Source organism: Pinus tabuliformis, chromosome 7 (genome assembly GCF_031772625.1).
Source record: "Pinus tabuliformis cultivar Carrire ecotype Pingquan chromosome 7, CPIR1, whole genome shotgun sequence".
NCBI lineage: Eukaryota > Viridiplantae > Streptophyta > Pinopsida > Pinales > Pinaceae > Pinus > Pinus tabuliformis.
Window position 1 is genome coordinate 741,457,478 of NC_142293.1, and position 144,179 is coordinate 741,601,656.

Genomic DNA, 144,179 nt, shown 5'->3' on the forward strand with positions numbered 1-144,179 from the left:
TAATCTGACTTTGTGGCATTTCCCTACTTTTTCAATTTCTTACCATCAGCTACCATAACCTTCATGTTGGGCATGGGAAATGTGAAAATGTTGAGTCTTTTCGCCATAGTTGAGTCCAAAAAATTTTGGGTGCTACCAGTATCGATCAAAACCATTACATTACTTTTCTTGATATGTCCTTTTAACTTTAATGTCTGGGGTTGCGATATACCTATCATGGCCGATGATAACACTTGCGGAATATTCTCGTTATCTAGTTCTAGAGAGAATTCTAGAGAATCTTCGATTTCTTCTACGTCTGATTCATCATTGTTTGAGTCATTAGTTGTTTCACATTTATAAAGGTTCTTTATCTCTTTCCCTTTAAAACACTTATGTTTAGGGTCCCATTTTTTGCAACAATGTTTGCACTTGCCCTCTTTCATTCTTTGCATGTCCAAGTTAGTTTTTTCTCCTTCACGAAGATGTGGTGGAACATATCTTGTGTTATTCGAGTTCGCAACTTGTGAAAATATTCGTCTCGAATATGCTCTTTCGACTTTTGGCCATTGCATCTTTTTGTGCTCATTTTCAGCAACTTTTGCCTTCTATCTTGCTACTTCTATAGAAGTCATGTCATGAAGCTCAAGTTCATCTTGGAGATGGGGTTTAAGTCTTGTGGTGTATGATTGAATGAAACAATCTTCTGATAATGTAGGTACTCATGTAGCTAAGGTTTCCTATTCTCAAGTGTATTCATCCAAATCTCCTTTTTGTTGCATTCTGGTGACTGCTAAGAAGAACTCTTCTTCCTTGACACCTTGAAACCTTTTAAAAAACTCATTTTTGCATTTCCTCCAACTTATAGCAAGTGTCGTCTTTTTCCACCACATATACCAATTATATGCTTCGCCTTCCATTTGCATGGATGCATGCCAAATCTTTTCATCACCATTGTCAATACCGTAAATCTCGAAATATTCTTCTACTTTATTAAACCATGCCACACTGCACTTCTCATTACCGTCAAATTTGGAGAGTTTGATTTTTTCTCTTCATTGATATGTAGCTATCGACAGAGTGAAGATGGGGTATTGATTTGAAAACTGCATATTGGTGTATGGATTCTAGAGCTGGATATTTTGAAAATTCATGTTACTATTTTCTTGATTATGCATGGAAGATGTCTTCAAAGACTCGGGTTTCTCATGTGAATTTGACGATTTTGAAAAATCTGGAGAATTGAGATGTTGAGTAGTTTCATTATTCTAAAATATTTGATCAGGCGTAACCTTCATCTTATCACAAATACATATCAACAATACCATTTCTTGATCCCAAATACAAGTCAACAATATAAGTTCTTCTTCAACCCGGGCACATACATAACATTCTTCAAGGTGAGTGGAGCCCCATGCTCCCTCTAAAAAGTAATCATGCCCAATCTAGTAACACTATACTTCTCATCGTCACCCATCTCGATATGCATCTGCAGATCTTTCTCCTTCAGGTCACTGAACAACTCTTTTTCTCCAGCCATGTGGAATGAAGCTCCACTATCTAAGTACCATACACTTCTCATCATTGATGACACCATGCATGCAACGAGGGAAAAGTCCAATTCGAATTGGGAGGCCAAAGCCTCACCTGCCACTCCTCCTGAGGACTTCTTCTTGGACTTCTTGAGTGGACAATTTGTAGCAAAATGGCCCAACGCATGACAATGAAAGCACTTAACTTTCGTCATGTCTTTCTTCTTACCTCCATGATAAGAATCTGATTTGGAACGGGAAGCTTTCCCTTTCCCCTTCTTCACCTTAATATCTAAGGCATGGTTCTCTTCATCATCAGTCTTTAACGAAGAGCCATCCCTGGTGTTCCTCCTGATCTCCTCCAACATCAAATCTGACCACAGTCGTTCTCAATCCGACAACTTCTCTCGACCATTAACAGAGTCCTGATAACTATGCCAACTCTTTGGGAGTCCTAGAAGAGCAAGACTCACCATATCATCCTCGGCAACCATGATTCCAACACTTCCAAGTTCATCACGACACTGAGTGAACTTGGTCAAGTATTTTGGAATTGTCTCGCCTTTCTCCATTTTGATTTTTCGAAGTTTTTCCTTCAGTGCCAATTTCCTTTGGTCACTTTTGTTCTGATACAAGTCTGCCAATGCTTTCCACATAGCATACAAAGTTTCCTTGCCATGGAGACTCGAGACAATGTGGTCTTAAACTTCCTCAAGGATTATCCCCCTCGCCTTTGCCACACACTTATTCCATTCAGCCAAATTTTGTGCATCTGATGTTGTTGGCTTAAGAATTTCTTGATCAACGAATTCCTTCAAGCCATTATCCTCTAGTACAACCTCCATTCTGTCCCTCCAGGCTATAAAATTTGAGCTTCCTTCCAAGGCATACTCGAGTTGCAAATTGTAGAACGCCATCTACTGATCCTAAAGTATGTATTGCAAATTCGAATTTCACCTGTAACCCAAAATTCAAAACTTTGAAATCTCCTCTAGTATAATGTTCTCAGCTCCAATACCATGTAGAAAATCCTATAGATTCACAAGCTCATGCAATTTACTAAAACATGGGACAAGAATCTACTTCTATTTTCAACCAGAAGAAGCCAATAGATCGATGAAAACAATAAAAACAAGAAGAAGATAAATCAATGGCACATAACACAAGATGTATCTGGGGAAATCCACTGCTCCAAACCATGCTATCTGTATTGCATATATCATAAATATGAGTGAAGATACAAAGCTTGTTCTCACTAGAACAATTCCGCACAAGTACGCTCAACTCTCTCAGCTCACAAGCTAGCTCTTGGAAAACACTTAGCCAATTCTGCAGCTCTCCAAACCCTTAATCTCTTGCATAATTCCTAGGATGAATATCCCCTATTTAAAGGGAATTCATGCTTCCAAAACTGCGCAATCCAAACATAAGATCAGTCTATGATTTGTGCATGATATTTACACTCCAGTAAATATACCACTGATAGTACACTGCCCCTACACTCTAGTCTCAATTGGATCTTTCTTTGAACTAACATGCATGAGTTTCTCATGAGGGAATCTTCAGTTAACTGTAGTAGCACTAGTGCACCAACTGAGTGTTATTCCTCTATTAATTCCTACAAACAGTTTGGAACTAATTTAACTGAACTTAATTCAGTAAATTGAGAGATCTAATTTCCAACTCATAATGGACCCCTAAAACTTAGGGAGAACATATACATGACTACAGAAAGACTTCCAATTCGAAATTACTAAGCTAATTAAGTTAATTAAACTTAATTAACTATTTAAAGTTGTTATGAGAATAGAATTCTATTTTAGTTCTCAGTTTAATTCAAGGAAAAATTAAACTGGAATTTCTTGTTGCCATTTCTCAACAAGGACAAGCTTACAGCGCATAAAGAGTGTTCAACTAACTCATACAAATTTTTGTGGACTATGAATCCATCGTCAATAACTAGTGTCCAGTATCTCCTTATGTTCGTTGATCACTATAATAGGAAAATGTCAGTGTACTTTTTTAGATTGAAACCGTAAGTGTTTAATGAATTTCAAAAGTTTAAAGCATTAGTAGAAAAAGAGTGTAGGTGCTACATTACCACTCTTAGGTCTAACAATGGCAATGAATTAATTAAAAAAAAATCAATAACTTTTGTGCTAAACATGTAATCAAAATATAGATCACTACACCCTACACTACACTGCAGAATTGAGTTGTTTAGAGATGAAACTATATTATCACATAGATGGTCTTGTGTATGATGGAGAACAAGTGTGTTTCCAATAGGTTTTGGGCCAATGTAGTATTCACAATGGTGTATCTACTGAATAAATCTCCAAATATAGCAATGAAGTAGAAGATCATAGAGGAAGCATGGTTTCGGAAGAAGCATAGAGTCAATTATATTAAGGTATTTGGTTCTACAACTTATGCTTGGATATCATATAAGAATATAATCATAAATTTTACAAGTTGGTCAATGTTGACAACACTCACTTAAGCTTTAGTAGAAATGTCGTAGTTGAGGAAGATGGACCTTTCCAAACTTCTCTATAGATCAAAATCATATAACAACAACCCTTTTGGCTAATGATTCAAGTATTAATCTTCAAACAACTCTACCTTTAAGGGGGGGAGATTATGAGCATTAGTAGTTTTTATAAGTTGATTTAGATTATATCAATACAAGTATAGGTAGTCCAAATCATGGTGACATCTTCAATGGGGATGATCCCAAGAAGAGACCAAAGTGATGGCACAACACCACTAGATATGTTTTGGTTAGTGAAATGGTTGAGGGAATATCATCTAGAGGTAAAATAAAACAAGAACCATAGATGGTTAACTTTACTCTAATGGCTAATGTTTAGGAAGTATATGAGCTATAAGTGTTAGAGGAGGAAAAAGGGGTACCTAATGGGAAAAGGCCATGGCCACTGAATATGAAAGTCTAATGAAAATTTTGACTTTTGATCTCACATGTCTTCCACCAAGGAAGAAACCCATTTCCTAGAAATGGGTATACAAGGTTAAGTACAAGTAAAATGACACACTTGAAAAGTACAAGGTATGGTCGATCATAAAAGGGTTCTCTCAATGACAAGGCATTGATTATGAGGAGACATTTTTATCCTAACATAGATGGGCACTAGTGATTAGTTATATCCATGGTAACACAATTTGGTTGGAAAGTTCATTAGATGGGCATGAAGAGTTCCTTCCTCAATGGAGATTTGGAGGAAGAGACCTACATGTATCAACCACAAGGGTTTCAAGTTATAGGGAAGAAGCATCTTGTTTTTCGGCTAGATAAGGCTCTATATGGCCTAAATAAGGAACCTCATGCACATTACAATAAGATTGACAAGTATTTGGATGAACAAGGGTTCCAATGTAGTCCTTGATATTCCAATCTATATATCAAAAACATTAGTAATGATATCAATATACTATTTATTTATGTAGATGACATCAATATCATAGGTAGTGAGGCAAGTGTTATTAAACAAAACAAATTTAATATGAGTAAATATTTGACATGATTGATCTAGGCCTCCTACATTATTGTCTAGGTGTAGAAGGTCATCACAATTTTTTCTCACAAAACAAAATATGTTGAAAGTTTTCTTAATTGGTTCAAACTAATAGATTGAAAAATCGCATCACATATATGGACAAAGAGTTGAAGCTTTAAGCCAAGGTTTACTTTAAAATAGTTAATGAGTCAATCTACAAAAGGTTAGTAAGCATCATATCTTACATTGAATAGGCCTAATTTGAATTACATTGTGAGCTTCATCTCCATATTTATGACAATGTTGCAGGTAGATCATTGGATTATAGCAAAGAGAGTGATGAGATATGTGAAAAGGACACTTGACTTTAGCATTTTATATAACAGAAGCAAAGATCCTAGGTAGTGTGGGTATAAAATTCAAATAGGGTGAGTTGTGTGGGTGACAAAAAATCAACTTTTGGATATGTATTTAGCCTTGGCTCAAATGTAGTTACATGGACCAACTAGAAGCAACATGCACTATCCTTTTTATTGGGAGAAGAATGGCCATAATGAAGATGCTTATTATATGTTATGGATTCAATGCACTTCCATCACAGTGTATGATGAAATATTAAGATTCTGACTTGAATCATACCAAATATTATTTGATCATATCATTAAATCGTCTCTCTTAAAATTCATTCGATTCTTACATGTCTCTTTTTGGGAGCTCTACATCCATCATGTGGCATAGGGGTTACATATGTACAAAACTTTATAGTGTGCCACCTCTACAAATGGTTTGTAATGTTATATATCTCTCCTAACCAAGGTCACTTATCATCACTTCAAGAAAATTGAGTAGTGAAAGGAGCATGTGAGATAGTTTAGCTCAAGGGAATTCTTTCAAATATGAAGATGCAATAGATAGATCCAACACCGCTACTTTGTGACAATCAATGGGTGCTCAAACTAACCAAGGAACCAACCTTCCACAAACGAACCAAGCATGTTCAAATATATTGTCACTTTATCATATAGCTTATAGAGGATGGGTCTATTGAGCAACAAAATTGTCCCACAAGGCACCAAATTGTAGACATTTTCACCAAGTCTTTGGGTCCTACAAAATATGTAAAATTATGGGATAAAATTGGTCCATCTAGTAGTTTGACCATCAAAGGAAGGTGTTAAAGTAGATATCATATTATAATAGTCAATTAGATATTAGACATAAGCATCAATAAAATCACTTCATCTTTAGGTCATTTTATGTTTTTATGTGTTGTTTCACTATAGTGTATTTCTTGGTCTATCCCACATTCATAAAGTGGATTGACTTGACTAGCTTGTAATGCTTTATAATCACTTTCTCATTATAAACGCAATCTTGGTTTTCTTTATATTTTCGTGTTATCATTATAATATTTGACAACCAAGCATAATTAAGATCAATAGGATATTTAGTAGTAGAGGGTGCCAAAATCAAAACGTTCTTTACATTTTCTACCAATAACACATTCTTTCTTGTATGTCAATATCTAGAAATGTCTCATGATACAACTAAAATTCCACATGGTACCGACAACATGTCTATTGAACAATGAAGGGACTAACATACAATGGTTTAAGATTCACAAATTTGCTAAGGGAAATATTCACATAAATATTATTCCACCAAAATTGTGAAATAATTCCACTTAAGTAACATGTGTTATATGCTTGGATTTTCATACTTCCCACTCGATATACGACATTGCATGACATGCTTGGTGAAATGTGAGTATTCAAATGCCAAAACTCTTGCACCCTAGACCCCACATTATTTGGAAGCTTATCTTGGTAAGGCTACCTATTAAGATAACCCAACATATAATTTCATCATCATCATCTAACTAAACCCTGAACTTTTATGATTCCATGATGTTTTCCTCAATGTTTTTTACGCTTTTGCAATCACTGACATCAAACAATTTGATACAGTTCCTTTTGAAATTACACTTATTATTAATGCTCTACCAGTAGTATTGGCCTCTATGGATCATTTTTTCCCAGGTAAGGAAAGGGCCAAGGTTACATTTTGTTATAAACACCTCATTTATCTTGGCCTTTTTTACACTTGTGGTGCCCAATAGCCAAACTACGTCTCTTAGAGTTGTGTTTTAAGAATCTATATAACATTTGAGCATCTATTAAGACAAATTTACTATAGAAATGGTTTTTAGCCGTTACATCTAAATTATCTTCAACTACACTACACGATCACTCATAAAAAATAAATAAATAAATAAAATAGTTCTTCGATCTTAGGTGCATCCATTCTCTCCAGAAAAAAGTGTTGCTAGAGTGGATGTTCTTGCAAGTATCAATTAATTTATGTGAATTGTCTTTATCCTCTCCTTTTTTTTTGGAGCTAATTCAAATGAGTGATATAAACTATATTTCAATCAAGAATATATCACTCTTAGAAAAAATATTGGTTTATCAAAACCCACTAGATTGAAAAGATCTCAAGGTTAGATTGAATAAAACTCAAGACTGGGAGTTAGTTTAGATTATAGTTTGGTTTAACCCAATGTTATTTTATTTGCATGAAAAAATCCTGAAAGAAACAGTTTTTCAATAGAGAATTTTTGGTCAACTAGAATAGCAAAGTTTGTTGTAGTTTTTAGAAACCCGCAATTTCAACTATGGGTGGACCCCTACAATTTTTAAAGATCCTCTGGACCTACTACCAATAGATTCATATTTGAATCTAGTTTGTAATGATATAAGCATTGTAAATTTTCATTAAGGGTTGCTATTTTCTTTCAACTCTATCACTTCATAACTTCATTGTTCTCAGAAATCGCTTGTAATGAAAAAAATCAATGTAATAAAAAATCATAATACCCAAAAAATAGCAAAAAAAGTAGTAAACTCTATTACATTATCCTCTTTCAATGGCACTATAAGTTTTTTGTAATGGACATATCAAAAATTAAATTGTTGTATAGATAAATGTGTGAAACACCCTTCTTTTGTTTTACTCTAGTTCAATAAATAATAGGCCACTCAATGTCGAAGTGTTGGTGGTTAGCTCTTTCTGACAAATTTGCAAACTATTTGGCACCAACATCACTAGTAGAATATTTAATAGAAGTAGATCCACTAAATTCTATTTGCGAACTTAAAAACTTGTACTTAAGTCTAAAAAATAGTCCATGGACTATGTTGTCACCTAAGATGTACACATAAATGTGGGAAAAGTTTCCAACCCCGCAAGGTATACCCTTTATGGTGCAACGCTCAAAGCAAGGGTTGTCACATATTCCCTACTCACTTTGTTTAAGCTCTCTCCTAGACAAGCTAAGGGGGTAGCCCTTGAAAGATGGAAAACTAAGGAAAAACTTGTTGAAACAACAAGTCTAGGAGATCTAAAGGCAAGGCAATCACTTCTATTCGTAACTTTAATTTAGATTAGATGGAAAGTTAGATTATTAAATTAAGCAATGTGAGGAAGATATATTAGATTAATATGACACTTAAGATGAAACAATGAAGGACCGGTGCCTTAATAACAACGCTCAAACCTTTGGAGCACAACGATCAATGGTATTTCAAGCTACAAGACAAGCAATGCTGCAAAAAGAGGTTAGTACGAGAAATTAAGATCAGTGAAAAAATGAGCAATAAACTTTAAAGGATAATTGCAAGAGAAAGAGACTTTTCTTTCAATTAGAGATGATATTCAAAATATGATAAGCATGAAATGACAAGTACAATAATGTAAAACTTGCAATTATAGATTGAGCTCACAATTTCAATCACAATGATCAATGATGATGAATGCAAGGTTATATAAGTGAAATTCAAGATCTTGGTTGATTTTAATTAAATGCATATGCCAAAGGTGGAGGCCTTCTGTTATGAAACCAACTCACAAAAAGATAGAAAAGATAGATCAATGACTTAGAAATCAGCCTCTTAGAGAGGGAAACCTCCTATACATTAAACAAATGAATAATTCTTGGATGATACAAATGACAAAACCTCATTTCTATATATAGGAGTCTAAGGGGTTACAATATAACCAAAGCCAACCTAACAATAATAATATAAGGGCACAAAAATAACAATAGTGGGCTTCTATGGGGCACAATAATAACAATATGGGGACAATAGAAGCTCAACAATAACAATAAGGGCTACAATGACAATAGTAATAGGGGAATCACTAGTATTATAGGGACCTAACGTGCCCCTCTCCTTCAAAAAAGTGGTGTCCTCAACGCTTGAGTAGTTTTGGATGCTTTTGTAAAAAATTATCATCCTCCCATATGGAATCTTCAGCGAGTAAGTTCTTCCACTTGATGAGATACTCTGAAATTGATCGATTTCGTAGTTGTCGAGTTCTTGTTTCTGTGACTGCTTCAGGTTCCAATATGATTTTTCCTTCCTCATCAAATTTTGGCAATATTGTTTGAACTGAGAGCTTGTCACCTATAACCTTCTTTAAGCATGAGACATGGAAAACATTTGGTATCAAAGCTTTGGATTCTAGGATTTCGCTGCTCCAAACAGGTCATCGTGGAATTTTCGCTATAACTTCTCTTTTTTTTGTGGCGTTTCAGAAGCTAAAAAAAACCATTTGAGTCTAAATTTCTCTTTTACCAAATGTTATGAAACCAGCGCACAAAAAGATAGAAAAGATAGATCAACGACTTAGAAATCATCCTCTTCGAAGGGGCAACCTCCTTTACACTACACAAATTTATAATTCTTGGATGATACAAATGACAAAACCTCCTTTCTATATATAGGAGTCTAAGGGGTCACAACATAACCAAATTCGGCCTAACAATAATAATATAAGGGCACAAAAATAACAATAGTGGGCTTCTATGGGGCACAATAATAACAATATGGGGACAATAGGGGCTCAACAATAACAATAAGGGCTACAATTACAATAGTAATGGGGGAATCACTAGTATTATAAGGACCTAACACCTTCTCCTCAACTATCGAAGAAGTCTTAAACAAGGTTGTAGAAAGAACTATTGGGGAAGGAGGCCAAGGCCTTAACGATACCTACCCAAGAGTTCTAATGACCCAAGTGTCTCTATTACTACAGGCGATAGCCAACAAGAGAACTACAAGGTCACATGTTTTAACCGTTGAGTAAGGGTTAAGCTTCTTAAATTGGATATGAAGAAGATGGTGCTAACTTTCTATCAACCAAGCTTATGCTTGGAGGTAAATTTAAAGATGTGATACTAAATCTAGAATGATAGTGCAAATGACAATAAGATATGATTAGATAGTTTTAATGAGGTACAATTATGGCAAGATGCTTCAATGTAAGAAATGTTAAACCACTTATAACCAAGCTTAAAGAGAATCACTTAAAACACAAGATTATAAGATTCAAAACAATGGAGCACTTTAAGATTACTAGATGAAACTATGATAACAACATCAAATGCCTTTTAGTTATAGTGCTTATTAGGATGTCCTTCACTTATATGATTTAAATATAAGAGAAAGTGAGAATTTAAATGATGCACGGACAAAGAGATAATGACAAATGAGATTGCTAACACAATGAAAATATGCAATTCAAAGACTAGATCTAACTAATGATATCAATAAAATCCTATCTAATCAATTAGAGAAATAGAAAAAGTTATTATCTAAACTAGAACAAAGAGAAACTAACTAAGAAGAGAGGGGGTCCTCCCTTTTAAATAAGGGGATAACATGGGATTGAATCCTAAGCTCCCTTCAAGCAAGATGATCAATTTTATTATTAACTTCACAATGAAGAAGAGGCCCTTAAGACAATGGGAAAGGCTCTTCCAACACCTTGAGGAGGCCACAAAAACGATGAGCACTTCACAACATACAATGACTCCTCTCAAGTCACCAAATATCCAAGACAAAGACCCAAGCAAATAGATAACAAGCTTCAGTGACAAACGACTTGCACCAGACCTCAAGAATCCCCATGGCCAAGATGAATATGACTTCAAATCCCACAGCCTAGCAAGGGAAAAAGGCTACAAAAATTTATTAAATTTATGTGACAAATTATAAGTGTGCAACTCTTCGAATTAATGTGTAAACCCTAGATTAGAAGGTGTGCGGCCCTACTAAACGTTCATGGTTATGAGGAGAAAGGCCTTGTGGCCTAGCGGCTAGTCCTCAAAAGTTCGTCTCAAGTGACAGTTCCAAGAGGCTAATCCTAAGCCCAAAAAATCAGTGATAAAACCCTTTTTAAATGTGAATATAGGCCTGCCAAAAAACACTGAGGGTTAGTTTATAAAATCAGAGACACAAAATTAAAATCCCTATGAACCTTGTGGCTAGGGTAAACAAGCTCCAAGAGGCTACGGCTAGGCTAGAAGTGAGGCAAAAGGCTAGCAGCTAGCCAAAAGGAGGTCTACAATCCAAACTTGAGCCACAAAATATGTCTATCAATCTACAAAATCAAGCCCAAATCAGATCTAAAAGGGAAAAATTGAGAAATTATTGGAAAATTATTTATAAAACCTTTTAAAATCAAAAGCCTTGTCAAAATTAAATTCTGAAGTGAAAAAAAGGGCTTCAAACCCTTGTGGCTCCCTCAAAAAAATTTGTTGATGTCAAGAAGCCACAAAAAAAAATGAATTTGATCCTTGAGAGGCCTAGAAGAGGCCCTAAGCCCTTGTGTCCCTAAAGGAGGAGGCTAAAAGGCTACACGACCCTTCAAAGTGTTGATTTCAGGTAGCATCAAATGTGCTCTAGCCACAAAAATTGGTGGAGAGGCTAAAGCACATAAGATCTCCAATACCCAGAAATGGTTTGGGCAGAATCTAACCAGTTTTGGAGATATTAAAATAATTAATATTTTTAATGGAGTCTTTAAGTCTAAACTTAGGGAAAATAAAATATTAATGTGAATTAATATAACACTGAGTTAGAATGGTCCAAAATTCATGAATCAAGCAAGATCTAATCCTAGCCGTTGATTAGGAACTTAATCTTGGCCGTTGAATTGTCAACGAGAAAAATATAAGAGGAGGCTTGAGAGTCACTTGGAGAACACACCGAGTTAATCAAGATTTCGATTTTCTGGGGCAGGGTTTGTTGAGGAAGTCGAAAGAGTGATCAGAGTTGCAACTGAGGGGCAGTGAATACAGAAGCAGAGAGGCAGAGATAGTACCAGGAAGATCAGTGCAGACACTGGGAGAGAGGGACGCAGAGCCAGCCAAAGGTTCACGCAAAGCCAACCATGGCTCACACAGAGGCAGTGAGGAGCTGCGCAGTGCCTCAGAGAGCCAGCGTGGGTGAAGCAAAGGCTCTAAGGGTTGACGAAAGGCCTCCAGAGGCTGACACTGGGTGAGCAAGGGTGACGTTGGGTAGACACTGGGCCAGAAAGGGCTGACGTAGTCCCTAGAGGCTGACATTGGGGTTTTCGTGGAGCAGATTGGAGCTGGGAGCTATCGAAGTGTTTATCCGGGGTTTCAGTCGGAACATCTATCTCCGACTGAGAGGTACTACTGCAGAGATTATTCTCTATTGGGTGAGCCGGTTTTGGCACCCCATTGTATTCTGAAACTGCTTAATAATTAAAACCCTCAAATAGTTGCACCGGTTTTCCCGCATTGGGTTTTTCCGGGGACATTGGTCCAAAAAAAAAGGTGTCACTTATGTGCTTGTTTTGTTTCCTTTAGTTGATGATCTATAATGTGTTGAGCATGTACTTGTATTTATTTTCAGTACTTACATGGTAAATAACTTGTTAATTAATCAGAACAAGTAGGCAAAAATAAATCAATAAGTACATGAAGGGTTTCTAACATTTAGACTTAGAAATTCCAACATGGTATCAGAACGTGGTTACAGAACAGGGGAGAACTAAGGCCATCATTCGAGCAGAGCAGTGGCAACAGAAAACAATTGTCTCGAGTGACAAAAGTTGTTCCTAGCAGAGAAGCAGCAAGGAAGGGGTGACGCAATGCCTTGGCAGAGATAGTACCAGGAGGATCAGCGCAAACGTCAGGAGAGAGGGACGTAGAGCCAGCCAAAGCTTCACACAAAGCCATCCATGGCTCACACAGAGGCAGCCAGGAGCTGCGCAGTGCCTCAGAGAGCCAACGTGGGTGATGCAGAGGCTCTAAGGGTTGATGCAGTGCCTCCAGAGGCTGACGCGGGGTGAGCTAGGGTGACGTTGGGCCAGAAAGGGCTGACGCAGTCCCTAAAGGCTGACGTTGGGGTTTTTGTGGGGTAGATTGGAGCTAGGAGCTATCGGAGTGTTTATCCGGGGTTTCAATCCTAACATCTGTCTCCGACTGAGAGGTACTACTGCCAAGATTATTCTCTGTTGGGTGAGCCGGTTTTAGCACCCAGATTGTATTGTAAAACTGCTTAATAATTAAAACCCTCAAATAGCTGCACCGGTTTTCCCGCATTGGGTTTTCCCGGGGACAATGGTCCAAAAACAACAGTGTCACTAGTGTGCTTGTTTTGTTTCCTTCAATTGATGATCTATTATGTGTTGAGAATGTACTTGTATTTATTTTCAGTATTTACATGGTAAATAACTTGTTAATTAATCAGAACAAGTAGGCAGAAATAAATCAGAAAAGTACATGAAGGGTTTCTAACAATTAAACTTAGAAATTCCAACATGGTATCAGAACGTGGTTACAGATCACAGGAGAACTAAGGCCATCATTCAAGCAGAGCAGCAGCAGCAGAAAACAATTGTCTCGAGTGACAGACATTGTTCCTAACAGAGAAGCAGCAAGGAAGGGGTGACACAATGCCTGTGTCATCAAGTTTGAGCCGGGAAGAGGATCAGCACAGTGGCAGAGGGGAGCGAAATCGACCTACGCAGTGCCCGGTCATCTTTCTCAGTCAGGAAGGATTGACGCCCGTGGCCAGGAAGTGCGGATTTTGTTGGTGTCGGGATTGCGCAGAGCCTAGAAGCTCTAACCTTCAGTTTGTTGGGGCTTAGGAGGTTGTGGGTAAGTTGCAGAGTGAAGCTGGTGGGGTACTGTAGTCAGAACAGGGCCTAACAAGGCAAGACCAAGGAGGAGGGAGTTGATGCCGAGGATTTCCAGCCAAGAAATCTAGATCAGTGGTGCAATTGCACTAAGGATCGGAGTGGGGGCATCTCGACATTGGCAGAGGGGTTTCCAAGAGGGAAATCGAGGCTTAGAGGGAGTCACACCGAGAACTTCCAGAAGGGAAGTAGAGGAGCAGCGAGATGGCAGTGAACGGGGTAAGATACCAGGACAGACTGGATAGAGCATCAAAATTCATAGTCTGGAAGGGTAGAATCTTGTCTGTTCTAGACAGGAATCATGTCAAGCCCTTCGCCTTGAGGACGATAGCGATCCCAGTTGACCCAGCTGAGAACAACAAGTATGAAGAGGCAATGGCGAGGGCCAAGAGCATCATCCTTGACAGGTTCAAGGACCATGTAGTACCACATATCGCCGAAAAGGACACGGAAAATTAGATGTGGGAGGCCCTAAAGAAATTGTACCAGCACACTTCTATGCAGAGAAGGATTCTACTTGAAAATCAGTGGTGGTCATACCAGATGTAGAAAGGGGAACAAATCGACACCTTCCTCAGTCGATTGAAAGAGATTCGAGATCATCTAACTTCCATAGGGGCCACTTCGGATCAGGAATTAATGGTGAGGACCGCATTGAATGCAGTTTCAGAGGACTACGAGGTATTTGTCCAGAGCATATTGGGCAGATCGACTCTTCCAGATTGGGAGGAACTGTGGGCGGCTCTTCGTCAGGAAGAGATCAGAAGGCTAACCAAGGTAGGAAGCAACGGCAAGGGGGTCAAAATCAAGAAGGAGGAAGAGGAGGATGCTGCCCTAGCATCTGAGGTTAAGCAGGAGAAGCGAAAGAAAAAGGACCTCTCCAAGGACAAATGCTTCCACTGTGGGGAACTGGGTCGTTATGCGAGCTAGTGTCCGAGGTTTTATGTAGAACAAGTAGGCAAAAATAAATCAGAAAAGTGCATGAAGGGTTTATAACAATTAGACTTAGAAATTCCAACACAAAGATGAGTCTTTGAGCAAAAGCCCTATCCATCTAGGCTAAGTGAGAGCTAGAGCATTCAAGAAAAATGATTTTGCCTTAACCCCATGAGAAATCAACCTGAAAAAACAAATCAAGAGAGAAACACTCGTCCCTTCCTTCAGATCTGCAAGAAAATCAAAATAAAACCCCAATGGCTATATATAAAATAGAGATATACATACATGGGTTTGAGAAAATTATTTACAAAATTTACAATGGTTTTTGGCATGTATAAGCATATATATTCAGTTAACACACAAATAAATCAAAATAGATGAGTGAAATAATTTAATGGGAGAGCAATAGCCAAGATCTCTACAAAACAAATCGTTAGATAAGTTTTGAAGTTTAACAAAATGGCATCCTAAGCTTTCTTGTCTTGGGAGTTGGTTGGTTCAATAGACTTCCCCTCACACCCAAGATCAGAAAACCATAAAAATATCTACACACTTAATAAGATCGAGTTATTAGATCGCCAAAGGTTAGATAACATAATAAATCTCATCCCGAATGCGGGTGTTTTTAATGGTTGATGCGATGGTGGAGATACGAGCCGCCAAGTGGCGTATCCACATGGCCGCCCGTAATCTCACACACCGCACCATAAAAATGTCTTACAACCCTTTATAAATGCGCTTCAATGCTGCACTCACACCAATTTATTGGGCAGATCGACCCTTCCAGATTGGGAGGAACTGTGGGTGGCTCTTCCTTAGGAAGAGATCAGAAGGCTAACCAAGGTAGGAAGCAACGGCAAGGGGGTCAGAATCAAGAAGGAGGAAGAGGAGGATGCTGCCCCAGCATCTGAGGTTAAGCAGGAGAAGTGAAAGAAGAATGACCTCTCCAAGGACAAACGCTTCCACTGTGGGGAACTAGGTCATTATGCGAGCCAATGTCCGAGGTTTTATGCAGAACAAGTAGGCAGAAACAAATCAGAAAAGTACATGAAGGGTTTCTAACAGTTAGACTTAGAAATTCCAACACAAAGATGAGTCTTTGAGCGAAAACCCTATCCATCTAGGCTAGGTAAGAGCTAGAGCCTTCAAGAAAAATGATTTTGCCTTGATCCCATGAGAAATCAACCTGAAAAACAAATCAAGAGAGAAACACTCGTCCCTTCCTTTAGATCTGCAAGAAAATCAAAATAAAACCCCAATGGCTATATACAAAATAGAGATATACATACATGGGTTTGAGAAAATTATTTACAAAATTTACAATGGTTTTTGGCATTTATAAGCATATATATTCAGTTAACACACAAATAAATCAAAATAGATGAGTGAAATAATTTAATGGGAGAGCAATAGCCAAGATCTCTACAGAACAAATCGTTAGATAAGTTTTGAAGTTTAACAAAATGGCCTCCTAAGCTTTCTTGTCTTGGGAGTTGGTTGGTTCAACAAACTTCCCCTCACGCCCAAGATCGGAAAACCATAAAAATCTCTACACACTTAATAAGATCGAGTTATTAGATCGCCAGAGGTTAGATAACATAATAAATCTCATCCCGGATGTGGGTGTCTTTAATGGTTGATGCGATGGTGGAGACACAGACCGGCAAGTGGCGTAGCCACATAGCCGCCCGTAATCTCACACGCCACGCCATAAAAATGTCTTACAACCCTTCATAAATGCACTTCAATGCTGCACTCACACCAATTTACCACCACCATCCCACCTCGGCTCTTCATTATGGAGACCTCAAGTGCTCTTCGGCCCACGTCGTCGTTTGTTTATGCTCCTCTTCCTCTGAAATGTAAGTGCCCCCTTGCTGTCATGGAGCCAAGCACTCGCATGACAACATGCAGGAGATGCCAAATTCTCTGTTGTACAGAGTTCGGGAAGGGCAACCACTATTCGCAGAGCCTGTTATGTAACTTGACCCTCGCTTCTGAGCCTTCCGCCTCTAATAACGCCACCCTAAATGACCATTTCTACTCCATGCCTACTCCTCACAGTCAGTCCCTTTCTCCCTATGAAATTATGCCTCAGCTACGTCAGCAAATGCGTTGCAAGAGGGGCAACAGCAGAGGCAGAATGCTCCATTCTTCGCCCTCAACTGTCTCTGACTCCTCCTCCCCCTCGTCAAATCATTTCTCGGCTCGTTATCCTGATACACACAGTGGCAGGGGTCGCACTCGCGTTGTTAGCTCCCAGCCTTCGCAAACTTGTCCATCGCTACTACTCTCCCTTCTAGCTCTCAGCGTTCCATTTATACAACTCATTTCACATACCAATGCTCTCTGGATTGACCTCTTATCAAGGCCCCCATAACAATTACGTTTTAGGAGGAGCCTTCCATCGCTGAAGGACGTCCCACTAGCGCAATGGAGAAGAACGACACTGCTCAGGGCGAGCCTTCTGCTCTCAATTCTGATAGCAGCAGAGCAGAATCGAGAAAATCTGGACCACCCCACAGTCGGCAAGAGTGAGAAGGAAGACACGGGTGAACTGCAAAAAGAAGAGGATGACCTCGATGCCTACAGGTGCCTAATTCTTGAAGAACACCCATCGACACCAAATGACAACTAAACCAACACGTTTCTTCAGGTTTTAGGTTCCCGACACCCAGTCCTATGGGTTTATTTCTGCATTTTTGAGCAAAATAGTTAGTTTTGAAGTTGTTTTCAAAAGAATATCACACTATGTTCACATGTTGGTTTCCCCTGCGAGGGCAGCAAATCTATTTTGGACTGGACTGGTTTCCCTCTTCTGGGCAGTCTTCATTTTGTTTTGGTTGCAATATGCCATGAACTTTGGCTAAGAACTACAGAGGCCAGTGCCTCCATGTATCATTTTGTTACAGTAATAGATTTTAGACATATTTAGGAGAAAAAAAAACATGATAAATCTCAAAATGTAGAGATACCTGATAGATCAATTGATTTTAAAATGCTTCTCTAAACCCAATAACTAATGCAAGATACATGCGCAAATAGTTAATCCAACAACTGGCTAATGAAATGATAACTTATAAAAAAATAATTGAGTAGAGCATTAAGAACATGATTTAGAAAAATATCACCACAAAAAATAGGAGAGGAACACCACCATGAATAAACCCCAAAAACTTCTTTATTATTTCCATAAAAGTATTACAATAACAGAGATTGACTTAGAGATCGATACAAATGATCTTCTGACTTTTTTGTTCACATCAAAATGAGGAGCAAATAGCTTCCTTATATAGAAAAAATGAGAGCATGAGGCCCCTCCAAATGGAAAAACAGCGATTCCCCTTGATTCATGACTTGATCCTCGTAAAAATAATTAGATCCATTGATTACTGCTGCACAGATCTCCAGAAAATCGAATTCCTTGATGGGTGTGTTGGATGGAACAATCTTTGACCTCTAGGTAGTTTTGGACCATTGGAGAATCTTCAAAAAATAGAATTCTCGAAATTCCCTTATTCAAAATAACCACCTGGACCAAAAAATTTGATTTCTCTCGAGGAAATAATTCTTTCTGGCCCAAAGAATTTTTGTGGGATTATTCTGCCTTGGAAATGTCATTGTTCTCATCTTTTGACTTGATTTTTTTGGAAAGGTCCTCAATAATTTTTAACAATTTTTTTTTACTTAGAGAGAATTTAATTCTCGTTTTGATTTTAGACAAATTTCCAACTAATTATCTTGACATTTTTTGTTGCAAAATAAAATAAATGATTTAAAAAAAAAAATTACATATACCTTCAAAGTGTGTCTAGATAGAAAGTTCAGGAGTTGGGGTGTAAAATCAAGTACTCATATCCCCTACAACTTCTATATACAACACTTTTTACATCAAATATTATATAAACATCTCATCACAAGGGGAAATTTTATAATTAAAACATGACCTCTAAACATAACCAAATTCTGCGACACTTGACAGATGATCTAATATGATAATTTACAATGACTCGATAACACTAGGACTCACCCAAGACTTTACCATCGAGCCCCAATATAGCTTTGGGGTGTGCGTGGAAGAAAAGCTCTATGAATTATAAGCGTCCAAAAACACGAATAATTAAAAAAAACATCCTAGAGTGAAACTCTTTGCTAAAAATTAAAAGCTTACCTAGATGATTTACATGGCTTAATAGACATACTAGAATCATTTTTACAATAATGGCCTATAGGGTTGAAGAATTTGGGATTACAATGACAATTCGAAAGCTGTATGATGATGATGACTTTTGAAAATTTTATACGTTCTGCTTTGTACTCTGCATCTTGGGGAAGTTGGCAATGTGTGGTCAATAGACTAGAGCAATATATGTAGATTGTAAGCATATACTAGACACCCATACAAGCCACTATTATTCTTACGTAAATTTTTAAAATATATACAATGAATAAACAATAGATTTCTCTCCCAATATGTCCATATATATATATATATATATATATATGTATACCAATAAGACCATTCTCCACATATATTGTCTTTATTTGAACCTAAAGCAGAATATATTTCAGAAAAAAATAATTTTAGAAGGGTTGAGGTAAAAAAAAACGAACAAACAAAGAAAATTATGCAATTTACAAAGAAATATATGTCAACAACTTCATAAAAATATATACAATTGATTAAACTGGAATTTACTCTATAAAAGGAAGGGCCCATAACCGTAGGTAGCAAGCAAGGAAACTCATATTCTCACAAATGTTAGATAAATCGACATCAAAGGGTGGCAACTACACATAGGGGATAGTACAAAATAAATTGATAGAGTACATGTTGATGAAAGTAGTGTACATAATTTATTATTTTATACAACAAAAATAGAAGTTGATTGGAAATTAGTGATCTGAATCGAGTCACAAATGACTCATGATTAGGAAAGGCAATTGTCTAGTCAACCAGCACTAGACAGTGAACAATTAAGATGGTTGTCTTGAAAGCGCACACACATGGAAAGAATAATATGAGGAAGAGAAATAGTTCGTAGGTACACAAGCATAGAATCACATGAGCAAGGCATGGTCACGTGGGAAAAACATCAAATTCATATTTAATCATGGACGGGAAACAAGGAGACGATAGAAATCAAAGGGCATTTCACTGCAAAACAGATTATAATTAAAAGTAATCCCTTGATGATGGTTGTGGGTGGTGGCTCGAGGTGGTCAAGGGCATAAGAAATGACTAAGGAAAAAACATGAGTAATGGACTTATTAATTTACAATAATGTATTGCTAGAGTTAAAACATCATATTTGTTGGAAAAATAAACATGTGAGTTATAGTTGTGATCATGTTTGACAAGGAGGATTAATGCTAGAACCTTTTTTTAAACTTCGTTGAGATAACAAGAATGTTAGGTATTGCAAGGTGTTGAGTAAATGGGGAGGAATATTGGCATATGTAGTAGTGTATCACTAATCTAGCAAACAAATCTAGATGCTTACAATTTACGTCAAGCAGTAATGGGCGATGCACATTACAGAGGTGTGTTTGGGATATGTTTATTCATGTATAGGAAGGTGTATGTCTGAGCCAATTAGATGGCATTTTGGCATATGCACATTACAAAGGTGTGTTTGGGATATGTTTAATCATGTATAGGAAGGTGTATGTCTGAGCCAATTAGATGGCATTTTGGCATATGCACATTACAAAGGTGTGTTTGGGATATGTTTACTCATGTATAGGAAGGTGTATGTTTGAGCCAATTAGATGGCATTTTGGCATAGGCATATAAAGGCATATGTCATATACAAAAGCTCATTGTGTTTCCTTTTTGGAGTTAAATCCAAGATACAAACAATTATTTTTTGTGATAGCAAGGTCATGCAATGGAAAGGTGTCGGATGTATCACTATAATTAACAAGTGATAAAAAGTTCATATTCAACAAGTATTCTTCATATTCTTGGTTTTGAGTAAAAAAATCTTTTATTCCAATGAAAATATAGAACAAACTCTACACTTGGAAGTATTTTTCAAGTTGAACAAGTGCCTTCATATTCTTGGTTTGAATAAAAATTTATTTTAATCCAATGAAAATAGAAAACAAACTCTACACCTGGAAGTATTTTTCACATTGAACAAGTGCATGATGAACAACAATAAGAGCAAGCACAAGCATGGGTTGTAGAGGTTTGAGGATGTACCAATGGCATATTTATAATGTAGTGATAGATTCACAGGAGTTAGTGGCCAACATAAATACCAATCTCAATGCACTTTTGCAAAAGGCATGGGTATTTAAATTGTCAATATCTTTTGTTTTTAAATAGGTTAAAAGTGGTAAAGGTTAACCTTCTATTCAAGAAGAGGAAGGGATATTGATAGTTTCTTAGCATGGAGGCAACACAGAAGGTTTTTGGCAGGTACAAATTGTGAATAGAAAGAAAAGTGCCAATGCTTATACAAACAAAGATATGAGATCCAATGAATATATCCATCATTGGTACACAATTTTGGTTATTTTATTGCTTTCACAAAAACAGTGGATTTCTATCTCAAAGAAAAATCAAGGGTACTAGGTGTATTTTAAAAAAAAACAAGGCGACAATGAATTTGAATTTGGGGAAGAGAGGATTCTTTAAACACATAAGAGTTTATTTAAGAAAATTAATTTTGCAAGAATAAAAAAATCCAAAGGAAAACAGTATATGGTGAGAGACCAGCATAGCAAGAATGGTGAAAGAAATGCCATAAAAAACCACTTTCATATAAATATTGAAGTGAAATGAATATATACAGTGGGATATTTTTGAATAGGAAATCCTCTCGAGAGATGTTATGAGTCACACCTAAAATGGCACGCTTAAAAGAAAGCCAAATGTAAATCAATTTGTAATTTTTAAGTATTAAAAAGTAGTACCAGGCAACAATAGGAGTATATTTGAAGTAACAAGTGAGAAATTGTTGTTTGCTAACCATTTCAACCAAGCAAGCACAGACTTTAGATCCTTGTAAATTTTTGTTGTTGTGAGGAAAATAAAAATAGATGACAAATTGGATCTTAATTAGGTAATTTAATGTCAATTGCAGCTTATCCCAGGTGGTTGAGAGGAATGATTGGAACCCTCCCTACCCAGGCTCAATTCCCGCAAGTGGCATGATAAACTTTGATGTAATATATATATGTGTGTGTGTGTGTGCGCGTGCGCGCGACAAAAAAATTAGGTAATTTAATATTCTGAAATGGATTATGATTACTGCTTTGATGCTGAAAAATCAGCCTCTGAGGACAACAGAGGCAGGGTGATATGCAGTTGATGTACATGTTTGAATGGGAGCCAAGAAAAGCTGAAAATGCTTCAAGGAAAGCAGGAAATGCTGTTGACTCAGAGGGTATAAAGTAGAAGTGCATGCCTGAAAATGTTCCACTGTCATCGTATTATTCTGTTGATAGGTTGCACTATCAAATATGGATTACAAATGTCTTTTACAATATGATTCATTCAAACGAGTAGTTATTAAATATAATTCAGTGCAGACCTGGAGCTGCAAGGGAGGTAGCGATGTCCATATAACAGAAATAGCCCTATTATTACACCGTACCCTTGTGGGGTGTATCATCTCACTTACAGGTAGGATACAAACCCAATGTGACATTAATGCCTGTGATACTACCACATCGACATCACAGTGCTCATACACACTGACATACCACCCTGCCAGGGTCAACCATACGCACAGTACATAAATCGCCTACTGCTTTAGCATAGGGCTAACTATATTATCTTGCTCCTAGACTCAATTATCACAATACCCTTAGCATTGAAATTTTCCCACCCTAGTGCTATTATACCACGTGCTTGTTTCTGATGATGGGATCCAATATCTTACAAGAATGAAATGAATCATTATGCAGTGTTTATTTTAAGCCACTACAAGCGGATGCCATTGGAATAAGTTGTAAACAAAGTCGCAATAAAAAAATTTAGAGATTCATTATGACGACAGTTATAAATTAGTCCAAGAACCAATACATAACTTGGAATAGGGTACAACTTCCAAAACGAGAATGGTGTCAGAAATATGACCACCCAAGATCTCAGGGCATTAAGAAACAACAAATTCAATATTTTAACAAGTAAAATACAGTCAAGAAGTTTTCTCAATTCAGAGGACATTATAAGCTTTGGACGCCTCAGTCCGCATAATACTAGAACTGACATAGACTCTACATAAATCTTGAAATAGCATTTCATCTCTTCAATGTTGTAATTGCAGATATGCCTTGCATCACAAAATGAGCTTGGGTTGTCTCAATCATCATTTACTGAATTACAATTTATTAATTTGTCGATGATATTGGATAGATCAAGGGCACTAATAAATCTCAATGATCACAGCTTCACGGCACAATCCAGTGCACAAGCTCCAAGGTCCCTTACACAGTAGTTCAATCAACATAACAATGTTAACGCTCGGAGAGTTGACACTCCAATAATGATATAGTGGTACTGTGGTTATGAGCTTTTCATTAACGTAGAACTTTTTACTACTTGTACGGAGATGATTGCATTAAACATGCCTTGATGACCACCGTTCACATAAATAATGCTTCCAAATGAAAGACGTATGATTTGTTTTTTAAACCTTGCTTGCATGTCATATTGAAAGGTGAATTGCTTTTAAATGTGCTGCAAATTTCACTAAAAAGACTTGCCTACATTCTCATTGACAACTCAAAATGTTGCTCAAACTCAAAATAAGCCAAGAGGATTGCTTCTCAGTACGTAAGTTGGAGAGCCAGGAGTGTCAAGCTCATGTCAATCGCATGCTGTCTTAATCAGTTTAGACCCCAAACAGTGTTAGGGGCTGGTAACATTCCCTCTAGACTGGGAACGGTCAGAAAACAGCCCAGAATCATTTGCAGGAAATTGAAAACAGGAAACTGCCGGAAACAGTTCCAGCATTTTGGACCCATTTTAATTTCTAAACGGTTCCCAGTGTTTTTATTACATGTAAAAAATTTTCTCCCTGTAAGCAACCAGGCAATGAAAAGCAATATATCTTAAGTTTATGCCTCCAAAACAGGATATTCAATATATTCCTTAAAAGGCTATGAAAAGAATGTTGAACAGCTTGTCTTGGTTGAAAAAGAAAAAATCCAAACGCAAGATTATGGAAAAAATGTTCCTTAAAGACTGATAACTTATGGCTTCTTAATTCTAATCTTAATTGTGGATCTATACACATTTTAATCCAACAAAGTTGTTGGAGAGTTGAAACTGCCATTTGAATCCAAGTTCTCATACAAAGGTAGAAGTGGCTTTATGGCAAGGGTCCTTGGGGATTGTCATTAAAGAACCATGTCAAATTTTTTATTAGATTGATGTCCTCAGGCCATTTCAGAATGAGGATAACTTTCCACCACAAGTGAATTTAAGCTCAATTCAATGTGTTTGGTCTTTTCTATTTTTGTATTGGTCTAATGATGAATCCTGTTATAGATAAAATAAAGGAATATTTAGTATGCTCAGATTTTCCCTATCCTTAATATACCTTCACAGGTATTTTAAAGAAAATATTAGAAGCTATTGCATTTACTCTTTACAGAATTTAGTTAAAGATTGCCACTTTCATTCATTATGCGATGGTCCAAATTTTCTAAGCAAAGTCTGTTGGATTGATGTCCTCAGACCATTTCAGAAAGCGGAGCAACTTTCCACTACCAGAGAAATTAAGCTCAATTCTGTGTTTGATATTTTTTAATATTTTATTTTGTAGTAGTCTGATGATGAATCCCGTTATTGATAAAAAGAACGGAAGATTTATTAAGCTTAGTTTGTGCCTATATCTTTAACATACATTCCAAGAAATTAAAAATAATGTTAGAATCTATTCCATTTACTCTTTACACAATTCAGTTAAAGGTTGGCATTTCTTTCATTAGGCAATGGGCCTAGTTTTCTGGGCAAGTACTGCCAGATTAGAATGGAATAAAAGCAAACAAGTAGAACCTGTGAAGTGGAAATGAAAAGAGAGACAGCTAGCCTCTGAGATGGAAGACACAAACAACAGCTAGGAAGCATAATCAATGATCTCCAGTCCATTAATGCAAGGCAAAGCATGAGTAAATCCTACACAAATACTGGGCACACTGTGACCTGTGATGTAGAGCAAAGACCTATTGTGAATCTATTGATTTTAAGCATGCACTGCTATCGCATATGTGTGCAGTCTTATGGTTCCTTTAATAAAGTGGCAAGTAAATGAGGTAAGTTTGTTCAGCTGTATAGGATAGTTCAAAAGTGTATACCATCTAGAGGAGGGTATGACAGTAAGTAATGCAATTATGCACTGTCATCGTGATGCTCCAGAGATCACAGATATGATTATATGCAAAAGTTTTATCCTCACATACAGGTAGGAGATCCTGCTAGGTTTACTTGACCCAGCAGAACTCGAGATAATTTAAATGTATGCTGTTTCTTGGTGGAATTAATAGTCACCTTTGGAAAAAATAGCTAATACAAATACAAATTCAAGCTTATACAGTTCATTTTGTCATATCCAAATGCCAGGTTCATATCCACTAAGTATTATTGTAAACCTGTTATTTGTATAGTGGATGTAAAGTTACATGAAACCTTGATGTTCTGCTCACTCAATAAATGATTTCTACAAACAAAGATTCTGGAGGCAAAATCAAATTAAAAAAGAACTGTGCAAAACTTCAGGTTTTTGTCAGAACACTCCCCCAAGCTTGTTAGAAATTTTAAAAACACCTGCTGAAAGAATAACCTGATAACTGCCAGTTACTCTTTTATCCCTCACTTGGTTGTGCTAAAAGGCCACAACCGACAGAAATGGAGACTGTAGAAAACCAATATCTCCTGTGAAGACTGTACCAACAAATATCCAAGTCTAAATCATCCTTAGTTCATATTCACCTGCCATTGTGATGTATCTAACCCAAGGCAGCGCTTGGTACCCACTCTTTTCAATGATTTTGAGGTATCGAACCTGCAAAAGGAACCAGGGGAGAAAACTTAAGACTGGGTGAAAAATCAAGAAATTTTAGGAAACTCTTTAGTTTGTAGATCGCCACTGAAACATAAATAAGTCTGCCTTCGTATGCGGGTGCAGATTTGAAAGGAGGGAAAATATGAGTATTTTACTCAATATGTTATAGCAATGCCATTACAATATGTTACAGAGAGAATAAAAGAGAGTTTAGAAGCTTGACCAAATCATCTATGCACACAGATATTGCAGAGATATTCTCTGTGATCAAAAGCTTTGTGCCCAATTAAATCATTTTGAAAAAAAGTCATTTCATTACAACACAAAACCTGTTTCTTCTAATATAGTACACCAGATTCTCCTAAATCAACAAAGTCTGCATTCCAGTGCTCTTCTGGCAGATCAACCCAATATAACATTACAGGTTTATGAGGTTCAATCTCCTCATTTTTCTCTCTGGCACTCTGCCTATTTTTTTCTGCACAGAATAACCAATGTTCCACCAAGTTTCCAGAACAGGGGAGACATGGGAACAGGCGATGCACAGGGGGGGCATGTGGGAGCACCCCCAAATTTTAGGGAAATTCAGGGAGTATGACAGCACATCAGATCTATAAATAATTTGAATTCAAATCAATAATGAAATACATTAATTCATACATCATAAATGATTCAATGAAATAGAAATAGTAAAATATTATATACATTGAATTAAATTCATCATTCACTATTCTAAAATCTGATTAGTACTAAGCAAAATAATAGACATTAAAGTCTGAAGACTGGAATGGTAAAATGGAATTACTCAAACTCAAATAGCAAAGAGTGATGAGTCAATGACTTGATTTAAGGTTATCAGTATCTAGAGTCAAGACTCAAAAGTTAAAGCTGAAAATGAACAGAGGACACTAAGCCAATGTAATTAGAACCAGACCACTCATCAAACTGGTCAACCCCAAAACTGGGAACTGGAAAAAACTTGACCAAAAATCCAGCCAACCAAAAAATTCATAAATGTTCAAATTTTGAAATAAACACATAAATATAGGGGTGGCAAGAGAGGGAAGGGTACTCTATTGCCCCAAGGAGTACAAAGTGTTCAGGTACTCATGGGGTCTTGGTTATATGACAAATAATCAAGCAGAGATATATGGTTTCTACCAGGGAATTTTTTAGCCAAAGAACATCAGGTGGACACACTTACGGTTATGGGAGATTCTCTCCTAATCTTGCATCATTTGGTCAAAGGCTCCCTCCCAAAGGAGAAATCTATGGAAAACATCATGAAAAGAATCAGGAAAATTGCAGAAGATATCCCATCCAAAGCATATTTCCATGTCCTAAGAGACTTCAACAGAGAAGCAAACAAGTATGCTAACAAGGGGTGTAAATTGAAGATAGTTGAATTAAAGATTAATGGCCAAATCAGGCCTGCTATAATTCCCTAATGGCAGATGAAGTCTATTATAAAAATTCCCTAGTAGCATTATGTGTTGTAAATTTTGTGTTTTGTTGGGGCAGTTTTATAAGGTATTCACCTACAAAACTAAAAAATCATGTATATCTATTGAAAGGAGAAAACAATTGGAAAATTTTGATGAATTAGCTCTGTAATACATAATATATTTGCTGAGAACCAGGCACAAAATTATATAATACAAACACTTTCTGGTTTTAAAAAATACATAAATATTCATGTGCATCCATATGAATACAAACCATTATACACAAATATGCAAAGTTTCTCATATATATAACAAATAAGGGTGCATATAACCAAAATAGCACCAAGTACAATCCATATTTGAACCAAAAATGCATCAACAAAGAGGGATTTAGATGGCCTCTATAGTCCCGAAAAAGTTATGGTACAACAAATACCTACATATCACCAATATCATTGCCTATATCGGGATCCTCACCATCAATATCACCCTCCAAGCATTAAAACAAGATAGAAAAAACTTAACATGTCGAATCAAGGGTTTGTTTGAGTGATAGGTACATTTTTACTAGGGTCATGATAGTGGAGCTCAACGATCAATGCCACCACCATCGAGGCACATAGAGGGTTTGGTGCTCTTGATTAAATGTCAATTCCATACCCTCATACATGATAGAATCTAAAGGAAACGTTGAAATTCCCCCAATCTTGAGATATTGAATACTATCAAGTCTATTGGATTTTGAGTGGAATCTAAAATTCTACTTTCTCCATATGAAATACAATAAGGTTGGAACCACTCCCAAAGGAGAAATATAAAAGAGAATGTCACTTTTGCTTTAAGAATTTAACATTACCACTAATTACATAGCATTAATAGGGCCCTAGGGTTGAATATTAGGCTTCCCCACTCATAAATTATTGTTTTTAGGAAAAATTCAAGGGGGGCGCCCAACAATTTATGAGGGGAGACACACACAAGCATGCTTTTTGGGGAAATGCATCCCCCATATTCGGGAAAAATTTTCCATGTGTTACCCTGAGTTTCCCCAAAAGGGAGACATGGGGAAACATTTCCCTGGGCATCCTCCCCATTCCATGAGCGTGGTGGGAAATGTGGAGAGCGTGCCCCCCACCCTGGGGAACATGCCTTCAGGGAATACTGGGACTAACCCTTTGCTTGATTTTATTATTGTTGACATTCTAAAATATTTCTCGACATCTAATGAGTTGTGGTTGAGTAGTTGAGGTAAGGCATCGACATGTTAAATACCTAGGTTCAAACCATCGTGGTCATAGAGTTGTGGAAATTAAGTTATGAGCCAAGTTTGACAATGATACCCAGCATTCATATGGGTGTGTGTGTCTATGTGTGTGTATCTATGTGCGTGTGTGTGCGTGTGTTAACGCCTATGGCCTCAAACTTGACTAACAAATTTGGATTCAAAGTGTCATCAGTGCCTGTGAAAAAGGTCTTGTAGGCCATAAACATTTTGCTTAGGAATTTAATTAATTGTTGTTGCAGCTTCAAACCATAGAATAATGTTTTCTAGTAGAATGGGAAAGAAGACAAGATGTTGAGGATGAGAAAATGTATCCAACCCAAGACATAACCATGATATTGCCACTACCTAAATCAAAATCAAGGATGAAGAGGTTTTCAAATTGCTTGACATTTTTTAATCTCTGTAATCTCCTTGTTAATTTCTAATACTAGCCAGATTTATTTTCTCACGACAAATTAATTTATCCCCAGCAGTTTATTTATTTACCCAAATAAACATTGATTTATCGAAAAATAAATTCATTAGTATTTTTAACTTCTAGAATTAAAAATATGCAACGGAAATAAACCAGAGAGATCAATCACACATTGCAAAATTAATTAACTCACAACAATTCTCTGTAATTTCATTATTTGGAAAATCTAGGTTTTTCAACCCACAGAGATAAAAGGAAAAATACAAATTTGGAACCTGTAACTCAGCTCCCTCCAAATGAATTCGGCCCAGGTAAATCGACCTCAAGGAAATTTGCCTCTGAATGAAATCAGCCTGAAGAAATCAATCTCTAGCAACTCGATCTACGCCCTACCACTAATGCACATTGGAAAAAACCAGCACTCCACCAACTCGATCTACGCCCTACCACTAATGCACATTGGAAAAAACCAGCACTCCACCAACTCGATCTACGCCCTACCACTAATGCACATTGGAAAAAACCAGCACTCCACCAACTCGACCTCCTACAGATAAATACAATCTCCCTCCTACTACTTGGCCTCCTCGGATTCACATGAACCCACTCTCACTTCTCCTCCTCTACGCACTAGTCCACTGAACCACTCGCACTACAAAGAAAATCCTCTCTCTTCATGATGACCTACTCACACAACTTGTGCTTTTCTTCTTGTGTCTTCACCTTCTTGCTAGGCTCCCTTTATAATCTTCATTGAATCCAAATCCCTAACCCCAATCTCCCTTCTAGAACCATCTTGGATATCAACGATTAAGATTATTTCTATGTCACTTAAATAATTAAATTATTTATCCTTAAAAAATAACTCAATAGTTCACAATAATTAATTGACTTTAATTATTGTACTTTTCCTAAGTTAGACTTAGGAAAGAAGACATAATCACTAACAAAGGCAAATAATGTCTTCCACATGCTAAGACAACAAGCCAATGCAGAAGACCTTCTGATGCTACCACTTACATGAACACTCCCTCTGAGCAAGGAAGGGATTCTCCACTACCCCTAGCTTATCTCGGTACTTCACAGCACCCCTGTCACATTGCCTCACAACTTTCCATAGTCGCTACCATGTACTCTACCTTTGTTGAATTCAGTGCCACTGACTATTGCTTCTTGCTAAACCATAAGATCATGGTTGATCCCACGCTGAAATAACATCCAAATGTGTACTTTTTGTCCACTACACTCCCTGCCCAGTCAAAAATTGTGTACCCATGCAGCTCCACTCCTCCAGCTCTGACATATCTCAATCCAAAGTCTATTGTCCCTCCCAGGTATCTTAGCACATGCTTCGCTGCCACCCAATGAGCCTGTCTCGACTCCACCATGAACCAGTTGAGTGTGTTCAAATCAAAACATATATTTGGCCTAGCGTTAACCAGATATATCAAGGAACCTAGCAGCTGCCTATACAATGTGGGATCCACTAAGTCACCCTCAGAAGCGCATAGCTTCTTCAAGTTAGTGATCATAGGTGTAAACACAGCGCTGCAATCCTGCATCTTGAATCTCCTCAAGATCTCCATTGCATACTTGCCATGCCCAAGGAAAATCTCTCCTAGTTGCTGCCACAACTCCAATCCAAAAAAGTAATGCATCAAGTCGATGTCCTTCATGTTGAATTCTAAAGCAAGATCCTCCTTACACATCCCTATGAGCTTCTCCAATCTTGTCAAGAAGAGATCATCCACAAATAATACCAAGCCGAGCGATTCGCCCTCAACGAGAACAAAGTATAAGTTGGGATCCGCCTTGTTGAGAAATCTAGGGCATTATCATTAGGTGATTTCTCTTTTATTAGTGACTGCTTGTGAATGATTTTTACTTCTTTAGATTAGGATCTTCTTATTAGATTATTAGTGTTCTTCATCAAACAGTAACCAATGTATGAACATAAATAGGCAAGAGACACAGCATGTAGGCTATGAGCCAAGGCCAAAACCTCTCACTATTTGAGAGGAAAACCCGCACAAATTCTTCTTCTAGAGATTCCAATTGACGAATACCAAGAGCAAGACCCTTGACCTATTAGCCACTCCAAGACCAAGACACTGCTTCTCTTGACCGTCTTTTCTTCTTCGTAATTCTTCCTTTCGCTTCAACCTTCTTTGCATCAAGACATTGTCTTCACATCACTGTGTTACCAAAACCTTCTCATCATTGTCTTCAAGATCTTCTTCTCGCTGCCATGACCTTCATAATACCGAAATGTATGACTGTGGTGCACTACGAACTGTCTCATCTTCTTCGTTGCCACTGAAATAAATATTGTAGAGGGATCTGAATTCCCTAGACACCCAAACTCTTCCTTTGCCTCGTAGACCGAGTTCTGTTCTCACATCTGAATCACAGAGATGTTTCACTATTCATCATCACCGAAAACTCATAGAGGATATCCTTAATTTGTTGACCATATTCCACGGAAGAATCCAAACTTGTGACTGTTTAAAGAGTATCGAATTGTGGTCTATACAGATACCAATCTTTGTTGTTACTGTGATCTACATTTAAGAGGGATTTGAATTCCCTTCTCCATAGAACTGTAGTCTTGTAACCTTCCAACTATAGCCTCTACCGAAACATAGATGATCTGAATTCCTCTGTTGTCTCAGTTCACCGAAATTTCAGAGATGCGAAGTTCTAGACTCTAGAAATGTGAGGAGCCTAGACTCCTATATAAAGTGATTCAACCATATATTTACATCGACTTTAGCATCTGAATGGGTGTGTCACTTTGGGTGAGCCGACATGAGATATTCCTTCATTTTATAGGTCGACATCAAGAGAAGAAAGTTGTGCTTGTCTTTGGAGGGCTTTCTCGACATTTAATTGACTCATATACATCTTACACATGCTCAAGGAGAGCTCTTCATACATGACATTAATTCTTTGACCTTAATGACAAATCCTAAGGATCTCAATGGGAGCCATCTAAAATAAAATCACTTGCTCATGAAACCCATCAAGCAAGGCTTACAATAATAATTTTATTTTCTTCATTACATCATTTACAAAAGTCACAATTACATGTCATTATGAAGGTCGAACCTAGTTACACTTTTCAACACTCCCTCGTAACTAGGGAGGTATTCATAATGGTACTTCGTCATTCTCAATCTGAAGAATTTCTCATAAAAAGAATTCAGATTGGTAACTCATTTGTATAGCATCATATCAACCAGCATTGTTACATAGCAAGGCCTTGACTAACAGCTCCTTATCTCCACAAGATCTAAGCTCAATGCTGGCGAGACCAATGATTTATAGACACTCTCATCATTGTCTCTCTCAGAACATCCCCTACCCGAGTACTCAAGGTATGTTCCATGAGGACTATTCTTATCTTGGACTCCCTAGCCCTCAAAGAATATCGGTCCTCCACGACTACTCTTCTATTGGATGCCCTATCTCATCCTCAAAGAGCATCGGATGCCAAATGATTACCCAATCCTCCATTCTATCTTCCCAGGTGAAGACCAGAATGTCATGTCTATCTCTCCCTCTCAAATAGGGAGGCCATATTCCAATAAGGAATGTACTCATTCCTACAAAAGGAATGTACCTAAGCTCCCTCTTGGCTTAGGAATTTCCAAGTTTCTTCCAAGTAAGAAACTTCTTTTCTAGGCTCCCTCTTAACTAGGGACCTACAACAGCTCCTCATGTGGAACAACCAGTTGCCTGAAGAACTCCTCTCTTCTTCGATGTCATCAATTTCTTTTGTCATGGAGTCTTCATCTTTCGGGGACTTCTTCATAGGGCACAAACCATCCATCACTTTCATCCATGAGTTAGTCATGTCCTCATATCATCAGAAAGTGATCCATCAGTTTTCCATCTGGCTTTGCTTCATGTCATTCTGCTTTCATGCCATATTTTTCCGGAAGGATCTTACATCCTTCAATATGGTCCTCTTGGAAGTCATCCACAAATCTTCCCTTTGGTAGTCCTACATAAGCCCATCCAGATATTAGTTCAAAAATAAGAGATGAACACTTAAATCAAAATTACCTTTGTGATGGTCTTTCATCATGACATCTTCCAGTTTGCATCAGCATCCTGCATACATGTTGACATATCTCCCAAAGATACCCATTGTCAAGGGTCTCCATCTTTTTACGACTTCCATCATAGTCTTCATATATTGCTGGGAGATTTCCTAGTCAAATCTTCTTGGTCTTTTGGATGTTGATTGCCTTTTTCATCGTTGCATATCTCATGATCTCTTCCTTCCTTTCGTCACACATTTCATTCCCAGAAGCTTCCAATCAGAGTTCCTAAATTGTAGTCAACCACCTCACACTATATATGAGGACATATTATGTTGATTTCATCTAGTGTGACCTATGCCTTCCTGCATCCTTTCAGAGGAGGAGATCCTTTTCCTCTGACCATGCTTCTCAAGATAGAAGTAGTGATCTGTGTTACCTGCAACCATATGACATGACATTATAGTATTGAATACAAGCATACATACCTCATTTACCTTTAGGCAATCGAGGCTTCTTTCAGTTGCTTCCTTGATTGAAAAGATCTTCAACCCCTTCATCTACTTCATCTCTTATGTCATCATACCATCATCCCATGAACTCCACAAGTTGGAGTTCCTAATGAAACACCTGCTTCTACTCTAGATCGGTGAATCCTCCAATGAGGATCCCATCAGAGAATCTTATGGATCTCGCATATCCTTATTCAGCAGATGTTTCCCTTGATGTATGATAAGCCTTGTCCTAGATGACTTCTTCCTTTCCTTAAGTTTGCAATGAAGTTCCCAAGAACAGAATCCTTCATATTTGACTGCCATGATTTTGGTCTAAACATCCTTCATGTTTCCTATGGTGATGTCACGAGCTCTTGTTTCTAATGCTTCCATGATGCCATGATGCATCTTATTATTTATTATAGCCATATCCTATAAGGTTTAGGAGCTATGAAAAGAACTTTTGTGAGGGAGACTATCTCAGCATAGTGGAGATCTCTTACTTCCTCTTTTCTTGGACTTCTTCTCTTCGGCTCCTCTTCTTTGGTGATATGGGATTCTTCTCTTCCTCTTTTGATATTGTCTCTTTAGGACAATCTTTCTTGTAATGACCATAGTTTTTACATCCATAGCATTAAATCTCACCTGTGTTCTTTCTTTTTTGAGGAGAAAATTTTCCAAACTTCCCTTTCCTTCCTACAAATGTTTGATTCCTTTAACCTTCAACACTTTTGCCCTCAACTTGTCTTCTCCTATCTTGTCTAGAAACCACAAGTTGTTGAATGAAATAACTTTCTTATCCCCATGGAAATTTGTTACCTTGTTCATTAGTTAGTGTATTTAGAACAATGATGATTATCTTGTTATCATCTCTCCCAGATCTCGCAGTTGAGATCTTATGAAGATATCCCTTCATCCTTTGATCCCTTCAATTTGTGTAGATCAGAACTAAGTCATGTGACCTCCTTTATCGCATATTCAATATTGCTATATGACGGGAGCTTTCATAAGAATCCCTTTCCATGAATTCAAAGGAGACCTTTTTCATTGATGTGTTCAATGACTTCACTTTCTTCGAGGACTTTGTCTATCCTCCCTTTTCATGCAAGGAATTTCGATGACCCAACCAGCTTATAAATCTCCTTACAAACACAAAGTCATTTTACCAAATTTGATTAAAGAATTAAAGATACTTACTTGACAAGTGAAGATGAAATCTTCATCTTGCTCACATTGATGATGTTTGGAGAAGATGTATTAGTGCTCCCTTTCTTCAATAAAGAAGACAACACCTTTTGATCTAGCTCCTTTTGATGATGGTGATTGATGAGGATTTCTTTGTTGCTTCCTTGGATGATCTTCTTCAAGGGCAAGGATAGCATCCTTGCTTCAATGAGAGGGAACTTGCCTCATAGCTTTGAAGATGATGATAATGCCTTCTTGCTTTCAAGATACTTCAACTACTTTGGTAGTGAATGAGTGCAAATCAAAATTGCTTCTAGGGTTTCGACTTTCTTCAAGATGATGTGATCTTCATCTTTAAAGTCCTTCGAGCTACCTTGCTTTGTAGATAACTTGATGAGGGTTTTTGTGGTCTTTTGATGATGATTAGAGGATCCAAAACTTTTGTTGTTGTAGACTGCTTCTTCGATCTAGGGTTTTATCCTTCAATGTAGATCTTGATATTTTGCTTTGATAACCTTCGACTTGCTTTGATGCCTTTCTTGAAACTTGATCCTTGAGTGTCTCTTTGATTAGATGTCCTTCCTTTGACTTCAACACCTTAGCTCGGATAGCATGTTGAGAAATTTAGGGCATTAGCATTAGGTGATTTCTCTTTCATTAGTGACTGCTTGTGAATGCTTTTTACTTCTTTAGATTAGGATCTTCTTCTTATTAGATTATTAGTGTTCTTCATCAAACAGTAACCAATGCATGAACATAGATAGACAAGAGACACAGCATGTACGCTATGAGCTAGGGCCAAAACCTCTCACTCTTTAAGAGGAAAACCCGCACAAATTCTTCTTCTAGAGATTCCAATTGACGAATACCAAGACCAAGACCCTTGACCTATTAGCCACTCCAAGACCAAGACACTGCTTCTCTTGACTGTCTTTTCTTCTTCGTGATTCTTCCTTCACTTTGACCTTCTTTGCATCAAGACATTGTCTTCACATCACTATCTTACAAAGACCTTCTCATCACTGCCTTCAAGATCTTCTTCTCGTTGTCATGACCTTCATAGTACTGAAATATATGACTGTGGTGCACTATGAAATGTCGCATCTTCTTCACTGCCATTGAAATACGAACTGTAGAGGGATCTGAATTCCCTTAGATACCCAAATTCTTCCTCTACCCCTTAGACCAAGTTTTGTTCTCACATCTCAATTACAAAGATGTTTCATTGTTCATCATCACCAAAAACTCAAAGAGGATATTCGAAATTTGTTGACCATACTCCATAGAAGAATCTGAACTTGTGATTATTTCAAGAGTATCGAACTGTGGTCTATACAGATACCAATCTTTGTTGTTACTGTGATCTACATTTAAGAGGGATCTGAATTCCCTTCTCTATAGAACTGTAGTCTTAGCCTCTACCGAAACATAGATGATCTGAATTCCTCTATTGTCTCAGTTCATCGAAATTTCAGAGATGTGAAGTTCTGGACTGTGGAAATGCGAGGAGCCTAGACTCCTATATATAGTGATTCGACCATATATTTAAGCCGACTTTAGCATCTAAATGGGTGTGTCACTTTGGGTGAGCCGACATGAGTTATTCCTTCATTTTATAGGTCGACATCAAGAGAAGAAAGTTGTGTTTGTCATTGGAGGGCTTTCTAGCCATTTAATTGACTCATATACATTTTACACATGCTCAAGGAGAGCTCTTCATACATGACATTAATTCTTTGACCTTAATGACAAATCCTAAGGCTCTCAATGGGAACCATCTAAAATAAAATCACTTTCTCATGAAACCCATGAAGCAAGGCTTACAATAATAATTGTATTTTCTTCATTACATCATTTACAAAAGTCACAATTACATGTCATTATGAAGACCGAAACTAGTTAGACTTTTCAACACGCCTCACTCTTGGTGAAGCCCAAACCAAGAAGATATCCATCAATCCCGGCATACCATGCGCGTGGAGCCTGCTTCACCACATAAAGGGTGTTTTTCAACCTGCATACATGGGAATCTCTCCCATATACCTCAAAACCCTGGAGTTGCTCAATATACAGTTCCTCCTCAATAACCCTGTTGAGGAAAGCAGTCTTCACATCCATCTGATGTATCCTCCACCCCATCTCTGAATAAATGGACATAACTTCTCTAATAGATGCATATATGGCAACAGGTGCGAATGTCTCCTCATAATATACTCCCTCCTTTTGGGAGAACCCTCTCACCATGAACCTCACTTTATACTTCTCGATACTGCCATCAGTTGCATGTTTGATCTTGTAGATCCATCAAGAAGTGACCACAAACTTTCCCTCCAGTCTCGGCACTATATCCCAAACATCATTGCTCATGATGGAGCTATACTCCTCTATCATGGCATCTCTCTAAACCTACTCACCTATAGCCTCCTCAAAAGTGGAAGGCTTAGATTCGCTGACATTGCTCAATAGTGTCAAATAACAAGAATATCTAGTCAGTGTCCTACTTTGCATGAAAGTGCTACTAAGAGCCTCCACTTACTCCTCAGCATCTCTCAATGTCCCCTCGTCTCATCTCGGCCTCCTCCTAGTAGAGTTTGAAGGAATATCCAACTCATCCTCTGAATTCGTTGGTTGTGTCCCTGTTGGTGTTGTTAGTCCTTGCTTAGCCTTAGGAGCTTCTCGCTCCCTCTCCTCTACCACTAATATTTCCCTCGCATGAGATCTCCTAAGTATCATGTCCTCATAAAATTTGACATCCCGACTCAAGATCACCTTTCTCTAACCTGGAATGTAGACTCAGTAGGCCTTTGAAACCTCACTGTAGCCGACAAACACGCCCCTCTCAAATAATGGCTCCAGCTTAGTACTCTTCTCTGTAGGCACATGGGCATAAACTAGACTACCAAATATGCATAAATGACTCACATCTGATTTCACTCCTATTAACAGCTCCTTGGGACTCACATGCTCCAACACCTTGTGAGGACTCATATTAAGCACATACACAGTTGTATTGCAGGCCTCGGCCCACAAAAGCATAGGAAACTCCTAATCATAGATCATTGCCCTCTCTACCTCCATGATGGTCCTATTTTTCCTCTCAGCAACCTTGTTCCACTGAGGGTTGTAAGGTACTGTGAGCTCCTTCTTGATTCTTGCTTCCCTACAAAAATCAAGAAACTCATTGGAGGTATACTCATCCACATTGTCTGATCTCAACACCTTAATCTTCCTCCTTGTATGGTTCTCCACAAGAGCCTTGAACTCCTGAAACCAATTGAAGACCTCATCCTTGGTGTTCAGGAAGTAAATCTAAGTCTTTCTTGAATAATCATCTATGAACGTCACAAAATATAAGACCTGGTGATCGACGTCATAGACATAGGACCACAAATATCAGAATTCACCAAGTCTAATATGCCCTTTAACCTGGTCCCACTGGGAGGATATTCAATCTTGGCTTGCTTGCCAAGTGCACACCCTTTGCACACTCCATCCTACTCCACCCGGATCTCTGGAAAGCCAATAACCATTCCCTGTACCATAGGAAGAGCTCTGTATTGTAGTTTCCCCATCCCCCTATGTCAAATGTCACTCTAGTTGCCACTCTCATGTATAAGAGTCTTCACCAACTACCCTCTCAACCGATAGAGATCCCTCTACCTTCTACCAATCACCCACTTCTTGCTAAGATCGGTGCCTTTCGGCCAAACAGCCACTTCACCTCCCGTATAGTTGGACCTCCAATCCTCTATCTTCCATGGTCGAAACTGAAAGGAAATTCTTCTCCAACTCCAGTACATATAACACCTTGTTCACCTTCACGATACATCCTGAGTCCATTTGGAGCTCAATACTTCCAGTTCCCTCAACTACATACTTGGCCTTGTCACCAAGTTCCAAATCTCACTCTGGTTGTCGCTCTCATGTATGAGAGCCTTCACCGGCTACCCTCTTAACATATAGAGATCCCTCTCACTTCTACCAATCACCCACTTCTTGCTAAGATCGGTCCCTTTTGACTCAATAGCCACTTCACTCCCCATAAAGCTGACCTCCAGTCCTCTGTCTTCCATGGCTGAAACTGAAATGAGATTCTTCTCCAACTCCAGTACATATAACACCTAGTTCATCTCCATGATACCTCCCGAGTCCATCTGGAACTCAATACTCCCAGTGCCCTCGACTACATACTTGGCCTTGTCACTAAGCTCCACATTTACATCTTTGGCCCCCGATCATGCTGGTGAAGAGTTCCCGAGATCCAGTCATATGACGAGATGCTCCACTATCCATGAACCACACACCTTTCATGGCAGTTCCAAAAAGGCAAGATACTAGGGCAAAGTTTTTCTCAAACTTCTCCACCATCTCCTCCATCTACGCAATAGTTGTTGTAGCAGTCTTACCCTTGCCCTTCTTTTTGTTAGGACACTGACTGGAAAAATGCCCAAACTTATGACAAGCAAAGCATTTAACTTTGCTCATGTCCTTTTCCTTCTTGTTCTATGAAGATGCTTCTCCACCCTAGTTCTGCTTGGCCTTCACTTTGCCCCTTTTCACTTGTGCAGCAAGAGCAACTTCATCTTTCTCCTCACCGCCCTTTCACTATCCTCCAGTCAAGGAATTTTCCCAGATCTCCTTCTGGGTAAAGTCATCCCATAACCGACTCCAATCAAGAAGTTGTTGATAAGCAAGAAGCCCATCTACAAAAGTGGGCCATTGCTTCGTGTACCCCTTCAAAGCAACTTTGACCAGCTCTAAATCATGCACAGTTTCCCCAACAGTTGCAAGCTCATCACGAGCCTGTTGGACTCTCATGAGATAAAATGTCATGGTCAAATTTGTTCATTTGAATATTGTTCAACTTCTCTTTCAGCACCATTTTCCTGTTTTCGTTTGTACTTTGATAAAGATCGATCAAAGTTGACCACATTTGTCTTCCATTTTCCTTCCCTGATATGTGGGGGATTACATGATCCCTCGCATCATCCAGAATTATGCACCTCGCTTTCATATCATTCACCCTATGATCGGTTGCAAGATTCAGATCTGAAGAAACATGCACATCTTTGCTCACTAAATCCCAAAGACCATTCGCCTTCAAAATCCAGGTAATTTGTGCCTTGCAGGGGCTGAAATTTGATACCCTGTCCAACCTATCTTCATATCTCAAACTGAACAATGATGCCATCTCCACAAATCCACCACGGCCACAAAACCCAACTGCAAAATTTAAGAAAAAATTATATTGTTGCGACCCTCATGATCTCAAGTCTCTCTTTTGAAGTCTTCTAGATTGCTCTGATACCATGTTAATTTCTAATACTAGCCAAATTTATTTTTTCATGACAAAATAATTTATCTCCAACGGTTTATTTATATACACAAATAAACACTGATTTACTGAAAAATAAAATCACTGGAATTTTTAACTTCTAGAATTAAAAATATGTAGCGGAAATAAAACAGAGAGATCAATCAAACATTGAAAAATTAATTAACCCACAACAATTCTTCGCCATTTCATTATCTAGAAAAATCTTGGTTTTTCAACCCACAAAGATACAAGGAACAATATAGATCTAGAACTTGCAACTCAACTCCCTCATAATGAATTTGGCCCAAGTAAATTGGCCTCAAAGAAATCTTCCTCCAAATGAAATTGGCCTGAAGATCTCGGCCTCCAGCGACTCGATCTACGCCCTGCCACTAATGCGCACTAGAAAAAACAACTCTCCAACAACCCGAACTACTCCAGATAAATTCAATCTCCCTCTAGAAACTTCGCCCTCTAATCTCCTCCTACTTGGCCTCCCTAGATTTTCACAAACCCACTTGTGCTTCTCCTTCTCTGCGCATTGGTCCACTGAGCCACTCACACTGCAAAGAAATCACTCTCGCTTCATGATGACTCGCTACACAACTTGTGCTCTTCTTCTTGTGTCTTCACCTTCTTGCTAGGCTCCCTTTATAATCTTCATTTGAGTCCAAATACCCAACCCTAATCTCCCTTCCAGAACCATCTTGGAGATCAACGGTTGAGATTATTTCTAAGTCATTTAAATAATTAAATTATTTATCCTTACAAAATAACTCAATAGTTCATAATAATTAATTAACTTTAATTATTGAACTTTTCGTAAGTTAGACTTAGGAAAGAAGACATAAATCACTAGCAGGGACAAATAATGTCTTCCACATGCTAAGACACGAAGTCAATGCAGAAGACCTTTTGATGCTACCACTCACATCAACATTCCTAGGTAGTTGAGCACCCTCTTCCATTTCAATATGATGGGCCACTTCTGATTATGTGGACACTCCATAAAAACAATTTTGGAAAGATGTTTGGATATTCTTTCTATTTTGGAGTTATTTTTGTTTTATGGTCCTTGTGTTTGTTGCATTTTATCTCATCAATGAAAAGACCATGACACTGGCTTCTACCTTCTTTAGCAAAAAATATTTTCAACAAAACAGACAGAACAATAGGTATCTAGTAGTTCCTATGTCAATATGCATTGTAGTTTATAAATTTATTATTCTGCCTCAATAGAAATCCAGAATAGATTAGAAAGAACATGTAGATCATAACCCACAACCATTTTTTCCAAAAAAATAACATCTTCTAATTTTAATCGTGTCAGAATGAAGATTCAAAACAGCCATTTTACCTATTCTGAGATTTCCTTTCACCTAGTTCAACTTCATCTTATAATGCAATGATTGATCTGGTAGTTAGCCTCAGTAACAAATTCTCAGGAGACAAAATTGTGAATATATCCATCAACACTATTGTACCAACCCAATTAATATTCCCTCTAATCATGAAAGGTTATTTAAAAAAGGAAAAGCCTTTTATGATGGACCTTTCAAAACATCATGTTATTGATGCTTTCTTCTTGATACAGTTACCTCAACATTTGAAACATTTCATTGGTCATCTTTACTCAATGTCCCATGAAGGTAGCTTTTCTTTCAAAGGTCTTTAGAAGTAAGACTACAAAAAGAGGATTCTAATAAGGTGATCTGATATTGGTATATATTCATAATGATTTGCTCTAGCAAAATCCTAGTCCTTCTTATATAATGGGTTCCTCCATCTAATGCTAAGTCACCTGATTCGAGTTTGTTTTCGAGTTCGACAACCTTGAAGTTTCATAAAAATTTGACAATGAAACTTTCGGGTATAAAATTCGACATTAAAGTTTTAAAAACTATAAAAAATAGAAAAATATATACAATAAATTGCACATAGAATTTCCAAATCCTAGGTGATTGTTGTCCTATGTTTCTTCATTAAATAAATCAAGTCTTGAATTTCTTCAATAATAAAAATTCATTTCTGGACATGCAACAGTGACACATACCACTGACGGAAATAATTCTTCTAACTGAAAAATTAATTATGATGTTTATTTTGTTTACGGCAAAATATTGAATTATTCACACTGCAATTTCTTCACCAAATAAAAATACTACAGAAGCAAAAGTAGAAATTGAGAAATGCTTGCACACACATAAAAATTGACACTTATTTTTGGACAATGTCCCTGGGAAAACCCTATGTGGGAAAAGTTGAAAACCGGTGCAGCAGCTGAGGGTTTTTATTATTATGCAGCAGTGATTTCTGAGTACAATAAATTTGGAAGCCCAACTGGCTATCCAATCTGAGAGAAATACTGGGAAAATCACCTGAGGGAATTTTCCCTTGTCTCCAAGCAATCCCGACTCAAACTGACAACTAAAAAGCAAGTCGTCTACACTCCAAACCCTCTGCGCAATGCCTGCATCACTCATGCACAGCAAGTCGTCCTACCTATCGCTGACTAGGAAAGTGTCTCACCTACCTCCTGGAAAATCCTCCAAGCCTTTGGACACTGAAACGACCTCCTCTCTAGCAAAATTCAACTGCTCACTCAAGCAACTACACAGGCCTTGCGCTGCTTCCAGGAGAAATAATTTGGCCTCCTCTCTTGCCTCTCCGGAATTGGAAAATCTTCCTTCGGATCACTGTCTTTGCCCCTCTCTAGCCCTGCGTCCTCTCTCTAGCTTGAACTCTGCTGCTGGCTAGCTCTAACTACCCAAGGAATTCACATTGTTGGCTCTGTTGGAACTCCAACGGCCAAGATTAAAACTTAAGCGATGGTTGAGATCATCTCCAAGTCGATTTGTGTGAGTTTCTAGATAATTATCACCTTTCTCAATTAATTATTATTAATTAACTAGTTTTCCTAATTTAGACTTAAGAAAATTTAAATGATGGTCAATTAATTTAATTGAGCTATCTCTAGGTGGAATTCCACAAACGATTTATGGGTTTTGGAAAACTCCTGTGTTTTAGCCTCTCCACAAAGTCTCGAGACTAAAACAGCATCTGATGCTACAAAAACTAACAAGAAACTGCGGTACCGTCCTACAGATCTTATCATGGCATATGTTAAACTTCCTCCCAACTAATCTTTCTCCTTTACATTGCTTCTTTGTCTTCCTTGAGTTTCTTCACCTTCTAACCAATCTGTCTTTTGTGAATAATGAACATGTCTTTACCCTCTACCTTGTTGATTTTTAACGTACCTTGGACAAGTGGTTTCCCATGGGTTAGTCTCTACCTAGGGAAAAGTGTCCAAAATAATTTTTTCTTTAAGTGTGACTTTTTAAGTGGTAAAGTCAATGTTAAATTATAAAGTGAAAAGTGACTTTAGACATAAAGTACAATGTGGGTATTTTATTTAATGGGTGAGTTAAAAAATAAAAAGTGAGAATTAAATGCACATTTATTCTCATCCCTTGATCTAAATGAATCTGAGCCATTAAATCTTAGGGTTGCCCAAAATTCATTTAACGAAACAAAAGGAAGAAAAGAAAAGAGAGATTGTATTCATTTTTCATGAGAACGGATTGGAGAAAGGACTCTGAGAGCTAGAGGAAAGTTCTGAAGGAGAAATTTGTTGCAGCAAACTGAAGGAGTGATTTCTAGGCAACGTTGGGCACGAAAATCAAGGCATAGAAGACAACCGACAGTACAATACGAACATTTAATGTTGTGAGTTGCACGCTGTTCAAGAGAAGTTTTCTAAAAAAATGATAATTCGAAAAATCCGTACAGTACAATCTGTATCTGTACAGTGCATATTTTCAGCTTCAAGTGGGCACGAAAATCGAGGCAAAGTGGGTACAGTTCTCAAGGAGTTATGGGCTGAAGAGATAAGTTGTATTTTGTTGTTTGGTTTTGTCTGCAAATGTATTTTTCCTGAACTTGAAAGATAAATAAATTTGAAGAGTTGTCTAACAGGGTTTCCCCGGAGAAGATTGAAGGTGTTTTCCCTGGGTCTAAGTTGACCAAAACTCTGTGTATTTTTATGTGTGTTGCTGGTATGTTTATGTCCATATTTGTTTTCAGCATGTGTTGACAGTCCCATGTGTTTTAATCTGAAAATTTCATTTCCAGAAATCTATATGTTGAATGTATGTTTATGGGAAAGGGAATTTAACTGAATGGGAGTGATAAGGTGAAATTAAAACCGGGTTGGGATTGCAGGAAACTTTTTAGTCATCAAATTTCAAAATACCTTACCCTACCTTTATACCTAAGCTGAATATCAAAACCATTTCATGATGAGATCAATGATTGAGAGTTAATCTAAATCACTAGTGTACTTAAAATACAATTTATTAGATTCTAAAAACTCAACTAAACACCTTCACTAAATATAGTGAATTTATAAAACTAGATTTGACTTGAATGTCTTTCTACACATTTGACACTAAACATGTGTGAACGTCCATGTTTGTGCTACAAACATCAACACTACCTCTTAGAAAGGAAGGATTTCTGCACCAATCCAAGTCTATCTCTGAAGGCTTCAAACTTCCCTTTTAACAAGGGCTTGGTTAAAATATCAGCTACTTGTTGATCCGTGTGAAAATACTAGAGCTTCACAACTCCCTTCTAAGTCCTATCTCATATGCAATGATGCCTAATCTTTATGTGCTTGGACAGGTCACGAAACACTGGATTCTCAAAGACTTTGATACAACTCTGACTATCATAATAGACCACCTTAGGACCCAACTCCTAATCGAATAAACCTGCAAGTAACCTACAAAGCCAGATGGCTTCACAACTTGTTGTACTAGTTGTCATATACTATGTCTTTGTTGAATTGAGTTCCACAGAAGTTTGCTTCTTATTGAACCAAGATATCATCATTCATCCCAAACGAAAGCAGCACCCTAAGGTGCTCTTCCTATCTTCTACACTACCCACCAATCTGAACTTGTATATCCTGCAACTTCACCTCGCCATCTTCAAGATATCTCATACCATACTCCATGTGACCCTCAAATACCGAAACACGTGTTTTGTTGCTACCCAATGCTTTTGCCTAAGTTCCACCGTGAATTGACTTAAGGTGTCTAAGGCAAAACATATATCTAATCTAGTGTTGACCAAATACATCAAGGAACCTATTTGTTGCTTGTACAATGTGGTATACACCAACTCTGAATCTGAAGTTGTCACCTTCTTTAGCTTCGTGATCATGGGTGTGGTCTATGGTTTGCAGTCCTCAATCCAAAATCTCTTCAAGATCCAATCGCATACTTCCCCTATCAAAGAAAAATCTCCCTTGAGCTTTGCCAAACCTCCAAACCCAAGAAATAGTGCATCATATCGATGTCCATCTCAAACTCAATTGTCATATCTACTTTGCACCTACAATGAGCTTCTCTACACCTGTGAGAAACAATTCATCTACATACAACACCAAAATAAGCAAATCAGTCCTAACAATTATATAACATGTTATGTTCTACTTCACTTTTGGTGAAGCCCATGCTTTATAAATATCCAACGATCCTGCAATACCATGCTCTTGGCACCTGCTTGACTTCATACAAGGCTTTTCTTAAGCCTACAAACATGAGACTCTTTCCCATGTACCTCAAAGCCCTCAGGTTTCTCTATGTGCACTTCTTCCTCAATGATCACATTAAGCAAAGTTGTATTCACATCTATCTGATGTATCCTCCATCCCATGACTGAAACGATAGAAATAATTACTTTAAAGGTGTTGAGAAATTTATAGGGTTGCAATTAAGATGGTTTCTCTTAAACTTGATAATTGCTTGTGATGTCTTTTTACTTTTTCTTACGTATTAGCTTCTTCTCTTATTATTATGTTGTTCTTATCATCAAGTAGCTACCAAAACAAGAAGGTCAATAATACACAAGAACACAAAATATAGGCTGTAATCCAGGGCCAAAACCTCTCCACTTGAGAGGAAAGCCCACAAATCTCTTCTCTTCTTATAGATTCTTCAAATGATGAATTCCAAGACCTCTAGACCAAGACCAATACCCTTCCAAGACCAAGTCCAACCTTCTTGATGATGTGATTCCTTTGTCCAAGTCAAACCCAGTCAAATCTCTTCCAGCTGCACAAATTCGAACCCCAGCTACAGAATTTCGGCCTCTAATGCAGGTCTAATATTTTCGGCCCCTGCAACAGCTGCTGCTTCCACACGTATGAGAAAATCTAGGGCTTCCAACGCTTCCTTTGACCTTCGCTTGAGTTTCTCCTTCTTCTAGAGCATGTAGGTGACTTAATACACATTCCTTCGACCTTCTTTCTGCAAATTCCTCAACTTCGACCTTACAACAGCAAAACCCTAGCCTTCTTCCTTCACATGTGTTCCTTCACACGCGTATGAGAAAATCTAGGGCTTCCAACGCTTCCTTTGACCTTCGCTTGAGTTTCTCCTTCTTCTAGAGCATGTAGGTGACTTAATACACATTCCTTCGACCTTCTTTCTGCAAATTCCTCAACTTCGACCTTACAACAGCAAAACCCTAGCCTTCTTCCTTCACATGTGTTCCTTCACACGTGTGAGAGAGAGAGAGAGAGAGTGAAATAACCCAAACACTTGTCCTTCATCCTTCTTCCTTCTTCGTTGGCCTTCTTCTGCTCTTCCTTCACTTGAATGATGAGAAGATGAGTGAGTGTCCATAGGAGCTCAAGCTCCCTCCTATATATAGGCTTCCAAGGAGGACGACATCCCCTAATTGAGGCGGACTGTAAAAATTTCTGTTTTCCCACCCCGGTTTTCAGTTTCACCTTATTTCTCCCATGTAGTTAAATGCCCATTCCCATAACCATACATTTAACAGACTGAAAAAAAATAAATATGGCTGAAAACACAAATTCTGGAAATTTTTCAGAATGCTGGAAATTGCAGAAATAAAAATCAGCAATTAAAAACAGCCATTAAAACACATTAAAACACTGATATTTTTGGTCAACTTGACCCTGGAAAAACCCCCTACAACTCTTGGGGAAAACCAGTTTGAGAGCTCTTCTTTATTTCTGAAAATTGTCTTTTTACAGTGAGAATTATTCAGCAAAAAATCAGCAAGCAAATTTACAACTTATCTCCTTTCCCGTGCCTCACAGCAATCTGGAAATTACAGCAAACAGGACAGCAATAAATGTTGTACGACCTCCGTTTTGTGTGCAGAAAAATCAGCAAACTGCTCCTCGATTTTTGTGCAAAAATCTACCTTTCACTATGTGCTGAATCAGCTGTACAAATCTGCTCAACTGCTGCCTTGGAATGTGTGCCAAGCTGCTGTCTCCTTCTCCTTCCTGCTCAGAAATCTCTCTTGCTCTCTTGCTCTCCTTCTCCCAATCTGCTCATGAAAGAATGAATGACCTTTTCCTCCTTTTCCTCCTTTAATATAACTCCAAGTGACTTTTGGGTGATCCAAGTGACTTTTGGGTGATCTCTAAATCCAATGGCTGAAATAGATTTAGATCAATGGTTGAGATTAAATGCTCATTTAAATCTCACTTTCTATTTTTTAATTCACCCCACTTTAATAAAGACCCACTTAGTCATTTATTTCCAAAGTCACTTTTCCTTTCTAATTTTTCATTGACTTTATAAAAGTCACTTTAAAATTAGACTTAATAACTTTATCACTTAAAGTCACTTTTAAATTAGATTTAACTTTATAAAATTATAAAGTCACTTTAGGAGAAAAATTAAATTCTTTTGGACACTTTTCCCTAGGCCAAAGATCAAAGCCTAAGGGAACCACCTGTCCTCCGGTACCAAATTTCAACACTCCCTCTTACCGAGGAAGGTGTTCCTCACCACACCCATCTTGTCTCTGAAGTAGACATGCTTGCCCCGTGGTAAGGCTTTGGTAAGGATATCTGCAACCTGCTCATCAGTGGAAATATACTCAAGCTTCACAGCTCCCTTCTGAACATAGTCTCTGATGAAATGATATCTGATCCCAATATGCTTTGACCTGTCATGAAATACTGGATTCTCCGTGAGTTTAATGCAACTCTGATTATCACAGTAAATCACTGAAGGTCTCAACGGCTGACCAAATAAGCCAAACAACATCTTGCGAAGCCAGATGGCCTCACAACTAGCTAGACTGGCTGCCATATACTCTGCTTCCGCTGAACTCAGTGCTACTGACTGCTGCTTCCGGCTGAACCATGACACTACTGCTGAACCCAACCCAAAACAACACCCTGAAGTGCTCTTCCTATCAGAAGCACAACCTGCCCAATCAGAATCAGTGTATCCTGCCAATCTCACTCCATCTCCCTGCCTGTAGTCCAGACCATAATCCACTGTCCCCTGCAAGTACCGCAAAATGTGTTTTGCAGCCACCCAGTGAACCTTCCTAGGCTCACACATAAACTGACTCATCGTGTTGACTGCAAAACAGATATCTGGTCTAGTGTTGACCAAATACATCAAGGAACCAATCAGCTGCCTGTACAATGTGGGATCCACCAACTCGGAATCCGAAGCATGAAGCTTCTTCCAGTTGGTGATCATCGGTGTCGACATGGGTCTACAATCCTCCATGTGGAATCTGCTAAGGATGTCCACAATATACTTCCCCTGCCCCAGGAAGAAATGCCCCTCCTCCTGCCACACCTCCAAACCCAAAAAGTAATGCATCAAGCCGATGTCCTTCATCTCAAACTCCGCCGCAAGATCTCTCTTGCAGTGCTCTATGAGTCTCTCTGCACCTGTAATGATCAAGTCATCCACATACAGCACCAGAATGAGAGGCTCCTCACCAATCACAATAAAGTAAAGGTTCGGATCTGCCTCACTCTTTGTGAAACCCATCCCCTGCAAGTATGCATCTATCCTGGAGTACCAAGCTCTGGGAGCTTGCTTCAGGCCATAAAGGGCCTTCTTCAATCTGCACACATGGGACTCCTTCCCATGCACCTCAAAGCCCTGTGGCTGCTCAATGTACACCTCCTCCTGTATGAAGCCATTGAGAAATGCGGTGTTCACATCCATCTGGTGGATCTTCCAACCCATCTCTGCTGCTATCGATATAATGGAGCGGATCGAAGTATATCGAGCCACGGGAGCGAAGGTCTCCTCATAATCAACTCCCTCTACCTGGGAGAACCCTCTAGCCACAAACCTCGCTTTGAATTTCTCAATGCTGCCATCTGCAGCATGCTTTACCTTGTAAAGCCATCTGGAAGTAACCACGGATTTGCCCTCAGGCCTCGGCACCACCTCCCAAACATCATTCTTCATGATAGAAGAATACTCCTCCTGCATGGCCTCTCTCCAGACCTGCTGGCTAGCTGCCTCCTCATAGCTAGAAGGCTCAGAGTCAAGGATGTTGGTAACCATCGCCATATAACTACAAAACCTCTCAGGTGGTCTACTCTCTCTGACCGGCCTCTTCGGCTCAGCAACAGATGTGGCATCTCTCAAGGTGTCCTGAAGCCACTTGGGCTTCCTCTTCCCTGAGCGCACTTCTTCCACCGGAGAATGAAACTCCTCCTCCTCATCATCATCAGTAGCCTGAACTCCTGACTGTCTGTCTGCTGTCCTCCTGCCTGCACCTGAACCTGTAGAAGCTGAGGTACCGTGTGAACTGTCCATCAGTGGACTCCCTAGTGAACTGCTCTGTGAACTGCTCTGCATGCTGCCCGGAGCACCACCCCTCTGGCTCGATGAGCCACTGCTCACTGACGGACCTGACATCCTCATAGATGTACCTCCGGATCCTCCTGATCCCTGCCCACTGGATCCCTGCGACTGACTCAACTGCTGCTGAGGGTCTGGCTGATCCAGATACTCTAACTCCCGTGACCTCCTAAAGGCCCTGTCCTCCTCGAACTTCACATCCCGTCTGACAACAACTCTCCTCTGTGCAGGAATGTAAATCCGAAAGGCCTTTGAGGTCTCACTGTAGCCCACAAAGATACCCTTCTCTGCGGTGGGCTCTAGTTTGGTCCTCTTCTCCTTGGGTATATAGGAGTATGTAATGCATCCAAAGATATGAAGATGACCAATATCAGGCTTCTTCCCAGAGAAAGCCTCCTCCGGAGTCATGTGCCCCAAGGCACGATGCGGACTCCTGTTCTGCAAGTAAACAGCTATGTTGCAGGCCTCTGCCCACAAGAACAATGGCAACCCCTGATCATGTATCATGGCTTTGGCAGCCTCTATGATGGATCTGTTCTTCCTCTCCGCAACCCCGTTCTGCTGGGGGTTGTAAGGAACAGTGAACTCCCTCCTAATGCCTGCCTCCGCACAATAGTCAACAAACTCTCCAAGGGTGTACTCTCCTCCATTGTCCGACCTCAAGGACTTGATCTTTCGACCTGTCTGAGTCTCCACAAGAGCTCTGAACTCCTGAAACCGCTTGAAGACCTCACTCTTGGTCTTCAAAAAATAAATCCAGGTCCTCCTGGAGTGATCATCAATGAATAAAACATAGTACTCATATCCACTCAAGGAAACATGAGACATCCGACCGCTCACATCGGAATGAATCAAATCAAGTATCCCCGTCGCTCTGCTGTCACTGCTGGGAAAAGGGGATTTGGCAAACTTGCCCATCGCACAACCTCTGCAAGTATCAAAGTGATCAGTACTGAAATCTGGCACACCTGTAGTGATCTCCCGCAATGTCCTCAAGGCTCCATGATACATATGTCCCATCCTGCGGTGCCAAATCTCACACAGCTCAGAACTGCTAGCTCTGCTGTCGGTACTACTGCTCAATGCCAAAAGGGGCTGAAATGCAAACTTGTACACCTTTGCATGGCGTACACCTATCACTCTAGCTGAATCAGCTGGAGTGCCCCCGGGATATATCAACACCTGTCCTCCCCTGAACAGTACCTCATATCCTCTGTCCTCCAAAGCTGAGACGGATATGAGGTTCTTCCTCATCCCTGGCACATAAAGAACCTCTGACACCTTCAAGGGAGGTTTGGACTCCCTCTGAAATGTCACTGTCCCCACCCCGACTGCTCTAACAACTCTGTCATCACCGAGTACTACCTCAATATCAGTGCCACTCTCTGAAAGCTCTGAGAAGTACTCACGGACTCCTGTCATGTGACGTGAAGCCCCACTGTCCACATACCAGATACCTGTAGATGCTCCGCTAATCGAGGGAAAAGCATGCTCCCTCTGAACCTGTGTGGCAGGTGATCCTGCACTAGAGGACTCACACGTAGTGAACGCAAACTCTCGGTCAAAACGACCAGCAAAGTCCTCAATCTCTGCTGAAGCTGCCACGTCCTGGTTCTTCCCCTTCTTCTTCTTCTCCGGACACACAACTGCATAGTGTCCCATCTTTTGACAATTCCAACACTTCACCTTGGAATAGTCCTTCTGTGTGTTCCCCGGTTTACCTTTACCTTTGCCTTTGCCCCCACCACTGCTTGTGGAAGCCTGCTTCTTCCCTTTGCCTTTCTTGCCTCCTGCCACCAGTGCTACGTCCTCATCCTGCTCAACTGGCTTGGCTGCCCCAAGCTGTCCTTTCCTGATCTCTGTCTGAATACAATCATCCCAAAACCTCTCCCATGTGGGAAGGGTCTCACGTGCACAAACCCCATCAGCAAAGTTCAACCATGAACGGGGGAGGCCATTCACTGCAATACGCACCAACTCAGTGGATGGAATGGCCTCTCCAATCGCTGCCAACTCATCTCTCACATTGGTAATCTTTGTGAGATATCCAGCTGCACTATCATTACCCATCTTAATGTTCTTCAGCTTCTCCTTCAGGACCATCTTCCGGTTCTCATTGGTACTCTGGTAGAGATTGGACAATGTTGTCCACATCTCATGGGCATTGCTCTTTCCTCTCACATGAGGAATGCAATGGTCTTTGATTCCGTCTAGAATCAGCCTCTTACCCTTATTGTTCTTCTTTTTATACTCAGCCAACTGAGTAACATCAGTGGGCACAACAACAGGGTTCTGTGCGGTATGCACCATGATATCCCAGACTTCTGCCTCCTCAAAGATACTCTGCATTCTCTCCTTCCAAACGCTGTAATTTATATGCCCATCCAGCCTATCCTCCACCCTCAATCCCAATGACATCCTGCTGTCCTAAAACTGAAAAATAGCACTGCTGTAGTAAAGATAAAACTGTTGTTTATGAAAAAATCAGCTTGCTGGAATTTTCTGAGTGAAAAATCAGCAACTGTAATTTTTCCTTTTGCTGTCCCAAACTGCCCTTCAGCACTCAAGCTCTGATACCATGTAAAAATTTCTGTTTTCCCACCCCGGTTTTCAGTTTCACCTTATTTCTCCCATGTAGTTAAATGCCCATTCCCATAACCATACATTTAACAGACTGAAAAAAATAAATATGGCTGAAAACACAAATTCTGGAAATTTTTCAGAATGCTGGAAATTGCAGAAATAAAAATCAGCAATTAAAAACAGCCATTAAAACACTGATATTTTTGGTCAACTTGACCCTGGAAAAACCCCCTACAACTCTTGGGGAAAACCAGTTTGAGAGCTCTTCTTTATTTCTGAAAATTGTCTTTTTACAGTGAGAATTATTCAGCAAAAAATCAGCAAGCAAATTTACAACTTATCTCCTTTCCCGTGCCTCACAGCAATCTGGAAATTACAGCAAACAGGACAGCAATAAATGTTGTACGACCTCCGTTTTGTGTGCAGAAAAATCAGCAAACTGCTCCTCGATTTTTGTGCAAAAATCTGCCTTTCACTATGTGCTGAATCAGCTGTACAAATCTGCTCAACTGCTGCCTTGGAATGTGTGCCAAGCTGCTGTCTCCTTCTCCTTCCTGCTCAGAAATCTCTCTTGCTCTCTTGCTCTCCTTCTCCCAATCTGCTCATGAAAGAATGAATGACCTTTTCCTCATTTTCCTCCTTTAATATAACTCCAAGTGACTTTTGGGTGATCCAAGTGACTTTTGGGTGATCTCTAAATCCAATGGCTGAAATAGATTTAGATCAATGGTTGAGATTAAATGCTCATTTAAATCTCACTTTCTATTTTTTAATTCACCCCACTTTAATAAAGACCCACTTAGTCATTTATTTCCAAAGTCACTTTTCCTTTCTAATTTTTCATTGACTTTATAAAAGTCACTTTAAAATTAGACTTAATAACTTTATCACTTAAAGTCACTTTTAAATTAGATTTAACTTTATAAAATTATAAAGTCACTTTAGGAGAAAAATTAAATTCTTTTGGACACTTTTCCCTAGGCCAAAGATCAAAGCCTAAGGGAACCACCTGTCCTCCGGTACCAAATTTCAACACGGACTTCATAGCTTCCAGGCCTACTTGGTCTTAGAGGGTATTTTGACACTTTTAAATACAAAAAAAAAAAAAATTACAAGTTACAATGTGCCTGATGGGGTCTTCTTCATATGACAATGACTCTTTTGACTTCTTGACCCTAGGACAAACCCTAGAAGCACTCAATGGGTGCTTGACCTCTAAATAAAATGACCTTGAGCATGAAACCCATGCTACAAAAATAACAATAATAATTTTTCTTTCATTTTACAATATACAAGAATCAAAAGTACATTTCATATTTATGAAGACTGAACCTAGTTACACATTTCAACACTCCCTCTTAACTAGGGAGGTATTCATAATGGTACATGGACATTCTCAAACTGAAGCGATGTCATAAGAAGAGTCGGATTGGTAAGCCACCTCTTTGCATCATACCAACCAACATTGTCACATAGCAAGGCCTTGACTAACAGTTGTATCTTTCCAAAAGATCAAAGCACAATGTTGGTGAGACTAATGACTGATAGGCACCATCATCATTGTCTCTCAAGGCACATACCCCACCCGGGTGTTCACAAAGTATGTCCTTTTAGGACAATCCCTATCTTGGAATAACAAATCCTCAAGGAATTTCCTCTTTCACTACTCTTATATTGGATGCCCTACCTAATCCTCAAAGAGTATCAGAAGCTAGATGCTTACACAATCCTCCATTATTTCTTCACGAAGTGAAGACAAGAATGATGTTTCTATCTCTCCCTCTCAACTAGGGAGGATATATCATCTAGTCCAAACTTGTCTCTCAAATACACAAGCTTCTAATTAGGAAGAGATTTGTCAAGATGTCACCTACATCTTCATCAATGGAGATATACTATAGCTGCAACACTCCATCTTGCACCAGCTTTCAAATGTAGTGATACTTATTATTTATATGTTTTGTCTTCCCATGAAACATTGGGTCTTCAGACAACCTTATACAGTTGATGTTGTCACAATGTATCATTGTAGGGTCCATTGGTCCTTCAAACAAGTCAGACAACAACTTCCTCAAATAGACAGCTTCTCTGCTTACTTCACAGGCTATAATATATTCAGCCTCAGCACTACTCATCCAAGATATCATGGAGAATCCCACACTAAAACATCCTACAGTAGTGCTTTGCCCATCCATCTCACTGCCTCCCCAATTGGAATCTGTATATCCAATCAAGTGGACATCATTCCTCTTATCATACTTCAGGCAATAGTGGATTGTTCCTTGCAGATATCTCAGTATATGCTTGGTTGTTATCCAATGATCATGCTTGGGCTTTACCTGAAACTAACTAAGAATATTTACTACAAAACAAATGTTTGGTCAAGTATTTACCAAATACATCAGTGAACCAATCAATTGTCTATACCTTGTTGGATCCATAGGGCTTGATTCGGAACTTCTTAGCCTCTTCAAGTTTGTGATCATAGGGGTTGTCATAGGTTTGCAATCCATCATGTCAAACATTTTCAGCATCTCGATCACATACTTTCCTTGACCTAGATAAATCTCATCAGGTCCTTGCCAAACTTCCAACCCCAAATAATAATGCATCAGCCCTAGATCCTTCATATCGAATTTTGCTGCCAGTTGCTTCTTGCACTCTTGAATACGACCTTCTACACCTGTCATGAGAAGATCATCCACATATAGAAGAATGATTATGGGCTCATCCTTCACAACCTTGATATAGAGATTCGAATTAGTGGAACTTTTCGAGAAGCCCAATCTTTGTAGGTATGTGTCCATCCTTGCATACCACGCCCTTGATGTTTGCTTAAGGCCATAAAGTGCCTTCTTTAACCTGAAGACATAGGTCTCTAACATTTACTTAAAATCCCAAGGGTTGTTCTATATAGACTTCTTCATCGATAGTACCATTCAGGAATGTTGTCTTGACATCCATTTGATGGATGTTCCATCCCATCAATGCTGCCAAAGAGACCAACGAATGTATAGTTATATACCTTATTGTAGGTGCAAATGCCTCTTCATAATCGATGCCTTCCTGTTGGGAGAAGCCCCTAGCCACAAATCTTTCCTTATATCAATACTTCCATGTGCTGCATGTTTAATCTTGTAGAGCCACTTGGAAGTTACCACAGGTTTGTCTTCAGGCCTAGGTATGATCTCCCAAACTCCATTCTTCATTATTGATTGATATTTTTCATTCATGGCATCTTTCCATTCTTGAAGTTTGACAACCTCTTCAAAGGTGGACGGTTCTGCTTCTATTATCTTCGTCATATAGGTTGCATACCCTGAATATCATTTGGGCTTCTTACTTTCCCTAAATGTTCTTTTCGCTACTCCATGACCTTCTGCATCTAGAAGAGTACACTTCAACCTATTTGGTCTCTTTCTGCTTTCAAGGATGATCACTGGTTGTACAGGTTCACTGGGACCTTCATCCTCATGATTTGAGTTATCTTTATCCCTAGCGCATTCTTCTTCAAATATTGGAAGTTCATCATCAGAGTCCATCAAGAGGTCCTTTGATTTCTTGAATGCAATACTTTCATCAAAGATCACATCTCGTCTTACTTCTATTCAGTGTCCTTCATTTATGTAGATCCTATATATCTTTGAAGTGTTGTTATAGCCAACAAATATTCTCTTCATGCTTGTAGGATCCAACTTCTTTCTTTTATCTTTCAGAATGTGAATATAGACAAGACATCCAAATATTTGGAGATGGTCTACACTTGGTTTCTTCCCAATGAATGCTTCCTCAGGATTCATGTTGTCTGGTGATCTGTGAGGACTTCGATTTTGAATATACACACCAGTTTTTGTTGCTTCACCCCAAGAAATTTAAGCAAGTCTTAATCATGTAACATGGCTCTTACACTTTCATCAATTCATCGATTCTTTCTTTCAGCAACTCCATTTTGTTCAGGGTTATATGGCACTATTAGCTCCCTCTTAATCCCAACCTTCTTACAAAAAGCTATGAGTTCCTTTGATGTGTACTCTCCTCCATTATCAGATCTTAGTACCTTTATCCTCCTTTCTATAAGGTTCTCTACTTCAGCCTTGAACTCTTGAAATTTGTCGAATACTTCATCCTTGGACTTCAGCAAATAGATCCAAGTTTTCCTTGAGTGGTCATCAATGAACGTTACATAGTATAGATGACCTCCAAGAGACATTGTAGACATAGGACCACAATCATCAGAATGAATGAGATCTGGAACTTCTTTTGACCTTGAAGCACTGCTTCCAAATGGTCTCTTAACATTTTTACCCAATGCACATCCCTTGCATACTCCTTCATGATCTTCCTTGAGTTCAGGGATGCCATTCACCATTGAATTTAGAGTTTGTAAGATTTTGTAGTGAAGGTGTCCAAACCTTCTATGCCAAAGTTCACATGGACTTACTTCAATGTGAACCAAAACTTGAGAGAGGAGTCAGCAATCTGTAGAGTCTTCCTTCACGAATTGCAATGATCTTTGCATTTTCGATGCTAGAACTTTTATCCCATACTACAACCTTTCCGTCTATAAAATCGAATCTATTTCCCTTATCTTCTAAACATGAAATAGAAAGTAGATTAAATAATGGAGTTTAGGCTTCTGTGATCCATATTATGTTAGAGAAAGATTTCGGCGAAAATCACATGGAAAATCATTTGTCGACGCGTTTCGAACCAACTAGTGTGGTTCATCGTCAGGACAAGTTGAAGAACAGATCTAGCGAAGCATGTTAAATAGACCGAGTAGAGCCTCCAACGGCTAGTTTGACCAGCCGCTAATATGACCAAGGGACCAGGATCAAAATACAGTAAGAAAATTAGTTGCAACAGATTACTAAATTAAGGGAGAATGAAATTATAAAAAACAACCAAATCGAATAAAACAAATGAGATAAATAAAAGTTAAAACGCTCATGGATCAATGGAATAAAACACATACCAATAGTAAAAATAAAATTAAAACAAATAAATTAATTAATTAATTAATAAATTAAAACTTAGTAATGCAAAATAATACTAAAGCTCTAAGAATAATGAAACCAAATAATAAATAAAGGGGGAATAATGACCAAAGGTAAAGAATAAATGAAAATAAATAATAAGAATAGAAATAAAATAATTAAAGTAATAATTAATAATAACTAATTAATTAATTCAAACTAAAAATTAATAATAAATTAATAAGTGAATAAAAAATATAATGAAAATGAAAACTAATAAAAATAAAACTAAATTGAATAACCAAATGGGGCTAAAACAAAACTGAAAAATAATGGTATAAATAAATAAACAAATAAAGATAATAATAAAAATAAATTAAAATAACTAAATTAATAATAATAATACAAGCAAATAAAGTAATCAAGTAATAAATAAAGGGGGAATAAAACCTAACTGAAGGACCAAAGGTAAAGAATAAATACCTAAATGAAAATAAATAATGAAAATAAATTAATTAATAAAAAGTAATAATAATATTAATAATAGTAATAATAATAATAAATTAATTAGTTAAAACTAAAAATTAATAAGTGAATTAAAATAAAATAATACGAAAAATAAAATAAAAAGAATAAAATTAAATTGAATAACCAAATGGGGATAAAACAAAACTGAAAGAAAAATAAAAATAATAGTATAAATAAATAAATAAATAAAATAAAATAATAATAAAAACAAATTAAATAAATAAAAATTATTAATAATAATAATAATAACAAATAAAGTAAGAACCACACTAGATCTGTTCTTCAACTTGTCCTGACGATGAACCACACTAGTTGGTTCGAAACGCGTCGACAAATGATTTTCCATGTGATTTTCGCCGAAATCTTTCTCTAATAGAAAGTAGATTCTTTTGCAAACCTGGAACAAATAGGATGTTGTTGAGATGAATATTTCCTCCATTCTCTAGCTCCAGCGAGGTTGATCCAATTCCTCTTACAGGATATAAGTCTTCTTGTCACCAAGTTCATCGGAGTAGGAAGATTTTCCTCTTGATAAGGTCTTTAGTTTCTTGTGCTCACCTATCATATGTCTTGATGCTCCACTGTCGATTATCCAAGTATTCTCATCTTCAAATGTGCCTGTAAGTGTTGAGAATAATCCTTTGTCTTGGTCTTGGTCATACTATTCTTGATGGATAATAGGAGATTCTTGATACCTTGCTTGAGATGACTTGCTACCATAAAACACTTCTTTAAAGATTTCTTCAAGGATGTAGTGATCTTCATCATGCCCTTAACCAACCTTAGCTCTAAAACCATGTTATAGGGCTACAATTAGGAAGATTTCTCTAAAACTTGATAATTGCTCCCGATGTCTTTTTACTTTTTCTTACTTATTAGCTTCTTCTCTTATTATTATGTTGTTCTTATCATCAAACAACTACCAAACAAGAAGATCAACAATACACAAGAACACAGGATATAGGCTGCAAGCCAGGTCCAAAACCTCTCCACTTGAAAGGAAAACCCACAAATCTCTTCTCTTCTTATAATTTCTTCAAACAACGAATTCCAAAACCTCTAGAACAAGACCAATGCCCTTCCAAGACCAAGTCTGGCCTTCTTGATGATGTGCTTCCTTTGTCTAAGTCAAACCCAGTCAAATCTCTTCCAGTTGCACAACTTCGACCCCCAGCTACAGAATTTCGACCTCTACTACAAGTCTGAAATTTTTGGCCCCTGCAACAGTTGTTGCTTCCACACATGTGAGCAAATCTAGGGCTTCCAAGGCTTCCTTTGACCTTCGCTTGAGTTTCTCCTTCTTCTAGGGCTTGTAGGTGACCTAATACACCTTCCTTCGACCTTCTTTCTGCAATTTCCTCAACTTCGACCTTGCAGTAGCAAAACCCTAGCGTTCTTCATTTACACACGTGTGTGTGTGAGAGAGAGAGAGAGAGATAACCCAAACACTTGTCCTTCGTCCTTCTTCCTTCTTCGCTAGCCTTCTTCTGCTCTTCCTTCGCTTGAATGATGAGAAGATGAGCGAGTGTCCATACGAGGCCAAGTTTCCTCCTATATATAGGCTTCCAAGGAAGACAACATGCCCTAATTGAGGTTGACTTCTTAGTTGCCAAGCTGACTTGGTCTTGGAGGGTATTTTGACACTTTTAGATACCAAAATAATTCTTTTTACAAGTTACAATGTGCCCGATGGGGTCTTCTTCATATGACAATGACTCTTTTAGCTTCTTGACCCTGGGACAAACCCTAGAAGCACTCAACGGATGTTTGACCTCTAAATGAAATGACCTTGAACATGAAACCCATGCTAAAAAAATAACAATAATAATTTTCTTTCATTTTACAATATACAAGAATCAAAAGTACATTTCATATTTATGAAGTCGAACCTAGTTACACATTTCAACAAAAGGAAGTGTACATGGCAATTGGAGCAAAATTATCCTCAAAGTCACACCCTCTTTTCAAGAGAACCCTCTTGCAACAAACCTCGCTTTGAATTTCTCAAAGTTACCATATGTAGCATGCTTGATCTTGTATAGCCACTTGGAACTCGCAATTGACTTCCTCTTTCGACTTGGCACTATGTTCCAAACATCATTTTTCATGATGGAGGTGTGCTCCACCACGACATCCAACCATACCTACTAATCTATTGCCTCCTGAAAACTAGAGGACTTAGAATCAATGATGTTGCTCATCAACGCCATATAGTTGGGAAACTTCTTTGGAGGCCTACACTCCATAAATGTGCTCTTAAGATCCCCAACATACTCTTGAGCATCCCTCAATATCTCTGTGAACCGTCAAGGTCTCCAAACAAAACAGGAACGGGCTAATGTCTCCTTGTCCTTATCTGAAGGTTATCATCCTGAACTAGAAACTATTAGTGTCATGAGTGACCCTAACTCAACCTTTGGATCTTTCTGCTCTTCATCCGCTACCACTGGAATGGGCTCATGTGGCTTCCTTGATGCAAAGTCTTCCTCAAACCTCACATCCTTATTTATTATTGTCTTCCTCAAACCTCACATCCTGATTTATTATTGTCTTCCTCTACACTAGAATATAGACCTTCTAGGCCTTTGAAGTCTCACTATAACCCACAAATAAACCCTTCCCGCTAGAGGGCCTCAACTTGTTCCTCTTTTCTATAGGTATGTGAATGTAGAATAGACAACCAAAGATGCAAAAATGACTCACCTTTGGTTTCACACCAGTGAATGCCTCCTCTTTAGTGATATCCACCAAGATCCTATGAAGACACCTATTCTAGATGTAGAATATTGTGTTGCATACTTCTATCCAAAGAAACATTGATGAGTCCTAGTCATGAACCATGGCCTTAGCAACCCATATGATGCATCGATTCTTTCGCTTTGCAAACCCATTCTAATATGGGTTGTATGCAACTGTCAACTCCCTCTTGATTCTTGCCTCCTTGCAAAAATCCTTGAACTTGTTGGAGGTATACTCACCCTCATTATTCAATCTCAAAGACTTAATCTTCTTCTCAATCTAGTTCTTAACCAGAGTTTGAATTCTTGAAACTTGCTAAAGACTTTAGCTTTTATCTATAAGAAGTAGATCCATGTCTTGAAAGAGAAGTCATCAATGAAGGAAACATAGTGCATCCTCCATAAAGACTTCAGCTTTTATTTGTAAGAAGTAGATCCATGTCTTGCAAGAGAAGTCATCAATGAAGGAAACATAGTACATGCTCCCACAACTCGCACAAGTTTTATGTGTTTTGAAATAGGGATCAAACTCGGTAAACTATACAAGTTGCCTTCCCTAACCCCGATCACTTGTGTTGTTTTTGGGCTAGATTCCTCCAACCTGATAAGGTCCTATTGGTTCTTGAACTCTACCACACAACCCTTATCCCCCATAACCAAAACAGAAAGAAATTGTTTCATGAAACCTGGAACAAACAAAACCTCATCAAAGTCTAGTGAGTTGCCTGATTGGAGTTGGAAGGGAATGATACCAACTCCTGCTACTGGGTACTTGGCATCATCACCAAGTTCAACCTGGACTCTTGAGTGCTGCTCTGTTAGACTGGAAAACAACTACCAAGATGATGTCATTTGACAAGATGCTCCACTATCCACATACCTGCATTCCTTGGAATGATAGTAGAAAGGCAAGATGCCATTAATGATTTTTTTCTCAAACTTGGCAGCAAATTTGTTCATCTATTTTTCTGCATAGGCTGCTACCTACCTTTGTTGTTGCTTCCCTTTGCCCTTCTTCTTCTGTGGACAATGTGTCCAAACTTATGACAAATAAAGCACTTGATTTCACTCAAGTCCTTTCCTAGTTGTGGGGCTGACTCCGCACTCTTTCCCTTACCCTTACGGGAACCTGTCCCTTTTCCCTTCTTCATGTGACCAAATAGGGCCAGGTTCTCATCACCACCATTCTTGTTGGCTTTTGACCCCATCCAAATTTCCTCCTAGACACAATCAGTCCGAAGCCTTTCAAAGTTAGGAAGACTTTCAAGAGCATATATACCTTTGACAAATGGTTCCTATGACATTGGGAATCTATTCAATGCCATGTTCACGAACTCTGCATTTGCAACCTTCTCACCAACCGCTGCAAGTTGATCATGGATCTGCATGATCTCCATTAGGTAACTGGTAAGGTGTCTGACTTGGTCATCTCTCTAGATCTGAGTTTGTTCCACAATAGCATCTTTCTGTTAATATTCTCACTCTGGTAGAGGCTAACCAAGGCATTGAATGTCTCCTTTGTCGATGTCTTGTTGTATATGTGAAGAATTAGGTGATTGTTTATAGCATCCAAGATCATCTGCTTATCCTTCAGTTCCTTTTTCCTGTGGGTTGTCAACTATTGTGAATCTATAGGTGGAGGCACAACATCCTTGATGATATCCCAAAAATCATTCTCTTCCAACAACAATGTCACCCTAACTTTCCAGGGTTGGACGAAACAGCTACATTGTCTTCAAGCTGAGGTTAGTTGCTGCCATCTCTGAGATCAAATGCACAAACTTCCTAGATTCAAAAATAAAACCAAAAAACAAGGTCCTACAATCTTCATCCTTCGAGCAACAATAATAAAACCCACTCATTGTTGATCCTTGAATTCAACAATTAATCAATTGTTGTAAACCCTTGAGGATCTCAATTAGAGACTATGCTCCGATACCATGTAAATTTTTCAAACCCTAGGTGGTTGTTGTCTTATGTTTCTTAATTAAATAAATCAAATCTTTAATTTATTCAATAATAGAAATTCATTCTGAACATGCAACAGTCGCACAGCTCAAAAATAAATAGCAGAAACAAAACAAAGGTAAACATGAATCTGTCCTTCAAATCAAGTTATCGTTAATGATCAAAACTTACAAGGACATGTCAAAACTAAGTTTTTCAGTTTGCTGAAAGAGAAAACTGTTGAAACAGATCTGATATACTATTGTACAGTCCTATTTGTACAATTGGACAGAATTGTCCATACATTTATACAAGCATTGTTGTAGATCTGATCTTGGCCTGCTAAATTGCCTCCCAACTGATCTTCCTCATTTACATTGCTTCTTACTCTTCCTTCACTAAGTTTCTTCACCTTCTAACCAATCTATCTTCCATGAAGAATGATTGTGTCTTTATTCTCTACCTTGCACTTCCTTTATACCTGAGTTGAATACCAAAACCCTAATCTCGTGTTGAGATCAGCAGTTGAGATTTAATATAAATCACTAGTGTATTTAAAAAATACACTTTAGTGGATCCTAACAACTCAATTAAACATTTTCACAATCTATAGTGAATTTACAAAAAATAGATTTGACTCAAATGACTTTCCACACATTTGACACTAAACCTATGCAAAAGTCCATATTCAAGCTACAAACATCAACAGTTCAATATACTCATAGTCAATATACGTTTGCCATCATAATTAATAATCATCAATTTAAAATGTAACAAGTCGAAATTCTATATATATTAAAAATAATACAAAATGTTGAAAATATTTTTTATTAAAACATGAAAATGAATTCTATTCTTATTATTATTTTCAAAATAAGTATTTAATTGTTAAAGCTTTAATACTTTGATGATGTGAATTTTCTTAAGTGTTTAATATTTTCACAATGTGAAATGTTTCAAGTGTTTAGATTTTTGGGTTATAGTAGAATTTCACACATCTTTAAAATTTCTTTGTAGGGAAAATACTTTATTATTATAAAATTAAAATATTTCCAATAGTGTTACTTCTTTTACTTATATGTATACTAAATAGAAAATTGGAGTTGAGCCTGTTACCACCAAAACTCGCAGGATTTACCAAGGCCCTTGCAAGTTGTTAAGATGGCAGACATAGGACAAGTGCCCACCATCACCTTGACACAAGTCTCCACTCTTTTAGCCCAACTCCTACTTGAATAGCTATGGGAGGATTCCCTATATAAGTCAACTTCACCCAAAAAATGATTGAGTGTGCCTTGAATGGGGTCTTGAGTGAAGAAAGGAGTTAATTGTTTATTGTTTTTTACTGATATGGAAATGTAAATTATGCAGGAAAATGGTGCACACCGGCAAGCTGATTTACTAAAATTTGAAGATAAACAACATGCAAATGGCTTAAATGAGTAAATTCTAATATACTTAATCAAATCTATAAGTTATTTTTGAATTGAACCTTTGGTACAGAAGGTTTTTTTGTATTTTTGTTTGCCGTCCTATGATTGCAGATATGAAGCCTGCAGAAAAATAGAGGAAAACAGTAGCAAATCTTCCTTTATAGGGCCACCCAATAGTACCTACACACTCTAGATTGATAATCTAGGGGTGGGGAAGCTAGGACAGCAATGTCAGGTCACTTTAAGTCCTTCCTAAGCTTTAGATCTACAACAAATATGATGCATATCTATAAATACCAGCTCAATATGCCAATGAAATATGTGTGGTTGAAAGCTTAAACCTTTTTCTGTTGATCCTTTGGATAAGATCTAAAATCTATGCTCAAAACCCCAAGGTTTACTAGCTATTCTTAAAATAAAAATCTCAAAAATGTAAGCTAGTGAATATTTTATTTAATTTAATAAAACAAAATAAGAAGATAGTTGTTGAGATATGCTATACCTTGGCCACAATTTCACTTCTCAAGCACAAGGTTGTGAATCACATTCACTCTTTAAGTCGGTCTTGCAATTTGTCTTGGCTTACATGCTTAGCCGCCCTCCAATATATGCCTTACACATTCTCAATATGTGTTGTGTTGCCTATGAAGAATGGAAACATCTTTATGCCTCTAATCCATTTTTCAATATTGTCCTCAATGCCCTGCATAACCCCATCACCATCAATCAATGCCCTTTCTTAGATTGCAGTTACACTCTTCAGGAAGCCTGGCTATGCAAGCTCAACCAACCCTATGTTCTTCACAACTCTGCTTGCCTCCAACTCTTTAAAGTTTAAAGATTTGCAATCTTCATATGATGGTCATTTCTACACCTTCAAAACCCATGAACACCTGCAGTGCAACTTCAACCGGCCTTCTATGTGAAATCATGTGAATGATTTCATTCACCGTCGTGTTTTGTGCAGCCTATCCAAACCAGCAAACTGTGAAGTGAGCCTCTGCCAACCACTGACTTTCCCATCCCACCCCTTGGAGTCCATCTCTATGGGTTTCATCAATGGGTTTCCCACTACTTTTCAAAAGCATGACTACATCTTTGTCATTATGTGTTGTTTCTACATGATGGCCATTTTTATTCTCTGCAGCAAAACAACAAAGCCCATAAAGCTCTTGATTTGTTCTTTCACCATGTTTAGATACACTTTGGACTACCTTCCACCATAACTTCTGATTGAGGCTCCTATTTTCTCAGTCATTTTTGGAAGTCTCCCTAAAAACTGTTGGGTTTTCAACTTCACTACTCTACAGCATTCAGTGCTCAAACTAATGACCAAAATGATATAGTCAACCACAGATAGGTCTACACCCTCCACACTCATTACAATGGCAATAAACACTGGGATAGTATATCCCTGTTATTTAAAAAATCTACAACCATATTGTCCATTCCTCTGCCAGTCGCTCACCCTTTAAGATTTGTTATGGCTATCAACTTGTTGCCCCATATGAAAACCCCATTACATTGCCTCCACCTATCTACTCACATCAACAAAAGGAACATCATGTTCCCTCCTTTGTCCAATGTATAGCTGAGATACATACCAAGGTACACACAGCACTATAGCGTTCCCAAAAAAATTAAAAAGAACTCCATGATCACCATTGGATTTTGTCTCCATTCCATGTCAGAGAACAAGTATGATTGTTTCTCAACAAAAAGAGGTTCAAGAGCCAGAAACACCATAACCTTTGGTGTATTTGCTATGGTCTTTACACTAATGTTCAGCAAATTGGTAACATTGCATTCAAGCTAGATCTCCCCACTCAGAAAAGGATTCACAGTGTGAACAACATAAGCCAACTAAGCTTGCATGACCCATCCCCTTTAGAGGAGGATGTTCCACTCTCTCGTTTGGAGCACAATATTCAAGATTTTCCACCCCCTTTAGAACAGGATACACTATTGGATAACCATTCTAGGCATAATACCAGACACAACCACTGATACATAGTTAGTCAGTCACCATTGGCATCTTCCAACAGCAGCTAAATGGACTTTTGAACACTCTGCACCAGGGCTTTCCCCATCTATTGTCAAAAGTAGGGACACTTTCAAATAAACGGGGAGGAACAGATACAACCTAGAGCAGCATGCCTCTAATGGACGATGCACCCAGGCTTCCACAAGAAGACTCACCCAGCATGAATGCATCCTTGAGCAGCACACTCCCAGCAAAACAGTCCAAACCAGTGTTGCGGGGGAGCGCCCCCCCGCCTTCGAACCCGCTCCCGAAGCGCGCTCCGGGCGGGAGCGGGTCGGGAGCGTGCTCCCAAAATCGCTCCCGGACGGGAGAGATTTTCGGGAGCGCGCTCCCGTAAAAAAATTTGCGCTCCCTGGTCTGTTAGGGAGCGATTCAGGGAGCGATCGCTCCCGCGCTCCCGAAGCGTTTTTTAATGCCCGGGAGCGATCGGGGAGCGATCGCTCCCTGATCGCTCCCGGGCATTAAAAAACGCTCCGGGAGCGATTTTAGACGGGCCGGGAGCGGTTCGGCGGAAAAAAAATCCGCCGGACCCGAAATTTCCAAAAATTTTAGAAAAAAAAAATTATTTTATAAGCCCAATGGGCCAAAAAAATTTCATTTCAACTTCATTGAGCAAGAGATTGAGAGCTGGAGCAAGAGCAAAGGAGCAAGGAGCAAGAGCTGAGGAGCAAGGAGCCAGAGCTGAGGAGCGAGGAGCAAGTGCCAAGGAGCGAGGAGCAAGCCTGCAGAGGTAAGTAACTTAATCATTTAGTTAGTTTAGCTGGTTAGGTAGTTAATTTGGTTAGTTTAATTTACCTGTTTGAGTTTAAAGATCATGTATTTAAATTAAATTAATAAATTAAATGAATTAATCCCAATAAACTAAATTAATTTGCAGATTCAAGACTCAAACCCTACAAACATCAAACACCATGGACTTGGGGATATTTATTGGCATTTTCCTCTTCCTGGTCCCTTTTATGGTTATTATGGTGGTGGAGAGTAGGAAACGGAGGGGGCCTGAAACTGAAGAGGTGGATGAAGAAGTCGGAGGAAGTCAAATGGGTGAAAACCCCAGTGAGGAGGAGGTGGAGGAGGGTGAACATGACCCTCAAAAAACTAAACAAGACCAAACTCCATTGTGGAAATATGTTCACAGGGCTGAAACAGGGAGAGGGGGTGGAACCACTAAATTTCATTGCCCCCATTGCAACACTGATTACACAGGGTCATACACCCGTGCTAGAAGACACCTCTGCGGGAAAAGGCCATGGGATGGAGAGAAACAAATAGGAATCAAAACTTGGGCAGCGGTGTCAACAGCAGATAGAGCCAAATACATAAAGGAAGAGGAGGACGCCCAATACAGAACAAAAAAATCAAGGGGTTTCTTTGAACCAATCTCACCATCACAAAGAACTCCTTCAGCATCCTCCCAAGGCAGTGGACATGGACATGGCGGCACAGGGTCATCATCTTTAAGGCGTAGAACCATATCAGATTTCCTTGATGAGGGGTGTAGGAATGATGTGGATTCAAAAGTTTACAGGTTCCTCTATGCATATGGGATACCATTCAATGTTCTACGCTCACCTTATTGGCACGAAATGGTTTCTGCCATAAATGATGCCCCTAAAGGATACAAGAGCCCTGGGTATGACCAGGCAAGAACTGTTGGCCTTGATCATGAAAAAGCAAAAATATCACATTCTTTGAATAAAATGACAAGTTCTTGGACTGACAATGGGGTGTCCATTGTATCTGATGGATGGACAAATGTAAAAGGCAAGCCATTGATAAGTGTTCTTGCTGTGTCCCGAAGTGGTCCCATCTTTCTAACTGCACATGATTACTCAGACAAGTTCAAGACCGCTATCAACATTGCAGAAGCATTGCTTGAAACAATTGAGCGTACTGGCCCATACAATGTCATCCAAGTCATCACTGATAATGCTCCTAATTGTAAGGCAGCGGGAGCAATCATTGAGGATAAATACCCGAACATATTTTGGTCTGGATGTTTGGTTCACACATTGAACCTTCTGTTGCATGATATTGTCAAAAACAAAAATGAACAATACCAATGGATTGGTGATTTGTACAAGAAAGGAAAAAAAATGATAAAATTTATTACAAATCATAGCAATACCCATGGCCTTTTCCGCAGTCACTCGAGATTGGAGTTGCTGAAGATTGCGAGGACTAGATTTGGTAGCTATTACCTCACCTTCAAGCGCCTTTTGAAGGTAAGAGAGGCATTAGCTAGCATGGTATCAAGTCCACATTGGCAGGTGTTAAAGGAAAGGGCTACAAATGTAGCTGACATGGCAGGTTTTGAAACGGTGGAGGAGGCCGCTCTTGATGGGCAGTTTTGGACAACTGTGAGACAGGTATTGGATTTCACCAAGCCAATTTATAACATGATTCGGTTTGCAGATACAGACAAACCAGTGATTGGCGAGGTGTATGAGCAAATGGATACCATGTTGGGGGAAATAAAAGACATTGTTCATAATAAAGATCCCAACTTGTACAAACTGATTCATGATTGTGTGTGTGAACGGTGGAATAGGCTTAACCTTCCACTACATTGCTTGGCGTATATAATTAAGCCAAAATACTACTCAGAATCTTGGTTGGGAAAAGCTGCAGCAGGGGGTGGTGTTAGGACCAAACCCCATTTAGATCAAGAGGTAACTAGAGGATATCTGGAAGCATTAGAAAAGTTGGTGCCTGACAGGGAGGAATGTGCAGCTGTGCGCCTTGAAATAGGCAGATACTTCAATGGCAGTGGTTTGTATGGTAACTTCCATGCAATGGACGACAAAGATAAATTTGATTCTCTCACATGGTGGGAAACATATGGCGGCCACAGACTTTTGCCAAAATTGGCAAAAAAAGTTCTTTCACAGGTTGTAAATTCTTCTTCTGCAGAGAGGTGTTGGAGCACCTACAGTTATATACATAATGTGAAAATAAACAGGCTCAACGAAAACCGAACAGAAAGCTTGGTTTATGTGCACTACAACTTGAGGTTGTTGAGCCATTACTGTGATCGGGCTAATGAAGATCCCACATATAAAATTTGGGACAATCACCCTGAGGACGACAATTTGGAGGATGGCATTGTACATATGGAAGAACTAGAAGAGGAGCTTGTACGGGATGAAAATGAAGCAGCTGCAGCAGCCATGCCACCTCCACCTCCACCATCCAGTAGCAGTTCTCGGGGCCCGAGTCTTGTTCCATCGCTGTCGCCACCTCCATCGACACCCTCGCATGGAGGCTCTAGTTCTGGTCGTCGGTCTGTGCGGGAGACTCCTAGAAGACCACCATGACCTGCTTATACTCCTGGAGACTCTCGTGGCAAGGGCCACTTGTAGATTTACAGTTTACTTGTCTTTTTTAGTTTCTATTAGACTTTAGTTTTCATAACTGTTGAGTTTTGAGTCCTTGACTCTTGACTCTTGACTCTTTCATATCATTATGACATTATGATATTTTTTGTAAACATTATATCACTGTGACAATGAAAATTTGAAGTTTGAAGTTGGGCCTTGGCAATTATAACTCATTGGTAATGATTGTGAATTATGAATATGATGCTTTGTGAAAGACTAAAGTTGTTTCATTTCATCTCATTATTCATGTTTCATTTTATAAATTTTTAACATTTCATATCATGTTAACAGTTAGAAGTTAGGACTTAGAAATATCTTCGATATTACTTCTTGTAATGGTTAAACTTGGCTTACAAGTACAACTTGTTACTTTGGTGATCAATGATGATAAATGTTATTGAATTTTCAATTCTGAAAGCTTGAAGTTGAAACTTTAATATTGAATTTGATGAATCATGATTTATAAGACTCAATATGTTGCAGTTGTAATATGTATTTTACTAACTTGTGGACATGGTTGATGACGATTATAATTTCTAGATGATTGATGTGATATGGTTCAATGATCAATTTATGTTTTTTTATGTTTTTTATGTCTATTTCATCATTCTACATGTTTTTGTTGACATATATGTATCAAAAATTAAAAAATATATATATTTTTAAAAAATCGCTCCCCGATTCGCTCCCAAACCGGGAGCTTCTGAAAATGGTCGCTCCCGCTCCCAAGTAACATTGGTCCAAACCTTCATTGAAAAACCTGCCCAACCAAGAGGAATGCCACACATAGCTTGAGAACACAGAAACTAACACAAATGTGTAACCACCAATGTATTTTATTATTTATGTTTATTACTTGTATAAATTATAATTGTTTATTTGATTTATGCTATGTTGCAAGAAACGTGGGCCAGAGGGGGGGGGCCACTGGGATGAAACACTGAAACACATATGGTACTGGCCTGAAACACATTTCAGGCCGTACGGGCACATTTAACGAGGCTGAAACGCTTTTCAGGCCCATACAGCTGCATTTCTGCCAAAATAAAATGTTTTTTTTCTTTTTTCTTTTAACTTTTTATTTGGTGATTAAATTAATTTGTAAATGTTTCTAGATGTCTCTCAGAAGTTATAATAAGACTCTCACCTCATTCCCTCATCACACACGAATTGAGCAAATCATTTCACTTGGAAAGAGGCGATTTTAGAAAGGAGAAAAGAAGAAGAGAGCAATGGTTTCAGCTAGGGCGATTTCAACAGTGAGCAAGGAGATTTCAACAGCAAGCAAAAAAGATTTCACACGCAGATTCAGGGCGGGGACTTTCCGGCTACGGCATTCTTGGTTTTTGGCTCAGTTACAGCCATCTTTCTTTGGTATTTTGTGGCATTTAGTGGTAGCTTCAGCTACAACAAATTAATTTTGTTAAGAAGCATTCATTTTCTTAGTTTTTTCCCACTATTTCTTGTATTTTTTTAGGGTTTATGCTTCCAAAAATGTTAAAAACGTTTTTTCTTTACAGATTTGTTTTTTTAACTTTTTTTTGCAGCAATGGCTTCCAACCAAGGTGCAAGTTCAGCCCCCAAGTCCAACCAAAGGGCTAACTATTATCCTCTTTGCAGGCATGTTCAGAAGCTTGAAAGATGTGCAGGTGGTGGCTCATGGGAATGACGACGTAATATTTGCAGTAAATCATATAAGGGCTCCTACCCAAGAGTGAAGGTGCATTTTTTGCATGGAGGAGGACAGGGGATTGCTGGTTGCCCAAAAACAACAGACCCAATGGCAAGGAGGGCATATCAAAGAGAGCAAGATAAGGTTGATCGACTTAAAAGAAGGCATGAAAAGCTTGCTAATGCTACTCCTCAAGCTCCAAACATTGGGCCAAAGATTGTGGTTGAAGCAAGGAAGAGGAAAGCAGCTCAACAATAACAACTACCACCATCCAAAAATACCAAAGAGGCATCTGCTTCAATTCAAGAGAGAAGAATTGCTAAATTGGTGAATGTGAAAGCAAGAGAAAAAGTTAATTCCAGAGTGGCTAGGTGCATCAATGTGTGTGGTATCCCATTCAATGTTGTTTGGTCTCCTTACTAGCAAGATATGATAAGGGCAATTAAAGATCCCATAGGTTACAAGGGCCCAACTATGAAAAAGTCAGAACTCCACTTCTCAAAAATGAGGAGGAGCTTATGGAGTATAGCTTATCACCAATTTGTTCTTCCTGGAGTAGCTTTGGGGTTAGCATAGTCACCAAAGCAAGCAATGTTTTTAAAGGCGGAAGATTGTTCAAGAGAGGTAAAAGATGCACACTTCATTGTTGATATTTTAATAAAATATATTGAACAAATAGGACCTAACTAGGTGGTGCAAGTTATCACAGATAATGCACCATTTTTCAAAACTGCAGGTTTAATTATTGAGGGGAGGTATGACCACATCTTTTGGACACCCTGCATTGTTCATAATCTGAATCTGATCTTAGAGGAGATCGACAATAAAGTTCTGTGGATAAAGGAAATCATAGGGGAAGCAAGGTAGATCGTTAGATTCATCACCAACCACCACCAATCTCAAGCAATATTTTGAGAGTACTCCAAATTGGAGTTGTTGAGACAAGATATGCCTCAAACTTCCTACTGTTGCGTCGCCTTGTTGAGGTTAAGCAACCATTAGTTTCTATGGTGGTGAGTTAACTTTGGGTTGAGTGGAGACAGGCAGATTCAGAGTGCGGATATATGGTGCATAGAGTGTGCCTTGATGAGGAGTGGTGGAGCAAGATAGATTTCTTGTTGAAGTTCACAACACCTACATTTGAGCTTCTTCGGAACGCTGACACAAACCAACCTTCATTAGGAGAGGTATATGATGGCATGGACACCATGGTTGATAAAACTATGGAAATCATTTCACAGGAGTCTCCACAGTGTTTATTGGTTGACACTCATTTGGCTGATTAGTCAAGAAAATCATTGTTGATAGGTGGAACAATATCAACACTCCAGTGCACACTTTAGCACATGCCCCGAACCCGAGATTTTATGATGAAGAGCTTATTGCTCAAAGCAAAGGGAATAGGAAGGTGTTAGAAAATGTAACTAGGTTCGGTCTTCATAATTGTTATTGTAATTATATTATTGTATATTTCATGTAAATATCAAATGAAAGAAAAGAAATATTATTTTTTCAAGCATGGGTTTCATGCTCAAATTAATTGGTCATCTAGGTCAAGCATGTTCTTCATGCTTCTAGGGTTTATTGAGTCAAAAGAATATTTGTCATAAGTCAAAATATTGTATTGGAGTCAAGTCCCATTTGGACTTTGAAAAGAAAGTGGAAAAAGAAATTTATTTGAGTCAAAAATGTAATTTTTGTGCCCACAAGACCAAGTCGGCCCTAGAATGGGTAATTCGACCTCCTGGATGTGTATAAACAAAGACAACTCGACCTCATTTGAAGCACCAAAGCAAGCAAGTTCGATCTCCAAGACAAGAAGAGCGAAATTCAAGAGGAGCAAGAAAGCAAGAGAGAGAAAGCAAAGTCTAGGAAGAAGAAAGTCGAAGTTTCTACCCTAAAATATGCCCTAGATCTCTCACATGTGCGAAATTTTGAAGCCGCTGCAGGGGCTGAAGTTACATATTCACTCCATGTCCGAAATTCTAAAGCTGGAGTTGTTTTGGAAGGTTTTAAATTGAGTTGACTTTGACTTGTTGAAAGAGCTTGGGAGGAGAGCTGACTTGGGTCTTGTTGAAGGTCTTATTCTTGTTGTTTGGGTCTTGGATTCCTCATTTGATCTGATTCTATAAGAAAATAATTTTTTGGGTTTTTGCCCTGGGTTGGAGCCTACATCTTGTGCTTATTGTCTATTTGTGATCTTCATAGTTTATGGCTTTGGTAATTGTTTGATGAACATAACATACTAAAAGTAATAAGAAGCCAACATAACTTCGCAAGCAATTATCAACTAAAGAGAAATCATCTTAATTGTTGCTCCTATCGATTTCTCAACAGAAGGCACCCCCATAAGGATAGAGAGGTGGCTAATGGGGTGAAAAAAGCCCTTATGAGAATGTCTCTAGCTCATCTACATAGGAAGATGAAGGAAGAATTTGCCAGTTTTGTTGCAGGATTAGATGATTATTCAAATATATCATCTTTGGAGGAGAGAAGCACCAGGAGTCTAGTTAGGTAGTGGATTTGTCATTGAGCAAATGGTGTACATTTGCAAAACCTTGTCATTTGTGTTCTTTCACAAGTGGCAAGCTCTTCATTAGCATAAAGGAATTGAAGCGCCTATGGTTTTATTCATTCTATGAAGCGCAACAGGTTGGGTTCACAGAAGGCATAGGATCTTGTTTATGTGCACTCCAAGCTTCGCCTTGCATCTCGTATGGGTGTAAAATATAGCAGTGGTCCTTCTAAAGAATGGGAGGTGGATTTAGAAACTCCTAATTTGGAGCTATCTCTTGTTGCCTTGAATATTGAGGACTGGTAGCCTAGAAGTGGAATTGGCCCATCATCTTCTTCCGCTCCACCATCCACTATTGAGCATACTTCTTCTTCTATTTTTGACGAGGATTATGATGATGAGGATGAAAATTGAAGACTATTAGTCTTTATTGTTTACTAAATTGAGCTCATGTTTTATTTCTATATGTGTTCATTGTCCACAGTTTGATACTTGTTGATGTAGCATTGTACTTGCAACCTTATATATAAACGTTGATTTTGGATAGTACTACTTTCATTATGTGATCATTCATGAGTAAATGTGATGTTAGTATGTTTCATCATCATGTATAATTGATATACTTATAGTTTATGCAATGACATTGGACAATGTAATCATAATGTAATAATATATATCATCTAAGAAATCGGATTCGACCCTAACCCCCTATGTGTCTCGAATCAGGCAGATCAAACATGATTTGGTGGGACACGTGTCCTCTGATCATGTCTCGCCGTGTCCCAATCGGGTCCATCATGTCCTGATTATGGAACACGTGTCCCCTTCAATGGCGTGCCACGCGGCCCATAAAGGGCGTTTTTGGGCCATTTCACCCTCACTTTTGAGTGTCTATTTTGTTGTGAGTGTGTGGGAACGAATAGAAAAGGGTTTGGGAGCATTTTGGAGACGATTCAAGCAACAAGTAAGTACATTTTGTTTCTTTTTTTTTTGCATTTTTTTACAAGTTCGTGCATTTTTTGTTTATTTTTTTACATCATTCATGGCTCAATCAAGGGCAGCAGGGAAGGGGCAAAGGAAGGGGAAGAATGTCCCCATTGGAGATGCCCCTCTTGTTCCAATTTCATCAAGGTCTGCAAGTGTTCCCTCTATTGGAAGTGGGGCTGCAACAACAGCTTCAAATGTTGAGGGAAGACAGCAGGCTCAAGATAACAAATATCCCTTGTGGAAGTATGTCACAAGAGAGCAAGGGCTAGGCAGCAAGTTGAAGGGAGGAGGCAATGTTGCTTGGAAATGCAACTATTGCAACAATCATTTCATGAGCACATATTACCGTGTGAAATCTCATTTGTTGGCTTTACCAGGTTGTGGAATTGCAGCATGTACACAGGTGTCTTTAGCTAAGAGGAAAGAAATGGAAAAAGAGGCCAATGTTGGTATGGCAAAGGTGGCAGCAACATCTAAAAAACCAAGAATGATGATCCCCTTCCATTCTTGAGGAAAAGCAGCAACAAATTTCCATTTGAGAGTTTTGGTGGGGGGAAAGCAGCAAAAAGAAAGGCAGTGGCACTTGGTCCAATGGACAAGATTTTCCAAAAAGAGAAATGGGAAGAGCTTGATCTCACCATTGCATTTTTTTGCACGCTAACCTATATTTGTTGAGATGTGTCGAGCTCTAACTCAAGGGGCTCGATCAGGGTATGTACCTTCTGGGTTAGAGAAGCTTAGAACCACATTGTTGACTAAGGCAAAGAAAAAGGTGGACAAAATGCTTGAGCCTATTAAATCAACATGGAAACATCTGGGTTAGTATTGTTTCAGATGGATGGACATATCCAGCACGCCACCCACTCATCAACTTCATGGTCTCTTCCTTGAATGGTCCAGTTTTCTTGAAATCAGTGGATGCACTTGGACAATGCAAGGATGCACAATATATGGGTGAGTTGTTCATTAAAGTTATTGAAGATGTAGGTTTTGATTCTTGTGTGCAAATCATTATAGATAATGCACCTATTTGCAAGGCTGCTAGCATGATTGTGGAAGCTAAATATCCACAAATATTTTGGACATCTTGCATTGTTCGTTCCTTGAATTTAGCACTTAAATCTATTGCTTCTAATGTGCTTTGGATTGGAAGTATTATTGAGGATGCACGGCATATCCGCAACTTTGTACAAAATCATACAAATGCCCTCACAATCTACAAGTACACCAATCTATCATTGTTGAAGATTGCGAATACACAAATTGCCTCTTCATTCATCATGTTGAAGAGGTTGAGGGAGGTCAAGACCACTCTTGGGGCCATGGTTATTTCAGAGTTCGGGTCTTTTTTTTGAAAGATAGATCAAGCAGCATCAAAAAGAGTGAAGGGCACAGTGTTAGATGACACTTGGTAGATGAGGGTAGATCTACTTATTAAGATCATGAACCCTATCATTTCTTTGCTATGATTTGCAGATACAGACCAACCCATCCTAGGAGAGGTTTATGAGGAATGGGATTCCATGATTGAGTTAGTGAGGAGCATTATTTTACAGAGTGAGTGCCTCGAGTATGAGACATCATCAAAAGCCTTCTTCACCACCATACAAGATATTCTTGTTAGCAGATGGGACAAGAATTGCACACCCTTGCATTGTTTGGCTCACTCATTGAACCCAAAATCAACCATGAGTGGTTGAATGGTGGACCTTCCCGAGATTCTCTCCTCACATGGATGGTGAAATTTCACAGGGGAGGAAGGATGCATTGAGGTGGAATTTTCAAGATGGAGCATCCCTTGATGAGGTGGAGGATGCCTTTGCAAAGTTTCCACTTGCACTGGTCGATTTGCAGGATATGATGTGATTAGAGATAGGGGGGCTAAGAAACCCCATTCTTTGTGGGAAACTCATGGGGAAACAAGCATTCCTCTACAACAACTAGCCATGAGGCTCATCTCTTAGGAGATTTCATCCTATTGTTGTGAGAGGAATTGGAGCACATATGGGAATTTGTATAGTGTCAAGAAGAGCAAGCTTGAGCAGTGCAAGGCAAAGACCTATATGTGCACACCAACCTTCGTCTTATTTACAGGCAGAGGGATGAGTAGTTGAAGGGAAAGACAAAGATGTGGGACGTCTTTCCTAATGATATGGGTTTGGACAGCAGTGTTGAGTTGGCATTGGCCAACTTGGATCTTAATGAGTCAGTGCTAGAGCCTGTCACTTTTGATGATGTTGATACTGTAGAGGGGTCATCCTCCACACCAACAAATGCGGAGATGACATTGAATACAGAGGAGGAGGATGCAGCAGAGGAGAGCGGTGGTGACCATGATGATGACAGTAATGCTGATTTTGATGACAATAATTGATGACTCACGAGTCATGAGCTACCTACTGCCTTGAGGCTTGTAGACGTGTAGTTGTTTTGTACTTTCTATTTCTATTTTCCATTGGCATTGCTACTACCTATGTAACACGTTTTAATTTTGATGACTTAATGAGAAAACTGCAGTATCTTGTCTTTCTCCTATTGGATCATTGATGAATATGTCACAATTGTATTTGTATGCATAAAATTACTTTGTAAAACTTACAACTAGATGATCTATGTTTGAATCAATGAATTTGTATCATGAATGAGAATTTGTGCAAGAAATATTTAATTTTTAATATATATATATATATATATAACGTGTCTTGTTCTGTGGGTCAATTGCCTATGTCGAACACAATCCTTGTGTCCTTCGTGTCCCGTGACGCCATGTCAGGAGATTTAGTATATCATGTATGATTTAAGATTGCATATAACATTTCTTAAATGTCCTAACATATATATATATATATAGTGTTCCCCGTTTCCTAAATTTGTGGGGGGGGTCATGTTTCATACCTGTACCCATTTCATAAACTCGTACCCATTTCCCCGTATCATGCAACTTAGGTTTTATGGAGAATTGGTCAGACTCCATCACTTTTTTGTACAAAAACTACATGTATTCATAAAACAAAATCATGTGAACAGTTAGGAAAATATCTAATGTTTGTCAACCATCTCTTATATTCTCTACAATAATTCTGAATTCATTCTTTGATTCAGCCTCCAGGACTATATCATGAGAACCATCACAAACCTGCACTAACAAACCACCCCTGGTATCCTTCATATATTCCATAACTATGCCCATCTACAGATGAACACCTCAACAAGAGCTAACCACAATCAACTAAGCATCTTTTTGGATGATTCTCTGCCAGATAAGTTATACAATGTGAGCCAGTTGTGTCCTACAAGGGGCAGTTCATTACTTGTTACTCCAAGAAGCCCATTCCTCGTCTTACGGGTGCTGTTTTATCAGTTATAGAACTTTGCAACATCTTTAATGGTATTCTTTATTATTATCCATGAGGAAAACTGTGGATCACTGCATCTGTAAGTGTCCATCCAAGCCATCTAACCAAAAGCTTAGATTATACCAGCTGCTAAGAGTAACATCCTAACCATGAGTATATCTCCAAATTTCATCAATAGCTAACCTTCAACACGACAACATCATGATTGTATTTTAGTTGTACTCTGTCTTTTCTCCAAAAAGGTCATCTTCATGCCTATCTACCCTCATCCTCATTGATATTTTCAATTCCATAACCACTTTTGGTGATCGTTATGGTAAATGTTAGGTTTGCAATCACAGCAATCCATTTCCAGCCACAGCCTAATGAATTGCTAAATTTGCAAACCATGATAGTCGTATCTGCAGTTAAATACAAACTCTGCTACACATTGCTGGAAATTACTAACAACAACACACATTAAACACGCTCTGGAAATATGAGTTTCAAATCTGCAACTTTGTTCTTTCATGAACTGGAAAACAGTGAGCTACTACACTCTCAAATAATGTCACACACACCTTCATTGGTGCAACCTCTACCTCCTTTATAGGCTAGGAGAATGGTGAGTACATTGAATCTAAACACATGCACAATGGTGCCTACTAAACAAAGTCAAAGCCTATTTAACTACAGCACATCGCTATATTGATAGAAGAGCCAATAAAGAGTGCACCTCAACTGGAAAATATGCTAGGGATGCAACCCTGCTATTTCCTTGATATATGCACCTACTCCATCTACCTTCGTGCACTACTACCTAGGGCTCAACACTCTTTCAACTGACTGCATGCAAAATTGAACTGAACTGCTAAAAATGGAAACAGCATCTAACTGGAATTAGATCTGGAAATAGCATCTATTTGAAGATGAACAGCTGTAAGTTAAATACAAACTCTGCTACATATTGCTGGAAATTACTAACAGCAACACACAGTAAACACGCTCAGGAAATATGAGTTTCAAATCTGCCTCCTTTATAGACTACGAGAATGATGAGTACATTAAATCTAAACACATGCACAATGCTGCATACTAGCCTGGGTCAAACCTTATTTAACTAGAGCACCTCGCCATATGGTTAGTGTTGAGAAATCAATGCTAGTAGTAATTAGGGTTTGATTTATTCTTCTTGATAATTACTTGTGAATTATGATGGCTTCTTTTACTTCTTTATTATGTTATGTTTCATCAAGCAATTACCAATTTATGTGTATATGAAGATCACAATAACAAAAGACACAAGATGTAGGCGGGCAACCAAGGCAAAACCCCTATAAGGGGAAAAACCCAGCAGAACTCTTCCTTCAGTAGATTCAAAGACAAGATGGGATAGTCCAAGATTTTTGACCTAGACATAGACTTCCTCCAAACACCAAGTAGTAGATTCAAAGACAAAATGGGATAGTCCAAGATTTTTGACCTAGACACGGACTTCCTCCAAACACCAAGTCAGCCCTTCCTTCTTCTCCAAGTGTTAGTCTTCCAACAGCAGCTTCAACCTAGAGTAAGGTCTATATCTGTGGCCTTCTTGGAGCAGAGTTTCCACATCATAGTACATACCCAAACATACCAGTCCATCACTGGTTCCTGCGGTCAGCCTCAGAGAAAACTCAGACCTGCAAAAAGAGAGAGATATTGCCAGATTCTTCCACGCCTAGTCGCCAATCAACTTCGCTGCCTCAGAGATATATTATCACAACAATGAGAGCACAAGAATGTGAAAATGAGATTGGAGACCACTCTTATATATACAGATTGTTGGGGTCAAGAGTCATGTCGTTTGGGCTTCATGAGCCTACATTAGGGTGAGGCCGCATTTGCACACGAGAGAGTTTTTATTCAAAAACACATTTTTCCTTAACCAAATTTGGCGGTCTTTAGGTCGATTTTGATCCTCTCGAGAAGAGGAATTTAATGCAATGATTATCTCCATCAGATGAGCTGTCCAAAGAGGAATTTGGCCCTAGTTTCCAATTTTAACAACATCAAACCAAGCTTGCCTTTGAAGTATAAAAACTTCGCTCTGGACAAAGGCTTGATGAGAAAGTTAAAATATGCTCATCTGTGGATATGTACTGGAGCTTCATTGCTCCCTTCTGCACCATATCTCGAATGAAGTGACCTAATCAAAGAGTCCTGCAAGAAGCTTCTGAAGCCACACTGCTTCATAACTTGCGACACTGGTTGTGATATGTTGGCAATACTGAGAGGGGGGTGAATCAGTATTTCCCTCTTTTTACACAATTGGTTAGATTCTTTTAGTTATCCAGATCATTAGAACAAATTATGAAACATCATCACATCAAATCAAAACACAGAAAATGTCGTCTCAATCAAGCTTTGCATTATGTATGGTTTACATACAACTTGACCAGTTAAGCTGGAAGGGAGTAGAATACTCCCCTAGTCTGAAGATGTTTGTAGACTAAGTCTGCAGGAGTCCTCAATCTCCTTTACAATCAACCAATCACTCAAACACCACTGCCACTGCTGCTACACCCACTGCTCCCACTCCAACTGCCACTCTTGCTACACTTACTGCTCCCACTTCAACTGCCACTGCTACACTACTACTCCAACTTCATACTGTCATAGAGTCGTCGTCGTGCATCATCAAGATCACTGGCAAGCTTATGATATCAAAACACTTCAACAGTATAATACTCTGCCCATATCGGAAGTCTAAAGACAACCATGCTCAAGGAAATATCCTGCAATCCTCACTGTCATGTGGATCACAGTCTCTAGGCGCTGCTAGCCATCATCAATTCACTGCCAAATAGATTTGTATCAAGGACACTATTTTGTTGTCATACTATCATTGTCATCATGAATCCGCAAGGTCGCTCTACCATGCAACAAGTTCACTGTTGTCACTGTCATCTAAAGATGTTGTCATATAACATTCAAAGAGGATGTGACATTCTTACTGCTGCAACAACTCGTTAGCCCTTTATGACTTGCTACAAATAGCATCATTCTCAGCATACTTCACTGACTTATTCTCATAGAGATTATTATGATCTCATGATAGAATTGGTTCTAGTTCAATTATTGACCAGAGTCCTCATGTTGAAGAATGTAACTAGTGTCGGTCTTCATAATCATATTTGAAATGTATTTGTCAAAAGAAAGAAAAAGAAATTTTATCATTAAATAAATTGGCTTATTAAAGCATGGGTTTCATGCTTGAGTCAATTGTTTTTAGGTCAAAGTCTCCATTGAAGACTTCTAGGGTTTATGTCAAGTGTCATTGTCCATGTCACAATGTAAAGAACCCTTCTTGCAAATTAGTTATCAAGAAAGAAAATTATTTTTACATAAATTAGGTCAATTAGGCTTCCTCCACCAAGTTAGCCTCAAGGATGAACAAGTCAGCCTCATTAGAAGAATTCGATCACCTAAGATGACTATATATAAGCGGCAACTCGACTCATTTGGAGGATATCTCACACAAGTTCGAATTGAAAAAGTTGCGAAGCAGAAAAAGTGTGAAGTTCTAAAAGGACGCTGGAATCGACGTTTTTGGGTCTCTCTCTCTCTCATGGGCAACGAAATTCTGAAGCTGCTGCATCAAGGTCAAAGTTGTGAAGCTGCTGCATCAAGGTCAAAGTTGTGAAGCTGCCACATCAAGGCCGACGTTATGAAGTCGCTGCATCAAGGTCGAAGTTGTGAAGTTGTTGCATCAAGGTCGAAGTTGTGAAGCTGCTGGAGGGGCCGAAATTCTGCAGTTGCTGGGGAGGCCGAAATTCTGAAGCTGTTGGTGCAATTGGGTCGAAATTTTTGGGTTGACGCTGGGTTGACGCTGCTGGACAAGAAGTGAGTATTAAAGGTTGTTGTATCTCATTAAAAGGCTGACTTGGTGGAGGAGGAAAGTATGTTGGTTAAAGTTTTGGTTGTCTCACTATCATATGAATCTACTGAAGGAAGAGTTTTTCACTGGGTTTTTCCCTGGCTGTGCGCCTACATCTGGTGTCCTTGATCTTCGTGTTTTGGTTTTGGTAATTGCTTGATGAACTAAGTTAAAAGAAGAACATAAGAAAGATAATAATAACTCAAAGAAATCACAAGTAATTATCAACAGGTGAAAATCTTTCCGCCTTTCTGATTTTCCAACAGTCTGCACATAAATCGATGATACAATGTCAAGGCCTTCAAACTCGTGATGTTCTGCTGTCTCAAGTACCTGGAGACTTATTTCTGAGTAGGAGTTAGTGACAACAGTTTCCACCAAGTATTTCTTTATTTGACAACAATTATGACCGTCTGAAGATGACATGTGATGGTGAAGGTAACATGTGTCTTTGCTTAGGTCTTCACTTAATCTACTCAGGGAGTCGGAAGTATACTTCAGTGAAGTATAACCAATCATCCAAGACAAGACATCAAGACATATCACTGTAGGTCACACTCTAAATATGAACTTGAAGAGACTTCTTATCAAACACTACCTCGGAATATTTCCTTCAGATCAGATCTCCACAAATAAAACTCCAAAGCTCATCACATCTTACATAAAAGGTCATTGTCACTTGTCATGTATGCTAAGATTACTGCTCACTGTGTTATGTCAAGGTTTCTGTCACCTAGCATATGTCAAGCTTTTACTCTATTGTAAGTGTCATGGTCATGAGTTTGTATTACTGTGCTTGAATCAAAACTGTCAAGGATGCTTCTGCTATCTCTAAGGCTTTTATGGCTTGGACTGCCTCCAATCTTGCACAAAAACCAAATAAGAGATTTGATGCCAAACTTTTACCACGCAAACAATGTGTGCATTTATTAACAACGATAGGGCTTAAATTGGGGCTTTGCTAACTGTATGCATGCCTCACAAGATATACCATACGCTTTAGTTTTGTGGCCATGCGAAAATACAAAGTCCTGTTGCCACACGAAACAGTCATTGGCATCATTATTAGCCTCTCAATTTATCAACTTCAGTGAGTAGCCATACCAGACTCTCAAGGTATATCATTAATGTACAGGCTTCAGTAACATTCCTTCTTCATAGTCAACATACCCAACCAAACAAGTTTTCATTCACCGTTTTATATCATTTACTGTCTAACAAAAGGTTTGAAATTGATGCACAGGATTTACTCACACTAGGCCTTTAGCTAAACATTCCAAAAGGTGTCATAGACTTCTTGCTTGTACAAGAGCTTCATCGCTGTAATAATTACAATGAGCAGTTTTGTGTTGACTAAATAGGTCGGCTTCATGACAGTCATAGGCTACAGGGGCATACGTTCTTCAAGTAGACCTGCGAATTGATCTTGATGTGAATTCTTGCAAATAGAATGAAAAGGCCGAGTTGATGAGCTTCATAAGACTCTTGTTCTAGGAGTATGAACGCTCAGGATTGTGCTATTAAAAGACAAACAGTGACTTCCCTTTGACAGCGGCGATGTCTCTGTTCAAACAGATTCGGACTGCTTATATCGATACAGAGGTCTGTCCAAAACACACCAACGGAGGCTTAAGTACTTGAGCCAAGAATTATGTAATAGCTAGCAAAATTAAATCAAGAGTAGCCCATGATATGATGTCGATTCACCTGCAAAATATAACAAGACAACCCAGAATTGATGAACCCCAGGCCAAAACCCTTGTGCAAAAGAAACAATGAATTCCAATAGGAAGGATGACCCAGAAATTTGCAACAGCTTCGACCTCAAGATGTTTGACACTCCACAAAGTCGCAGGAAAATCAAAAGCGCAAATTAATTTTTCAGAGAGAAGTTCAATTAATTCAATAGACCTCAGGATCATTACGCCTTGGTTTATATAGATTTTTGGAGGTCATATTTAGGGTAGGAGGGAGAATATAAATTTTACATTTAAAATATTTTGAACCAAAGATTTGGACCAACCTCCATAAATTTAAAATAATCTTTATTGCCCTTTTATTTAACTTGACTTTTGAGTTTATGACATCACGTACTTCCCAAAAACCTTTCCTTAGTTTTAATAAATGTTGAAACCCTTCTAGAGCACCCTTTTGCCATATCATTCAATTTAATATATAACCAAAGTCCTTATGATTTTGCCGCATTATCTAACCAAAAATATGACGCCACCTCATCACCCTTTGAGGTTTTTGCCCTCAAATTGGGTCTTCAACTTGAAACTATCATATCTCTCAAACCATGAAGACCCACAAGACGCTCCACATATCAACAAAATCAGCATGACGAGGAGACTCCAATGGCGAGGGTCTCCAAGACGAAAACAGTGATCCGCATCATCAAAATCTCCAACAAGTGCAGCGTATGCTCATTGTCCAGGGAAACCAAACCCTAGAGCGAGGGTTTCATCTCTTCTGGACAGCATCATCATCATCTATATAATTCTATGGGTATCATCGCATCAAAGACCTCGAACTATACTTGCTTTGACATCAATGACAACATGCTCAACATGATATACTCTACCTCTACTATACTGAGTGTGATAGAATTCTATTTCCTACTAAACCAAGAAATCATAGTCGATCCCAAGCTGAAGCAACACCCCGAAGAGCTCATTCTGCCCTCTATACTCCCGGCCCAATCTAAATCAGTATATCCCTGCAACCTCACTTCACCACTTGAGACATATCTCAAACAAAATCCAGTTGCACCACGCAAGTACCTCAACACATGCTTTGTTGCATGCCTGGCTCTACCATGAACTGGCTAGCTTCCTTCCCTAGATCCATCACCACAGTTGATTTATGGTCACCCTAACTGGGTGTTCCCTCCGACCTTGAAGCAGATCTTCTGGTAGAAATCTTGGCTACCTCCTCTGCCACTGCTACTCCCTCTATCATCGAAGTGTATCCATCTATCTGGCATGCTCCCCTCATAGAAGACATATTGTTCCTATAGACCTCCCATCTCTAAGAATCTAGTCTAACAATCTCAACCCATGACATCCTTTTGGAAGGTCACTCCTTCCATTCAACCTAATTGTCTGCTTCCGGGGAACTAGAAGCTCTTTTGGTCATCTGGCACGGTCCTAGATGTCCTACAAGTCTGTACAATCCTCCCTCTCGAACATCAATCATTCTTGTTGAGTCTATGCTCAAGCCCAAGAATCTGACCATCTAGTGGCTGGATCAAAAAACTTCTCATAGTCCACTCCCTTTTTTCTGGTCAAACCCTCTTATCACAAACCTCGCTTGGTACTTCTCGATGTTGCCATCTGCTGCATGGATCATCGCTTTTGGCAGTCTCCTCAATGGATCAATTCTTCCTTTATATAAACTCCATCCAGAAGGCCATGGAAGAAAAATTATAACCAAGCAAAAAAAATGCAAGGATAAGAGGTTGCCCAAAAAAAATAATGATAATAATCAAGGGCGAAAAATATGGATTACTTATCTTTTGATTAAGGAAGAAACCGTTGAGGATTGTAGGGAATAGTCAACTCACTCTTGATCCCTGCCTCCTTGCAGTTTTGTCAATGAAGTCCATCTGTAATTTCATCTAGCTTAGTTTCCTTTGTCTTCTTTTCGTGGACGCTCATCTTCATTAACACATCAGTTGTTAATGCATGTTGCTTTCCTTTCTTTTCCCTTACATGAGCTACAAGGGCTTGAATTTATTCATCCTGCGGACTCTGCAAGTTATTCCTAGACAACAATTTGGCCTCCTCTTGGACACAACCAGTCCATAGCTTATCAAACTTGGACAGTTTTTCTTGTGCACGAATTCCCTAAATAAATGGCTCCCATGAGAAAGCGAATACATTGAGAATCATTGTAACAAGCTCATCTCTTATCTAGGAGTCTCTCATAAGATACGAGACAACAAAATTTGATCTATTCATCATGAAGACGATTTCTCAAGGTTAGCTTCCTGCTAGTGTTGTTGTTCTCATTCTATCAGAGCATCATATACTTCCTCTTCAATGCAGCAAGATGATGAATTATGTGGTCCTTTATGGAACCTACCGAGATTCTCTTAGCCTTATACTTGACTTTCTCCTCAACTCCCTTTGGTTTTGGAATGACTTCCCTCTGAATATTTGTAACACAATCCAACTTGTCTTTCATTTTGAGACTTGGCACCATTTGGTAAGAGATCTAAAAACCAATTAGTTAATGAACACTTGTCTCTTAGGCTACCTTCAATGGTTGTTCTTTCAACAAAGCTCCGATACCATGTTGAGTTTTCTACAAGAGCACAATATAATACTATTTTTTGCTAGATGATTATTACCTAATGATTTACACATTATTCTTAAGCCACTAATATGATTGAGCAATTACACTTCAAAAAATCAATAGTAAATGCAACGGAAATGGTAAAGATCATAGAACAGCCATGCACAATAGAGACAATATTTTTGCCATGGGAAACCCAACCTTGGGAGAAAAAAATCATGTCAAAAATAGTGTAGCTTGGGAGGTATTCCCACAAATCATGGGTACTTGATTTGTGAGGAGGTGACCCACAAAATGAAGGATTGTGGGCAAAGTACCCAAGTCTTGGTTTCTAACCCTAAGTGGGTGGGTTTAGAACAAGAAAAGAATTTTTTTATTAATGATATTTTTAGTGTTTGAGCATGTAGGTTCAGGTCAGCTGTGTGCCAAGAGACATGACCCTTGGGGTTAATAGTCACCCCTTGAACACTATAAATATGTGAGAGCATGGAGGTCATTTCACATCATAGTAATCCCTCCTTGTGAGAACAAGAAAGCCAAGAAAATGAGCCACAGCAAGTAGGGAACAAAGAGAAAGAGGTTTGTTTCTGTTTGGAAGAAGAATTTTGTCCTAGGAAAAGAGGTCGAGATTGTCTTCAAGAAGGTCGAGCTACCTGTTTGTTTGCTAGAAGAAAAAAGGGCTAAACATGAAGGTTTTGTCTACCCAAAGTTTTGTTCTATGGTAGGCCACAGAGGGCCACAAGCAGACTATATGCGTTGTAGAGGGCTATAGAAAAGCCCAAAGAAGGCCAAAAAGCCTCAAACCCTTGGGAAGTAGGGTTGAGGTGCCTCAGAGGTTAGGAGAGGCCAACGAAGGTGTCTCAGAGTTGCAAGAAGGCCAGTGAAGGTTGAACGAGGCTATTGTTTTGTGTAAAAGGATTGCTAAGTTGTTCTCAGTGAACTCTGGTTGGTGAAGATTTATGCTGGTGTAAAGTACAACAAGAAGGAATTGTCCCATTGTGAGCAGCTAAAGTGCAGGGCAATGAAAGGAGTTGTTTCCCTATGAGCTAAGGTGGCAAGGGAACAGATGACTAATTGAGCAGATCTTTTGATGACAACAAGACTGAAAGGCAGCTCAACTAGCAAGTTGAGAGTTTTGTCTTTGATTTGTTTGGCAAATTGAAGATCTAAAGGAGTTGACCTCAAGCCCTGTTGTATCATAGATTGTATCAGGTTTCATAAAGGGCCCATGATATGTGGTATGGAAGCCTATGATTGTGTATTGAAGGACTAATAAAACAAGTTTTGGACCATATATATATATATATATATGTGTACTTTGTTTTTTCACTGTTGTTATATTTCCGCTATGCAAAGTTGTTTTGGTTGAGCACTGTTAGTGTGTTTGTGTGCTAAGTCTAGCAAAAGACCAAACCTAGGGTGTAAGGGAAATTTCAACATAGTATAATAGGAACTTTGAAGGGACAACTAATCAGAGTGTGCACAGCAAGCATACTAAGAGGGAGTTGGTTGATTTGTTGTTGAAGGACTAACAGCACGTCAAAGATGATTGATGGCTTGAGGTATGAGAACAGGTTGGATCGGTTGTCCAACTACAGTCCATGGAAGGAACGAATCAAGATAGTCTTGTTGGCAAACAAGGTATGGGAGTTCGCTAACAAGGAGATTGCTAATCCAACAGATCCAAAGGAGTTGGATGTGAAAGCCAAGTTGATCATCCTAGATGGAGTAAAGGATCACTTGATACCTCATCTTACTAGGAAGAACACTGCACATGATATGTGGAAGGCTCTTCAGGATTTGTTCTAGAATAAGAACAAGAACTAGTTGATGGTATTGAGAGAGAAGCTCAAGAGCACCAAGATGATGGATGGCGAGAATGTGGCTTCGTATCTCATGAGGGTTTCTCAAGTTTGTGATGAGCTTGTTGCCATTGGTGATAACCTTCTAGAATCTAAATTAGTGAGGACTGTTTTGAAGGGCTTCTCTGAGGAATGGAGGCCATTTATCAAAGGAATAGTTGCTCGAGACAAGTTGCCAGATTGGAATAGGTTATGGGATGATTTCATCCAAGAGGAACTTTGGGATGAATATCTTTATAAGAAAAATTCTGATGTAGAGAATGTGGCTCTCACTAGTAATATGAAGGGCAAAGTGAAGTTAGACAATGGTAAGAAGAAGAAGGAATTGAACAAAGTGGAGTGTTTCATATGTGATGAGTTTGTTCATTATGCAAGCAAGTGTTTGTGTCGAAAGAGAGGAGATAATGAGAAGAAGAAAGAGATGGTAATGGTTGCTATAGCTACAGTTGAGCAGGATGACTTTGCAAGAAGTTTCGAGGAGGACATTGCTCTGGTCTGTCATTTCCCTGAGGGTACACAGTTCATTTATAGTAGAGCACCGAAGCATATGACTAGATTGCAGGAAGTATTTGAGACTCTAACTGAGTGGGACTCTAAATTGCACATGTAGGTTGCTAATAAGAGTCAAAAAATTGTCATAGGGTCAAGTATGGTGCCATTCAGGGTGGAGTTAGGAGGGTTGCTACAAGTCCAAGATGTACTGTGGGTATTGGAGATCAAGTGCAACATGTTGTCTGTCTCAGCGATTGAGGCTAAGGGGTCTAAAGTATTGTTCCAGGATGGAAAGGTGATGCTCAAGCCCAAAGGCTCTAACTCCAAAAGAGAAGTTGAGTTAGGGAGAGTGGTCTATATAAGCTAAAGGGCAAGCCTATGATCAAGGGAAGAAGAAGGTCTTTGAGACTCAAAGAGAGTCGAGTTTGAGTGAGAGTTTGCAAAGTCAAAGGGAGATTCCCCAACCCAATAAGAGTGCATGGTCACTGGGAGGAAAGGAAACTTATACAGCTGACAAGAAAGAACCTTGGAATGGCTTGAAAGCCTATCAGGAGAAGAAGAAGCGGGAAGCTTCCAATGGCAGGGACATTTCCAAGGAGAGTGTTGTTCATACTGTAGGTTATGCAGCGGTGATGGATGTCGTGAATGGAGATTGTGTTCTTAACAAGTTACATCCCTCGCTAACAGGGAGTGTTGAAAGTAACGTAGATTGGGAGGTACTCCCACAAATCACAGGTACTTGATTTGTGAGGGGATAGCCCACAAAATAAAGGATTGTGGGCAAAGTACCCAAGTCTTGGTTTCTAACCCCTAGTGGGTGGAATTAGAACAAGAAAAGAATTTTTTTATTAGTGATATTTTTAGCCGGTTGGGTGCCAAAGAGACATGACCCTTGCGGTTGAAAGTCACCCCTTGAACACTATAAATATGTGAGACCATAGCGGTCCTTTCACATCATAGCTATCTCTCCTTGTGAGAACAAGCAAGCCAAGAATGTGAGCCACAGCAAAAAGAGGACAAAGAGATTTAAGAGGTATGTTTCTGTTTGGAAGAAGAATTATGTTCTAGGAAAAGAGGCCAAGTTTGTCTTCAAGAAGGCTGAGCTACCTGTCTGTTTGATGGACAAAAAGAAGGCTGAACATGAAGGTTCTGTCTGCCAAAAATTCTGTTCTGTGGTTGGCTGCAGAGGGCCGCAGTGGGCTACAGAAGGCCGCAGGGGGCAGTTGGCAAGCCCAGAGGAGGCCGAAAAGCCTCAGACCCTTGGGAAGCAGGGCCGAGGCGCCTCAAAGCTTAGAAGAGGCCAATGAAGGTGTCTCAAAGTTGCACGAAGGCCAGCAAAGGTTGAATAGGTTTGTTGTTCTGTGTAGAAGGATTGCTAAGTTGTTCTTAGTGAAGTCTGGTTGGTGAAGGAGTACCAAACAGCAAGATTTATGCTCGTGTAAAGTACAGTGAGAAGGAAGGAATTGTCCCATTGTGAGCAGCTGAAGTGTAGGGCAATCAAAGGAGCTATTTCCCTGTGAATTAAGGTGGCAAAGGACTGGTAGGACAGAGGACTAATGGAGCAAATATTCTGTGGACAATAGGACTGATTGAAAGGGAGCTCAACCAGCAAGTTGTGAGCTGTCTTTGATCTGTTGGGCAGATTTAAGGTCTAAATGAGTTGACCACAAGCCCTGTTGTATCATAGTTTGTATCAGGTTTCATAAAGGGCCATGATCCCTGGTATGGGAGCCCTATGATTGTTTATTGAAGGACTAATAAAACAAGTTTTGGGCCATACATATCTCTGTGTACTTTATTGTTTCACTGCTGTTATATTTCCGCTGTGCAAAGTTGTTTTGGTTGAGCACTGCTAGTGTGTTTGTGTGCTAAGTCTAGCCATAGACCAGACCTAGGGTGTAAGGGAAATTTCAACAAATCCAAGTCAAATACCAAAACAACGCTGGTCAAACTGTTAATTTTTCAGCCCTGCGGCTGCCTAACATCTTCCATCAGCCCTCCAAAGCAGTGAAGCATGACCCTTATAATACCCTTCAAGACCCGTGGGTCTTGACGAATCATATGCCGAAACGAGTCACTCTCATAGAACCCACGCATAAGACCCTTACCCGCGCTGACTCGCATAAGACTCTCATTGACTCACATACAACTCGTGTCAAACTCATAGGACCTATAAGACCCGTACCTGGCAGCAAATTTCAGTTTTTTTATTTTTCTTTTTTTTCGATTTTTTTTTTATATTTCGCCGTGTCTTATACGAGTCTTATCCGGGTCTTTCACAATTCTTATACAAGTCATTGTGTCAATAGCTAGACAAGTCTTATATGAGAACGAGTCGTGCAGCATTGCTCCAAACAGCTGCCTCGGTCCTCCTTTCAACCATAGAAACTCGTTCTTCTTGCTTGATGGCTGCAGCTCCTTGCTAATCTTCCTTGGCTCTCCACAAACTTTATCCTTTATTGTGGCTACCTTCCTTTTCTATTCAAGAATACTTGTTCTTGCATGGTGGTAAAAATGAAATGTCACATTATCTATATATACAAGTCGAATGGGTGTGATTAACCCAAGGAAAACCCTTTCATGAGTCAGGCCAACTTGTCTTCCTGGGCCAACCTGGTGCCCCAAAAATTAATTTTTATTTTAATTTTCTTAGGCCAACTTGAAGACCTCATTGGCATGTGGGAATACCTCCCAATGCTACACAAAAAAAGCAACACATGTCAACTTCACTTGTCAAACTCTTCCCACACCACAACATGAACTGTTCCAGATTTCCTGGAACAGTAAATTCATTTGCATACAGGACCAAAACAAGTCTATTAGAACTATCAAATAACAAATTGAAACCTGCAAATAAACTGAAAACAGCCCAACATGAGTAGAGTCTCATGGATACTGAAATCCAAAACTCATGGTGCATGCATCAACCCATGCAAATCCCTCTTCCTAGGAGAATCCTCCAACTGGAGTAAAAGTCTCACCAAGGTCATCTCCCTGTTGCTGAGCCACATGGTTTTTCTTTGATTTGGTGACTAAATGGTGAAACAGTATTTAATCCTCATTTTTTGCAAAATACATATATATGTGACATCTATATATTTGGTTATCTATTAGAGTTCTAAATTCTTTTGTATACAGCTTATTCTTCTGTGTTTTCTCTTTCTTTATTTTTTCTTCTGTGGATAGCTTGCAACTTGGCATGCCAACAGGCTAAAGATTAAAATTAATTTTTCGGGGCCAGAAATGACCTTAATGTATGGAAACAAACAGGAAGCATTTACATTGTTGAAGGTATTTCCTGGTCGTTTTTGTACAGGAGACAAGAAGGAAATGATTTTGGGGTGGCTCCTTACAAGATTAAAATTTATTTATGTATGTAAATGGGGAAGATCAGTTACAGAGATCTACTATTTCTCCTGATTTTTACAAGTTTTTCGGGTTGCCAATTTTTTCCAGTTTTTCCTAGTTTTTAAGGTCCAAGTGCTTGCCAATATCTTCCCTCATATTTCCAATAAGTCTTTACCAGACCCTCAGTCATATATTCCCCAAAATGATATTGGCAATTTGACATAATCTAATTACAACAAATAATACATTACCAACCAGCCTGTGTAAAATTTATTGATGAAGACGTACTAAAAGTACAGTACACGTTCTCCAAAACAAGCTCAGTGCATGAATTGATGGCAGTGGAGGAACTCACCTGAATTCCAGAGACAGTGAAGTATGGGATCTCAAACTTGACCCGAATAGGGGCCCGCTTTTCAGGCATTGATTCTTCAGCAGATATGCTAGGAAGACTAAATTGGGCCCTCAACATGTACTCCTGGAGAGCAAAACAGACAGTAAAATCAACCAGTTAACAGGAATGGTTTTAAACGTCACAGTTACGGGAATAGTTTCCATTTAACCTAAATTATACCTACCCAGTGAGAAATGATTTGAACTTTTCAGAGCAGACATTCCATTCAACAAACATTTAAAATAGCCATCGCAAGTGAGGCAAACAAGTGAAACAAGTAACATACCTTACCACCTGGAAAGGACTTAATTTTCCAAAGCAATGCCTCCTTCTCTGGTGCATAGACAGAAGAACCCATGGATGTCCTCACATTGGGTGTAGTTGCATCAGAGGGTACTGGAAGTTCAATTTCAACATTTGTTGCTGTACTGAAAAAGCCAAGAAACGGGGAAAAAAATCAAGATTTATGAGTTCCTTCTGAGCTAATGTATTCAGTAAGTCAAAAAAGCAAAGAAAGCAGACTGCCCAAATTTGCTAGAATGTTGACAAAATTGTTTGTAACAGAATAGTGAACTTCACCTTCGCTCCTTAAATTGACTGCGAGCCTTCACAGTGAATTCTACACGGCTTCTTGAATGCCGTTCTACTTGAGCTTCAACCCATATCAAAGGCTTTACCTGCAAAAGAATGTTGAGATAAGACTAAAAACAAATAACTCTTTAATGCACATTTGTACAAAGACACTGTTCAGTATGCAGTGAATTCTAAAGGATCCTTTTGAACATGAAATCAGAAATCATCAAAGAACCTGAGTGCTAAGCCTGTATGTCATTAAATCAAAAGAACCATCAGGAGGTATGAACGATATAGTCCTGTCATTTTCGAAGCGAGCCAGACGAACACACCTGCAAAAATTATAATTGCTGAGTCCTGACTACATTGATTTTCTTGAAAAGCAATAACCAAAGAACTAAATGCCTTTAGGCTGAATGAGATCGAAGCTATCAGGGTTGAGAATTCCCAATTCCAGATTTAACTACTCTAAAGATTATTTCAAACAAATAGTGAGTCAAGTAAGAGAATATGAATAATAAGAATTTATCTACATACTGATGGAACTTTATATCATCCAGATCAATCGCTTTCCCCTTTGTTGATCGACCTTGAGCTTCTAGGAGTACCCTGTCATTGAGACCAAGCTTGCACTCTGGCATTCCACTGAAAAAAAAATAATAGAGAGATCAATACAAACAACATCACCAGTTCTTGTATCATATGCATTATTGAAATATTTTATACATTATTGACCCGAAGAAATAGCATGGATAATATTCCTTTGTCAAAATAAGCAACTCCCCATTGCCTATCCATCAAATGCATACAAACTTTTGAAGCCAAGAATACTCTGTAATTTATTTAACATTTTAAAACTTTAACTATCAACTTCTATTTTTTGCTTCGATTCAGTTTCATATGAAATTAAAACAATTTTATTCAGTGAGGATTTTAGACAACAGAACAACTGGCATGGAATATTGAGATTGTCCTTCAACAAGCAGTTTCTGACATTGTGGTGCGAACACAAAAGTAGAAGCATGGGAACATTACTCCCTCAAAGGAAAAGCACAAGCACTGAACTTGATTCACTTGTGGAAATGGAGAATACAGTGCCATAACAAGAATAAACTGACCTCCGTCGGTTTTCCCAAGTGTGTGCAACCACAAAAGAGTTTGAATTTTTGCCAGTGAAACTTCAGTTAGCAACATCTAGTATAATATTTCTTCACAGCTACCAAGATTCACGTGGAAAACCTAGTTTCTCTTATGCATCCCCATGCCCAACAAGACACTATTTAGTAATTAGCCATATTTCCTCTCCGACTCCTCAATTGGATGAAATTCATGTACTTAACTCTAGCATGGATGCTAAATTCAAAAGTGTCAACATATAACAATTCATTCTAGGGACTATCTAAAGCCCTAACCTTGTTTGAAAGAAACATCCTAAAATGGCAACTATTGACAACTAAAGAGTTGTAAATCTACAAATGAATAATAAAGAATCTTGAACGATTCATTAACAAGAAGGCAAGCTTTTATTAGAAAACATCCCATCCGGAAGCAATAAGAAGAGTTAAGGTTTGATGAGCATATTTACTGGTTCTGTCCTTGTCACAGTCACTTCCTGTCTTGCCAGTCTAGCCGGCTAGTGCTGGCCCTTCACTGGCTAATTTCCACCTGCCATAGGACCTCTAAGAGCCATTTATGGCCTTTCCAGGGCCCCAAGATGGGCCATTCAATCCATCTTTGATTGTGGTTATTCAAGATAGTTTCATTGTTGAAAGATGCAAGCATGATGATTCCCCGAAGCCACCCCAGAGTGCTCTGAAATTTTGCCACATGTTATCATGATGACTCGCAACAAATGTATGGGTCCATTGAAAACTCTACTCTCACCCTAGCTTGCTTCCTCAATCATGGGTTGGGGCACTGACCCTTCCCAACAATTGATTTGAATATTGGCAAACTTGGATGGAAGATGTTCAGACTGGCCAAATAACTCTCAAAAGCCCACTGGCTTGTACGCTGGGAATTTATTGTGTTCAACATCCAAAAAGACCAAAGAAGGCATGCAAGCAATCAAAATTATTCACGTGGAGAATATTGACTAGAAAGTCCTCAAGACCAAGCTTGGGTTGTAGGACTATGAAAATGCAAAGGCAGAAGGCTCATTTTCTCTTGAGTCTTAAAAAGTTTAACATCTATCATTTGAAGAACCAAAATTCTCTTAATTGCATCAGAAGGATTTGGAAACTCTTACCCAAACCAAAGGATGAAGATGGTTGGTTCGGTTGTGGGAAGAAGCCTTCTTTCTGAAGGTGGCATGGATAGCAATCAACCTCAATATGACAGAAATGACACAACACTATGAAAGAAGAATTGGCACAAGTCAACCAACAACTTCAAGGAATCACAGACCAAGGCTACCAAACTTCAACACTTCTTCAAGGTCTATGATGTTCAATGAGCATGGAAGGAACTATTGAGAGCTCACCCCCACTACTTAAAATAGGGACTCAGCCAATGAAGGATCAACCTTTCAAGGCCCTAACAAATAAGGAAGCCTCTTAAAAATCCCTTACAGTGAAGATGGTCAATGGGTGGCTCACAGAACAAGTGTTTGTCCCCCCATCATAGATCGTTTTTCAATCTCAAGGCCTCATAAAGGAATGTGAAATGGCCATGCCAACTTGTCTTGATGTGGTCCCTCATTTCCTTTTGGAGGCACTGGACAAAATGTGTGTGATTTTATTGACATTCGATGAATTGATAGATATTGTAATGGGGATGGTCGAGGCAGAGTCCTCAAGTTTGGAAGTGTTTTCCGTCCATTATAGACTCGTGTTTCAATCTCAAGGCATCATTAAAGAATATATAGAGGACATGCAAACTAGCCCTAATGTGGTCCCTCGTCATCATTTAGAGGAACGAGAAAGAATGTGTGTGCAAGTGTTGACATTAGATGAACTTGTAGATATTATGATCGGTATGGTCAAGGATAAGTCATCATGTTTGGATGGCTTTCCATGTAGGTTAGACCTACACCAAATACACAAATAAGCCATCAGAACACAATTATTGGGACCTTGTATCAACAAAGGAATAAATAGGCTCATACCCAAGCCTTGGAGACCCTAAGCTCAACACTAGTTGGACACTAATTGTTGAAATTTTAACACCAGATTTGATGTATTTTTCTCACAATTATTTGTACCCAGAAAATAGTTTTTACCCAAATTAAAATCTGAAACTATGAAAATAAGTACGTTGGTATCTTCAACTTTGAAACAATAAATATGCAGCAGAAAAATAAATAGGCAATCACCACAAGACAGAAAAAAATTAAACCCAATAAATCTCCCATCACTTTAAAGTTCATATTGAAATATGGAAAATCTATCCCCGATGGGGGTGGTCACTCGGCACAACACATGGCAGTAGGGCAGCATACGGAGCCCACCTGGCCTCCACGCTCCCCTTCAATGCGCCATAATGAGCAAGGCTGGCATTAAGTGCCCGCAGGCAAGCAGCTCTCTCACTCGCAGCAATGATATATTCCATGCTAGGCACAGGAATTTGGTCAGTGTGGTGTTTCGGGCGATGAAGTGGGAGGTTGCAGAGGGAATTGGGTTTATGCTCTAGACTGCCCTGCCAAGATCACGACAGCGGGCAAGCGAGGACTGCGGGGAATGGGATAATCCGGAACGAGGGGAAGTCTTGGCCAGGGATTGCCCGTGGGATCCCGGCATGTCGGAGGTGGCCAAGGCTTCGAGCCCTACCCTTGGGTACTTTGTTCTATCCATCGAGCAGCTTGTGCTGTCAACAGAGGAGGGGTCTTGCCTCAGCTCTCAGTATAATTCTATATTTGTTAGTCTTCTTCGTCCCAGTTGCTACCGACCTCGCACGCAGTTTTGTTCTGGGCTAAAGGTTCAGTGGAGATTTCTCTGGGTTGGCTCTTTCCGTGCTGGAGCAGTCTGCATAGTGTTGGTTCTCACTAGCACTCGTCGTGGCCCAGTGGCCAACTCGTTCCTAGTTTGGAGGGGAGCATTCTACGTGGGCACGAGTTGGGTTGGTGTCGGCGAACGGCGGAAGAATTGGCGGAGCGTTTCCAGTCATGACATCTTCGGGTTTGGTAATTCATTTTATGAGCTCATTTCTCTTGTGCATTTCTGTATCAATTGGTGTTTCTTGTCGAGGGGAGGTCTTTCTACAGACCCCCGTAAGGTTTCATTCCGGCTCTAGAGGCATGGTGGTCCTGCCATGCCTGCCTTCAGTTTTCCTTGGTCCACCTCCATGCCGTGACAGAGGGGTCGTCCTCGACGGAGGGGAGCAGCTCTTCGTCAGGAAGAGTGGCAGAGGCAGAACGAGGGAAGCCACTCGTCCTCAGAGAATGCGGCCAACAGGGAAACGGAGGAGGATGTTGCAATCTCCCCTGCTCGCTCCCCGGGCCATGTAATAGCGCCAGCTACCTTGGACTCTCTGGCAGCCCAGCTGCACAATATTCAAATGAATATCGACATCATGCAGGAACAACGCTATGAGGATCGAAATGAATTGGTAGCCTACATCAATGATGTTCAGCATGTTCAAAATGAAATCTTGGACAACCTAGATAGCATCCAGTGACAGCATCAGCGCACCAACGACCACCTTCGCACTCTGGAAGCAAGGGTGGAACACATAGACTTCCACATGCAGGCTACTTTGTTGCTCCTCTTGTCTTTCCTCCCAACCCGCCTCCTTAATATGTTGACTCCTGCTCTAGTTTATGTTCAATTTTGTTTATGTATGGTATGGCTAATAGGCCAATCGGAAATAAAGGTTGGCACCGAGTCTCTGTTTACCTCCAGGCCCTATTCTCAAAAAGTTTGTTCGGAATGAGAGAGAAGGGCCTGTTGAGACGAATTTTGTACTCAGTTTCTCTTTGATAATATAATGAAAGCTTGTTGACTAACAAAAAAAAGAAATATGGAAAATTTAGGGCCTAAACCCATACAGAAATTACACTGAAAATACAACAATATTAAAACCTAGAACAGACCCTAGGATTTTAATTTTTTATCCAAGGAAGAATTTGGCCCCGTTAAAAATGGTTGCTAAATTGGCACTGGAAATTTCTCAGCCTCCACTTGTTCAGCTACACCCTGGGAAAAAAAATTTGGCTACCTTCCTCATGTGGCACTGGCTGGAAATCTCGACCTCTCCTCACATTATTGGCTTGCTCCATAAACATGGCCTCTCTCTCCCCCAAGTCTTGGCCTGCACACAAATTCTCTATCCAAAAATTTGATCCACTCTTTCCTTTCTCCTCAATCACTCAAGCCTCTCACTCATGAGAAAATTACTTCCTCGACAATGCAAAAGTGTAACTTCATCCTCTTCCTTTATAATTTCAAATTGAAAAAAATCCTTATCCCTCAATCTCCAAAGTGATAGACGGCTAGGATTAAATTCTAACCCACTTAGATCAATGGCAAAGATTAAATAATTAAATATTTATCCTTAGAAATTTCCTCAATTAGCTAACATTAATTAATTTAATTAATTAATGAAATTTTCCTAAGTTAGAATTAGGAATAAATCATATTAGTTGCTCCTCTTGAACAACCACTAAAAAGGACTTCTCCTCCTGCATGCTAGACACAAGCCTATGCAAAAGACCTTCCAATATTATAAAATCAACACTCCCTCCTAGCAAGTAAGAGATTATTCACCTCCCTTAGCTTGTCCTTGTGAACACAAACTTGCCCTTCACTGGGAGCTTGGTGAGAATGTCTGCCACCTACTCATCTGTAGATATGTAGATATGTACTGCAATCTCACAGACCCTATCTCTGATGAAGTGGTACATGATCTCTATGTGTTTGGACTGATCATAGCAACACTTGGCCCTCCAAGTGGTGTCTTCCAATGTCCTTGGCTCATCAAACTCAATCCTGTCTTGGTAGGGTTGCGGTAACCCACTAAGGTACTTTTGATATTTACCTTCTCATCCTTCATATAGGGCACACACTTTAGCAACACCACAAATTTGTTGGTGTAAGCATCCAAAGTGAGTTGTCCTAGTTTGTGCTCATGGAACTCTTTAATCTTGTTGTCATAGTACCAGTGAAACATGAATCTCCAATCACTCGCGATTAATCACAAGTCAAACTCTGCTCTTCCCTCAAACGATTTGATTCTACTATGGGCGAGTCAATGATTTGACTCAGCGAGCACAGGTTTTAACTTTTAGGGTTGCCACATTGTTCGTCGCATGTTTTAGTTAGGTTAAAAATTTAATGTCGATTTGTAACTCACTTCTCACTGCCAGGCTTGGCAACTCATATGCCGAGAAGGTAATAGAGGCATGGTTTCAATTTCAGTTTACTCCGCGTAATAGAGGCATAGTGTAATAGAGGCATAGTTTGCACTGTGCAGTGTGCTCCCGCATTAGCTTCAGGGGGTGCTATGTCAGAGATTTCAGTAGCAAACCATTATCGTATCATTTCAACAACAATCAAGAGATTTCAATTACTGCCCTTTTACTGATTAGTATGCAGTATTTTATAAACTTTTATAAGCGGATGCTTCTGGTTCTATGTAGTCACTGGTTAGGAGTCAAGACTCAGTACTTTGGATCATGTTTGGACTCATAACATATATGAGATACTTATTCATGATATTTTGGACATCTATTGATATTATGCATTGTTTGGGCATGACTTTATTGAATATCAATGAAAAATGTTTATTTTTTTAATTCAATATATGTGTATATCTTTATTTATTGCATTCACCGATTTTTTCCTGATCTGATTAAAACTCTTCGCTTTTTGCCTCGCTCATTTATTGTCGATTCTAAGGCTGGTAACATTGCATATGACCTCTCAAACAAGTACTTTTCTCTAAAATATTTCTCAAATTTTCTCCATGTTAATTCTTTCCCTTTGATGCCTTTGACATTTCTCAAATCTTCCCACCATATGTCAGCGTTGCCTTTCAAGTTGAAAATAGCAACCTTGGCTTTCGTGTTTTTAGAGTAGTCATGGACTTGAAAGTCTTTCTTCAAGCCCAACAGTTAGGCTTCTGCTTCTTCACTCTTCTTAATCTCTCCATCAAACATAGGAGGCTTTGCTTTCTTGAATTCTTTTAGCATTGAGCTCTTCTCACTCCTTTGCTAGTGGTGTTTCCTAGTGGTAGCACTAGACAACTGCTTGCGGTTGTCTGTCTCTCCTTCCGAAGTGTTGAGTGGAGATTCTCTTCTCTCTGGATCTTCATTTGCTTGCATGTGCCTCTTCCTTGAGTTGCTACCTTCCACCCTATGGGATTCTAACCCAAACTTTTGGATTTCAGATGGACTTTGCTTGGACTTATGCCTTTTCAAAATAGTTGGCACCAATTCGTGTTGCTTTTGCCTTTTGCAGATCTGATAAGCTCTGCAAGATCACTGCATTCACCTCTCCTTGCCTTTCTTGAGCTCTGAAAATATTTTCATTGTCTTTCCTTGCAGCTCCTCAATTCAACTCTTAAGCTCTTGAGGGTATCCATCCAATCAAGGGAATTTTCTTCTAACCTCTTTCCAACTCAGTCCTCTTCCTGATTAGGGTGGGTTTTATCCATGCTATAATATACCATTCTACTGCTCATTCCTCTATCTTCTACTATAATTTGTGTCTTCTTACATGTCACACACACAATTGTTAGATAATCAAGTATAAACATATTAATTCATAACCTTGGCATGTTAGCATCAAGCATGTTGATCTGAAGTTGTTCATGCAATCATAACACGTCATTTACATGTTCTAGGAAACAAATGAATCATGATATATCAACATTCTATCAAAGTTAGCACCACATCAACTGCAAGTTTAAAATTGGCATTCTTAAAACAATTAAATTATCTTATTAAACTTTATCCTATGTGAGAGCCTCTTCAAATCTAGTGTTGAACCTACACTTTGATACCACTTTGTAAACACCTTCCACCCCCTTGTCCAATCTGAGTAGTGGGAGAGTTACCTGTTTGACCCAATCTCCAAGGTTTGTTATGAAGATGGGGTTACAACCACCTCATTTTTCATATTCTTCAATTCATAGAACAAATTCAAGAGCTTTCTGGCAATATAATTTTTATCTCAATCCAAGTCCTGGATGGATAGTTATGCCCATTCAAAGTTTGGCCTATTAAAAGGGGCCATGTCATCACAAGGGCAACACGTGGTCTCAGCCTAGATTTTTGCCATATCAACACAAAATCAACACAATAGAGAGGCATTGAAGCATGCACAGAGGTCAATGTTTTTGCATCGTCTATTCATTTAGAAGATTGAAAGTTTTCTAGTGAGAAACGGTCTAACACTCCAAAATTTCAAATGGGAGGGACTCCCTTTCACAAACTAGGTGATTGTAGATGAAGCCTTCATCGAAAAGCATTCCATGCATTGGACAAAGCATCTTAAGGGGTGGAGAGATGCCATGATCCTTCACAACCACTATTTAAAAAAGTTCAAAATCTCCATAAGTTAGGATTAGAATCATGACTACAAGTATAATTGTTTGAACAGGACACTTAGGATAACTATTCAAGTTATCTGCTAGATTTCCCCATTTGAGGGGCAATTATATCATTATTATAAGATCTATCTCTTGGCCATTTTTTAATAGTTGAAATTTGTCATTTGAACCAAGGATTTCTAATCAAAGAATTCTCAACTTATATTTTCGGCATATCTTGCCTTCCTGTTGCTTATTACTCAACTCACCATTTTCAGTTGTTTGCAGCTTATCAGTTTTAGCTTTCCCATTATAGACACTGAATCACCTGTCAAGGATCACTAAACAGCTTTCAATATAAGATAGAGATCTGAACTAACCGTTAGTTCTATTACTGTGTCTTGTTATAAATGATCTTAAAAATAAATAACATTTTAGCCAGTTTAGCATTCAAGTTTACACCTAGTATAGGCCTTTGAACAATTGCACAGATTATATTACATTTCTATTTCTTGGCTCGATATTGAGAGAAAACTCTGCACGGATTATATTACATTTCTATTTCTTGGCTCGATATTCAGAGAAAACTCTGCACGGATTATATTACATTTTTATTTCTTGGTTCGATATTCAGAGAAAACTCTGCACAGATTATATTACATTTCTATTTCTTGGCTCGTAATTCAGAGAACTCCTTTCGAAGTCGAAGACACCCTTCACTGCTCTTCCTACAACCCCGCCAACCTTTTTGTCTTTCTTTCAGAAGCTTTCCAAGGGTGCACAAACAATAGTTGAAGTACATGTGGCACCATAAAGTGAAATGAGGGTGGTGAGCACAAATTTAGACATTTAAGCTAATCTTAGAAAGATGGATGAGAAACTACCTCAAGTAAGTGCGCATCTTCAATGCACCAACTACATCAGATCGAACAATTTGCCCATTGCTATTCACAAGAATATTAACATTCTCCACCACATCCAAGAATACCTGAAAGAACGGGGTGAAAACGACCAATTATTTGACACTTTTACTGCCCAAATGTTGTGTTCGGTGTAGAGAAGTTAGAACAACTGTTGATTGATATTTAGTCAGCAAAAACAGTGTAGACTAACAATGGAACACATCTACCTACTTCATTTTTTTTGTATCGTATCCCTTCACTTCTCCATGAAACTGCATTTGTAACTGCCATTGGTGGCCGTTGTGTGACTTCCATTCTATAAGCATCAGTTTTGATAAATTCGCTAAGGATCTTAGCTTCAGTATATTGAGGGTAGCCAAAATCCATCATCTCATCTAATAATTCATACTGCAAGCATGCCGGCAGATGTATCAAAATGTTATTCAGTAGATCAAATACAATTATTTTATAAACTTTAGCTATGGAGTATTTTTCAGACCCATGATGCCCACATCGACATTTTTCCCAATATTGGTCAAGGTACATAGCTTTCCAGCAATACCATGTTCTGTTTGTAAGAAAATCTAACCAAAATATTTAATCATTTAAAATTAGAAAAAGGAATATATATATATATATATATATTTTTCCCAATATTGGTCAAGGTACATACCTTTCCAGCAAGACCATGTTCTGTTTGTAAGAAAATCTAACCAGCATATTTTTTCATTTGAAACTAGAAGAAAGAATATATATATATATATATATATATCAATGTTGACATCAGGATATAATCGGCAAGGGTCTGGAAAACCAAAAATTCATAAAAATCGGGAAAATATCGGTAAAAAATCGGCAAACATTGGCAAAATTAAGATACCATACATCGCCTAGGCCAAAAAATCGCCTGGGCCAAAAAATCGTGATTTCGAGATAAAATCAGGATGTTATATATATAGAGTAAGGAAAAGCATTCAAAAGAGTTTTTAGAAACTACCATGATATCACATGCTTTTGCATTATAATCACAGCAATTCCATGTGTTGTCAGATTCAGCTTACATGACGAGGACAACCTTATTAAACCATATTCATTTAAGTTCCTCCTAGCAGTAGACAAACTAACATATGCTAGGAAACAAACTAACATTTCTATGTTAGAAGTGCTACATTGCACTTTACAAAACTTGCTCTTGACATCATGTTTTCCTGAGAGCACAACATGGATACCCTGCTACTCACCACGACGACAAAGTTATCTCTCAGAGACTCTTCTTCCAGCTCCTCAAAATAGTGCTTGAACACCTGTGAAAATTACAGGAATGAGTTCACAGGCATAAAACTGACACATAACCAACAAATCCCCTCAAATTGATATAATAAACTCCATTCCAATTGCAATGAATCAGATATCGATGCCTCTTAGTTAGTTAAGGGTTCGGGAAGTTCATCTCAAAACAGACATGTTTACTGAAAATAACCAATCCCACCAAAAGGCATTCCGGAGAATATTTAATCGCCCTGGAATTTAGACCAACTGATAAATATGTTCAAATCTCATACTTACGTCCACGACCCGGTGAAGAAAGAGCAGTAGGCTGGCCGCATTGCAATTTTGTCTTGAAGCAATCATCAAATAAACATTGTTATGTTGAATGAACATGTAAGTAATTCCATTGTCGTGAACCACCGGATCGTGAGATGCAGGATCGCTCTGCAAGATCAATAGCCCCAACCAACACTATAAGAATCCATGCCATACCCAACCGTTTACAGAACCATGATTCTCACACTCTTCGTCCCGCATCCAGATCCATTCTAAAATTTAAACTGTGAATAGATTGAATTGAGCTGAATTACATAGGGGGATTAACCCACTGAAGGCATGGATCATTAAATGCAGATGTGCAAGTTCAAATCTCACGGAGCCAGGTAACCTGGGGTTCATAGCTACCCATAGATCAAACCCAAAAAAACGTTTAACCATTTTTTTAAAATACAAACTTCCAGTTAAATTACCTCTTTTTCGATGAGTTTGGAGAAGAATCGTTCGGCATCAGATGAAGAAACGTCGCCACGGTAGTCCCTCCACACCAGTACTCGGCCTTTCATGTCTAAGAAAAACAAGGACGAGGCCGCACCCGCCATTGTATAGTGATTTAATTGAAGTCCCGAATGATCTGATCTTCTGAAACTTTGAATATTTAGGGATCAACGATAATTAGATAGAGAATTGTTCGTTGGGTCATGTCTGTCTGTGGCAGATGATGCCCTAGCATTCTGGTCCTCATGGACTCGCCACGGCATGAAATATATGTGAGCGATATATTTGTAGGATCTGTACCGAGGAAGGAGAGAGCATAGGATTGTTCTTATTATTAATACTGTATTAAGCTTCCGGACAGCTACATTGGTACACTAGATTTGCCAACCAAGACGGACGGTGCCGCTATGGGCTTTTCTCGAGGGTAGAGTAAGAATGTTTCATATTTTATCAGGTTTCAAGTTTTGTATGGGTAATTCCTTTTTTTAATAAATCGGTATAGGTGAACTCACTTGTGCAATTGGGGAGTTTTTTATACGGTTAATGTAATTAGAAGAGAGAAAGAAAGAAATTATTTTAATGTTCACAAGGCTAAAGATAGTCTATGGGACAGATTGCTTCTTCATCTGCTTGATGTATTCAGCCTTTTTCTGTGAAACTTCATAATAAATGCTCCCAGCTTCTCGACAAACCCCTCACTAAATAGATTATCCCAAGAGCTAGCTGCCAACATATCTGCATAACTTTCCCTGTTGTTTTTGAAGGCCTCACATTCTAAAATAAAATGTTTTTCTATTTCCACTTTTCTGGAATAACAAAAAATGCATACCCTTTCCTCCCACACTTCCTTTAGCCTTTTCCAGTGCCCTGTTTCACAACAGAGTTGATGAGAATTAGTCCTTAACTGAGCAATAAGAATTTTGGCTCTCCAAGAAATATCGCCCTCTATGTATGCTTTTGGTTGATGATTATGAGTGGGATTAAACACTTCAATATAGTAATTTTTCTTTCTTCCTAGCACCTTATCCCAAGTACGTTTGTGGGACTTTTCCATAACAAAAGCTTTTATCTCTTTGTTGTTTATGGGACACGCGTTCAAGCGATTACCCCATTTACTAAACCATTTGTTATTTTGTTGCATCCAAGTTTTTTTGCTCTTGCACAATCTATCATTAAAGACAACCTTAGGCCATCTACCCTCTTCCATTTGCTCAATTTTGTTTAAATACCTTATGACTCGCACCATAGCAATTGCTTCAATAGGAGCAGTCCCTATTTCACTTAACAAGATATCATAAGGAACTACACTTTTAATCTTAAATTTGTTTGTAATCAAACGCTTCTGAATTTTCTCAATTTGTTTCCACTGCATGTCGAAGGTACTGCTAGCCCACAGTTCACAACCATAGAAAATCACCGGAATCATTAGAAACCCAAAAAGAGTTTAAGTGGTCTTTCAGTCCCATAACTCTGCCTCTCTACACCTATTTTGAAAAGCATAAAATGCTTTCCAACCCCCCAAAGTTCTTTTCTTTCTACAACCATTCCAGCTTAGATTTTTGTTGAAGTCAATTCCGAGGTATTTGTAATCTGCAACTTCTTCCAGAATGTTGCCTTCAAAGTATAACTTATGTTGGTTATGTTTTCTTTTCTTAGAAAATACCACTACTTTCGTTTTGTTGATATTGACTTGCATCCCCACACTTCTACAAAAATGCTCAAGGGATAGTAAGTGCTCTTGCAAACCAAGAGCCGATTTAGCAATCAGAATAAGGTCATCTGCATACAAAAGAAGCCTTATAACAAACTTGCACAAACATATACCATCACCCCCTTGCGAATTTAACCACTCCTCAAGCTTGTCGATATATAAACCAAAAAGGGTAGGAGACAGTGGGCAACCTTGCTTGACCCCGATATCGCTTCTAAAACTTTCAGAAATGTCTGCTGAAGTTCTAATTTTGACTTTCACATCTTCATACAGCCTATGCACAACTGCTCTCAAATGTTTAGGAACCCCAAGTTCCTCCATTCTCTGCCAAATTTTATCCCTAAGAACCAAGTCAAATGCTTTTCTAAAATCAACAAAGCAACAAAAGACTTCTTCCTTTTTCTCCCAAACTTTTTCAATGATGTGCCTTAAAGTTATGCAATGATCAACTGTGGAATGTTAGGTCTAAACTTGCATGCCCTTTAGCACACTTATCTCTTTCTTCTGCTCACTTGCTAATTTTGTTTTCTAGCATGCTTCCAAATAGCTTTGCAAACAAAGGGTTTATCATGATGGTCCTATAATTGGAGGGATTATTGACGTCACTGCTCTTGAAAAGAGGTATCATCAGACTAGTTGACCAATCTATGGGGAGCCCTTGTTGTATGATGTTGTTGAAGATTTTTGTAATGTGAGGTGCAAGAATCTTTGAGCCCCACTTTAGATATTTTGCTTGGAGTTCAGCTAAGTCTTTTGCTTTTCCAACACCCAACTTCTTGATACCCATCTCTACCTCTTGTACTGTGAAGAGTTCAGTATCAGTGTTGACCAAGGGGGGAGGGTCAACCTTGGGAACCTGCTCATAGAGTTGTCTTGCATAGTCAAACCATTTAGAGTTGTAATATTATGATATAAATATTTAGGTGATATGGTGTTTTATATACTTTAATGTGGGTATTTAATTGTAATATAAGTACTTAGGTGATATAATGAAATGATATTTTAATGTCTAAGAGACTAAAAATAGTTTATGGGACCATTAGTTCCCTGTTTTTCGCCTTTTGCAATTCAATCATTTTCTTATTCAAATTGATGATGAGCTGGCCCAACCTTCCAACAATCTCCTCGCTGAAAAGACAATGCCAAGAAACTGATGCTAACATATTCCCATAACTTTCTTTGATGTCTTTGAATGCATCACATTCCAAAATGAAATGCTTTTCCGATTCCACTGCCTCAGACGCGGAAAATGTACACACCCGTTCTTCCCAAACTTCTTTAGGCCTTTTCCACCATCATATTTCACATTGAAGTTGTTGCAACTTGGTTCTTAAATGAGCAATAAGAACCTTTGCTCCCCATGGAATGCTAGCTCCAATGAACTCTTTTTGTTGTAGATCACACATAGGGTTGAATTCCTAAATGTAGTACTTCTTCTTTCTACCCAACTATTTTCCCATACCCGTTTACGAAACTTCTCCATAACAAAATTCTTTAGCTCCTTGCTATTTGTGGGACATGCATTGAGGTAGATATTCCATTTTGCATTGATGTGTAGTTTTGTTTCATCCATGTTTTCTTTCTTTCACTCATGTCTTTATTGAAGATAACATTAGGCCATCTACCTACTCCCATTTTCTCAATTCTTTTTAGATATCTTATGAGCGACACCATAACAATTGCTTCGACAGGAGTTGCTCATGTTTCACTCAACATTATCTCATAAGGTACAGAACTTTTTATTTTGAACTTGCTCGTGATCCAGCGTTTTTGGATTTTCTCAATTTGTTTCCATTTTGAGACAGGGGTGTTGTTAGCCCACAATTCACACCCATATAGCATCATTGGACAAACTAGGATTCCAAAAAGCACTTTAATCATTTTCCAGTCCCACAAACTTGCCTCTCTACATCTGTTTTGAAGAGCATATAATGCCTTCCACCCTCCTAAAATTCTCTTCTTTCTACAGTCCTCCCAATTAAGTTTGTTGTTGAAATCAATCACGAGGTACTTGTATTCATTTACTTCTTCAAGAATGTTGTCTTCAAAGAAGAACGTACGCTGGTTCTACTTCCTTTTATTAGAGAAAATCATTATTTTGGTCTTGCTAGTATTGACTTGCATCCCCACTGCTCTACAAAAATGGTCAAGGGCATATAGGTGCATTTGCAATCCATCGGCCGATTTAGAACTCAATACAAGATCATCAGCATATAAAAGAAGCTTTATCACAAACTCCCCCAACCGAAAACCATCTCCACCTTGTAGATTTAGCCATTCTTCCAATTTATCAATTTATAAACCAAAAAGAGTAGGGGATATAGGGAAACCTTGCTTGACTCCAATGTCACTTCTAAAGCTTTCTAAAATACCTACTGAGGTTTTAATTCTGACTTTCACCTCTTCATAAAGTCTATGGATAGCGGCTCTATAATGCAAAGGAATATGACAATTTTCAAAAATAAAAGGTAAAAATTATGTAAGTGAGTTTTATGATGATTAATTTTAAAGAATATGAATATGGGTTTATTTTATTTTGAAAAAAAATAAATAGGAAATTAATTATTTTATTTTAATATTTTATTTGTATTATTCATAAAATAGGAGGGTCGGCAGGAGAAGGAGGGGTGATATATTGCCCCTAGGAATATGAAGAGATAAGTTACGCTTGGGGTTTAGGCATAACCACAAACAACAAAGTTGAATATCTAGTGTTGTGGAAAGGTCTAGATATTGTTATGAAAAGGGGCATAAGAAAGCTTAAAATTCTAAGGGATTCGATGATTGTTGTTAGAATGATCACTAAGTCTCTATCGACTAATGATTCTTCATTCCTTCCTATTGTAAGAAGAATTGATCTTCAATTGGAAAAATTCGAAGAAGTCTCTCTATTTCACATTTTGAGGCACCTCAACGGGGAGGCAGACAGATTGGGTAACCTCAAGGTGGAGCTTGAAAGTGGAGCCATTGAAATTAATGGAAATGACTGAGGATTCACCCCCATGCCATAACTATGTGAATGACTCTAGATCGAAGAGCTAGCCAAACTGGTAACCACTTGAAACCTTGGTTAAGGGAGTTTAATTCTCGCATGAGAAAAGGTGTTGTTAAGTTAATTAAGGACATACCACTTGGAGGCCCTAATAAAATTAGGTTGATATGTGGTTATCTCTCGTACACAGTGATTTTCTCCAATCATTCTAGGATCGTGAAAATGGACAGATGGATGGTTTGGATTATGGGCGTTTTGAGTTTCCTCCTGGGCGCATTAATGGAGCAAGGCAGGTCGCAACCCCTCTCATCGTGTTCATAAATTTGCTAAGAAGAATGTCGGCTCAACTCCTCATGAAGGACAATTTTGTAACAAAATTGGATTTGGTGAAGATCAGGTCTTAATGGAGACAATGGAGCATATTTTCGGGAGGAAGGACAGGGAATGCCTATTTAAGTAGGCGTATCAAGGTCCTTGGCCATCTTCATTCCATTTTCCCTAATGTTCACTTCATATTTGTGTGCAGCTAGATTGTTTATCGTTGGAGATGGGAGGAGAACGATCCATGGAGTCTAAAATGGAGAGGTGGAAGAAAACAATGGAGTTCTTGTTCAAACTGTTAATGGGCCGGATTGGCCTTCTTTCGAAAAGATTGGACCTAATGGAAAGTGGAAGAGAAGTGAGGGATAGATTGGCTGAAGCAAAATTTGAAGGTATTGAGGCAATGGTGGAAAGGAAGTTCACAAAGTCGGAGGCGGAATTAATGACCAACAACATTGAGGCATCAAGCTTTGACTTCTTCACAGATGTTCGAGAATTCATGTTCGTCGAGACAAATGCTGATAATAAGGAGCGACAAGAACACTCTAGCGATGGTGTAGTTGTTGTAGGAGCGAGCAAAAGAAAAGAAGCTTTTTGAAATGGAGTTAAGGAAGTCGAAGCCCTCCAAGCCAGTTTAATTTTCTATAGTCTATGTATTGCAATTATATTTTGTTTTTTGGTTAGCTTTTTAGATTTTATGTAAGATATCAATGTAGAAGTATAGCTCAGAGTGCTCGTAGGGGCAAGAAGACTTGGTTATGGATCTATTGGAATATTGAAGCAATAGAGATAACATAAGCAAGTTTTGTATCTCCAGATGTAAATGGTTTTGGCCATGCAATCCAGGATTTATAATAGAAATCTCCCTGTTTTGTTTTAAAAAAATAGGAAAAAAATAATTAAAAAATAAAAATTTATAAAAATCACTAATATTATAAATATTTCTAAATTTGAGATTGAATTTATATATATAATTCATTTTAAAAAAAGGGAGGGAGGAAGGGGGGTGGGTTCATCTATTACTATTATTATTATTATTATTATTATTATTTTAAATCAGTAAAATTTAAAGATATTTTTTATTGTCTAAGATTGAATATCTATTTATAGTATTTTAACACTATCTTATTCTTTATTTCTTTGTTGTATTACATCTACTCTCTAAATTTATTATAATGACGCTTTTAATAGTATTTGTCTCCATTTATTCTCCAATGGTTTAATCAAGAATAGACTTTTTACACCACCCTCTTTTAGGTACCTTTTACACCACCCTCTTTTAGGTGACTTTTACTAGAATTTGAAAAAAAAAAAAAAAAACTTATTGTCCTTCATGTTAATTTTCTAGAGATTATGCATTAGATACCTAATTGTAACCTTGGTATAATGGTGGAAGCCTAGCGTCTAAAAGAAAGATTGGACATGGTTTATTGTTTTTTATTGCAGAGAGAGAGAGGACATTATTAACCAATCTAGGTCCATATTAAACATGGATTTATCATTTATCTATATAGATCAAATTCATATAATGGCAAACTTTCCTGAGATCTTTGCACTTTAAAAAGGGTTTTCACTTTCAAATATTTGATCCTTTCTAACACTTGATAAATCCATGCTTAAGATGGATCTATATTAGTGTTGTCATTTGTGTACAATGATGTAGCTTTTGTTTTGTGATGTTACATTCTTAAAAACTTTTGGTATTTCATTTATAATTGTTGAAAATGCAACAAGATGATGGAGCTTAGTGGAAAGGAGTCGCCTTCACTAAGTGGGCCCGCAAGCTATTTTTGGCGCAAAGTCTATTTTTAGACTATGTTTATTTTTAGACATATGGATCATGGTCTATGAGTTGCAGGATGCTATTTGTGGATGATTGGTCATGTTGGTAAAAATAGATGGACTTCTATTTTTAGACATATGGGTGGAGTCTATTTTTATACTGCCAGGCTAAAAATAGAACAGTCGAATATTATTAGCTCTTAATAATATTTGGACTATAAACATTATCTTATCCTCTTGGAGCACTTCAGTTCAAGCTACGGATGTGGCACATGTAGCTGTCAGAAGGAAATACGCTTTTCTTATGGGTCAGTTGAGCTATTGCATGATGGACTTCAGTTAGAACTCAACTGGTTGAGTTCGGTGGAGTTGATTGAGGAGTTAATGGAGTTGTGTTTAGTTTGACTTGGTTGAACTAGTTGTATTTAGTCTAACTACAGAATACACTAGTGATGAGTGATGTGAATTAATTATTAATTAATTCACTAATTATTAACACATAAAGCAACTAAAGAATACATCAGTTAACTTAGTGCATTTACAGTTCAGTGGAGACATGTGTTAGAAGTGAGTGAAAGGGCAAGACAACTGTCAGTTGTGACTATAGTTGTGCATGAGATTTGCACAATCAATGGATTGAGTATTGCCAATGAGTATTGCGTGGTTCAGCCAAGGGAAATACGAGTTTGGATCAACCATTCTCATCTATTCTCATGCAGGATTGCGCAGTGGAGGCAGGCAAGCAGCGGAAGAGATTTGAACTTGTGATTGATTCAGATCTGAGCTAGTTTGTGTGTAACACGTGGAGACTTGGTGGTTGAGAGGGAGCGTATATTACCTCTCAACATGCAGAGCCAGAAGAAGTCTCAGACGATTATGGAGGAGCCACGATTGGTGCAGCAGTTTCAGGAGGTTGTGGAGCAGCCGCAACAAGGGAAGCTGAGAGGAGATCGAGTAGAGACATCTACTCATGCAGAGACCTCCAATAGGGGGGAACTTCGAGCCAGGTGGGCAGAGGGATCGCATGCAGCCATACCTCCAGGTAGGAGGTGGGGCGATATAGAGTGATAGTCCCAAGGAGGAGGGGCAGGATCCTTGAGGTACCCAACCTCTTGGATGAGACCTTGCTACGAGAGCCCCGATGTGGAGTAGCAGGAACTGACTGATTGGGTAGAGACAGATGTGGATGGAGCGGCAGAGAGAGTGATAGTGTAGGGAATCCCAGGACAACGCATAGCTAGCAGGCTACAGCAATGCGAGAGGCACAAGTGTTTTGCACAGTGCTAGGTGGCACAGAGAGGTGTGCAATGGTGTGAGATGCATGGAGATGTTGCAGTAGCGCAGATGTCAGAGAGGGAGCACTTGTTAGCAGTAGGTAGAGCTTCAGCATCAGAGTATGTTCCTAGCCCAACAGAGTGGTCAGTTGGGAGTGTTTTTGTTCCAAGTGTTGTTGGAGCAAGTGGACCGGGCAAATGTGTTGCATGCAGAACATTCCAGAGTTGCAGGATAGGGGTTGCAGATAATCCATATATTGTTGAGAGGGAGTGTTGAAAATGCAACAAGATGATGGAGCTTAGTCGAAAGGAGTTGCCTTCACTGAGTGGGCCCGCAGGCTATTTTTGGCGCAAAGTCTATTTTTAGACTATGTCTATTTTTAGACATATGGATCATGGTCTATGAGTTGCAGGATGCTATTTGTGGATGATTGGTCATGTTGGTAAAAATAGATGGACTTCTATTTTTAGACATATGGGCGGAGTCTATTTTTAGACTGCCAGGGTAAAAATAGAACAGTCGAATATTATTAGCTCTTAATAATATTTGGACTATAAACATTATCTTATCCTCTTGGAGCACTTCAGTTCGAGCTACAGAGGTGGCACATGCAGCTGTCAGAAGGAAATACACTTTTCTTATGGGTCAGTTGAGCTATTGCATGATGGACTTCAGTTAGAACTCAAGTGGTTGAGTTTGGTGGAGTTGATTGAGGAGTTAATGGAGTTGTGTTTAGTTTGACTTGGTTGAACTAGTTGTATTTAGTCTAACTGCATAATACACTAGCGATGAGTGATGTGAATTAATTATTAATTAATTCACTAATTATTAACTCATAAAGCAACTAAAGAATACATCAGTTAACTCAGTGCATGGACAGTTCAGTGGAGACAGGTGTTAGAGGTGAGTGAAAGGGCAAGACAGTTGTCAGTTGTGACTATAGTTGTGCATGAGATTTGCACAATCAATGGATTGAGTATTGCCAATGAGTATTGTGTGGTTCAGCCAAGGGAAATACGAGTTTGGATTAGCCATTCTCATCTATTCTCATGCAGGATTGCGCAGTGGAGGCAGGCAAGCAGCGGAGGAGATTTGAACCTGTGATTGATTCAGATCTGAGCTAGTTTGTGTGTAACAGGTGGAGATAGTACTGAGTACTTGTGAGGAGTATTGTACTATGTATTGTTACATGTTCTCAATCATTATAATATACAGATAGTGTGGGGTTTTCAGCTGTATGCTTTCCCCAGGTTACATACTGTGTTAATGTGTTCATGCAATTGATGTTTCATTGTTTTTAATTCCGCAAAATTGATGATCAACGTAGAGGAGGTTATGTATTATGCATGCATTCCGCAATAGTGTATAATCAAGATAATCTCTGTGAATAAGTGTCATATTATTCAAAATTTCTACAATAATCATGTAGCCATCTAATGTCTATATCAACTAATTCCATGTTTATAGTAAATTCAAGAATCAAGGTTTCCTTTACAAGTGACATCATCCATCGACAAGCTTTGAGACATTGTTGGATGGAAAATGACCAGTTCAATTGAATACGAACAATTATAAAAAAAAAACGGCTTAGATGTCAATTTATGGTGAATTATTATTGTATTATTTTGTTTACCTAATGTTATTGTATGGAATGATGTAAACAATGAAAACATAGCATGATTTAAGAGACAAGGTCAAGAGAACACAATAAGTATAACATGTAAGTTATGATCTAAAAATGCTCGTCATTTTTATTATGTACACAATTCAAGTAGTATTAGTTTATATTGCATGTTGCAATATAAAACAATAAAAACATTATCTACTTTTGTGTGATTGTATTATGACATATAAACTTGTGAGCATAACTTTTGAAAGTTCAATCTTTATGATGTGCATTTTCGTTTATAATATTTGTATATGATTAAAGAAGTATTTCCTCCTAATTGGAAGATATATCTCATAATCACCACATATTGCATCTATTAAACCATTTTTCATGGGTCCAATCCTTATTTGGGCCCCTTTTTTCAACTTTTGTATCTAGTTATCGGTGCAGTATGTGCTCCCTCACAGAAAATTGGAGTGCCTTTGCAATCAAAGAAAATGTTTTGGAATGTCAAGGTATCAATTCTGAGAACAAAATGACCATAAAGTAGGAAGTCGCGAAGCTTGTAAGGTTACAAAAGCAGTGGATGGACATGACAGTTTTCAGTGTCGCAGGGATAGAGGACCTTGAACCCTTGGCTGCAAATTATGATGATATGCAATTAGAGGTTGTTTATTCAAAGGAAATTGGAGTCTCTCGTAGAGCGGCGGGCCAAGGAACCCCCAGATCACTCCTTGTTCACATGATGCCAAGAGTCCCTATTCCAAATTCACAAACTTGTTATCAAATCTTTGTCAAGCTCCGCTCGGGGCTCCTAGACCATTTTAGGTGAACAAATCAGAGGAAGTGCCCTCCTTAGAATTCTTTCACCCTGATCTAAAGTATCTCCATCAACTATACTCAAATGCAACCCTAATCTATCATTTTAATGGCTTTTAACCCTGCACGACCAATCTTTACCAATGGATCCATTCTATATGGAATAAGAATTGCAAGGTTATTTTCTACTCAAAAGGCTTCTTCATTGTGTTATTTAGGGAATCAAAAGATTATCGGAAAGATTTATCTAAAGGGCCCTGGTTTTGGGGCAATGTTGGATTGTTTCTAACCCCTTCGTTTCCAAATTTTGACTCCCCCCATGGTTGTCATTACCAAGCTACCAATATGGGTTTGGATTCCTAATTTTCCAACCCATTTGTGGCACTACTCAATCTTTCAGGGCATTGGAGACTCTATGGGCCATTTCCTTGATAATGATGCCTCTTGTGGGCAACTTGGCATATACATCTATGGAAATTTTTTTGTTGAAATCAATATCAATAAAGCGATACCATACCAAATCAACTTAAAAAATGGTGATTTTCATTAGACCTAGGCTCTAGACTATGGTAATATTTATTTTTATTACTGCTTATTCAAACATGCCATTTAAAGAGTTATTTCCCAACATTTAACTCTCAACAAAGGCAAAACATCTAAAATTCCAAATCTAAATGTTGGAAGCTCGACAACCCTCCTACTATCGAGGGCAAGACCTCCTTTTCTTTGGAAAAGGATGATGAAGGCTCCGATGATAAAATCCATTTAGGAGACAAATTCTAGGACTCAAGGCCTTGATCATCTCCTAAAGATCCTATTGTGAACCACACTCCTTCGTTAAGCACAAAGATATTGAATAGTAATGCTTATTCGGGTATATTGAAACAAGCTCATGAGTCGACTTCTTTGGACTATGATAAGGAATCTCCTTCAGCACACAAAGATAATCTACAAATTGTTTTAATTAACCCACCTTCAAGAGGTTGGATCAAGTTTTTGGAAAAGAAAGGAAAGAAAGGTCACCTTGAGGATCAACCCCAATTTGGGTGATTCTCCTATATAATTGTCCCTTATGTCCCTTTACGTCTCCTTTGTTATTCTCAATATCATACATTTCAGCTTTGATATAGTCAGTATATGGCATATTGCACCCAAAAAAAGTCATGATGGCATATGTTGTAGTTTTATTTCTACTTGATCAATAGAACTTTTAGGCTTATTAAAAAAAAAACTTGTGTATCTAATTATAATAATTTACCTAACAAGTTATGTCTTCTATATACATACAATTGTAACTTTATGAGTGTTTTAACTTTTCCCTTGTTGGAATGAGCAAATAAATAATAAAAGCGAAAGAAAAATCTCATTAGCAGTGGTGGCGTTGATAAAGATTATTAGCACTTAAGCACAATAAGCAAAGTTCCATTAGTAGATGATGTAGACTAATCTATTGTTTATATATTGGTTTAAGTATACACCCAAAACCCTCAAAGTATGGGACCACATCCCATAACCATCCATAAAAGGTGGATCTATAATATCAATATGGACAATCTCAGCTCCATGTACTTAATCAATGGTTAGTCAAATCCACTCCTTAGTTGGCACCCTTAATAGTCAACTCCCTCATCATGATCAACTACACATTTTGACAAGGTGAGTTTAAAATAAGAACCTATGGTTCCAACATCCCCCCTTAAAGTTATGTTGAAGGAGAAATCAAATTACAACCAAGTCACATAACAATCCCCCCTTAATTTGATAAGGACTACAGATGATGCCAACCAAAGAAACTAATCTAACCAAGTATAGTAAAGAAACATTACCGCCTCAAATCAATAATCCTACCAACAACCATCATATTAATCAATCAAATGTACAATAATACATTGTCAAAGGAAGTTTGAACAATTATCCCCTAAATAAAATTATCTACCTAATCAACTCTCAAATTAGTGAAAAAATATGTGCACCATGCTAGAAAACAGGATCAAATCGTTAACAAGGTTAACAATCTATTATCACTCAGGTTTTCCCCAAAGTTGTAAGAAAAGGGAAGGATGCTGAGGTAACCACAAACCAATCTTTTAGATACAGAATCTAGCCAATCTGTATCCAGAGAGGGCTCTCTCTTTATGATTTAGCTTTGTTTTTTAAGGTATTAGGCTAGTTATGAAGTTCAAGGGTTTTGTTCGAGTTTGGGTGGTGAGATTCAATAGAACAGTGAGGTAAAACATAATAGTTTAGTCCATTGGGCATGATGGAGTTAAAGAAGATGGCTTTCTGGATTTGGTTTCTTAATAGAGGATGGCTTCACAGAGCAAGGTAGTCAAATAGGAAACAAATGAAAATTTGAAACAGATGGAATGGGCTCAAATAGATGAAGGGCAGTTAAGAATCCTTCAGCCTATTTGAAAGAGGGAAAATGGATGATTACTGATAAGGAGCAGTTAATAATTCTTTAGCAAATAATCGACATGAAAGAACTAGGAAACAAGAGCAATTAAGATTTCACTGCTTATTCTAATTCTGAAGAAAACACAGAGAACAACAAAGACTAAAAACAGAGTGCAATCAAGCATATTCTGAAATTAACCATTTTCTTTATCATTCAGTTTGATGAAACACCAATGATATAGTAAACAAGAAAACTGTAAAACACAAGATATAGAGGACTTATTGATCCAGTGGTTGATGCAAGAAATCTGTGACAAGTCCTCTGCTTCAAATCTTTATCCAGTAGGCCAAACAACAGTTGATTCCAACAGCTCTTTATTCCAAAGGTTTTAGTATTACAGCACAGTCTAGGAAATCCACACACACCATAATCCACCCCAATACTCCAATGGAGGGGGTATTTATACACAAAATATGTACAACCTATATCTCATAACAGCTGTGAGATAATATATAGGTTTAACCTAAAATAATTTATAAGTAAAATAGAAACAGCTAACTGATGTTTGTGTTGGAGGCAGGCCTTTAGGGTTCGGCCTGCAGCTGTGTTCTGTAGTAACTCTGCGCCGACTGCCTGTCTTAACTGCTACATTTATTTATGATTTGCTTTCTTTAATTTCTTCTCTACTGCTTTTAATTCTGCTCTGACACACATTAATGCTGAACTGATACTCTTTGACTTGTTTTGATGCGGATCTGATACACTTTAATGCTGAACTGCCCCCTGCTCACCGATGTCTGCCATTTCGCCCAAAATTTCCTTTTTCCAAGGGTAACAGCGCAACTATGGATAAACAACTGTTTATTGGGACATTGGAGGTTGTTCTGCGCTCTTTAATCTATGACATTGAGATCTTTATGTGGCTGGTATGCTAACTTCCTGTGGAGATTGCTGAGAAGTCCTGGCAATTGATGCGTTGATAGCCATGTATTGAGAAAATTTACAGGTACCTGTGTCAAAAGAGGAGGAAACCGTACACTGGAGGGTCGGTTGATAGGCGGAGGAGCTCGTTGATGGAGCCTTTTTTGGTCCGGAGGCGGTCGAGAATGAATTGCGAACTCGGTAGGTATCATGCCCGGAGCGTCGTTTGCAGCGAAAATATAGAAAAAATGATATTTTACCCTTTTTATTCGACAAAATGAAGTTTTGGCGGTAATTTTTTTTTTTTAATCTGAAGGGCGGATGACGTTAGCAAGAGTACGGGATAGATGACGTGGTGGTGGACGTGGCGGGTGACATCAGTAAAGGACGACTGACGTCAACAGAGGGCGGTGGTAAGCGGTTTGGCTAGCACCGATTTTAGGGCTGGGCGGTATCGGGTGGAGGGCGAGCGATCATAGCGGGAGTGCGACGCGTGGCAGAGGTATGGGCGGAAAACCGTTGGTATCCCGCGAGTTAAACATCGGCGGTGAAGGGGGTCGCGATAGGATCGTCGACCGTCAGATGTGAGGGCGCTGATTGGACGGTTGACAGCTTTGGGACATGGCAGAGGTTTAAACAGCGGGCCTGGTTTTATAATAAAAGAATGTTTTTAATGCATCAGGGCTGTTTTTATTGGTTGGCAGGGTGGTTTGGTTATTAATCAACCAGAGGTTAATTAACCCTTTGAGCGCGCGAGGAGGTCCTTAATAAGTTCCAGATGAACTTATTAATCCACATTTGTACAGTGACTATGGTCGTATTCGACTGGGGGCGGGAATATTAATATTTTGGGGTTTTTCAATATATTTACATAGTATGGGTAAGGGTATTAATTTACATGGGATTTATATATAATACATGTTAATTGTTAATATGACTCATGAAATGATAACAAGCGCTAAGTCAAAAACAATTGGCTTTTGTAGTTAAACTTAGGCTTAGGATGACAAAAGGGGTTTTGAGGTGATATTATGCATTTTCCCCAAGTAAAGTAGGGATTTACTTAAGGAAATGAGTTTATGAAATGTGATAAGTGATTTGTGAGTGATATTAAGCAGATCTTAATATTTGAGGGGGGAAATTAGTAAGTGATTAGGGAAAAGTATGAAGGGGAGTTAATTATGCCATCTACCTCGCCTGAGTTGCATCAAATCTAATGTCCGCCATGGCACTTGTGATAAAAGTAAAAGTTAACACATTGAGAGACTGGATCCACCACAAGTATCATTCTGCAACACCAATCTACCTACCCTGCCTACTTTGCCTAACATTTTTTTCCTTCTTTCTTTGGGTCCACTTAGACTGGCAAACCCTCATCAACTTTTCTTTTCTTTGCATGGTAAACCTACCTAAGTCTGCACTTATTACTTCCAAGGGCTCAGATTAAACTATTGAGCTCCTTTGCTTCTCTACCTATTTACTTATCTGCCAAGATTAAATAGTTTGGTCAGATTTTATTCTCTATCTCTAAAACAGGAAGTTCAAACATGAACTAGCCAAGATTAAACTGTTTGGCCATTCATCAATTGTGGCATAAAGTTAACAAGCTGCACAAAATGCTTTATTTACATAAAATGAAACAGTAGTGGCATTTGGACTTGCACACTTTCCTGGTCTTTTTTGGTTTGGGGTTCATTTCTTTCACTTTTTTGACCATTTTATTCTTTTTACCCTTTGATTTTTCTTTTAGGGCATACCCTCTTTACATTTTTTTTTTTGATAATATGGAAACCTTTTCAACAAGGAAAATGGTGAACATATTACAGAGCTCAACAAGTCAATCATGAAATATGACACCTATTGGTATAGGAGTATAACACAATCTATTGTCTAAATAGTCCTAAATGATCAATTGACTACACAACACAATCCTACTCAATTAGTCAACTAGACAAATCAACAACAACTTGTGTTTGTCTACCATATAAGTAGCATATGTCAATGAAGGATCTCAAAGAATCTAGTAATCATCATATAGGTGCTTATTGTGATGTATAATGATTATTGGTCAACATTTCTATTAGCATTATATAATTGATAGTTAGCACTTGTGTTTAATTGCTCACTAGTGTGTAATAATAAGTCAAATAAACCTCTACATACCTTAACATTCCATCATTAAAACAACTCAATCACTCTTGACAACAAATCCTAGCCAATCACTTAAGTAGATATCTCAAGTTGGGTTTAGTTCATCAAAACATCAAGAGCGCCCCCTCTTAAACACAACTAAGGAATCAAATAGCAATTCATGAGGCATAAATAACAAGTCCTTCAAATATTCATTATAGGTTATGGGAGATCCATTATTAACAATCCATTGGATGAATGGCTTAGTACATGTTGTCAACAACTCGTTTCTCTCTAGCATGTGAGCTAAAGCTAGTATTATTGTTTTAGTAGATTGACTTTGCTCATCTTTTTAGGGAGATATATCATACATAAGTCAGTGGGCTTTCCAAAACATGTTTATCTCTAAATGAAAATGTATAAATGTTAGAAGAATTTGACAAAGACATATTGCAGAATATATGGTCTGATGCTCTAGATTATTTAAAAAAAGGTTGTGGTCCTTTAGACGGCTATAATAATTTACAAACCATGTTTATTTTGGTATGTTTAGAGTCTTGAACTATTGGCAACATGATGAACGAAATTTTTGTCTATTGTCTAGTAATTTAAAGTCTATTCTTTTCCATGTGAGGGTAGAGCCTCAGTCTTTGAGAATTTGTTTCTTTTTGGCGTTGGAAGCATGTGAAGAATCTATTTTTCTTTCATCTCAAATAAATATATAGTTTTTATTTGAGTTAAAAAAAAAAAAAAAAAAACTTCAAATCATAAGCAAAATATGTCATACAATATAATTGTTTAACAAAATTGTCAACAGTAATTCAATCAACTATTACAATTGGTTGAACCTGTTCAAGAAAGTGTAACTAGGTTCGGTCTTCATAAATGTACTTTTTATATTTGTATTTATTCAAGAAAAGAAATATTGTTTTTGTTATATTTATCAATGAGTTTCTTGCTCATTGAAATAGGTCTAGCACATGTTAAAGTGTTATAGGTGAGTCAAAGAGTCAAAAGAAAATGTTGAAGACCTTAAGGGAATGTTACACCATGCATATACTTGTATAAGAGTCAAAGAATATCTCTCCAAGCAAAGTCAAATTCCTCTTCATGTAACTACATCATCAAAGAAGCAATTATGATGCAAAAGGAGTGAAGTCGGCCTACTTTCCTCAAGTCGACCTAAATGAGAGACAATCCTCCATAAATAGAGGTTGTTCACTCCTCCTACGACAAGCCTACAATACCTATGAAATCAAAGAGAAGAAAGACAAGTTAAGAGTGAAGGGAAATCGAGTTTAAGGAGCCTCCAGTGCAACGAAGAAGGAGAAGTCTAACCAAAGTTGAAGGGATTATTTTTAGGGTGAAAAACAGTCACACGTGCAAGAAAAGAAGGGCACTTTGTGGTCATAACAGCAACAAGATCATAGTCATACATATATTATCATTTGGGCTATTAAATTATGTCTATAAGGCCTCCTACTCAAGCAAAGGAGAAAGGAGCAAAAAGTATAAGGGAAACCTCCCACATGTGCGAGAAACTAGGGCTATAGTGTTGTCACATCAAGTTTACAACTACACATCAAGAAGAAGCTAGGTTGGACAAGAGAAGGAAAGTATCTTCATAGGTGAAGGATCTCACTAAGATAAGTCTCTCTTCTAGAGCTCACATAACAAGGTCTATCACTAGTTGTCGAAAGAAGAAGGAGGATGAAGTGTCGTGGAACGAAGTGCCGGAAGGAGGAGGACAAAGTGCTAGGAGACAAAGTGCAGTAAGAAGGAAGGACTTGACTTGTGCTTGGAGGATATCCTTGTCAAGGGTTTAGGGTTTGGTATTGATCAATAAGAAGCTTCAATAAGAAAAATTTACGAAAGGGTTTTCCTCTCTAAGAGAGAGGTTTTTCCCTGGCAGAGAGCCAACATCTTGTGTTCTTATTCTTATGTTTTTGGTAGCAGTTTGATGAAATAAACACACATGCATTAATAATAAGAAGAAGAAGATTAAGCTAACAATATAAATTGTAAAAGAGCTTCAAAATTGTTATCAAGTCAAGAAGAATCCTACCATACCTAAATGCCCTAGATTCTTCAACAGAAACTTAGTTGACCATTCACTGAATCAATGAGAATAGAGATGAAATTTGCACTATTATATAGTTGATGTCATACATCTCTAGGAAGTGTAGGATCACTTGTTCAAATGTTGCCACATCCAATCACTAAACCGTAACAACCCTAATAATTAACAAAAGGCCAAAATTTTGTCTCACATGCCTCTTCCTCAAAGACCAATAAAAAAATGGCCACCATTCCAAGAATGCCAATTCCTCAACACATTCTTCTGCTCCTTATGATAAGGATGTCAATATGGAAACAAAAAATTGAATCTAAAAAAATGGCCACCATTCTAAGAATGCCAATTCCTCAACACATTCTTCTGCTGCTTATGATAAGGATGTCAATATGGAAACAAAAAATTGATTCTATTGAACATGAGCTACAACCTCAACTTCTTACTCAAAGAAAGGTTCGAGACAACCATGCACATCAATGACAATTTCACCTATAAAGAAGGTGTCCAACTTTAACAAGTTTTTATCAACCAAATCTTTAGTTGACTCTTTGAAACCATCAACATTCGATTGCTCTTCCTACAACTTAGTTCGGTAATAACCACATGCAACAAAAAAGACAACAATCAATGTAGAGTCACATTTATTTGTTAATGAAATCCAATCATATCCACAACCCATTATAGACAGTCTCACTACAAGAATAACTAGAACAACAATACCTTGTCCATTTTTCTCATGTCCACCGCCACGAGACCATCTTACTCAACAACTAGGACCTAGTAGTATGCTTCTCAAATCTATGAGAAATCACAAGAATAGTCAATAAAGCATAGGAATATGTCAAACCATTGACATCATCTCTCTTACAATCAACAAGTCTACGATCAATATTATTAAATGCAACATCATAAACAATAATAGAAGTAGTTTGTGTTATGAAACCAACTCACAAAAAGATAGAAAAGATAGATCAACGACTTTAAAATAAGCCTCTTCGAGGGGGCAACCTCCTTTACATTACACAAATGAACAATTCTTGGATGATACAAATGACATGACCTCCTTTCTATATATAGGAGTCTAAGGGGTCCCAATACAATCAGAGCCTACATAACAATAATATTGTAGGGGCACAACCATAACAATAGTGGGCTTATATGGGGCATAATAATAACAACATAGGGACTATATGGGCACAATAATACAATAATGAGGTTGCACTAATAACAATAAGGGGTTACACTAGTAGTATAGGGAACTAACAATTTGAGACACATTATCAATCCTTTTAATTTTGGACTTCTTCGTAATAATCTACAATTGACCAACCTATAGTTAAATACTCTATTTGCAATGTACAATCCTTGAATAGTCCCATTATTATTAGCGATTTATAATAATAAAAATATAATCTTTTTAGTCCTTCTACAAGTGTGGTTGGCCTAAAAGAACATCACAAACTTCAAGGGAACAATATCACACAATACTTGTTAGGTCCCTATAATACTAGTGTAGCCCCTTAATGTTATTATTAGTGTAGCCTCCTATTGTTATTGTTGTGCCCATGTAGCCCCCATATTGTTATTGTTGTGCCCCATAGAAGCCCACTATTGTTATTGTTGTGCCCATGTAGGCTCCATATTGTTATTGTTGTGCCCCATAGAAGCCCATTATTGTTATTTTTGTGCCCATGTAGCCCCCATATTGTTATTGTTTTTCCCTTACATTATTATTTTTATGTAGGCTCTCATTATATTATGACCCCTTAGACTCCTATATAGACTAAGGAGCTATTATCATTTGTATTTTCCAAGAATTGTTCATTTATGTGGTGTAAATGAGTATTCCCCCTCAAATAAGCTATTTATCAAGTCGTTGATCTATCTTTTCTTTTCTTTTGTGAGTTGCTCGCATAACAATTGGTATTAGAGCTTTAGGATTCTAGGGTTTCGGTGCATCAAATAGGTCATCTTGGAATTTTCGCTATAATTTTTTTTATATGAGGCCTCATACGCTAACATTTCGACCATGCGGAGTCAAAATATTGTTGAATTTCTTATAAAAATTTCGGAGTCAAAATATTGTTGAATTTCTTATAAAAATTTCAAATCTTTGTTCACTATATTTTATGAGATATGGTCCGAAGAAGTTAGGGTTTTTGCAGGTTCCAAAATTCAATTTCAAACATGCAACCTAGGGAAAATCATCATAACTTTCTCTTCGAGAATCGAATTTGAATTTTGTAAAAAGTCACTGAAAGTGTATGGAATTTCATTTTTCATGTATCATTTTCAGGGTCGAAGGATGAAACAATGACACATGGCATTCCATACAAGTTTGCTCTACTGAACTAGTCAATAATCAAATCATCATGGGAGGATTGGGCATAACTATTTCTTGAAGAACTCAATCCCGGATTGACTTGTGGGGTTGGAAAGAAGACTCAGAGGGCTCCCGAAAGACAAAATTTCAGACCTTGGAGATCCAAAATTACAGAGATACAACAGTTTCAATATCGATCTCCTAAAAAACAAGAAAAATGTGTGTATTTTTTAAAATTTTGCATAACTTTTATTCGAAAAATCAATTTGAAGTGACTCAAAGGGCATAGTGAAGCATATATATCATTGTTTGTTTCTAAAATGCCTCGAAATAAATAAAAAAATGGACACACCTAATAAGTAATCATAAATATCTACTATGACACATGAAGAAGAGAAAGAAATACAACATGATATATCAAAATTACAAGACCAAGTGCAACAAATTCCGCTCTCGCAAAGAGTAACCAAAAAATGCATTGGAAGTGATGATGAATGTTAAGATCAATGGTTTAGAAGTAAAAATAAAAAGGGACATGGATGGTTTGAAGGATGGTTCAAAAGATGTGGAAGTAATGATGAATGTCAAGATGGAAGGGTTGACAAAATTACTGCAAGAAAAGCTTCCCAGTGGTGACAAGGTAATCCATGAAAATCAGGATGAGGACAAAAGGAATATGAATTAAGATTTTAGAGACTCCAATTTTGGGTTTAATACCCACCACATTCCAAAGATCGATATGAGGAAGTTTGATAGCAAGGATATGGTAAAATGGATACTACAGATGGAGCATTGCATCTTTATATTTAGAACCCAATTAGTTTGTATGGTATCGATGGCTTTGTTCTCATAAACCACTTGTCACTTGGTCAATTTTTATGAGGAAATGATAACACATTATGAGGATACAAAGAGCAACACCTTCTTTAGTTAATTGATAAACCTCAAAAAAAGGGTTCAATGGCGGAGCGCATTGAGGACTTCCAAAAATTGAATACCTGGGTAATTGATATTCCATAGGAGCATATGATTTATGTCTTCATAGGGACTTTAAAGGATAACGTCCAACACGAGGTTCACCTTTGGGAACCTGATTCATTGGAGAAGGCATTTAGGGTGGCCAAAAAAGTGGAAAGCAAAATTATGGCAAGAAGGAAGTCTACCACTCACAACTATAAATATGGAAGTGTTACTACTCCTAGCCTTCCACAACCTACAAGGTTGACACCACAACAATTGGAGGTAAAAAGAGCAAAAGGGCTTTGTTACAGTTGTGATAGCAAATACACCAAAGGTCATTAGTGTGCTGAGAAGAAATTATTTTACATGGATTGTGAAGAGAAGGAAGAAAAGGAACAAGAAACATCAAAAGTGGAGGATATACACCAAGAACCAACCCCAGGGAAAGAATAAATGAATCCAACCATATCGTGTAATGCCTTGGCGGGTATTACCACTCCTGAAACTCTTAAGATAGAAGGATATATCAAGAAGAAAAAGGTCATAGTGCTGATTAATTTAGGTAGTACCTGTAATTTTATACATTGTAAGATAGCCAAGGAATTGAATTGCTTTCTACATCCAACATCAGAGTTTCAAGTGATGGTTGCAAATGGAGGAACTATAAATTTCTTTGGAAAGTGCCATAATATCAAGCTAACCATGGGAGAATATGCATTGAATAGTCCAATGCTTTTCATTCCAATGGGTGGTGTTAATGTTGTACTAGGATTCCAAGGGTTACAAACTTTGGGGGCAATAGCTTTTAATTTTCAAGAAATTTTCTTAAATTTTTTTGGGAAGGAAAGGAAGTTGAATTAAGGGGTATCACAGGGAAATCAGGGAATATAATCAACTCTAATGGCATGACAAAGCTTCTAAAGAAAGAATAATGAGGCGTAATTACACAATTATGCTCACTAGAGATTCAAACATCGAAATCATCTATTTATCCATATCTCCAAAAAGTCTTGGACAATCATTATAAGGTATTTGAAACTCCCAAAGGCCTCCCACCTATTCATGATCATGTTCATGTTATTTATTTGATTCCAGGAAGTGTTCCTCCAAACATTAGGCCTTACCGATATCCCTATGCCCAAAAAAGTGAAATTGAACGTATGGTTGCAGAAATGCTAGAGGCTGACATAACTTTCTTTGTTACTATCATTATTAATTAAACCTTATTACTAGTAATATTATTACCAATAAGGTTTACAATTAATATTGTTAATAACAAAATATTATTGTTAAATTTATCATTACTGAATTTATTCTTAAATATAAAAAACTATAAAATATTTAACATTAATAATAAATATTTTCCCCTTTAGCTTTGTGATTTTTCTCTTCATATAAAAATATTTGTTTAGTGTTTGTTGGTCGGACCTTTTTTTTTTGTTCCTTCCATTCTATATTTATTACCTTTCATCCTTCCTCTTCTCTTGCGGATTTGTCCTCATAGTGAGTCTTGTTGTAGACTTGAAATGTCCACACAAAAATGGCCACTGTGGTTATTCTGAATTTTCAAAACTCTCATAATTCAACCTAGTTTGCTCCAGTAGTATTGTTGCACTAGAAGGATCGATCATGGCATATGTGTTTAGATTATAGGGAGCTCAACAAGCTCACTATTAAATATAAATTTCTCATTCCATTCATTGATGAATTGTTGGATGAATTGCAGAAAGTAATTTACTTCACCAAGCTAGATCTTCATTCAGGATATCATCAAATTAGAATGAAGACAGAAGACATTCTGAAAAGAACATTCAGAACTCATGAAGGTAGTTATGAATTTTTGGTCATGCCATTTGGCCTTACTAATGCACCTTCTATATTTCAAGGTTTGATGAATTCCATTTCCAAACCCTTCCTTAGAAAATTTGTGTTAGTGTTTTTTGATGATATACTAATCTACATCAAGACTTGGAAGTGTTAGCACTCATAAAGCTTCTTGGTTGTAACAAAGAACTTCCTAAGGTAAAATTTTCAAACCAATATTGCATATTGAAGGCTAACCCCTTCAATCCATAGAGGGCTCTCTCTGACAACCCAATCACTGAGCTTAGCAACTAGATGTGTCTTCAAACAATGGCTAGATTTTCAGTAGGTTTGTGTTGAAAATAAGGTTTGTTTGGGATGAAGCAATTAATCCATTAGGGAATGGGGTCAACAAATCAAGTTTTTAGATGCAGTTACCAAGATATTAACTGTATGAATCAAGAGGGACAGAGGCAGGGTAGATGGCAAATTGTAGACATATCAAACATCATCTAAATGGTAGTAGAAGGAGATAACAATCCACTATAATAGAGCATGAAACATGAAATCTGCAATCTTTAGAAGAAAGAGTGCAGATGTCTAAACAATATGAACAAGAGCGTTGACTAATGAATTATGTCACATAATCTCATTTAAACACGAGGAGATAAAATATAAATGACATCACATAGAAAGGAAACTATCACAAAAGAAAACTCATTGAGTATACCATCACATGAATCTTTGTATCATTGAACATAATATCCTAGTCTTCTTGGCACTTGAAAGAGATAAGTAATTTGATCACACGTGGAAAAAAGAGAGTACTTTGTTTCAGAGTCCAACCCTTGGACCTTCCTTTTCATACATTATATAGAAACATACAAAATCTGAGATCCATAATGTTTGGGAAAGTATTAATTGCAATAACCATTAAGATCCAAAAGAAATGGACCTGAAAAGCCTCTTCACCCATATTGATGTTGATCCTCAAGTCGAACTTGACGAGGTGGCCTTCAGCTGTTGACTTGGCATTTTTATAGAAAATAGAATTTCGAAAAATCTGGCAAATTTATGAAAAATAGGATTCAAATAGGCATTCAGATTTCCCAAATTGTGATAGCTTTGTAAAAGTTGAAACAATTTTTTTAAAATAATCTCATTCCCCATAAAAACCTCTTTCATATTTGGAAAATTTATCTTCATCTTCTCGAAAACCGTGCCCAAAGTAGATAGCTAAAACATAAAATAATGAAATATTTAAATCTTGAAAAATAAGCAACAAATATTCCTTCATATCCTTCAAACCATGCTAGCTAGGTAAAAACCGAGAGAGACTTTTTTAAATTCGTATGTTACCAACAAAAACCTCTTTTTGGTTTTACAAATGCATCTCCATATGTTCGAAAGCTGCATTTAAAATAGTGGCTAAAACTAGAAAATAACATAATTACAAAATATGGAAAACTAGGCCTCAAATATTCCTCTATAATTTCCAAACCATGATACATGTTGCAAAACTTAAGGAGGTTTTTGTAAATAATCTTGTTCCCAACAATAACCTCTTTTGTTTTTTTGTTTTTAATTCATCGCCACCTGTTTAAATCTGTGTTTTAACATAGTGACTAAAACAGGAAAAATGTTGGAAACTACCATTTTAGGGTTTAATTTAAAATCCCTCTTTTGGGCTTGAAAACTCTGCCAAATGTCATATCAAAGTTTAATAAGGGTAAAGATTCTTGAAAAATGGTTTGGGAACTTTAAAAGATGTTTGGAAACTCATATTTTTGAACTTTCTATGGGTGCTACGAGACTTCTGATAAGTTGATTTTGCTGCAAAAACTTAGGGAACACTTAGGATTAGGTGAAATAACTGTTTAGAAATGTTCCTAAGATTATGTTACATTTCCACAAAAAAATCATAAGCCATTACATAACCCCTTGCACAATGAACTGATAATCATAACCTTTGGACCTTTAGGAAAGGTACAAACTTTGGTGCTAACACGAAGGATCATGTTCAACATGTTGATAGGGTGCTTAAACTATTGGAGGAGACACAATTATAAGCCAAAAACCTCCAAATGTTTCTTTGGAGTATAGGAGATGGAATATTTGGGTCATATTGTATCTCATGAGGGTGTTAAGGTAGACCCTAACAAAATCAAAACCATTAAGGAACGGAAAATTTGCACAACCCTAAAGCATCTTTGAGGATTTCTCAGGTTGGTAGGCTATTATCGCAAATTTGTTAAGAATTATGGGAAAATAGCAACACTTCTAACAACATTACTAAATAAAGATGCATTTTCTTGGACTATAAAAGCAACTAAGGCCTTTGAACATCTTAAAGAGGCAATGTGCCAAGCACCGGTCTTAGCTACACTAGACTTCACAAAAACCTTTATTATAGAATGTGATGCCTCAAGAAATGGAATTGGTGTTGTTTTAATGCAAGAAGGAAGACCCATTGCCTTTGAAAACCCTCTAATCAAGGGAAAGTATTCTCAGAAAGCTATTTATGAGAAGAAAATGTTGGCAATACTACATGCACTAAATAAATGGCAACCTTACCTAATGGGAAGACACTTCAAGGTAAAAATAGATCATGATAGTCTTAAATACTTTTTGGAACAAAGATTATCTTCAGAAGAGCAACAAAAACGGGTCACAAAGATGTAGGGTTATGACTTTGAAATCATCTATAAAAAAGGAAAGCAAAATGTTGTTGCAGATGCACTCTCAAGAAAGGACGAGGATGGGGAAGCATTGCTTTGTGCCATTTCTACTATCTAACCTGATTGGATAACTAAAGTAAGGGATGAATGGAAGAATGACAAAGAGGTGTGGACACTCATTCAAAAGTTACAGCAAGATCCCAGTATATCTGATACATTTATCTGGAAACATGATTCATTATGGTACAAAGATCGCTTATATCTTGTTGAAATGTGGTAACAAGAATATTCCAATTTTAATTTGTCCTTGAATTAAAATTCAAATTTAGTCTCACCAGCTGCTTGAAAAATAATTAATTAATTCATCTTGAGTTAATTAGTTGGAGAAATTCAAGCTAGAAGTCTTTCTGAAGGCATGTAACAGTTATCACTTAAATTAAGGAGATTATCCCTAATTAAGGAGATAAGGTTGAGTTATATTTGAGTTGTAATTAATTAGCTCAGTTTACTGAGTTAAGTCCAGTTAAATTAGTTCCAAATTGTTTGAGGAACTAATTGTGAGTTAAGTCAGTTAATGCATGCATGCATCCAACTAGTGTACTCCAGATAACTGAAGATTCTCTCATCATTAACTCATGCATGTCTATTCTAAGAAAGACCCATTTGAGATTAAAGACAGGGACAGTGTATTATCAGTTGCATGAATTTTCCTATAAGGAAAACTCATGCATGCAGAAGGATTGCACATTTTACAGGGTGTGAGATCAGTGTGAGTGATCAGTGTTACACTTGTTAACAATAGGATCACCCAAGAGAAACGACGCAAGGAAATAGGAGCTTGGAGGGCAGAGGAGAAGGCTTATGAGCAGTCTATTTTGTCTGTGATCATCTGTGAGGGGTTGTACTGAGAGCTGTCTAGCTGTGAGAGCTAAGGCTTTATGTAATCCTGATATATTTCCACTTGTATGATAATACAGATAGTGGGGTTTTTGGCTGAGGCTTTCCCCTGAGTATTCTTCTGTGTTTCATGTGCATAGATTCTTCTTCTGGTTATATGTGTTCAGCTTGATCTTGCTCAAATCTTTTAAGCTTCTGAAAAATTGATTGTAGAAGTAGATTAAATTATTTTTCTTTAGTTATATTGCATTATTAGGTTAATCTACAGTCAAAATTTCTACATGGTATCGGAGAAAAGGTTATCAGAGTTGTGAATAGTATACTGAGAAGAGAATTTGAAGTTTGAAGTTCAGGGTTGCAGGTACAAATCAAATTCATCTCATACTTCAGGTTGGTCAATGGCATTCTATGGCTTGAGACTCGAGTATGCCTTGGAAGGTAGCTCGAATTACATAGCATGGAAAGATAGAATGGAAGCTGTATTAGAAGACAATGGCTTGAAGGATTTCATTGATCAAGAAATCCCAAAGCCAGCTACAACTAATGCACAAGAGTTGGCTGAGTGGAAGAAGTGTGTAGCGAAGGCGAGACGGATCATCTTGGAGGGAGTTCGAGACCATATTGTCTTGAGTCTCCATGGGAAGGATACTCTATTTTCAATGTGGAAGACATTGAAGGACCTCTACTAGAACAATAGCGACCAGAGGAAATTGGCGCTCAAGGATAAGCTTTGGAAAATCAAGATGGAGAAGGGTGATACTATTTCCACATATCTGAACAAGCTCACCACCTACAGAGATGAGCTTGGTAGTGTGGGAATAACTACTGCCGATGATGATATGGTGAGCCTCGCTCTCCTCGGCCTTCCAAAGAGTTGGAATAGCTACCAGGACTCTATGAATGGAAGGGATAAACTACCAGATTGGGAGCGACTATGGTCGGATCTGAAGCAGGAGGAGATCAGGAGGAGCACATGAGATGGTTCTTCATCAAAGAATGATGCTGAAGAAAATCTGGCCCTAGCAAGTAAGGCAAGGAAAGGGAAGGGGAAGGCTTCCCATTCCAAATCAAATTCTTCTCATGGAGGGAGGAAGGTTGACAAGTCTAAAGTGAGATGCTTTAATTGTCACGAGATGGGACATTATGCAACTAATTTCCCATCGAAGAAGTCCAAGAAGGGATCCTCGAAAGGATTGAAAGGGGAGGCATTAGCCTCTCAGTTCGAAATGGACTTTACCCTCATCACATGCATGGTGTCATCAATGGTGGGTTGTGTTTGGTATCTTGACAATGGAGCCTCATTCGACATGATCGATAATAAAAGTTTATTCAGTACCTTGGAGGAGAAAGACCTCAAGATGCGCATAGAGATGGGTGACGACGGAAAGTACAGTGTTTCAGGAGTGGGCATGGTTGCTTTTCAGAGGGAGCATGGAGCTCCTCTCACCTTGACAGATGTGAAGTATGTGCCTGGACTGAAGAAGAACTTGGTATTTGTCGCGATGTTGGAGGACAAAGGCTACGATGTTGTCTTCAGTAAAGGAAAGGTGTTCCTAAGACACATAACCATGGGTCAGACCAAGAGGATCAGGATTCGAGTGAAGAATATCTATAAACTAGAGGTAGATGATTGTGCAGCATTGAGTTCAAAAGAAGAATTGGTGCAAAGCCAAGACATTGGCGAGTTATGGCACAGGCAGTTGGGCCATTTGCATCATGGGGCCTTGAAGATAATGCAACATATATCTACAGGACTTCCCAAAGGTAAACTTGAGCAAGTTGACACATGCAAAGGTTGTACCTTGGGAAAGTATGCCAAGTCTTCCTTTCATGATTGAGACAGTCAAGCAGAAGCGATCTTAGAGTGAGTTCATACTGATTTGTGTGGACCATTCTCGATGGCATCCACAACGAAGCAAAGGTATTATGTGATTTTCATTGATGATTATTCTTGTAAATGCTGGATTTATTTCATGTAGAAGAAGGACCAAACCTTCTCAAAGTTTTGTGAGTTCAAAGCTTTGGTTGAGAAAGAATCAGGGAAGAAGATCAAGGCCTTGAGAAGCGACAACGGTGGAGAATATGTCTCTCAAGAGTTTAAGGACTTATGTGCAGCGGAAGGAATTAAATGAGAGTTGACGGCACCTCATAACCCATAGCAGAATGGGGTGGCCGAGAGGAAGAACATAACTATTGTAGGGGCAACACAGGCAATGCTGCATGACCAAGGCCTACCAATTTATTTGTGGGTTGAGATATGCAACACAACGATCTATTTGCATAATAGAAGCTCGCATCACATACTTGGGATGAAGACACCAGAGGAAGCTTTCTCTGGTAAGAGACCAGATATGGGTCACTTCAAGATATTTGGCTCATTGGTATATTTCCATGTGACAAGATGCACGGAAGAAGCTTGAGCTGACAATCGATTTGGGGATACTTGTGGGGTACATTGATACACCCCACAACTATTGGGTGTACTTGCCTACTAGTCGGAGGACAATGGTTCGCAGAGATCTCAAGTTTGATGAGAAGAAGGCCATGCGAGTTTCCCTTGAGAGGGAGCTCCAACTATAGGCTATGGAGGAACTGTTGGTTCCTAAGGAGGAGGAGCCTTAGACTGATGCGGAGCAACCACATGCAGAGGTTCCAGGAGTGGAGACATCCACTCAAGTAGAGTCTTCCAGAGATGGACAAAAGCACACAAGAGAAGCTGACAGATTATTATCGGATGCGAGAGAGAATGTGGGAGAACCATCTTCTCAGCGCAGACAGAGGAGGTCACCTGAGAGGTACACTGGATACATGGCCCTTGTTGGGGAATGTGTTGAGACCGAGCCATCTTCCTTTAAGGAAGCAGTGCAACAGCCGATTTGGGTTGATGCTATGGTGGAGGAGTATGACTCCATAGTTCGTAACAATGTATGGGATGTGCTTCCAAGACCGGAGAACAAGTCAGTTGTGAGTTCCCGTTGGCTTTACAAGGTAAAGAAGCTGCTGACGGTAGTGTGGAGAAGCATAAGGCAAGATTTATTTCCCGCTGTTTTTCACAGGTCGAGGGGATTGACTATGATGAGACTGTTGCTCCTGTAGCAAGGTACTCATCTATCAGATCAATGTTGGCACTATCAGCACAAATGGGTTGGAAGATCCATCAGATGGATGTGAAGACTGCATTCCTCAATGACAAGATTAAGGAAGAGGTGTACATAGAGCAACTGGAAGGTTTTGAGACCTTCGATCGTGAGTCGCATGTGTGCCGACTCAAGAGAGCTTTGTATGGGCTGAAGCAAGCACCTCGGGCTTGGTACACCAGGATAGACAACTACTTCACGAGGTCGGGCTTCACAAAGAGTGAAGCGGATGCGAACCTGTACCACATCATGGTGAAAGGTAAGCAGTTGATCATTGTACTTTATGTTGATGATCTCATATTGACAAGTGATGATCAGTTGATCATGTCTTGCAAGGAGGACCTTGCAAGAGAATTTGAGATGAAATACATGGGTCTCATGCATTACTTCCTTAGCATGGAAGTGTGGCAGAAGGATGGGGAGTTGTTTGTGTCTCAGGGCAAGTATGCCAACGAGATACTCAGGAGATTCCACATGGAGAAGTGCAAGCCCATGCAGACTCCTCTAGCAAGTAACTAGAGGAAGGAGGATGCTACTTCATGAGAAATAGTAGAGGCTACTGTGCACAGGCAGCTTGTGGGTTCACTGATGTACTTAGTGAACACACGACCAGATTTGTGCTATGTTGTGAACCAGCTGAGTCAAGCTATGGTTCAGCCTACCAAGATGTTTTGGAAGGTGGCAAAGAATGTATTGAGATACCTCATAGGCACATCTCAGTATAGATTATGGTATAGCCGGACAAAGGGAGTGAAGCTACAGGGCTTCACTGATGCAGATTGGGCAGGGAGTCCATCAGATCGGAAGAGCACATCAGGAGGGATTTTCAACCTTGGGTCAGCTGCAGTTTCTTGGTAGAGCAGGAAATAGAGGTTGGTTGCACTCAACTCGGTAGAGGCTGAATACATGGTTGCAAGTCAGGCAGCATGTGAGGCCATCTGGATGCTGAAAATCTTAGTTGGTTTGTTTGGTCAGAGGATGGATCCAGCTGTGATCTGTTGTGATAATTAGAGTTGTATCAAACTCTCTGAGAATCCAGTATTTCATGATAGGTCCAAGCACATCGACATCCGGTATTATCATCTCAGAGACTGTGTAGCAAAGAGGATCATGTTGCTTTAGTATATTTCGACAAAGGAGCAAGATGCTAACATTTTGACAAAGGCATTGTCAAAGTGTAAATTCGAGTTCCATAGACACAGGATCGGGGTGGCAGATAATCCATTTCTTGAAGAGGGAGCGTTGAAATGTGGCAACAAGAATATTCCAATTTTAATTTGTCCTTGAATTAAAATTCGAATTTAGTCTCACCAGCTGCTTGAAAAATAATCATTAATTCATCTTGAGTTAATTAGTTGGAGAAATTCAAGCTATAAGTCTTTCTGAGGTCATGAAACAATTATCCCTTAAATTAAGGAGATAAGGTTGAGTTATATTTGAGTTGTAATTAGTTAGCTCAGTTTACTGAGTTAAGTCCAGTTAAATTAGTTCCAAACTGTTTGAGGAACTAATTGTGAGTTAAGTCAGTTAATGCATGCATGCATCCAACTAGTGTACTCCAGATAACTGGAGATTCTCTCATCCTTAACTCATGAATGTCTATTCTTAGAAAGACCCAGTTGAGATTAAAGACAGGGACAATGTATTATCAATTGCATGAATTTTCCTATAAGGAAAACTCATGCATGCAGAAGGAATTAATTCCTTGAGTATTGCGCAGTTTTACAAGGTGTGAGATTATTGTGAGTGATTAGTGTTACACTTGGTAACAGTAGGATCACCCAGGAGAAACAACACAAGGAAATAGGAGCTTGGATGGCAGAGTAGAATGCTTGTGAGTAGTCCATTTTGTCTGTGAACATCTGTGAGGGATTGTACTGAGATATGGCTAGTTGTGAGAGCTAAGGCTTTGTGTAATCCTGATATATTTCCGCTTGTATGATAATACAGATAGTGGGGTTTTTAGCTGAGGCTTTCCCCTGAGTATTCTTCTGTGTTTCATGTGCATTGATTCTTCTTCTGGTTATATGTGTTCAGCTTGATCTTGCTCAAATCTTTTAAGCTTCCGCAAAATTGATTGTAGAAGTAGATTAAAGTATTTTGCTTTAGTTATATTGCATTATCAGGTTAATCTACAGTCAAAATTTCTACATATATTTGTAAGAATTCCCAACTCAAACAAAAGATTATTCTGGAATTCCACACCTCCCCTTAGGAGATCACTCGGGATTTTAAAAAACTTACCATAGGGCCAAGAAGGATTTTTTTGGAGATTTCCTTAAATCTGATATTTAGAAGTTTATGGGAGAATGTTTGATTTTCCAACAAAATAAAGTTGAGACAATTAAGACCCTGGGTCTCTTACAGCCTTTAGCCATTCCAAGTCAGCATTGGGGGGAGGTCTCAATGGATTTTATCATGGGTTTATCCAAGTTTTAAGGAAAGAGTGTCATCATGGTGGTAGTTGATAGACTTACCCGAGTATGCACTCCTTTGTGCATTATCTCATCCTTTTAAATCCAGTACAATTGCTACTGCATTTATGGAAACAATTCAAAAGCTACATGGAAACCCAAATATTAGTGTAAGTGACAGAGATCCCATTTTCACTGGAAATTTTGGACGGAATTATTTCCTTGTCTTGGTACTCATTTAGCTCATAACTCATATTATCATCCTCAATTTGAAGGGAAAACTGAGATAGTGAACAAATGTTTGGAAGGATATATTTGTAGCCTTGTATTGATAAACAAACAAAATTGGTCTAGTGGTTACCTCTGGCTGAATGGTGGTATAACACTTCCTTCCATACTACAACAAAAATGACCCCATTTGTGGCACTTTATGGATATCACCCATTATCCATCACATCATCTTTAAGATAAAATTCTAAGGTTCAAGTAGTGGAATATCACATTGAGCACCAACAAAAAGTTCTCCAACTCTTAAAGGATAACCTCACTATGGCGAAGAATCGAAGGAAACAATAGACATATCAACTTTGCAATGAAAGAAGTTTTGATGTAGGCGATTGGGTATTGTTGCGGCTACAACCATACAAACAAATGTCCTTCAAGCAAGCTAAGAAGGATAATAAATTATCACCCAATTACTATGGTCCTTACAAGGTGTTGTAAAAGATTAGTACTATGGCATACAAATTGAATTTGCCTGCATCTTCCTGAGTACACCTAGTGATCCGGATTTAAACAGGAACGCAACAAATTACAAAGATAACCATATACCCAAAGATGCAGCAGAAATAATACTTCATTTCATTAATGGAAAATACTGAAATATGCTTACAACCAGAAATGGAAATAAACCAGCTAGGGCGATGGTAGCTTATCTCTGAGAAGAGATGTGATGGCTACATGCCTCTGAACTGTGTTACAATGAGGCTCGAAGGCCTATTTATTGTTGAGAAACAATGGAAAACCCTTAACATTCCAAAACCTAACCCTAGGAGATGAAACGCCAAACTGTGGGCCCCGTTTGGGGTAAATTGGTACATCAACCTCCCGGGGTCATAACTTTGGCATATGATCTCCGTTTGACGCATACAATAGCTCGTTAGAAAGATCTATCCGAGCACTACCATTGTTGGACCCATGTTGCCCCTGGATTCCCCAAAAAACGTCGTTTAGGGCCTCAAAACGGCTCCGGAAGTTCAGGACCCGAAAAACTGCTAAAAATAGTAAGTTGTGCTACAATTAAGGAAACTGAAAATGCGAGAAAAACAATGGTGGGGGTCCAGGTGGACTTGGCAGGTGGCCACCAATATCCACCTTGATCATTCCTCCCCCCTTAGGAAGCAATGGTCCCCATTGTGTTGAGCTCCTCCATGAGATGAGGAAACTTTTGCTGAACTTGTTCCCTGGTGAGCCACTTGCCCTGCTGAAGGAGTTGGCCTGCTTTGACAACTCGATACAGTTGGATATTCTGTTGACGAGTGTTCTTGATCTGTGTGTCCATGATCCGATCAGTTGCAGCTTGTTCCATGCAATCTGGATTTAATTCTGTGGGTTTGAGCTGTTTTGCAATGTCGGATGTGTCTAGCAATGGTGGAAAGTATGACCGAAGGCGGTCCACATTGAACACTGGGTGCAGGCCAAGGAATGGGGGAATGCTGAGCTCAAATGCATTGTCTCCCATAGCCTTAGTAATGGTGTAAGGACCATATCGGAGTGGTCTCAATTTCCGATAGGCTCCAGTAAGGCGTTCCTTTTGCAAATGCAACCAGACTTTGTCGCCCACCTGAAACTTGTGTGGCACCCGATGTTGATCATGTCGCTGCTTGTACTTGGCATTTGATTTCTCAAGAATGTCATGGACCTGCTGGCGAATATGTTGGATGCGCTCAATGAAGCTGGTGGCCTTATCTGTTTTGGACTGGACATGAGCTGAATTTATGTGAGTAGTTGCAAGCGGCATGGCCACATCAATGGGGCATAGTGGCTGGAATCCCAAACCCACCTGAAAAGGGCTATGGCTAGTGGAGCTGTGAAGAGCTCGATTGTAGCTGTGCTGAACATAGGGGAGGCTCTCATCCCATGTGCGTGGATGCTTTGAGTTATACATGCGCAGAATGTGCACAATCATCCTATTGACAACCTCTGTCTGGCCATCAGTTTGAGGATGGAAGGCTGTGGACTTCGTGAGTTTGGTGTCCAGCATTGACCAGAGACTGGACCAAAATGTGCTGAGAAACCGACTGTCCCGATCTGAGATGATAGACTGTGGGATCCCAAAGTGCACCCACACTCGTTCAAAGAAGAGTTTAGCAGTGGCTTCTGCTGTGATATTCTTCTTGCAAGCCACCATAATGGCCATCTTCGAGAACCTGTCGACGACCACAAAAACACAGTCATTTCCATGCTTAGTGGAAGGAAGGCCTGACATGTAATCCATGGAGATGGATTCCCAAGGTCGACTAGGGGTAGGCAATGGGGTATAGAGGCCGTGCTTCTTAATGATCGGTTTGGCAATGGCACAGGCAGTACATGATCTGATGTACTTCCCAACATCCTGTCGAAGATTCGGCCAATAGAAATAATTTTGCAGTACTGCCACTGTTTTCTCGACCCCGAAATGCCTAGCAGCCCGACTGTAGTGTGCTTCCCAAATCATCTTGGCACGCTCGCTTGAAGGAACACAAAGGTGACCGAGGTGGCATAATAGGGCATCCTGGAGGTGAAAATCTGGAACATGCCGACCCTCCAAGAGTGTCTGGTATGTGTGGTCGAATTCTGGGTCACTTTTGTAGAGAAGTGGCCAATCAGAAGTCTCGTGCCCACAAGAGTTGGGCATGGTGGTTAATGCCATGATCGGTGGTCGACTGAGGCAATCAGCAACATTATTGGTGCTGCCCTTCTTATACTTGATATTCAAGTGGAACTGTTGCAGGTATGTCGACCACTTCTGATGGCGATCATTCTGCAATTTCCCTTGGGTCTGTATGAACTGCAGGGGTCGGTGGTCTGTGTGGATGACCGTTTCCTTCCCCAAAATGTAATGCTTCCATTGTCGGCAGGCCTGTACAATGGAATACATCTCTTTATCATAAGTGGGGTACTTTCGGACTGTGTCTGAAAGTGTTTCACTGTGATATGCCACTGGATGTCCATGTTGAGTAAGGACTGCCCCAATAGCATAGTCAGAGGCATCTGTCTCGACCTCAAATGGTTGTTGTAAATCTGGTAACACGAGCACTGGTGTCGTGCAGAGGCGATCCTTCAACTCCATGAATGCCTTCTGTTGAGATTCAGACCAAAAGAATTTTGCTTTCGCCCCTCCCTTGGTGACTTGACTCAAGGGCCAAGAAATATGAGAAAACCCCAACACAAACCTGCGGTAGAAGTTGGCAAGATCTCGAAAGCTGCGGAGCTCTGTTAGAGTGGTTGGAGAGGGCCAATCCTGAATGACTTGGATCTTGGCTGGATCGACATGCACCCCCTGTTCATCAATGATGTATCCCAGATACTGAACCTGGGTCATGCCTAAAGTGCATTTCTCCAAATTGGCACATAGCTTGTGTTGCCGCAGTGTTTGGAGAACCTGTCGGATGTGGTGGAGGTGCTCTTCCCAACTCTGGCTGAAGATCAGAATGTCATCCAAGTATACTACTACAAAGGAGTTGGTGAATGGCCGCAAGATGTCATCCATTAGCCTCATGAAGGTTGCAGGAGCATTCGTCAATCCGAAAGGCATAACCAACCATTCGAAGAGGCCCTCCTTGGATTTGAAGGCAGTCTTCCACACATCAGAGGGTTCGATTGGTACCTGGTGATATCCTAACTTCAGATCGATCTTGCTGAAATATTTCGCCCCCTTTAGTTGGTCTAGGAGGTCATCAATCCGCGGGATCGGGTACCTATTACGGACAGTGATCTTGTTCAGCGCCCGATAGTCAATACAGAGTCTCCACGTCCCATCCTTCTTCTGTACCAACACGATTGGGCTCCCACAGGGCGATGAACTCGGACGGATGTGTCCTTTCTGCAAGAGCTCCTGAATCTGCCTCTTGATTTCATTGTTCTCCAGAACGGAGCGCCGATAAATTGGTCCATTGGGTAGCGGCGCACCTGGGGTCAGATCGATGGAGTGCTTGACTTGACAGTGCTTGACTTGACAGTGGTGAAGATGTCCTCGTACTCCTCCACAACCTTGTCCATCTGTAGTTGTCGTGCAGAGGGACCCCGTCTGGAGGCCGTGGCCACTGTCTTCTTCTTTCCTTGAGGGCGTATCATCAGAAAAACAAATTTCCTGGTTTTGGAAATGATCTTACTGCATTGTTTTGCAGTAATCAAAGAGATGGCGGTAGGTGGTGCTACCTCTGGTATCCTGTACAACTTATTTCCCAATGTAATAATAACAGCACGGGGCCTTGATTCATACACAGCATGTCGCTTCCACAAGTATGGTTGTCCTAGTAATACATCACAAACTTCAAGGGGAGCAATGTCACACAATACCTCATCCGTGAAGGGCTTGATGTTGTATGGAAGGTGACACTGCTGGCTCACGCGAAGATCTCGTCCTTGGTGAAGCCACCCAATGGTGTATGGTTGTGGATGTGCTGTGGTCGGTAATCCCAACCGCTTCACGACCTCTGCCGAAATGAGGTTCTTTTGACTCCCGCTATCAACAATGAACTGTATCGGGGAGCCCTTTACCCACATATGGGAGTGGAAGAGACGCTCCTCCTCCTCTGGATCTTCGGGTTCATTTTTTTGGATCTTTGCGGTAGCAACAGTGGTGCTGGGATCCGCATCAATGATCTGCTTCCCTTTTTCATACCCCTTATCGGGTTCTGACTCAGAGTCGGAACATGCATCTGATTCTGAAACCTTTAGCTCAGCCACCAGTGACTGCTTGGCCCGACACTCACTTGTGTTGTGAGTGGAGCTCTTATGGAACTCGCACCATTTTCCAGTGTCCTTTCTCGGCTTCGCGACGCTGTTCTTTGCTTGCAGCTTCGGCTGGTTGTCTTGGGCTGTCCCGCCTTGGCTTTGTCCTTTGTTCTGTGGTTTAGGGGAACCTTTCCCCTGCTTTGGATTCGCAGATCCAAAGTCTCACTTCTTTTGTTTAAACTTCTGCTCGACCTTGACGGCATACCAGTATGCTGCGCTGAGCGAGGAGATGTTTAGGAATTGTATTTCTTCCTGGATGTACTTGTGCAGGCAGCCACAGTATTTGAGTATCAAATGTTGCTCCGAATCCTTGATACCGAACTTTGTGCGAAGGGTATGGAAAAGATTGGTGAACTCCGGCACGTCTTGGTCCCTTCCCTGCCACAGTGTGGTCCACTTTATGTATTCATCCTCATAGCTTCCAACAGGGTAGTACTGCTCCTTGATGGCATCCCGGAACGAATCCCAGGTGGGTGCGGCTGAAAATAGTGAGCCAGTACTTTCATCCTTCTGCTCGCAGTAGGTTTCCCACCAGTCCTTGACGTGGGGGGCTGCTTTGAGAAGAGCAAAAACAATCTTTTCCCGACTCGACAATTCATGAACAGAAAAATAACCCTCTAGCAGATTTAACCATTTATCTACGGCATCTGCGTCTATCTGACCCTCGAATATGGGGATTTCAAAATTAACTTGTACCTTAAAGGGTGTGGCGTTTCCAGAGTAGCTGCTGGAAGCCGATGCGTCGCTTTTGGGTAGCCGCTGAAGGATCTGGGCAAAGCTGTCCATCATCGCGTTCCGTTGTCGCTCGAGGGCTTCTTCGAGCAAGATTTTGATGGGATCTCCTGCCCCCTCGTCTTTCTTCTCATCCGCCATGGGAGGCCGTCGGGATTTGCGAGGCTGGTCTTGCAAAGGTTCAACCAGTTCAAGCCCTAACTCCTTATATCCCGACCTTGTTGGGGACATGCAAAGAAAAACACAGAAAAAGCAGACCGCTCTGATACCACTGATCCGGATTTAAACAGGAACGCAACAAATTATAGAGATAACCATATACCCAAAGATGCAGCGGAAATAATACTTCATTTCATTAATGGAAAATACTGAAATATGCTTACAACCAGAAATGGAAATAAACCAGCTAGGGCGATGGTAGCTTATCTCTGAGAAGAGATGTAATGGCTACATGCCTCTGAACTGTGTTACAATGAGGCTCGAAGGCCTATTTATTGTTGAGAAACAATGGAAAACCCTTAACATTCCAAAACCTAACCCTAGGAGATGAAACGCCAAACTGTGGGCCCGGTTTGGGGTAAATTGGTACATCAACTTCCCGGGGTCGTAACTTTGGCATATGATCTCCGTTTGACGCATACAATAGCTTGTTAGAAAGATCTATCCGAGCACTACCATTGTTGGAACGGGCAACATCGGTCCATTCCATGGACCCATGTTGCCCCTGGATTCCCCAAAAAACGTCGTTTAGGGCCTCAAAACGGCTCCGGAAGTTCAGGACCCGAAAAACTGCTAAAAATAGTAAGTTGTGCTACAATTAAGGAAATTGAAAATGTGAGAAAAACAATGGTGGGGTCCAGGTGGACTTGGCAGGTGGCCACCAATATCCACCTGGATCACCTAGTTTTCCATGTTTCATGCTCGAAGAAGGTTATCGGTGACAAGCTCCCAGTTCAAACATTATTTCCATAACTTGACGAAGAAGGAAAAACATATTTGAGCCTGAAGCAGTCACAAAAACAAGAACCCGACAACTATGGAATCGATTAATTTCAGAGTATCCCATTAAGTGGAAGAACTTACTCACTAAATATTCCATGTGCGAGGATGAGAATTTTATACAGAAGCATTTGAAACTACTCAAGCATTGAGGACAACACTTTTTTGAAGGAGAAGGGCATGTTAGGTCCCTAGAATACTAGTGTAGCTCCCTTATTGTTATTATTAGTGTAGCCCTTTATTGTTATTGTTGTGCCCCATAGAAGCCCACTATTGTCATTGTTGTGCCCTTGCATTATTATTGTTATGTAGGCTCTGATTATATTGTGACCCCTTAGACTCCTATATATGTCAAGTAGGTCTTATCATTTGTATTATCCAAGAATTGTTCATTTATGTGATGTAAATGAGATTGCCCCCTCAAAGAGGTCATTTATCAATTCGTTGATCTATCTTTTCTTTTGTTTTGTGAGTTGGTTGCATAACAATACCTCATCCTCAAAGAGCTTGATGTCGTACGGAAGGTGACATTGTTGGTTGACGTGGAGATCTTTCTCTTGAGGAGCCTCCCACCACCCAATTGCAGGGGTGGTGTTGGTAGGTCCAACTGCTTAATGACCTATGTTGCAATGAGGTTCTTTTTACTTCTACCATTGATAATTAAATGCAATGGAGCACCCTTTACCCACATTTGTGAGTGATAGAGGTGCTCACCTTCCTTTGGATCTCCGGGCTCACTTTGCTACATCTTGGTGGTGGAAATGGTAGCACTAGGTTTTGCATCAATAATTTTCTTCCCCTTGTCTAGGACTAATTAAGAGTTGGGACCTGTATCTCACTTTGAGGCTTTCAACTTGGCCACTAATGATTGCCTTGCATGACATTCATCGGTGTTATGAGAG

The 144,179-nt window shown here is 38.8% G+C and overlaps 1 protein-coding gene across 1 annotated transcript; it reads right to left on the minus strand.

Annotated features, from left to right (window-relative positions):
- Positions 1 to 25,350: 25,350 nt before the first annotated feature.
- On the minus strand, positions 25,351 to 104,703 carry LOC149249667 (AP-1 complex subunit mu-2). Its single transcript, XM_089458752.1, has 11 exons — positions 104,280 to 104,703; positions 103,828 to 103,974; positions 103,503 to 103,565; positions 102,493 to 102,669; positions 102,244 to 102,347; positions 93,431 to 93,538; positions 93,129 to 93,225; positions 92,900 to 92,997; positions 92,607 to 92,748; positions 92,282 to 92,404; positions 25,351 to 26,007 (listed from the first exon to the last, which is right to left on the minus strand). Exons 1-11 carry the CDS (start codon positions 104,406 to 104,408, stop codon positions 25,909 to 25,911), a joined length of 1,287 nt encoding a protein of 428 aa, XP_089314878.1. The 5' UTR covers positions 104,409 to 104,703; the 3' UTR covers positions 25,351 to 25,908.
- Between the last annotated feature and the right edge of the window lie 39,476 nt (positions 104,704 to 144,179).

Excerpts from the sequence above, each read along its gene's own strand:
- LOC149249667 (XM_089458752.1), bottom strand. The coding sequence starts at position 104,408 with ATGGCGGGTGCGGCCTCGTCCTTGTTTTTCTTAGACATGAAAGGCCGA. Across the intron at positions 103,975-104,279 it reads CCAAACTCATCGAAAAAGAG|AGCGATCCTGCATCTCACGA; the intron begins GTAATTTAACTG and ends TTGATCTTGCAG. Across the intron at positions 93,539-102,243 it reads AAGATGCGCACTTACTTGAG|TGGAATGCCAGAGTGCAAGC; the intron begins GTAGTTTCTCAT and ends TTTTTTTTTCAG.